Below are 144,179 nucleotides of genomic sequence, written 5' to 3' on the forward strand. Positions count from 1 at the left end.
TTTCAGTTGCAAAGTCCATTCCATACATATATATGGGGAGGTACTAGCTCCAACTCGGTTTTACAGTGAAAACTGCAGGAACTTCAAACCGGCACTAGGAAACAGACTGAGAAACAGAGAAAATTGTTCCCTGCAACCCGTTCCCTTGGTTCTAGGTGAACGAACGTCTCTCCACTTGCTCTGTTCTGAGAGATAAGTGTGTGTGAAAGCCGGCCTTCAACTAGCTTGTTGGGAACACAAAGTTTCTTTTCAGTTGCAAACTCCATTCCATACATATATATGGGGAGGTACAAGCTCCAACTCGGTTTTACAGTGAAAACTGCAGGAACTTCAAACCGGCACTAGGAAACAGACTGGGAAAGCAGAGAAAAAGTGTCTCCTGCAACCCGTTGCCTTGGTGCTAGATGAACGAACGTCTCTCCACTTGCTCAGTTCTGAGAGATAAGTGTGAGTGAAAGATGTCCTTCACTTAGTTTTTTGGGAACACAAAGTTTCTCTTCAGTTGCAAACTCCATTCCATACATTTATATGGGGAGGTACAAGCTCCAACTCGGTTTTACAGTGAAAACTGCAGGAACTTCAATCCGGCACTAGGAAACAGACTGAGAAAGCAGACAAAAAGTGTCTCCTGCAACCCGTTCCCTTGGTGCTAGAAGAACGAAAGTCTCTCCAGTTGCTCAGTTCTGAGAGATAAGTGTTTGTTAAAGCCGTCCTTAACCTAGCTTGTTGGGAACACAAAGTTTCTTTTCAGAAGCAAACTCCATTCCATACATATATATGGGGAGGTAGTAGCTCCAACTCGGTTTTACAGTGAAAACTGCAGGAACTTCAAAACGGCACTAGGAAACAGACTGAGAAACCGGAGAAAAAGTTTCTCCTGCAACCCGCTCCATTTGTGCTACATGAACGAAAGTCTCTCCACTTGCTCAGTTCTGAGAGATAAGTGTGTGTGAAAGCCGCCCTTCACCTAGCTTGTTGGGAACACAAAGTTTCTTTTCAGTTGCAAACCCCATTCCATACATATATATGGGGAGGTACAGGCTCCAACTCGGTTTACAGTGAAAACTGCAGGAACTTCAAACCGGCACTAGGAAACATACTGAGAATGCAGAGAAAGTGTCTCCTTCAATCCGTTCCCTTGGGGCTAGAAGAACCAACGTATCTCCACTTGCTCAGTTCTGAGAGATATATGTGTGTGAAAGCCGTCCTTCACCTAGGTTGTTGGGAACACAAAGTTTCTTTTCAGTTGCAAACACCATTCCATACATATATATGGGGAGGTACAAGCTCCAACTCGGTTTTACAGTGAAAACTACAGGAACTTCAAAACGGCACTAGGAAACAGACTGAGAAACCAGAGAAAAAGTTTCTCCTGCAACCCGCTCCATTTGTGCTACATGAACGAACGTCTGTCCACTTGCTCAGTTCTGAGAGATAAGTGTGTGTGAAAGCCGTCCTTCACCTAGCTTGTTGGGAACAGAAAGTTTCTTTTCAGTTGCAAACTCCATTCCATACATATATATGGGGAGGTACAAGCTCCAACTCGGTTTTACAGTGAAAACTGCAGGAACTTCAAAACGGCACTTGGAAACAGACTGAGAAAGCAGAGAAAAAGTGTCTCCTGCAACCCGTTCCCTTGGTGCTACATGAACGAACGTCTCTCCACTTGCTCAGTTCTGAGAGATATGTGTGAGTGAAAGCCTTTCTTCACCTAGCTTGTTGGGAACACAAAGTTTCTTTTCAGTTGCAAACTCCATTCCATACATATATATGGGGAGGTACAAGCTCTAACTCGGTTTTACAGTGAAAACTACAGTAACTTCAAACAGGCACTAGGAAACAGACTGAGAAAGCAGAGAAAAAGTGTCTCCTGCAACCCGTTCCCTTGGTGCTACATGAACGAACGTCTCTCCACTTGCTCAGTTCTGAGAGATAAGTGTGTGTGAAAGCCGTCCTTCATCTAGCTTGTTGGGAACACAAAGTTTCTTTTCAGTTGCAAACTCCATTCCATACATATATATGGGGAGGTACTAGCTCCAACTCGGTTTTAGAGTGAAAACTGCAGGAAATTCAAACCGGCACTAGGAAACAGACTGAGAATGCAGAGAAAAAGTGTCTCCTGCAACCCGTTCCCTTGGTGCTACATGAACGAACGTCTCTCCACTTCCTCAGTTCTGAGAGATAAGTGTGTGTCAAAGCCGTCCTTCACCTAGCTTGTTGGGAACACAAAGTTTCTTTCAGTTGCAAACACCTATCCATACATATATATGGGTAGTTACTAGCTTCAACTCGGGTTTACAGTGAAAACTGCAGGAAATTCAAACCGGCACTAGGAAACAGACTGAGAAAGCAGAGAAAAAGTGTCTCCTGCAAACCGTTCCCTTTGTGCTAGATAAACGAAAATCTCCAGTTGCTCAGTTCTGAGAGATAAGTGTGTGTGAAAGCCGTCCTTCACCTAACTTGTTGGGAACACAAAGTTTCTTTTCAGTTGCAAACTCCATTCCATACATATATATGGGGAGGTACTAGCTCCAACTCGGTTTTACAGTGAAAACTGCAGGAACTTCAAACCGGCACTAGGAAACAGACTGAGAAAGCAGAGAAAAAGTGTCTCCTGCAACCCGTTCCCTTGGTGCTAGATGAACGAACGTCTCTCCCCTTGCTCACTTCTGAGAGATAAGTGTGTGTGAAAGCCGTCCTTCACCTAGGTTGTTGGGAACACAAAGTTTCTTTTCAGTTGCAAACTCCATTCCATACATACATATGGGGAGGTTCTAGCTCCAAGTCGGTTTGACAGTGAAAACTGCAGGAACTTCAAACCGGCACTAGGAAACAGACTGAGAAAGCAGAGAAATAGTGTCTCCTGCAACCCGTTCCCTTGGTGTTAGATGAACGAACGTCTCTCCACTTGCTCAGTTCTGAGAGATAAGTGTGTGTGAAAGCCGTCCTTCACCTAGCTTGTTGGGAACACAAAGATTCTTTTCAGTTGCAAACTCCATTTCATACATATATATGGGGAGGTACTAGCTCCACATCGTTTTGACAGTGAAAACTGTAGGAACATCAAACCGGCACTAGGAAACAGACTGAGAAAGCAGAGAAAAAGTGTCTCCTGCAACCCGTTGCCTTGGTGCTAGATGAACGAACGTCTCTCCACTTGCTCAGTTCTGAGAGATAAGTGTGTGTGAAAGCCGTCCTTCACCTAGGTTGTTGGGAACACAAAGTTTCTTTTCAGTTGCAAACTCCATTCCATACATACATATGGGGAGGTTCTAGCTCCAATTCGGTTTGACAGTGAAAACTGCAGGAACTTCAAACCGGCACTAGGAAACAGACTGAGAAAGCAGAGAAATAGTGTCTCCTGCAACCCGTTCCCTTGGTGTTAGATGAACGAACGTCTCTCCACTTCCTCAGTTCTGAGAGATAAGTGTGTGTGAAAGCCGTCCTTCACCTAGCTTGTTGGGAACACAAAGATTCTTTTCAGTTGCAAACTCCATTTCATACATATATATGGGGAGGTACTAGCTCCACATCGTTTTGACAGTGAAAACTGTAGGAACATCAAACCGGCACTAGGAAACAGACTGAGAAAGCAGAGAAAAAGTGTCTCCTGCAACCCGTTGCCTTGGTGCTAGATGAACGAACGTCTCTCCACTTGCTCAGTTCTGAGAGATAAGTGTGTGTAAAAGCCGTCCTTCACCTAGCTTGTTGGGAATACAAAGTTTCTTTTCAGTTGCAAACTCCATTCCATACATATATATGGGGAGGTACTAGCTCCAACTCGGTTTTACAGTGAAAACTGCTGGAACTTCAAACCGGCACTAGGAAAAAGACTGAGAAAGCAGAGAAATAGTGTCTCCTACAACCAGTTCCCTTGGTGCTAGATGAACGAACGTCTCTCCACTTGCTCAGTTCTGAGAGATAAGTGTGTGTGAAAGCCGTCCTTCACCTAGCTTGTTGGGAACACAAAGATTCTTTTCAGTTGCAAACTCAATTTCATACATATATATGGGGAGGTATGAGCTCCAACTCGGTTTTACAGTGAAAACTGCAGGAACTTCAAACCGGCACTAGGAAACAGACTGAGAAAGCAGAGAAAAAGTTTCTCCTGCAACCCGTTGCCTTGGTGCTAAATGAACGGACGTCTCTCCACTTGCTCAGTTCTTAGAGTTAAGAGTGTGTGAAAGCCGTCCTTCTCCTAGCTTGTTGGGAACACAAAGTTTCTTTTCAGTTGCAAACTCAATTCCATACATATATATGGGGAGGTACTAGCTCCAACTCGGTTTTACAGTGAAAACTGCAGGAACTTCAAACCGGCACTAGGAAACAGACTGAGAAAGCAGAGAAAAAGTGTCTCCTGCAACCCGTTCCCTTGGTGCTAGATGAACGAACGTCTCTCCACTTGCTCACTTCTGAGAGATAAGTGTGTGTGAAAGCCGTCCTTCACCTAGCTTGTTGGGAACACAAAGATTCTTTTCAGTTGCAAACTCCATTCCATACATATATATGGGGAGGTACTAGCTCCACATCGGTTTGACAGTGAAAACTGTAGGAACATCAAACCGGCACTAGGAAACAGACTGAGAAAGCAGAGAAACAGTGTCTACTGCAACCCGTTCCCTTCGTGCTAGATGAACGAACGTCTCTCCACTTGCTCAGTTCTGAGAGATTTGTGTGTGTGAAAGCCGTCCTTCACCTAGCTTGTTGGGAACACAAAGTTTCTTTTCTGTTGCAAACTCCATTTCATACATATATATGGGTTGGTATGAGCTCCAACTCGGTTTTACAGTGAGAACTGCAGGAACTTCAAACCGGCACTAGGAAACAGACTGAGAAAGCAGAGAAAAAGTTTCTCTTGCAACCCGTTGCCTTGGTGCTAGATGAACGAACGTCTCTCCACTTGCTCAGTTGTTAGAGTTAAGGGTGTGTGAAAGCCGTCCTTCACCTAGCTTGTTGGGAACACAAAGTTTCTTTCCTTTGCAAACTCCATTGCATACATATATAAGGGGAGGTACTAGCTCCAACTCGGTTTTACAGTGAAAACTGCAGGAACTTCAAACCGGCACTAGGAAACAGACTGAGAAAGCAGAGAAAAAGTGTCCCCTGCAACCCGTTCCCTTGCTGCTAGATGAACGAACGTCTCTCCACTTGCTCAGATCTGAGAGATAAGTGTGTGTGAAAGCCGTCCTTCACCTAGCTTGTTGGGAACACAAAGATTCTTTTCAGTTGCAAACTCAATTTCATACATATATATGGGGAGGTATGAGCTCCAAATCGGTTTTACAGTGAAAACTGCAGGAACTTCAAACCGGCACTAGGAAACAGACTGAGAAAGCAGAGATAAAGTTTCTCCTGCAACCCGTTGCCTTGGTGCTAAATGAACGAACGTCTCTCCACTTGCTCACGTCTGAGAGATAAGTGTGTGTGAAAGCCGCCTTCACCCACGTTGTTGGGAACACAAAGTTTCTATTCAGTTGCAAACTCCATTCCTTACATATATATGGGGAGGTTCTAGCTCCAACTCGGTTTTACAGTGAAAACTGCAGGAACTTCAAACCGGCACTAGGAAACAGACTGAGAAAGCAGAGAAAAAGTGTCTCCTGCAACCCGTTGCCTTGGTGCTAGATGAACGAACGTCTCTCCACTTGCTCAGTTCTGAGAGATAAGTGTGTGTAAAAGCCGTCCTTCACCTAGCTTGTTGGGAACACAAAGATTCTTTTCAGTTGCAAACTCCATTTCATACATATATATGGGGAGGTACTAGCTCCACATCGTTTTGACAGTGAAAACTGTAGGAACATCAAACCGGCACTAGGAAACAGACTGAGAAAGCAGAGAAAAAGTGTCTCCTGCAACCCGTTGCCTTGGTGCTAGATGAACGAACGTCTCTCCACTTGCTCAGTTCTGAGAGATAAGTGTGTGTAAAAGCCGTCCTTCACCTAGCTTGTTGGGAATACAAAGTTTCTTTTCAGTTGCAAACTCCATTCCATACATATATATGGGGAGGCACTAGCTCCAACTCGGTTTTAAAGTGAAAACTGCTGGAACTACAAACCGGCACTAGGAAAAAGACTGAGAAAGCAGAGAAAAAGTGTCTCCTACAACCCGTTCCCTTGGTGCTAGATGAACGAACGTCTCTCCACTTGCTCAGTTCTGAGAGATAAGTGTGTGTGAAAGCCGTCCTTCACCTAGCTTGTTGGGAACACAAAGATTCTTTTCAGTTGCAAACTCAATTTCATACATATATATGGGGAGGTATGAGCTCCAACTCGGTTTTACAGTGAAAACTGCAGGAACTTCAAACCGGCACTAGGAAACAGACTGAGAAAGCAGAGAAAAAGTTTCTCCTGCAACCCGTTGCCTTGGTGCTAAATGAACGGACGTCTCTCCACTTGCTCAGTTCTTAGAGTTAAGAGTGTGTGAAAGCCGTCCTTCTCCTAGCTTGTTGGGAACACAAAGTTTCTTTTCACTTGCAAACTCAATTCCATACATATATATGGGGAGGTACTAGCTCCAACTCGGTTTTACAGTGAAAACTGCAGGAACTTCAAACCGGCACTAGGAAACAGACTGAGAAAGCAGAGAAAAAGTGTCTCCTGCAACCCGTTCCCTTGGTGCTAGATGAACGAACGTCTCTCCACTTGCTCACTTCTGAGAGATAAGTGTGTGTGAAAGCCGTCCTTCACCTAGCTTGTTGGGAACACAAAGATTCTTTTCAGTTGCAAACTCCATTCCATACATATATATGGGGAGGTACTAGCTCCACATCGGTTTGACAGTGAAAACTGTAGGAACATCAAACCGGCACTAGGAAACAGACTGAGAAAGCAGAGAAACAGTGTCTACTGCAACCCGTTCCCTTCGTGCTAGATGAACGAACGTCTCTCCACTTGCTCAGTTCTGAGAGATTTGTGTGTGTGAAAGCCGTCCTTCACCTAGCTTGTTGGGAACACAAAGTTTCTTTTCTGTTGCAAACTCCATTTCATACATATATATGGGTTGGTATGAGCTCCAACTCGGTTTTACAGTGAGAACTGCAGGAACTTCAAACCGGCACTAGGAAACAGACTGAGAAAGCAGAGAAAAAGTTTCTCTTGCAACCCGTTGCCTTGGTGCTAGATGAACGAACGTCTCTCCACTTGCTCAGTTGTTAGAGTTAAGGGTGTGTGAAAGCCGTCCTTCACCTAGCTTGTTGGGAACACAAAGTTTCTTTCCTTTGCAAACTCCATTGCATACATATATAAGGGGAGGTACTAGCTCCAACTCGGTTTTACAGTGAAAACTGCAGGAACTTCAAACCGGCACTAGGAAACAGACTGAGAAAGCAGAGAAAAAGTGTCCCCTGCAACCCGTTCCCTTGCTGCTAGATGAACGAACGTCTCTCCACTTGCTCAGATCTGAGAGATAAGTGTGTGTGAAAGCCGTCCTTCACCTAGCTTGTTGGGAACACAAAGATTCTTTTCAGTTGCAAACTCAATTTCATACATATATATGGGGAGGTATGAGCTCCAAATCGGTTTTACAGTGAAAACTGCAGGAACTTCAAACCGGCACTAGGAAACAGACTGAGAAAGCAGAGATAAAGTTTCTCCTGCAACCCGTTGCCTTGGTGCTAAATGAACGAACGTCTCTCCACTTGCTCACGTCTGAGAGATAAGTGTGTGTGAAAGCCGCCTTCACCCACGTTGTTGGGAACACAAAGTTTCTATTCAGTTGCAAACTCCATTCCTTACATATATATGGGGAGGTTCTAGCTCCAACTCGGTTTTACAGTGAAAACTGCAGGAACTTCAAACCGGCACTAGGAAACAGACTGAGAAAGCAGAGAAAAAGTGTCTCCTGCAACCCGTTGCCTTGGTGCTAGATGAACGAACGTCTCTCCACTTGCTCAGTTCTGAGAGATAAGTGTGTGTAAAAGCCGTCCTTCACCTAGCTTGTTGGGAACACAAAGATTCTTTTCAGTTGCAAACTCCATTTCATACATATATATGGGGAGGTACTAGCTCCACATCGTTTTGACAGTGAAAACTGTAGGAACATCAAACCGGCACTAGGAAACAGACTGAGAAAGCAGAGAAAAAGTGTCTCCTGCAACCCGTTGCCTTGGTGCTAGATGAACGAACGTCTCTCCACTTGCTCAGTTCTGAGAGATAAGTGTGTGTAAAAGCCGTCCTTCACCTAGCTTGTTGGGAATACAAAGTTTCTTTTCAGTTGCAAACTCCATTCCATACATATATATGGGGAGGCACTAGCTCCAACTCGGTTTTAAAGTGAAAACTGCTGGAACTACAAACCGGCACTAGGAAAAAGACTGAGAAAGCAGAGAAAAAGTGTCTCCTACAACCCGTTCCCTTGGTGCTAGATGAACGAACGTCTCTCCACTTGCTCAGTTCTGAGAGATAAGTGTGTGTGAAAGCCGTCCTTCACCTAGCTTGTTGGGAACACAAAGATTCTTTTCAGTTGCAAACTCAATTTCATACATATATATGGGGAGGTATGAGCTCCAACTCGGTTTTACAGTGAAAACTGCAGGAACTTCAAACCGGCACTAGGAAACAGACTGAGAAAGCAGAGAAAAAGTTTCTCCTGCAACCCGTTGCCTTGGTGCTAAATGAACGGACGTCTCTCCACTTGCTCAGTTCTTAGAGTTAAGAGTGTGTGAAAGCCGTCCTTCTCCTAGCTTGTTGGGAACACAAAGTTTCTTTTCACTTGCAAACTCAATTCCATACATATATATGGGGAGGTACTAGCTCCAACTCGGTTTTACAGTGAAAACTGCAGGAACTTCAAACCGGCACTAGGAAACAGACTGAGAAAGCAGAGAAAAAGTGTCTCCTGCAACCCGTTCCCTTGGTGCTAGATGAACGAACGTCTCTCCACTTGCTCACTTCTGAGAGATAAGTGTGTGTGAAAGCCGTCCTTCACCTAGCTTGTTGGGAACACAAAGATTCTTTTCAGTTGCAAACTCCATTCCATACATATATATGGGGAGGTACTAGCTCCACATCGGTTTGACAGTGAAAACTGTAGGAACATCAAACCGGCACTAGGAAACAGACTGAGAAAGCAGAGAAACAGTGTCTACTGCAACCCGTTCCCTTCGTGCTAGATGAACGAACGTCTCTCCACTTGCTCAGTTCTGAGAGATTTGTGTGTGTGAAAGCCGTCCTTCACCTAGCTTGTTGGGAACACAAAGTTTCTTTTCTGTTGCAAACTCCATTTCATACATATATATGGGTTGGTATGAGCTCCAACTCGGTTTTACAGTGAGAACTGCAGGAACTTCAAACCGGCACTAGGAAACAGACTGAGAAAGCAGAGAAAAAGTTTCTCTTGCAACCCGTTGCCTTGGTGCTAGATGAACGAACGTCTCTCCACTTGCTCAGTTGTTAGAGTTAAGGGTGTGTGAAAGCCGTCCTTCACCTAGCTTGTTGGGAACACAAAGTTTCTTTCCTTTGCAAACTCCATTCCATACATATATAAGGGGAGGTACTAGCTCCAACTCGGTTTTACAGTGAAAACTGCAGGAACTTCAAACCGGCACTAGGAAACAGACTGAGAAAGCAGAGAAAAAGTGTCTCCTGCAACCCGTTCCCTTGGTGCTAGATGAACGAACGTCTCTCCACTTGCTCAGTTCTGAGAGATAAGTGTGTGTGAAAGCCGTCCTTCACCTAGCTTGTTGGGAACACAAAGATTCTTTTCAGTTGCAAACTCAATTTCATACATATATATGGGGAGGTATGAGCTCCAAATCGGTTTTACAGTGAAAACTGCAGGAACTTCAAACCGGCACTAGGAAACAGACTGAGAAAGCAGAGAAAAAGTTTCTCCTGCAACCCGTTGCCTTGGTGCTAAATGAACGAACGTCTCTCCACTTGCTCACGTATGAGAGATAAGTGTGTGTGAAAGCCGCCTTCACCCACGTTGTTGGGAACACAAAGTTTCTATTCAGTTGCAAACTCCATTCCTTACATATATATGGGGAGGTTCTAGCTCCAACTCGGTTTTACAGTGAAAACTGCAGGAACTTCAAACCGGCACTAGGAAACAGACTGAAAAAGCAGAGAAAAAGTGTCTCCTGCAACCCGTTGCCTTTTTGCTAGATGAACGAACGTCTCTCCACTTGCTCAGTTCTGAGAGATAAGTGTGTGTGAAAGCCGTCCTTCACCTAGCTTGTTGGGAACACAAAGATTCTTTTCAGTTGCAAACTCCATTCCATACATATATATGGGGAGGTACTAGCTCCACATCGGTTTGACAGTGAAAACTGTAGGAACATCAAACCGGCACTAGGAAACAGACTGAGAAAGCAGAGAAAAAGTGTCTACTGCAACCCGTTCCCTTGGTGCTAGATGAACGAACGTCTCTCCACTTGCTCAGTTCTGAGAGATAAGTGTGTGTGAAAGCCGTCCTTCACCTAGCTTGTTGGGAACACAAAGATTCTTTTCAGTTGCAAACTCCATTTCATACATATATATGGGGAGGTACTAGCTCCACATCGTTTTGACAGTGAAAACTGTAGGAACATCAAACCGGCACTAGGAAACAGACTGAGAAAGCAGAGAAAAAGTGTCTCCTGCAACCCGTTGCCTTGGTGCTAGATGAACGAACGTCTCTCCACTTGCTCAGTTCTGAGAGATAAGTGTGTGTGAAAGCCGTCCTTCACCTAACTTGTTGGGAATACAAAGTTTCTTTTCAGTTGCAAACTCCATTCCATACATATATATGGGGAGGTACTAGCTCCAACTCGGTTTTACAGTGAAAACTGCTGGAACTTCAAACCGGCACTAGGAAAAAGACTGAGAAAGCAGAGAAAAAGTGTCTCCTACAACCCGTTCCCTTGGTGCTAGATGAACGAACGTCTCTCCACTTGCTCAGTTCTGAGTGATAAGTGTGTGTGAAAGCCGTCCTTCACCTAGCTTGTTGGGAACACAAAGATTCTTTTCAGTTGCAAACTCCATTCCATACATATATATGGGGTGGTACTAGCTCCACATCGGTTTGACAGTGAAAAGTGTAGGAACATCAAACCGGCACTAGGAAACAGACTGAGAAAGCAGAGAAACAGTGTCTACTGCAACCCGTTCCCTTCGTGCTAGATGAACGAACGTCTCTCCACTTGCTCAGTTCTGAGAGATTTGTGTGTGTGAAAGCCGTCCTTCACCTAGCTTGTTGGGAACACAAAGTTTCTTTTCTGTTGCAAACTCCATTTCATACATATATATGGGTTGGTATGAGCTCCAACTCGGTTTTACAGTGAGAACTGCAGGAACTTCAAACCGGCACTAGGAAACAGACTGAGAAAGCAGAGAAAAAGTTTCTCTTGCAACCCGTTGCCTTGGTGCTAGATGAACGAACGTCTCTCCACTTGCTCAGTTGTTAGAGTTAAGGGTGTGTGAAAGCCGTCCTTCACCTAGCTTGTTGGGAACACAAAGTTTCTTTCCTTTGCAAACTCCATTCCATACATATATAAGGGGAGGTACTAGCTCCAACTCGGTTTTACAGTGAAAACTGCAGGAACTTCAAACCGGCACTAGGAAACAGACTGAGAAAGCAGAGAAAAAGTGTCTCCTGCAACCCGTTCCCTTGGTGCTAGATGAACGAACGTCTCTCCACTTGCTCAGTTCTGAGAGATAAGTGTGTGTTAAAGCCGTCCTTCACCTAGCTTGTTGGGAACACAAAGATTCTTTTCAGTTGCAAACTCAATTTCATACATATATATGGGGAGGTATGAGCTCCAAATCGGTTTTACAGTGAAAACTGCAGGAACTTCAAACCGGCACTAGGAAACAGACTGAGAAAGCAGAGAAAAAGTTTCTCCTGCAACCCGTTGCCTTGGTGCTAAATGAACGAACGTCTCTCCACTTGCTCACGTCTGAGAGATAAGTGTGTGTGAAAGCCGCCTTCACCCACGTTGTTGGGAACACAAAGTTTCTATTCAGTTGCAAACTCCATTCCTTACATATATATGGGGAGGTTCTAGCTCCAACTCGGTTTTACAGTGAAAACTGCAGGAACTTCAAACCGGCACTAGGAAACAGACTGAAAAAGCAGAGAAAAACTGTCTCCTGCAACCCGTTGCCTTTTTGCTAGATGAACGAACGTCTCTCCACTTGCTCAGTTCTGAGAGATAAGTGTGTGTGAAAGCCGTCCTTCACCTAGCTTGTTGGGAACACAAAGATTCTTTTCAGTTGCAAACTCCATTCCATACATATATATGGGGAGGTACTAGCTCCACATCGGTTTGACAGTGAAAACTGTAGGAACATCAAACCGGCACTAGGAAACAGACTGAGAAAGCAGAGAAAAAGTGTCTACTGCAACCCGTTCCCTTGGTGCTAGATGAACGAACGTCTCTCCACTTGCTCAGTTCTGAGAGATAAGTGTGTGTGAAAGCCGTCCTTCACCTAGCTTGTTGGGAACACAAAGATTCTTTTCAGTTGCAAACTCCATTTCATACATATATATGGGGAGGTACTAGCTCCACATCGTTTTGACAGTGAAAACTGTAGGAACATCAAACCGGCACTAGGAAACAGACTGAGAAAGCAGAGAAAAAGTGTCTCCTGCAACCCGTTGCCTTGGTGCTAGATGAACGAACGTCTCTCCACTTGCTCAGTTCTGAGAGATAAGTGTGTGTGAAAGCCGTCCTTCACCTAACTTGTTGGGAATACAAAGTTTCTTTTCAGTTGCAAACTCCATTCCATACATATATATGGGGAGGTACTAGCTCCAACTCGGTTTTACAGTGAAAACTGCTGGAACTTCAAACCGGCACTAGGAAAAAGACTGAGAAAGCAGAGAAAAAGTGTCTCCTACAACCCGTTCCCTTGGTGCTAGATGAACGAACGTCTCTCCACATGCTCAGTTCTGAGAGATAAGTGTGTGTTAAAGCCTTCCTTCACCTAGCTTGTTGGGAATACAAAGTTTCTTTTCAGTTGCAAACCCCAATCCATAAATATATATGGGGAGGTTCTAGTTCCAACTCGATTTTACAGTGAAAACTGCAGGAACTTCAAACCGGCACTAGGAAACAGACTGAGAATCCAGAGTAAAAGTTTCTCCTGCAACCCGTTCCCTTTGTGCTAGATGAACGAAAGTCTCTCCACATGCTCAGTTCTGAGAGATAAGTGTGTGTGAAAGCCGTACTTCACCTAGCTTGTTGGGAACACAAAGTTTCTTTTCAGTTGCTAACCCAACTCCATACATATATATGGGGTGGTACTAGCTCCAACTCGGTTTTACAGTGAAAACTGCAGGAACTTCAAACCGGCACTGGGAAACATACTGAGAAACCAGAGAAAAAGATTCTCCTGCAACCCGTTCCCTTTGTGCTAGATGAACGAAAGTCTCTCCACATGCTCAGTTCTGAGAGATAAGTGTGTGTGAAAGCCGTACTTCACCTAGCTTGTTGGGAACACAAAGTTTCTTTTCAATTGCTAACCCCTCTCCATACATATATATGGGGTGGTATTAGCTCCAACTCGGTTTTACAGTGAAAACTGGAGGAACTTCAAACCGGCACTAGGAAACAGACAGAGAAACCATAGTAAAAGTTTGTCCTGCAACCCTTTCCCTCTGTGCTAGATGAACGGACGTCTCTCCAAATGCTCAGTTCTGAGAGATAAGTGTGTGTGAAAGCCGTCCTTCACCTAGCTTGTTGGGAACACAAAGTTTCTCTCCAGTTACAAAATCCACTGCATACATATATATGGGGTGGTACAAGCTCCAACTCGGTTTTACAGTGAAAACTGCAGGAACTTCAAAGCGGCACTAGGAAACAGAATGAGAAACCAGAGTGAAAGTTTCTCCTGCAACCCGTTCCCTTTGTTCTGGATGAACGAACGCCTCTCCACATGCTCAGTTATGAGAGAAAATTGTGTGTGAAAGCCATCCTTCATCTAGCTTGTTGGGAACACAAAGTTTCTTTTCAGTTGCAAACTCCACTCCATACAAATATATGGGTAGGTACTAGCTCCAACTCGGTTTTACAGTGAAAACTGCAGGAACATCAAACCGGCACTAGGAAACAGACTGAAAAACCAGAGTAAAATTTTCTAATGCAAAACGTTCCTTTCGGCTAGATGAACGAACGTCTCTCCACATGCTCAGTTCTGAGAGATAAGTGTGTGTTAAAGCCTTCCTTCACCTAGCTTGTTGGGAACACAAAGTTTCTTTTCAGTTGCAAACCCCAATCCATAAATATATATGGGGAGGTTCTAGCTCCAACTCGATTTTACAGTGAAAACTGCAGGAACTTCAAACCGGCACTAGGAAACAGACTGAGAATCCAGAGTAAAAGTTTCTCCTGCAACCCGTTCCCTTTGTGCTAGATGAACGAACGCCTATCCACATGCTCATTTCTTAGAGATAATTGTGTGTGAAAGCCGTCCTTCACCTAGCTTGTTGGGAACTCAAAGTTTCTTTTCAGTTGCAAACTCCACTCCATACATATATATTGGGAGGTACTAGCTCAAACCCGGTTTTACAGTGAAAATTGCAGGCACTTCATACCGGCACTAGGAAACAGACTGAGAAACCAGAGTAAAATTTTCTCCTTCAAAAATTCCCTTTGTGCTAGATGAACGAACGTCTCTCCACATGCTCAGTTCTGAGAGATAAGTGTGTGTGAAAGCCGACCTTCACCTAGCTTGTTGGGAACACAAAGTTTTTTTTCAGTTGCAAACTTCACTCCATACATATATATGGGGAAGTACTAGCTCCAACTCGGTTTTACAGTGAAAACTGCAGGAACTTCAAACCGGCACTAGGAAACAGACTGAGAAACCAGAGTATAAGTTTCTCCCGCAAACCGTTCCCTTTGTGCTAGATGAACGAACGTCTCTCCACATGATCAGTTCTGAGATATATGTGTGTGTGAAAGCAAAACTTCACCTAGCTTGTTGCGAACACAAAGTTTCTTTTCAGTTGCAAACTCCACTCCATACATATATATGTGGAGGTACTAACCCCAACTCGATTTTACAGTGAAAACTGCAGGAACTTCAAAGCGGCACTAGGAAACAGAATGAGAAACCAGAGTGATAGTTTCTCCTGCAAACCGTTCCCTTTGTGCTGGATGAACGAACGCCTCTCCACATGCTCAGTTCTGACAGAAAATTGTGTGTGAAAGCCATCCTTCATCTAGCTTGTTGGGAACACAAAGTTTCTTTTCAGTTGCAAACTCCACTCCATACAAATATACGGGTAGGTTCTAGCTCCAACTCGGTTTTACAGTGAAAACTGCAGGAACATCAAACCGGCACTAGGAAACAGACTGAAAAACCAGAGTAAAATTTTCTAATGCAAAACGTTCCTTTCGGCTAGATGAACGAACGTCTCTCCACATGCTCAGTTCTGAGAGATAAGTGTGTGTTAAAGCCTTCCTTCACCTAGCTTGTTGGGAACACAAAGTTTCTTTTCAGTTGCAAACCCCAATCCATAAATATATATGGGGAGGTTCTAGTTCCAACTCGATTTTACAGTGAAAACTGCAGGAACTTCAAACCGGCACTAGGAAACAGACTGAGAATCCAGAGTAAAAGTTTCTCCTGCAACCCGTTCCCTTTGTGCTAGATGAACGAAAGTCTCTCCACATGCTCAGTTCTGAGAGATAAGTGTGTGTGAAAGCCGTACTTCACCTAGCTTGTTGGGAACACAAAGTTTCTTTTCAGTTGCTAACCCAACTCCATACATATATATGGGGTGGTACTAGCTCCAACTCGGTTTTACAGTGAAAACTGCAGGAACTTCAAACCGGCACTGGGAAACATACTGAGAAACCAGAGAAAAAGTTTCTCCTGCAACCCGTTCCCTTTGTGCTAGATGAACGAAAGTCTCTCCACATGCTCAGTTCTGAGAGATAAGTGTGTGTGAAAGCCGTACTTCACCTAGCTTGTTGGGAACTCAAAGTTTCTTTTCAGTTGCAAACTCCACTCCATACATATATATTGGGAGGTACTAGCTCAAACACGGTTTTACAGTGAAAATTGCAGGCACTTCATACCGGCACTAGGAAACAGACTGAGAAACCAGAGTAAAATTTTCTCCTTCAAAAATTCCCTTTGTGCTAGATGAACGAACGTCTCTCCACATGCTCAGTTCTGAGAGATAAGTGTGTGTGAAAGCCGACCTTCACCTAGCTTGTTGGGAACACAAAGTTTTTTTTCAGTTGCAATCTTCACTCCATACATATATATGGGGAAGTACTAGCTCCAACTCGGTTTTACAGTGAAAACTGCAGGAACTTCAAACCGGCACTAGGAAACAGACTGAGAAACCAGAGTATAAGTTTCTCCCGCAAACCGTTTCCTTTGTGCTAGATGAACGAACGTCTCTCCACATGATCAGTTCTGAGATATATGTGTGTGTGAAAGCAAAACTTCACCTAGCTTGTTGGGAACACAAAGTTTCTTTTCAGTTGCAAACTCCACTCCATACATATATATGTGGAGGTACTAACCCCAAATCGATTTTACAGTGAAAACTGCAGGACCATCAATCCGGCACTAAGAAACAGACTGAGAAACCAGAGTAAAAGTTTCTATTTCAACCCGTTCCCTTTGTGCTAGATGAATGAAAGTCTCTCCACATGCTCAGTTCTGAGAGATAAGTGTGTGTGAAAGCCGTCCTTCAGCTAGCTTGTTGGGAACACAAAGTTTCTATTCAGTTGCAAACTCCACTCCATACATATATATGGGGAGGTACTAGCTCCAACTCTGTTTTACAGTGAAAACTGCAGGAACTTCAAACCGGCACTAGGAAACAGACTGAGAAACCAGAGTAAATATTTCTCCCGCAAACCGTTCCCTTTTTGCTAGATGAACGAACGTCTCTCCAAATGCTAAGTTCGGAGAGATAAGTGTGTGTGAAAGACGTACTTCAAATAGCTTGATGGGAACACAAAGTTTCTTTTAAGTATCAAACTCCACTCCATACATATATATGGGGAGGTACTAGCTCCAAATCGGTTTTACAGAGAAAACTGCAGGAACTTCAAACCGGCACTAGGAAACAGACTGAGAAACCAGAGTAAAAGTTTCCCTTTCATCCCGTTCCCTTTGAGGTAGATGGACGAACGTCTCTCCACATGCTCAGTTCTGAGAAATAAGTTTGTGTGAATGCCGTCATTCACCTAGGTTGTTGGGAACACAAAGTTTCTTTTCAGTTGCAAACTCCTCTCCATACATATATATGGGGAGGTACTAGCTCCAACTCTCTTTTACAGTGAAAACTGCAGGAACTTCAATCCGGCACTAGAAATCAGACTGAGAAACCTGAGTAAAATTTCTCCCGCATACATTTCCCTTTGTGCTAGATGAACGAACGTCTCTCCACATGCTCAGTTCTGAGAGATAAGTGTGTGTGAAAGCTGTCCTTCACATAGCTTATTGGGAGCACAAAGATTCTTTTCAGTATCAAACCCCATTCCATACATATATATGGGGAGGTACAAGCACCAACTCGGTTTTACAGTGAAAACTGCAGGAACTTCAAACCGGCAACAGGAAACAGACTGAGAAACCAGAGTAAAATTTTCTCCTGCAAAAAGTTCCCTTTGTGCTAGATGAACGAACGTCTCTCCACATGCTCAGTTCTGAGAGATAAGTGTGTGTGAAAGCCGTCCTTCAGCTAGCTTGTTGGGAACACAAAGTTTCTATTCAGTTGCAAACTCCACTCCATACATATATATGGGGAGGTACTAGCTCCAACTCTGTTTTACAGTGAAAACTGCAGGAACTTCAAACCGGCACTAGGAAACAGACTGAGAAACCAGAGTAAATGTTTCTCCCGCAAACCGTTCTCTTTTTGCTAGATGAACGAACGTCTCTCCAAATGCTAAGTTCGGAGAGATAAGTGTGTGTGAAAGACGTCCTTCAAATAGCTTGATGGGAACACAAAGTTTCTTTTCAGTATCAAACTCCACTCCATACATATATATGGGGAGGTACTAGCTCCAAATCGGTTTTACAGAGAAAACTGCAGGAACTTCAACCCGGCACTAGGAAACAGAATGAGAAACCAGAGTAAAAGTTTCTCCTGCAACACGTTCCCTTTGTGCTAGATTAACGAACGTCTCTCCACATGCTCAGTTCTGAGAGATATGTGTGTGTGAAAGCCGAACTTCTCCTAGCTTGTTGGGAACACAAAGTATCTTTTCAATTGCAAACTACACTCCATACATATATATGTGGAGGTACTAATTCCAACTCGGTTTTACAGTGAAAACTGCAGGAACTTCAAACCGGCACTAGGAAACAGAGTGAGAAACCAGAGTAAAAGTTTCTCTTTCATCCCGTTCCCTTTGAGCTAGATGGACGAACGTCTCTCCACATGCTCAGTTCTGAGAAATAAGTGTGTTTGAATGCCGTCATTCACCTAGGTTGTTGGGAACACAAAGTTTCTTTTCAGTTGCAAACTCCTCTCCATACATATATATGGGGAGGTACTAGCTCCAACTCTGTTTTACAGTGAAAACTGCAGGAACTTCAAACCGGCACTAGAAATTAGACTGAGAAAACTGAGTAAAATTTCTCCCGCATACATTTCCGTTTGTGCTAGATGAACGAAAGTCTCTCCACATGCTCAGTTCTGAGAGATAAGTGTGTGTGAAAGCCGTCCTTCAAATAGCTTGTTGGGAGCACAAAGATTCTTTTCAGTATGAAACCCCATTCCATACATATATATGGGGAGGTACAAGCACCAACTCGGTTTTACAGTGAAAACTGCAGGAACTTCAAACTGGCACTAGGAAACAGACTGAGAATCCAGAGTAAAATTTTCTCCTGCAAAAAGTTCCCTTTGTGCTAGATGAACGAACGTCTCTCCACATGCTCAGTTCTGAGAGATATGTGCGTGTGAAAGCAGTCCTTCAACTAGCTTGTTGGGAACACAAAGTTTCTTTTCAGTTGCAAACTCCACTCCATACATATATATGGGGAGGTACTAGCACCAACTCGATTTTACAGTTAAAACTGCAGGAACTTCAAACCGGCACTAGGAAACAGACTGAGAAACCAGAGTATAAGTTTCTCCCGCAAACCGTTCCCTTTTTGCTAGATGAACGAACGTCTCTCCACATGCTCAGTTCTGAGAGATATGTGTGTGTGAAAGCCGAAATTCACATAGCTTGTTGGGAACACAAAGTTTCTTTTCAGTTGCTAACTCCACTCCATACATATATATGGGGAGGTACTAGTTCCAAATCTGTTTTACAGCGAAAACTGCAGGAACTTCAAACCGGCACTAGGAAACAGACTGAGAAACCAGAGTAAATGTTTCTCCCGCAAACCGTTCCCTTTGTGCTAGATGAACGAACGTCTCTCCACATGCTCAGTTCTGAGAGATAACTGTGTGTGAAAGCCGTCCTTCAAATAACTTGTTGGGAACACAAAGTTTCTTTTCAGTAACAAACTCCACTCTATACATATATATGGGCCGGTATTAGATCCAACTCGGTTTTACAATGAAAACTGCAGGAAATTCTAACCGGCACTAGGAAACAGACTGAGAAACCAGAGTAAAAGTTTCTCCTGCAACCCGTTCCCTTTGTGCTAGATGAGCGAACGTCTCTCCACATGATCAGTTCTGAGATATATGTGTGTGTGAAAGCCGAACGTCACCTAGCTTGTTGGGAACACAAAGATTCTTTTCAGTTGCAAACTCCACTCCATACATATATATGTGGAAGTACTAACTCCAACTCGATTTTACAGTGAAAACTGCAGGAACTTCAATCCGGCACTAGGAAACAGACTGAGAAACCAGAGTAAAAGTTTCTCTTTCAAAACGTTCCCTTTGTGATAGATGAATGAACGTCTCTCCACATGCTCAGTTCTGAGAGATAAGTGTGTGTGAAAGCCGTCCTTCAGCTAGCTTGTTGGGAACACAAAGTTTCTATTCAGTTGCAAACTCCACTCCATACATATATATGGGGAGGTACTAGCTCCAACTCTGTTTTACAGTGAAAACTGCAGGAACTTCAAACCGGCACTAGGAAACAGACTGAGAAACCAGAGTAAATGTTTCTCCCGCAAACCGTTCCCTTTTTGCTAGATGAACGAACGTCTCTCCAAATGCTAAGTTCGGAGAGATAAGTGTGTGTGAAAGACGTCCTTCAAATAGCTTGATGGGAACACAAAGTTTCTTTTCAGTATCAAACTCCACTCCATACATATATATGGGGTGGTACTAGCTCCAAATCTGTTTTACAGTGAAAACTGCAGGAACTTCAAACCGGCACTAGGAAACAGAATGAGAAACCAGAGTAAAAGTTTCTCCTGCAACCCGTTCCTTTGTGCTAGATGAACGAACGTCTCTCCACATGCTCAGCTCTGAGAGATATGTGTGTGTGAAAGTCGAACTTCAATAAGCTTGTTGTGAACACAAAGATTATTTTCAGATGCAAACTACACTCCATACATATATATGTGATAGTACTAATTCCAACTCGGTTTTACAGTGAAAACTGCAGGAACTTCAAACCGGCACTAGGAAACAGACTGAGAAACCAGAGTAAAATTTTCTCCTGCAACCCGTTCACTTTGTGCTAGATGAACGAACGTCTCTCCACATGCTCAGTTCTGAGAGATATGTGTGTGTTAAAGCCGTCTTTCACATCGCTTGTTGGGAACACAAAGTTTCTTTTCAGTTGCAAACTCCACTCCATACATATATATGGGGAGGTACTAGCACCAAATCCGTTTTACAGCGAAAACTGCAGGAACTTCATATCGGCACTAGGAAAAAGACTGAGAAACCAGAGTAAAAGTTTCTCCTGCAACCCGTTCCCTTTGTGCTAGATAAACGAACGTCTCTCCATATGCTCAGTTTTGAGAGATATTTGTGTGTGAAAGCCGACCTTCACCTAGCTTGTTTGGAACACATAGTTTCTTTTCAGTTGCAAACTCCACTCCATACATATATATGTGGAGGTACTAGCTCCAACTCGATTTTACAGTGAAAACTGCAGGAACTTGAAACCGGCACTAGGAAACAGACTGAGAAACCAGAGAAAAAGTTTCTCCCGCAAACCGTTCCCATTGTGCTAGATGAACGAACGTCTCTCCACATGCTCAGTTCTGAGAGATAAGTGTGTGTGAAAGCCGTCCTTCAAATAACTTGTTGGGAACACAAAGTTTCCTTTCAGTATCAAACTTCACACCATACATATATATATGGGGAGGTAATAGCTCCAACTCGGTTTTACAGTGAAAATTGCAGGAATTTCAAACCGGCACTAGGAAACAGACTGAGAAACCAGAGTAAATGTTTCTCCTGCAACCCGTTCCCTATTTGCTAGATGAACGATCGTCTCTCCTCATGCTCAGTTCTAAGTGGTAAGTGTGTGTGAAAGCCGTCCTTCACCTAGCTTGTTGGGAGCACAAAGTTTCTTTTCAGTTGTAAACACCAGTCCATATATATATATGGGGAGGTACTAGCTCTAACTCTGTTTTACAGTGAAAACTGCAAGAACTTCAAACCGGCACTAGGAAACAGACTGAGAAACAAGAGTAAAAGTTTCTCCTGCAACCCGTTCTCTTTGTGCTAGATGAACGAACGTCTCTCCACATGCTCAGTTCTGAGTGATATGTGTGTGTGAAAGACGACCTTCACCTAGCTTGTTGGGAACACATAGTTTCTTTTCAGTTGCAAACTCCACTCCATACATATATATGGTTAGGTACTAACTCCAACTCGGTTTTACAGTGAAAACTGCAGGAACTTCAAACCGGCACTAGGAAACAGTCTGAGAAACCAGATTAAAATTTTCTCCTGCAAAAAGTTCCCTTTGTGCTAGATGAACGAACATCTCTCCACATGCTCATTTATGAAATATATGTGTGTGTGAAAGCCGTCCTTCACATAGCTTGTTGGGAACACAAAGTTTCTTTTCAGTTGCAAACTCCACTCCATACATATATATGGGGAGGTACTAACACCAACTCGATTTTACAGTGAAAACTGCAGGACCATCAATCCGGCACTAAGAAACAGACTGAGAAACCAGAGTAAAAGTTTCTATTTCAACCCGTTCCCTTTGTGCTAGATGAATGAACGTCTCTCCACATGCTCAGTTCTGAGAGATAAGTGTGTGTGAAAGCCGTCCTTCAGCTAGCTTGTTGGGAACACAAAGTTTCTATTCAGTTGCAAACTCCACTCCATACATATATATGGGGAGGTACTAGCTCCAACTCTGTTTTACAGTGAAAACTGCAGGAACTTCAAACCGGCACTAGGAAACAGACTGAGAAACCAGAGTAAATGTTTCTCCCGCAAACCGTTCCCTTTTTGCTAGATGAACGAACGTCTCTCCAAATGCTAAGTTCGGAGAGATAATTGTGTGTGAAAGACGTCCTTCAAATAGCTTGATGGGAACACAAAGTTTATTTTCAGTATCAAACTCCACTCCATACATATATATGGGGAGGTACTAGCTCCAAATCGGTTTTACAGGGATAACTGCAGGAACTTCAAACCGGCACTAGGAAACAGAATGAGAAACCAGAGTAAAAGTTTCTCCTGCAACACGTTCCCTTTGTGCTAGATGAACGAACGTCTCTCCACATGCTCAGTTCTGATAGATATGTGTGTGTGAAAGCCGAACTTCACCTAGCTTGTTGGGAACACAAAGTTTCTTTTCAGTTGCCAACTACACTCCATACATATATATGTGGAGGTACTAATTCCAACTCGGTTTTACAGTGAAAACTGCAGGAACTTCAAACCGGCACTAGGAAACAGAGTGAGAAACCAGAGTAATAGTTTCTCTTTCATCCCGTTCCCTTTGAGGTAGATGGACGAACTTCTCTCCACATGCTCAGTTCTGAGAAATAAGTGTGTGTGAATGCCGTCATTCACCTAGGTTGTTGGGAACACAAAGTTTCTTTTCAGTTGCAAACTCCTCTCCATACATATATATGGGGAGGTACAAGCTCCAACTCTGTTTTACAGTGAAAACTGCAGGAACTTCAAACCGGCACTAGAAATCAGACTGAGAAACCTGAGTAAAATTTCTCCCGCATACATTTCCCTTTGTGCTAGATGAACGAACGTCTCTCCACATGCTCAGTTCTGAGATATAAGTGTGTGTGAAGCCGTCCTTCACATAGCTTGTTGGGAGCACAAAGATTCTTTTCAGTATCAAACCCCATTCCATACATATATATGGGGAGGTACAAGCACCAACTCGGTTTTACAGTGAAAACTGCAGGAACTTCAAACCGGCACTAGGAAACAGACTGAGAAACCAGAGTAAATTTTTCTCCTGCAAAAAGTTCCCTTTGTGCTAGATGAACGAACGTCTCTCCACATGCTCATTTCTGAGAGATATGTGTGTGTGAAAGCAGTCCTTCACCAAGCTTGTTGGGAACACAAAGTTTCTTTTCAGTTGCAAACTCCACTCCATACATATATATGGGGAGATACTAGCTCCAACTCGATTTTACAGTTAAAACTGCAATAACTTCAAACCGGCACTAGGAAACAGACTGAGAAACCAGAGTATAAGTTTCTCCCGCAAACCGTTCCCTTTGTGCTAGATGAACGAACGTCTCTCCACATGCTCAGTTCTGAGAGATATGTGTGTGTGAAAGCCGAGATTCACATAGCTTGTTGGGAACACAAAGTTTCTTTTCAGTTGCAAACTCCACTCCATACATATATATGGGGAGGTACTAGTTCCAAATCTGTTTTACAGCGAAAACTGCAGGAACTTCAAACCGGCACTAGGAAACAGACTGAGAAACCAGAGTAAATGTTTCTCCCGCATACCGTTCCCTTTGTGCTAGATGAACGAACGTCTCTCCACATGCTCAGTTCTGAGAGATAACTGTGTGTGAAAGCCGTCCTTCAAATAACTTGTTGGGAACACAAAGTTTCTTTTCAGTATCAAACTCCACTCTATACATATATATGGGCCGGTATTAGATCCAACTCGGTTTTACAATGAAATCTGCAGGAAATTCTAACCGGCACTAGGAAACAGACAGAGAAACCAGAGTAAAAGTTTCTGCTGCAACCCGTTCCCTTTGTGCTAGATGAGCGAACGTCTCTCCACATGATCAGTTCTGAGATATATGTGTGTGTGAAAGCCGAACGTCACCTAGCTTGTTGGGAACACAAAGATTCTTTTCAGTTGCAAACTCCACTCCGTACATATATATGTGGAGGTACTAACTCCAACTCGATTTTACAGTGAAAACTGCAGGACCTTCAATCCGGCACTAGGAAACAGACTGAGAAACCAGAGTAAAAGTTTCTCTTTCAAACCGTTCCCTTTGTGATAGATGAATGAACGTCTCTCCACATGCTCAGTTCTGAGAGATAAGTGTGTGTGAAAGCCGTCCTTCAGCTAGCTTGTTGGGAACACAAAGTTTCTATTCAGTTGCAAACTCCACTCCATACATATATATGGGGAGGTACTAGCTCCAACTCTGTTTTACAGTGAAAACTGCAGGAACTTCAAACCGGCACTAGGAAACAGACTGAGAAACCAGAGTAAATGTTTCTCCCGCAAACCGTTCCCTTTTTGCTAGATGAACGAACGTCTCTCCAAATGCTAAGTTCGGAGAGATAAGTGTGTGTGAAAGACGTCCTTCAAATAGCTTGATGGGAACACAAAGTTTCTTTTCAGTATCAAACTCCACTCCATACATATATATGGGGAGGTACTAGCTCCAAATCGGTTTTACAGAGATAACTGCAGGAACTTCAAACCGGCACTAGGAAACAGAATGAGAAACCAGAGTAAAAGTTTCTCCTGCAACACGTTCCATTTGTGCTAGATGAACGAACGTCTCTCCACATGCTCAGTTCTGAGAGATATGTGTGTGTGAAAGCCGAACTTCACCTAGCTTGTTGGGAACACAAAGTTTCTTTTCAGTTGCAAACTACACTCCATACATATATAAGTGGAGGTACTAATTCCAACTCGGTTTTATAGTGAAAACTGCAGGAACTTCAAACCGGCACTAGGAAACAGAGTGAGAAACCAGAGTAAAAGTTTCTCTTTCATCCCGTTCCCTTTGAGGTAGATGGACGAACGTTTCTCCACATGCTCAGTTCTGAGAAATTAGTGTGTGTGAATGCCGTCATTCACCTAGGTTGTTGGGAACACAAAGTTTCTTTTCAGTTGCAAACTCCTCTCCATACATATATATGGGGAGGTACTAGCTCCAACTCTGTTTTACAGTGAAAACTGCAGGAACTTCATACCGGCACTAGAAATCAGACTGAGAAACCTGAGTAAAATTTCTCCCGCATACATTTCCCTTTGTGCTAGATGAAAGAACGTCTCTCCACATGCTCAGTTCTGAGAGATAAGTGTGTGCGAAAGCCGTCCTTCACATAGCTTGTTGGGAGCACAAAGATTCTTTTCAGTATCAAACCCCATTCCATACATATATATGGGGAGGTACTAGCACCAACTCGGTTTTACAGTGAAAACTGCAGGAACTTCAAACCGGCACTAGGAAACAGACTGAGAAACCAGAGTAAAATTTTCTCCTGCAAAAAGTTCCCTTTGTGCTAGATGAACGATCGTCTCTCCACATGCTCAGTTCTGAGAGATATGTGTGTGTGAAAGCAGTCCTTCACCTAGCTTGTTGGGAACACAAAGTTTCTTTTCAGTTGCAAACTCCACTCCATATATATATATGGGGAGGTACTAGCTCCAACTCGATTTTACAGTTAAAACTGCAGGAACTTCAAACCGGCACTAGGAAACAGACTGAGAAACCAGAGTATAAGTTTCTCCCGCAAACCGTTCCCTTTGTGCTAGATGAACGAACGTCTCTCCACATGCTCAGTTCTGAGAGATATGTGTGTGTGAAAGCCGACCTTCACATAGCTTGTTGGGAACACAAAGTTTCTTTTCAGTTGCAAACTCCACTCCATACATATATATGGGGAGGTACTAGTTCCAAATCTGTTTTACAGCGAAAACTGCAGGAACTTCAAAGCGGCACTAGGAAACAGACTGAGAAACCAGAGTAAATGTTTCTCCCGCAAACCGTTCCCTTTGTGCTAGATGAACGAACGTCTCTCCACATGCTCAGTTCTGAGAGATAACTGTGTGTGAAAGCCGTCCTTCAAATAACTTGTTGGGAACACAAAGTTTCTTTTCAGTATCAAACCCCACTCTATACATATATATGGGCCGGTATTAGATCCAAGTCGGTTTTACAATGAAAACTGCAGGAAATTCTAACCGGCACTAGGAAACAGACTGAGAAACCAGAGTAAAAGTTTCTCCTGCAACCCGTTCCCTTTGTGCTAGATGAGCGAACGTCTCTCCACATGATCTGTTCTGAGATATATGTGTGTGTGAAAGCCGAACGTCACCTAGCTTGTTGGGAACACAAAGATTCTTTTCAGTTGCAAACTCCACTCCATACATATATATGTGGAGGTACTAACTCCAACTCGATTTTACAGTGAAAACTGCAGGACCTTCAATCCGGCACTAGGAAACAGACTGAGAAACCAGAGTAAAAGTTTCTCTTTCAAAACGTTCCCTTTGTGATAGATGAATGAACGTCTCTCCACATGCTCAGTTCTGAGAGATCAGTGTGTGTGAAAGCCGTCCTTCAGCTAGCTTGTTGGGAACACAAAGTTTCTATTCAGTTGCAAACTCCACTCCATACATATATATGGGGAGGTACTAGCTCCAACTCTGTTTTACAGTGAAAACTGCAGGAACTTCAAACCGGCACTAGGAAACAGACTGAGAAACCAGAGTAAAAGTTTCTCCTGCAACCCGTTCTCTTTGTGCTAGATGAACGAACGTCTCTCCACATGCTCAGTTCTGAGTGATATGTGTGTGTGAAAGACGACCTTCACCTAGCTTGTTGGGAACACATAGTTTCTTTTCAGTTGCAAACTCCACTCCATACATATATATGGTTAGGTACTAACTCCAACTCGGTTTTACAGTGAAAACTGCAGGAACTTCAAACCGGCACTAGGAAACAGTCTGAGAAACCAGATTAAAATTTTCTCCTGCAAAAAGTTCCCTTTGTGCTAGATGAACGAACATCTCTCCACATGCTCATTTATGAAATATAAGTGTGTGTGAAAGCCGTCATTCACCTAGCTTGTTGGGAACACAAAGTTTCTTTTCAGTTGCAAACTCCATTCCATACATATATATGGGGATGTAATAGCTCCAAATCTGTTTTACAGTGAAAACTGCAGGAACTTCCAACCGGCACTAGGAAACAGACTGAGATACCAGAGTAAAAGTTTCTCCCGCAAACCGTTCCCTTTGTGCTAGATGAACGAACGTCTCTCCACATGCTCAGTTCTGAGAGATATGTGTGTGTGAAAGCCGTCCTTCACATAGCTTGTTGGGAACACAAAGTTTCTTATCAGTATCAAATTCCACTCCATACATATATATGGGTAGGTACTAGCTCCAACTGGGTTTTACAGTGAAAACTGCAGGAACTTAAAACCGGCACTAGGAAACAGACTAAGAAACCAGAATAAAAGTTTCTCCCGCAACACGTTCCCTTTGTGCTAGAGGAACGAACGTCTCTCCACATGCTAAGTTCTGAGAGATATGTGTGTGTGAAAGCCGTACTTCACCTAGCTTGTTGGGAACACAAAGTTTCTTTTCAGTTGCAAACTCCACTCCATACATATATATGGGGAGGTACTAACACCAACTCGATTTTACAGTGAAAACTGCAGGACCATCAATCCGGCACTAAGAAACAGACTGAGAAACCAGAGTAAAAGTTTCTATTTCAACCCGTTCCCTTTGTGCTAGATGAATGAACGTCTCTCCACATGCTCAGTTCTGAGAGATAAGTGTGTGTGAAAGCCGTCCTTCAGCTAGCTTGTTGGGAACACAAAGTTTCTATTCAGTTGCAAACTCCACTCCATACATATATATGGGGAGGTACTAGCTCCAACTCTGTTTTACAGTGAAAACTGCAGGAACTTCAAACCGGCACTAGGAAACAGACTGAGAAACCAGAGTAAATGTTTCTCCCGCAAACCGTTCCCTTTTTGCTAGATGAACGAACGTCTCTCCAAATGCTAAGTTCGGAGAGATAATTGTGTGTGAAAGACGTCCTTCAAATAGCTTGATGGGAACACAAAGTTTATTTTCAGTATCAAACTCCACTCCATACATATATATGGGGAGGTACTAGCTCCAAATCGGTTTTACAGGGATAACTGCAGGAACTTCAAACCGGCACTAGGAAACAGAATGAGAAACCAGAGTAAAAGTTTCTCCTGCAACACGTTCCCTTTGTGCTAGATGAACGAACGTCTCTCCACATGCTCAGTTCTGATAGATATGTGTGTGTGAAAGCCGAACTTCACCTAGCTTGTTGGGAACACAAAGTTTCTTTTCAGTTGCCAACTACACTCCATACATATATATGTGGATGTACTAATTCCAACTCGGTTTTACAGTGAAAACTGCAGGAACTTCAAACCGGCACTAGGAAACAGAGTGAGAAACCAGAGTAATAGTTTCTCTTTCATCCCGTTCCCTTTGAGGTAGATGGACGAACTTCTCTCCACATGCTCAGTTCTGAGAAATAAGTGTGTGTGAATGCCGTCATTCACCTAGGTTGTTGGGAACACAAAGTTTCTTTTCAGTTGCAAACTCCTCTCCATACATATATATGGGGAGGTACAAGCTCCAACTCTGTTTTACAGTGAAAACTGCAGGAACTTCAAACCGGCACTAGAAATCAGACTGAGAAACCTGAGTAAAATTTCTCCCGCATACATTTCCCTTTGTGCTAGATGAACGAACGTCTCTCCACATGCTCAGTTCTGAGATATAAGTGTGTGTGAAGCCGTCCTTCACATAGCTTGTTGGGAGCACAAAGATTCTTTTCAGTATCAAACCCCATTCCATACATATATATGGGGAGGTACAAGCACCAACTCGGTTTTACAGTGAAAACTGCAGGAACTTCAAACCGGCACTAGGAAACAGACTGAGAAACCAGAGTAAAAGTTTCTCTTTCATCCCGTTCCCTTTGAGGTAGATGGACGAACTTCTCTCCACATGCTCAGTTCTGAGAAATAAGTGTGTGTGAATGCCGTCATTCACCTAGGTTGTTGGGAACACAAAGTTTCTTTTCAGTTGCAAACTCCTCTCCATACATATATATGGGGAGGTACAAGCTCCAACTCTGTTTTACAGTGAAAACTGCAGGAACTTCAAACCGGCACTAGAAATCAGACTGAGAAACCTGAGTAAAATTTCTCCCGCATACATTTCCCTTTGTGCTAGATGAACGAACGTCTCTCCACATGCTCAGTTCTGAGATATAAGTGTGTGTGAAGCCGTCCTTCACATAGCTTGTTGGGAGCACAAAGATTCTTTTCAGTATCAAACCCCATTCCATACATATATATGGGGAGGTACAAGCACCAACTCGGTTTTACAGTGAAAACTGCAGGAACTTCAAACCGGCACTAGGAAACAGACTGAGAAACCAGAGAAAATTTTTCTCCTGCAAAAAGTTCCCTTTGTGCTAGATGAACGAACGTCTCTCCACATGCTCATTTCTGAGAGATATGTGTGTGTGAAAGCAGTCCTTCACCAAGCTTGTTGGGAACACAAAGTTTCTTTTCAGTTGCAAACTCCACTCCATACATATATATGGGGAGATACTAGCTCCAACTCGATTTTACAGTTAAAACTGCAATAACTTCAAACCGGCACTAGGAAACAGACTGAGAAACCAGAGTATAAGTTTCTCCCGCAAACCGTTCCCTTTGTGCTAGATGAACGAACGTCTCTCCACATGCTCAGTTCTGAGAGATATGTGTGTGTGAAAGCCGAACGTCACCTAGCTTGTTGGGAACACAAAGATTCTTTTCAGTTGCAAACTCCACTCCATACATATATATGTGGAAGTACTAACTCCAACTCGATTTTACAGTGAAAACTGCAGGAACTTCAATCCGGCACTAGGAAACAGACTGAGAAACCAGAGTAAAAGTTTCTCTTTCAAAACGTTCCCTTTGTGATAGATGAATGAACGTCTCTCCACATGCTCAGTTCTGAGAGATAAGTGTGTGTGAAAGCCGTCCTTCAGCTAGCTTGTTGGGAACACAAAGTTTCTATTCAGTTGCAAACTCCACTCCATACATATATATGGGGAGGTACTAGCTCCAACTCTGTTTTACAGTGAAAACTGCAGGAACTTCAAACCGGCACTAGGAAACAGACTGAGAAACCAGAGTAAATGTTTCTCCCGCAAACCGTTCCCTTTTTGCTAGATGAACGAACGTCTCTCCAAATGCTAAGTTCGGAGAGATAAGTGTGTGTGAAAGACGTCCTTCAAATAGCTTGATGGGAACACAAAGTTTCTTTTCAGTATCAAACTCCACTCCATACATATATATGGGGTGGTACTAGCTCCAAATCTGTTTTACAGTGAAAACTGCAGGAACTTCAAACCGGCACTAGGAAACAGAATGAGAAACCAGAGTAAAAGTTTCTCCTGCAACCCGTTCCTTTGTGCTAGATGAACGAACGTCTCTCCACATGCTCAGCTCTGAGAGATATGTGTGTGTGAAAGTCGAACTTCAATAAGCTTGTTGTGAACACAAAGATTATTTTCAGATGCAAACTACACTCCATACATATATATGTGATAGTACTAATTCCAACTCGGTTTTACAGTGAAAACTGCAGGAACTTCAAACCGGCACTAGGAAACAGACTGAGAAACCAGAGTAAAATTTTCTCCTGCAACCCGTTCACTTTGTGCTAGATGAACGAACGTCTCTCCACATGCTCAGTTCTGAGAGATATGTGTGTGTTAAAGCCGTCTTTCACATCGCTTGTTGGGAACACAAAGTTTCTTTTCAGTTGCAAACTCCACTCCATACATATATATGGGGAGGTACTAGCACCAAATCCGTTTTACAGCGAAAACTGCAGGAACTTCATATCGGCACTAGGAAAAAGACTGAGAAACCAGAGTAAAAGTTTCTCCTGCAACCCGTTCCCTTTGTGCTAGATAAACGAACGTCTCTCCATATGCTCAGTTTTGAGAGATATTTGTGTGTGAAAGCCGACCTTCACCTAGCTTGTTTGGAACACATAGTTTCTTTTCAGTTGCAAACTCCACTCCATACATATATATGTGGAGGTACTAGCTCCAACTCGATTTTACAGTGAAAACTGCAGGAACTTGAAACCGGCACTAGGAAACAGACTGAGAAACCAGAGAAAAAGTTTCTCCCGCAAACCGTTCCCATTGTGCTAGATGAACGAACGTCTCTCCACATGCTCAGTTCTGAGAGATAAGTGTGTGTGAAAGCCGTCCTTCAAATAACTTGTTGGGAACACAAAGTTTCCTTTCAGTATCAAACTTCACACCATACATATATATATGGGGAGGTAATAGCTCCAACTCGGTTTTACAGTGAAAATTGCAGGAATTTCAAACCGGCACTAGGAAACAGACTGAGAAACCAGAGTAAATGTTTCTCCTGCAACCCGTTCCCTATTTGCTAGATGAAAGATCGTCTCTCCTCATGCTCAGTTCTAAGTGGTAAATGTGTGTGAAAGCCGTCCTTCACCTAGCTTGTTGGGAGCACAAAGTTTCTTTTCAGTTGTAAACACCAGTCCATATATATATATGGGGAGGTACTAGCTCTAACTCTGTTTTACAGTGAAAACTGCAAGAACTTCAAACCGGCACTAGGAAACAGACTGAGAAACCAGAGTAAAAGTTTCTCCTGCAACCCGTTCTCTTTGTGCTAGATGAACGAACGTCTCTCCACATGCTCAGTTCTGAGTGATATGTGTGTGTGAAAGACGACCTTCACCTAGCTTGTTGGGAACACATAGTTTCTTTTCAGTTGCAAACTCCACTCCATACATATATATGGTTAGGTACTAACTCCAACTCGGTTTTACAGTGAAAACTGCAGGAACTTCAAACCGGCACTAGGAAACAGTCTGAGAAACCAGATTAAAATTTTCTCCTGCAAAAAGTTCCCTTTGTGCTAGATGAACGAACATCTCTCCACATGCTCATTTATGAAATATATGTGTGTGTGAAAGCCGTCCTTCACATAGCTTGTTGGGAACACAAAGTTTCTTTTCAGTTGCAAACTCCACTCCATACATATATATGGGGAGGTACTAACACCAACTCGATTTTACAGTGAAAACTGCAGGACCATCAATCCGGCACTAAGAAACAGACTGAGAAACCAGAGTAAAAGTTTCTATTTCAACCCGTTCCCTTTGTGCTAGATGAATGAACGTCTCTCCACATGCTCAGTTCTGAGAGATAAGTGTGTGTGAAAGCCGTCCTTCAGCTAGCTTGTTGGGAACACAAAGTTTCTATTCAGTTGCAAACTCCACTCCATACATATATATGGGGAGGTACTAGCTCCAACTCTGTTTTACAGTGAAAACTGCAGGAACTTCAAACCGGCACTAGGAAACAGACTGAGAAACCAGAGTAAATGTTTCTCCCGCAAACCGTTCCCTTTTTGCTAGATGAACGAACGTCTCTCCAAATGCTAAGTTCGGAGAGATAATTGTGTGTGAAAGACGTCCTTCAAATAGCTTGATGGGAACACAAAGTTTATTTTCAGTATCAAACTCCACTCCATACATATATATGGGGAGGTACTAGCTCCAAATCGGTTTTACAGGGATAACTGCAGGAACTTCAAACCGGCACTAGGAAACAGAATGAGAAACCAGAGTAAAAGTTTCTCCTGCAACACGTTCCCTTTGTGCTAGATGAACGAACGTCTCTCCACATGCTCAGTTCTGATAGATATGTGTGTGTGAAAGCCGAACTTCACCTAGCTTGTTGGGAACACAAAGTTTCTTTTCAGTTGCCAACTACACTCCATACATATATATGTGGAGGTACTAATTCCAACTCGGTTTTACAGTGAAAACTGCAGGAACTTCAAACCGGCACTAGGAAACAGAGTGAGAAACCAGAGTAATAGTTTCTCTTTCATCCCGTTCCCTTTGAGGTAGATGGACGAACTTCTCTCCACATGCTCAGTTCTGAGAAATAAGTGTGTGTGAATGCCGTCATTCACCTAGGTTGTTGGGAACACAAAGTTTCTTTTCAGTTGCAAACTCCTCTCCATACATATATATGGGGAGGTACAAGCTCCAACTCTGTTTTACAGTGAAAACTGCAGGAACTTCAAACCGGCACTAGAAATCAGACTGAGAAACCTGAGTAAAATTTCTCCCGCATACATTTCCCTTTGTGCTAGATGAACGAACGTCTCTCCACATGCTCAGTTCTGAGATATAAGTGTGTGTGAAGCCGTCCTTCACATAGCTTGTTGGGAGCACAAAGATTCTTTTCAGTATCAAACCCCATTCCATACATATATATGGGGAGGTACAAGCACCAACTCGGTTTTACAGTGAAAACTGCAGGAACTTCAAACCGGCACTAGGAAACAGACTGAGAAACCAGAGTAAATTTTTCTCCTGCAAAAAGTTCCCTTTGTGCTAGATGAACGAACGTCTCTCCACATGCTCATTTCTGAGAGATATGTGTGTGTGAAAGCAGTCCTTCACCAAGCTTGTTGGGAACACAAAGTTTCTTTTCAGTTGCAAACTCCACTCCATACATATATATGGGGAGATACTAGCTCCAACTCGATTTTACAGTTAAAACTGCAATAACTTCAAACCGGCACTAGGAAACAGACTGAGAAACCAGAGTATAAGTTTCTCCCGCAAACCGTTCCCTTTGTGCTAGATGAACGAACGTCTCTCCACATGCTCAGTTCTGAGAGATATGTGTGTGTGAAAGCCGAGATTCACATAGCTTGTTGGGAACACAAAGTTTCTTTTCAGTTGCAAACTCCACTCCATACATATATATGGGGAGGTACTAGTTCCAAATCTGTTTTACAGCGAAAACTGCAGGAACTTCAAACCGGCACTAGGAAACAGACTGAGAAACCAGAGTAAATGTTTCTCCCGCATACCGTTCCCTTTGTGCTAGATGAACGAACGTCTCTCCACATGCTCAGTTCTGAGAGATAACTGTGTGTGAAAGCCGTCCTTCAAATAACTTGTTGGGAACACAAAGTTTCTTTTCAGTATCAAACTCCACTCTATACATATATATGGGCCGGTATTAGATCCAACTCGGTTTTACAATGAAATCTGCAGGAAATTCTAACCGGCACTAGGAAACAGACAGAGAAACCAGAGTAAAAGTTTCTGCTGCAACCCGTTCCCTTTGTGCTAGATGAGCGAACGTCTCTCCACATGATCAGTTCTGAGATATATGTGTGTGTGAAAGCCGAACGTCACCTAGCTTGTTGGGAACACAAAGATTCTTTTCAGTTGCAAACTCCACTCCGTACATATATATGTGGAGGTACTAACTCCAACTCGATTTTACAGTGAAAACTGCAGGACCTTCAATCCGGCACTAGGAAACAGACTGAGAAACCAGAGTAAAAGTTTCTCTTTCAAACCGTTCCCTTTGTGATAGATGAATGAACGTCTCTCCACATGCTCAGTTCTGAGAGATAAGTGTGTGTGAAAGCCGTCCTTCAGCTAGCTTGTTGGGAACACAAAGTTTCTATTCAGTTGCAAACTCCACTCCATACATATATATGGGGAGGTACTAGCTCCAACTCTGTTTTACAGTGAAAACTGCAGGAACTTCAAACCGGCACTAGGAAACAGACTGAGAAACCAGAGTAAATGTTTCTCCCGCAAACCGTTCCCTTTTTGCTAGATGAACGAACGTCTCTCCAAATGCTAAGTTCGGAGAGATAAGTGTGTGTGAAAGACGTCCTTCAAATAGCTTGATGGGAACACAAAGTTTCTTTTCAGTATCAAACTCCACTCCATACATATATATGGGGAGGTACTAGCTCCAAATCGGTTTTACAGAGATAACTGCAGGAACTTCAAACCGGCACTAGGAAACAGAATGAGAAACCAGAGTAAAAGTTTCTCCTGCAACACGTTCCATTTGTGCTAGATGAACGAACGTCTCTCCACATGCTCAGTTCTGAGAGATATGTGTGTGTGAAAGCCGAACTTCACCTAGCTTGTTGGGAACACAAAGTTTCTTTTCAGTTGCAAACTACACTCCATACATATATAAGTGGAGGTACTAATTCCAACTCGGTTTTATAGTGAAAACTGCAGGAACTTCAAACCGGCACTAGGAAACAGAGTGAGAAACCAGAGTAAAAGTTTCTCTTTCATCCCGTTCCCTTTGAGGTAGATGGACGAACGTTTCTCCACATGCTCAGTTCTGAGAAATTAGTGTGTGTGAATGCCGTCATTCACCTAGGTTGTTGGGAACACAAAGTTTCTTTTCAGTTGCAAACTCCTCTCCATACATATATATGGGGAGGTACTAGCTCCAACTCTGTTTTACAGTGAAAACTGCAGGAACTTCATACCGGCACTAGAAATCAGACTGAGAAACCTGAGTAAAATTTCTCCCGCATACATTTCCCTTTGTGCTAGATGAAAGAACGTCTCTCCACATGCTCAGTTCTGAGAGATAAGTGTGTGCGAAAGCCGTCCTTCACATAGCTTGTTGGGAGCACAAAGATTCTTTTCAGTATCAAACCCCATTCCATACATATATATGGGGAGGTACTAGCACCAACTCGGTTTTACAGTGAAAACTGCAGGAACTTCAAACCGGCACTAGGAAACAGACTGAGAAACCAGAGTAAAATTTTCTCCTGCAAAAAGTTCCCTTTGTGCTAGATGAACGATCGTCTCTCCACATGCTCAGTTCTGAGAGATATGTGTGTGTGAAAGCAGTCCTTCACCTAGCTTGTTGGGAACACAAAGTTTCTTTTCAGTTGCAAACTCCACTCCATATATATATATGGGGAGGTACTAGCTCCAACTCGATTTTACAGTTAAAACTGCAGGAACTTCAAACCGGCACTAGGAAACAGACTGAGAAACCAGAGTATAAGTTTCTCCCGCAAACCGTTCCCTTTGTGCTAGATGAACGAACGTCTCTCCACATGCTCAGTTCTGAGAGATATGTGTGTGTGAAAGCCGACCTTCACATAGCTTGTTGGGAACACAAAGTTTCTTTTCAGTTGCAAACTCCACTCCATACATATATATGGGGAGGTACTAGTTCCAAATCTGTTTTACAGCGAAAACTGCAGGAACTTCAAAGCGGCACTAGGAAACAGACTGAGAAACCAGAGTAAATGTTTCTCCCGCAAACCGTTCCCTTTGTGCTAGATGAACGAACGTCTCTCCACATGCTCAGTTCTGAGAGATAACTGTGTGTGAAAGCCGTCCTTCAAATAACTTGTTGGGAACACAAAGTTTCTTTTCAGTATCAAACCCCACTCTATACATATATATGGGCCGGTATTAGATCCAAGTCGGTTTTACAATGAAAACTGCAGGAAATTCTAACCGGCACTAGGAAACAGACTGAGAAACCAGAGTAAAAGTTTCTCCTGCAACCCGTTCCCTTTGTGCTAGATGAGCGAACGTCTCTCCACATGATCTGTTCTGAGATATATGTGTGTGTGAAAGCCGAACGTCACCTAGCTTGTTGGGAACACAAAGATTCTTTTCAGTTGCAAACTCCACTCCATACATATATATGTGGAGGTACTAACTCCAACTCGATTTTACAGTGAAAACTGCAGGACCTTCAATCCGGCACTAGGAAACAGACTGAGAAACCAGAGTAAAAGTTTCTCTTTCAAAACGTTCCCTTTGTGATAGATGAATGAACGTCTCTCCACATGCTCAGTTCTGAGAGATCAGTGTGTGTGAAAGCCGTCCTTCAGCTAGCTTGTTGGGAACACAAAGTTTCTATTCAGTTGCAAACACCACTCCATACATATATATGGGGAGGTACTAGCTCCAACTCTGTTTTACAGTGAAAACTGCAGGAACTTCAAACCGGCACTAGGAAACAGACTGAGAAACCAGAGTAAAAGTTTCTCCTGCAACCCGTTCTCTTTGTGCTAGATGAACGAACGTCTCTCCACATGCTCAGTTCTGAGTGATATGTGTGTGTGAAAGACGACCTTCACCTAGCTTGTTGGGAACACATAGTTTCTTTTCAGTTGCAAACTCCACTCCATACATATATATGGTTAGGTACTAACTCCAACTCGGTTTTACAGTGAAAACTGCAGGAACTTCAAACCGGCACTAGGAAACAGTCTGAGAAACCAGATTAAAATTTTCTCCTGCAAAAAGTTCCCTTTGTGCTAGATGAACGAACATCTCTCCACATGCTCATTTATGAAATATAAGTGTGTGTGAAAGCCGTCATTCACCTAGCTTGTTGGGAACACAAAGTTTCTTTTCAGTTGCAAACTCCATTCCATACATATATATGGGGATGTAATAGCTCCAAATCTGTTTTACAGTGAAAACTGCAGGAACTTCCAACCGGCACTAGGAAACAGACTGAGATACCAGAGTAAAAGTTTCTCCCGCAAACCGTTCCCTTTGTGCTAGATGAACGAACGTCTCTCCACATGCTCAGTTCTGAGAGATATGTGTGTGTGAAAGCCGTCCTTCACATAGCTTGTTGGGAACACAAAGTTTCTTATCAGTATCAAATTCCACTCCATACATATATATGGGTAGGTACTAGCTCCAACTGGGTTTTACAGTGAAAACTGCAGGAACTTAAAACCGGCACTAGGAAACAGACTAAGAAACCAGAATAAAAGTTTCTCCCGCAACACGTTCCCTTTGTGCTAGAGGAACGAACGTCTCTCCACATGCTAAGTTCTGAGAGATATGTGTGTGTGAAAGCCGTACTTCACCTAGCTTGTTGGGAACACAAAGTTTCTTTTCAGTTGCAAACTCCACTCCATACATATATATGGGGAGGTACTAACACCAACTCGATTTTACAGTGAAAACTGCAGGACCATCAATCCGGCACTAAGAAACAGACTGAGAAACCAGAGTAAAAGTTTCTATTTCAACCCGTTCCCTTTGTGCTAGATGAATGAACGTCTCTCCACATGCTCAGTTCTGAGAGATAAGTGTGTGTGAAAGCCGTCCTTCAGCTAGCTTGTTGGGAACACAAAGTTTCTATTCAGTTGCAAACTCCACTCCATACATATATATGGGGAGGTACTAGCTCCAACTCTGTTTTACAGTGAAAACTGCAGGAACTTCAAACCGGCACTAGGAAACAGACTGAGAAACCAGAGTAAATGTTTCTCCCGCAAACCGTTCCCTTTTTGCTAGATGAACGAACGTCTCTCCAAATGCTAAGTTCGGAGAGATAATTGTGTGTGAAAGACGTCCTTCAAATAGCTTGATGGGAACACAAAGTTTATTTTCAGTATCAAACTCCACTCCATACATATATATGGGGAGGTACTAGCTCCAAATCGGTTTTACAGGGATAACTGCAGGAACTTCAAACCGGCACTAGGAAACAGAATGAGAAACCAGAGTAAAAGTTTCTCCTGCAACACGTTCCCTTTGTGCTAGATGAACGAACGTCTCTCCACATGCTCAGTTCTGATAGATATGTGTGTGTGAAAGCCGAACTTCACCTAGCTTGTTGGGAACACAAAGTTTCTTTTCAGTTGCCAACTACACTCCATACATATATATGTGGATGTACTAATTCCAACTCGGTTTTACAGTGAAAACTGCAGGAACTTCAAACCGGCACTAGGAAACAGAGTGAGAAACCAGAGTAATAGTTTCTCTTTCATCCCGTTCCCTTTGAGGTAGATGGACGAACTTCTCTCCACATGCTCAGTTCTGAGAAATAAGTGTGTGTGAATGCCGTCATTCACCTAGGTTGTTGGGAACACAAAGTTTCTTTTCAGTTGCAAACTCCTCTCCATACATATATATGGGGAGGTACAAGCTCCAACTCTGTTTTACAGTGAAAACTGCAGGAACTTCAAACCGGCACTAGAAATCAGACTGAGAAACCTGAGTAAAATTTCTCCCGCATACATTTCCCTTTGTGCTAGATGAACGAACGTCTCTCCACATGCTCAGTTCTGAGATATAAGTGTGTGTGAAGCCGTCCTTCACATAGCTTGTTGGGAGCACAAAGATTCTTTTCAGTATCAAACCCCATTCCATACATATATATGGGGAGGTACAAGCACCAACTCGGTTTTACAGTGAAAACTGCAGGAACTTCAAACCGGCACTAGGAAACAGACTGAGAAACCAGAGTAAATTTTTCTCCTGCAAAAAGTTCCCTTTGTGCTAGATGAACGAACGTCTCTCCACATGCTCATTTCTGAGAGATATGTGTGTGTGAAAGCAGTCCTTCACCAAGCTTGTTGGGAACACAAAGTTTCTTTTCAGTTGCAAACTCCACTCCATACATATATATGGGGAGATACTAGCTCCAACTCGATTTTACAGTTAAAACTGCAATAACTTCAAACCGGCACTAGGAAACAGACTGAGAAACCAGAGTATAAGTTTCTCCCGCAAACCGTTCCCTTTGTGCTAGATGAACGAACGTCTCTCCACATGCTCAGTTCTGAGAGATATGTGTGTGTGAAAGCCGACATTCACATAGCTTGTTGGGAACACAAAGTTTCTTTTCAGTTGCAAACTCCACTCCATACATATATATGGGGAGGTACTAGTTCCAAATCTGTTTTACAGCGAAAACTGCAGGAACTTCAAACCGGCACTAGGAAACAGACTGAGAAACCAGAGTAAATGTTTCTCCCGCATACCGTTCCCTTTGTGCTAGATGAACGAACGTCTCTCCACATGCTCAGTTCTGAGAGATAACTGTGTGTGAAAGCCGTCCTTCAAATAACTTGTTGGGAACACAAAGTTTCTTTTCAGTATCAAACTCCACTCTATACATATATATGGGCCGGTATTAGATCCAACTCGGTTTTACAATGAAATCTGCAGGAAATTCTAACCGGCACTAGGAAACAGACAGAGAAACCAGAGTAAAAGTTTCTCCTGCAACCCGTTCCCTTTGTGCTAGATGAGCGAACGTCTCTCCACATGATCAGTTCTGAGATATATGTGTGTGTGAAAGCCGAACGTCACCTAGCTTGTTGGGAACACAAAGATTCTTTTCAGTTGCAAACTCCACCCCGTACATATATATGTGGAGGTACTAACTCCAACTCGATTTTACAGTGAAAACTGCAGGACCTTCAATCCGGCACTAGGAAACAGACTGAGAAACCAGAGTAAAAGTTTCTCTTTCAAACCGTTCCCTTTGTGATAGATGAATGAACGTCTCTCCACATGCTCAGTTCTGAGAGATAAGTGTGTGTGAAAGCCGTCCTTCAGCTAGCTTGTTGGGAACACAAAGTTTCTATTCAGTTGCAAACTCCACTCCATACATATATATGGGGAGGTACTAGCTCCAACTCTGTTTTACAGTGAAAACTGCAGGAACTTCAAACCGGCACTAGGAAACAGACTGAGAAACCAGAGTAAATGTTTCTCCCGCAAACCGTTCCCTTTTTGCTAGATGAACGAACGTCTCTCCAAATGCTAAGTTCGGAGAGATAAGTGTGTGTGAAAGACGTCCTTCAAATAGCTTGATGGGAACACAAAGTTTCTTTTCAGTATCAAACTCCACTCCATACATATATATGGGGAGGTACTAGCTCCAAATCGGTTTTACAGAGATAACTGCAGGAACTTCAAACCGGCACTAGGAAACAGAATGAGAAACCAGAGTAAAAGTTTCTCCTGCAACACGTTCCATTTGTGCTAGATGAACGAACGTCTCTCCACATGCTCAGTTCTGAGAGATATGTGTGTGTGAAAGCCGAACTTCACCTAGCTTGTTGGGAACACAAAGTTTCTTTTCAGTTGCAAACTACACTCCATACATATATAAGTGGAGGTACTAATTCCAACTCGGTTTTATAGTGAAAACTGCAGGAACTTCAAACCGGCACTAGGAAACAGAGTGAGAAACCAGAGTAAAAGTTTCTCTTTCATCCCGTTCCCTTTGAGGTAGATGGACGAACGTTTCTCCACATGCTCAGTTCTGAGAAATTAGTGTGTGTGAATGCCGTCATTCACCTAGGTTGTTGGGAACACAAAGTTTCTTTTCAGTTGCAAACTCCTCTCCATACATATATATGGGGAGGTACTAGCTCCAACTCTGTTTTACAGTGAAAACTGCAGGAACTTCATACCGGCACTAGAAATCAGACTGAGAAACCTGAGTAAAATTTTTCCCGCATACATTTCCCTTTGTGCTAGATGAAAGAACGTCTCTCCACATGCTCAGTTCTGAGAGATAAGTGTGTGCGAAAGCCGTCCTTCACATAGCTTGTTGGGAGCACAAAGATTCTTTTCAGTATCAAACCCCATTCCATACATATATATGGGGAGGTACTACCACCAACTCGGTTTTACAGTGAAAACTGCAGGAACTTCAAACCGGCACTAGGAAACAGACTGAGAAACCAGAGTAAAATTTTCTCCTGCAAAAAGTTCCCTTTGTGCTAGATGAACGATCGTCTCTCCACATGCTCAGTTCTGAGAGATATGTGTGTGTGAAAGCAGTCCTTCACCTAGCTTGTTGGGAACACAAAGTTTCTTTTCAGTTGCAAACTCCACTCCATATATATATATGGGGAGGTACTAGCTCCAACTCGATTTTACAGTTAAAACTGCAGGAACTTCAAACCGGCACTAGGAAACAGACTGAGAAACCAGAGTATAAGTTTCTCCCGCAAACCGTTCCCTTTGTGCTAGATGAACGAACGTCTCTCCACATGCTCAGTTCTGAGAGATATGTGTGTGTGAAAGCCGACCTTCACATAGCTTGTTGGGAACACAAAGTTTCTTTTCAGTTGCAAACTCCACTCCATACATATATATGGGGAGGTACTAGTTCCAAATCTGTTTTACAGCGAAAACTGCAGGAACTTCAAAGCGGCACTAGGAAACAGACTGAGAAACCAGAGTAAATGTTTCTCCCGCAAACTGTTCCCTTTGTGCTAGATGAACGAACGTCTCTCCACATGCTCAGTTCTGAGAGATAACTGTGTGTGAAAGCCGTCCTTCAAATAACTTGTTGGGAACACAAAGTTTCTTTTCAGTATCAAACCCCACTCTATACATATATATGGGCCGGTATTAGATCCAAGTCGGTTTTACAATGAAAACTGCAGGAAATTCTAACCGGCACTAGGAAACAGACTGAGAAACCAGAGTAAAAGTTTCTCCTGCAACCCGTTCCCTTTGTGCTAGATGAGCGAACGTCTCTCCACATGATCTGTTCTGAGATATATGTGTGTGTGAAAGCCGAACGTCACCTAGCTTGTTGGGAACACAAAGATTCTTTTCAGTTGCAAACTCCACTCCATACATATATATGTGGAGGTACTAACTCCAACTCGATTTTACAGTGAAAACTGCAGGACCTTCAATCCGGCACTAGGAAACAGACTGAGAAACCAGAGTAAAAGTTTCTCTTTCAAAACGTTCCCTTTGTGATAGATGAATGAACGTCTCTCCACATGCTCAGTTCTGAGAGATCAGTGTGTGTGAAAGCCGTCCTTCAGCTAGCTTGTTGGGAACACAAAGTTTCTATTCAGTTGCAAACTCCACTCCATACATATATATGGGGAGGTACTAGCTCCAACTCTGTTTTACAGTGAAAACTGCAGGAACTTCAAACCGGCACTAGGAAACAGACTGAGAAACCAGAGTAAATGTTTCTCCCGCAAACCGTTCTCTTTTTGCTAGATGAACGAACGTCTCTCCAAATGCTAAGTTCGGAGAGATAAGTGTGTGTGAAAGACGTCCTTCAAATAGCTTGATGGGAACACAAAGTTTCTTTTCAGTATCAAACTCCACTCCATACATATATATGGGGAGGTACTAGCTCCAAATCGGTTTTACAGAGAAAACTGCAGGAACTTCAACCCGGCACTAGGAAACAGAATGAGAAACCAGAGTAAAAGTTTCTCCTGCAACACGTTCCCTTTGTGCTAGATTAACGAACGTCTCTCCACATGCTCAGTTCTGAGAGATATGTGTGTGTGAAAGCGGAACTTCTCCTAGCTTGTTGGGAACACAAAGTATCTTTTCAGTTGCAAACTACACTCCATACATATATATGTGGAGGTACTAATTCCAACTCGGTTTTACAGTGAAAACTGCAGGAACTTCAAACCAGCACTAGGAAACAGAGTGAGAAACCAGAGTAAAAGTTTCTCTTTCATCCCGTTCCCTTTGAGCTAGATGGACGAACGTCTCTCCACATGCTCAGTTCTGAGAAATAAGTGTGTTTGAATGCCGTCATTCACCTAGGTTGTTGGGAACACAAAGTTTCTTTTCAGTTGCAAACTCCTCTCCATACATATATATGGGGAGGTACTAGCTCCAACTCTGTTTTACAGTGAAAACTGCAGGAACTTCAAACCGGCACTAGAAATTAGACTGAGAAACCTGAGTAAAATTTCTCCCGCATACATTTCCCTTTGTGCTAGATGAACGAAAGTCTCTCCACATGCTCAGTTCTGAGAGATAAGTGTGTGTGAAAGCCGTCCTTCACATAGCTTGTTGGGAGCACAAAGATTCTTTTCAGTATGAAACCCCATTCCATACATATATATGGGGAGGTACAAGCACCAACTCGGTTTTACAGTGAAAACTGCAGGAACTTCAAACTGGCACTAGAAAACAGACTGAGAAACCAGAGTAAAATTTTCTCCTGCAAAAAGTTCCCTTTGTGCTAGATGAACGAACGTCTCTCCACATGCTCAGTTCTGAGAGATATGTGTGTGTGAAAGCAGTCCTTCAACTAGCTTGTTGGGAACACAAAGTTTCTTTTCAGTTGCAAACTCCACTCCATACATATATATGGGGAGGTACTAGCACCAACTCGATTTTACAGTTAAAACTGCAGGAACTTCAAACCGGCACTAGGAAACAGACTGAGAAACCAGAGTATAATTTCTCCCGCAAACCGTTCCATTTGTGCTAGATGAACGAACGTCTCTCCACATGCTCAGTTCTGAGAGATATGTGTGTGTGAAAGCCGACCTTCACATAGCTTGTTGGGAACACAAAGTTTCTTTTCAGTTGCAAACTCCCCTCCATACATATATATGGGGAGGTACTAGTTCCAAATCTGTTTTACAGCGAAAACTGCAGGAACTTCAAACCGGAACTAGGAAACTGAGAAACCAGAGTAAATGTTTCTCCCGCAAACCGTTCCCTTTGTGCTAGATGAACGAACGTCTCTCCACATGCTCAGTTCTGAGAGATAACTGTGTGTGAAAGCCGTCCTTCAAATAACTTGTTGGGAACACAAAATTTCTTTTCAGTATCAAACTCCACTCTATACATATATATGGGCCTGTATTAGATCCAACTCGGTTTTACAATGAAAACTGCAGGAAATTCTAACCGGCACTAGGAAACAGACTGAGAAACCAGAGTAAAAGTTTCTCCTGCAACCCGTTCCCTTTGTGCTAGATGAGCGAACGTCTCTCCACATGATCAGTTCTGAGATATATGTGTGTGTGAAAGCCGAACGTCACCTAGCTTGTTGGGAACACAAAGTTTCTTTTCAGTTGCAAACTCCACTCCATACATATATATGTGGATGTACTAACTCCAACTCGATTTTACAGTGAAAACTGCAGGACCTTCAATCCGGCACTAGGAAACAGACTGAGAAAACAGAGTAAAAGTTTCTCTTTCAAACCGTTCCCTTTGTGATAGATGAATGAACGTCTCTCCACATGCTAAGTTCTGAGAGATAAGTGTGTGTGAAAGCCGCCCTTCAGCTAGCTTGTTGGGAACACAAAGTTTCTTTTCAGTTGCAAACTCCACTCCATACATATATATGGGGAGGTACTAGCTCCAACTCTGTTTTACAGTGAAAACTGCAGGAACTTCAAACCGGCACTAGGAAACAGACTGAGAAACCAGAGTAAATGTTTCTCCCGCAAACCGTTCCCTTTTTGCTAGATGAACGAACGTCTCTCCAAATGCTAAGTTCGGAGAGATAAGTGTGTGTGAAAGACGTCCTTCAAATAGCTTGATGGGAACACAAAGTTTCTTTTCAGTATCAAACTCCACTCCATACATATATATGGGGTGGTACTAGCTCCAAATCTGTTTTACAGTGAAAACTGCAGGAACTTCAAACCGGCACTAGGAAACAGATTGAGAAACCAGAGTAAAAGTTTCTCCTGCAACCCGTTCCTTTGTGCTAGATGAACGAACGTCTCTCCACATGCTCAGCTCTGAGAGATATGTGTGTGTGAAAGTCGAACTTCAACAAGCTTGTTGGGAAGACAAAGATTCTTTTCAGATGCAAACTACACTCCATACATATATATGTGAAAGTACTAATTCCAACTCGGTTTTACAGTGAAAACTGCAGGAACTTCAAACCGGCATTAGGAAACAGACTGAGAAACCAGAGTAAAATTTTCTCTTTCAACCCGTTCCATTTGAGCTAGATGAACGAACGTCTCTCCACATGATCAGTTCTGAAAAATAAGTGTGTGTGAATGCCGTCCTTCACCTAGCTTGTTGAGAACACAAAGTTTCTTTTCAGTTGCAAACTCCACTCCATACATATATATGGGGAGTTACTAGCTCCAACTCTGTTTTATAGTGAAAACTGCAGGAACTTCAAACCGGCACTAGGAATCAGACTGAGAAACCAGAGTAAAATTTCTCCCGCATACATTTCCCTTTGTGCTAGATGAACGAACGTCTCTCCACATGCTCAGTTCTGAGAGATAAGTGTGTGTGAAAGCCGTCCTTCACATAGCTTGTTGGGAGCACAAAGATTCTTTTCAGTATCAAACTCCATTCCATACATATATATGGGGAGGTTCAAGCTCCAACTCGGTTTTACAGTGAAAACTGCAGGAACTTCAAACCGGCACTAGGAAACAGACTGAGAAACCAGAGTAAAATTTTCTCCTGCAACCCGTTCACTTTGTGCAAGATGAACGAACGTCTCTCCACATGCTCAGTTCTGAGAGATATGTGTGTGTTAAAGCCGTCTTTCACATCGCTTGTTGGGAACACAAAGTTTCTTTTCAGTTGCAAACTCCACTCCATACATATATATGGGGAGGTACTAGCACCAAATCCGTTTTACAGCGAAAACTGCAGGAACTTCATATCGGCACTAGGAAAAAGACTGAGAAACCAGAGTAAAAGTTTCTCCTGCAACCCGTTCCCTTTGTGCTAGATAAACGAACGTCTCTCCATATGCTCAGTTTTGAGAGATATTTGTGTGTGAAAGCCGACCTTCACCTAGCTTGTTTGGAACACAAAGTTTCTTTTCAGTTGCAAACTCCACTCCATACATATATATGTGGAGGTACTAGCTCCAACTCGATTTTACAGTGAAAACTGCAGGAACTTCAAACCGGCACTAGGAAACAGACTGAGAAACCAGAGTAAAAGTTTCTCCCGCAAACCGTTCCCTTTGTGCTAGATGAACGAACGTCTCTCCACATGCTCAGTTCTGAGAGATAAGTGTGTGTGAAAGCCGTCCTTCAAATAACTTGTTGGGAACACAAAGTTTCCTTTCAGTATCAAACTTCACACCATACATATATATATGGGGAGGTAATAGCTCCAACTCGGTTTTACAGTGAAAATTGCAGGAATTTCAAACCGGCACTAGGAAACAGACTGAGAAACCAGAGTAAATGTTTCTCCTGCAACCCGTTCCCTTTTTGCTAGATGAACGATCGTCTCTCCTCATGCTCAGTTCTAAGTGGTAAGTGTGTGTGAAAGCCGTCCTTCACCTAGCTTGTTGGGAGCACAAAGTTTCTTTTCAGTTGTAAACACCAGTCCATATATATATATGGGGAGGTACTAGCTCCAACTCTGTTTTACAGTGAAAACTGCAAGAACTTCAAACCGGCACTAGGAAACAGACTGAGAAACCAGAGTAAAAGTTTCTCCTGCAACCCGTTCTCTTTGTGCTAGATGAACGAACGTCTCTCCACATGCTCAGTTCTGAGTGATATGTGTGTGTGAAAGACGACCTTCACCTAGCTTGTTGGGAACACATAATTTCTTTTCAGTTGCAAACTCCACTCCATACATATATATGGTTAGGTACTAACTCCAACTCGGTTTTACAGTGAAAACTGCAGGAAATTCAAACCGGCACTAGGAAACAGTCTGAGAAACCAGATTAAAATTTTCTCCTGGAAAAAGTTCCCTTTGGGCTAGATGAACGAACATCTCTCCACATGCTCATTTATGAAATATAAGTGTGTGTGAAAGCCGTCCTTCACCTAGCTTGTTGGGAACACAAAGTTTCTTTTCAGTTGCAAACTCCATTCCATACATATATATGGGGATGTAATAGCTCCAACTCTGTTTTACAGTGAAAACTGCAGGAACTTCAAACCGGCACTAGGAAACAGACTGAGATACCAGAGTAAAAGTTTCTCCCGCAAACCGTTCCCTTTGTGCTAGATGAACGAACGTCTCTCCACATGCTCAGTTCTGAGAGATATGTGTGTGTGAAAGCCGTCCTTCACATAGCTTGTTGGGAACACAAAGTTTCTTATCAGTATCAAATTCCACTCCATACATATATATGGGTAGGTAATAGCTCCAACTGGGTTTTACAGTGAAAACTGCAGGAACTTAAAACCGGCACTAGGAAACAGACTAAGAAACCAGAATAAAAGTTTCTCCCGCAACACGTTCCCTTTGTGCTAGAGGAACGAACGTCTCTCCACATGCTAAGTTCTGAGAGATATGTGTGTGTGAAAGCCGTACTTCACCTAGCTTGTTGGGAACACAAAGTTTCTTTTCAGTTGCAAACTCCACTCCATACATATATATGGGGAGGTACTAACACCAACTCGATTTTACAGTGAAAACTGCAGGACCATCAATCCGGCACTAAGAAACAGACTGAGAAACCAGAGTAAAAGTTTCTATTTCAACCCGTTCCCTTTGTGCTAGATGAATGAACGTCTCTCCACATGCTCAGTTCTGAGAGATAAGTGTGTGTGAAAGCCGTCCTTCAGCTAGCTTGTTGGGAACACAAAGTTTCTATTCACTTGCAAACTCCACTCCATACATATATATGGGGAGGTACTAGCTCCAACTCTGTTTTACAGTGAAAACTGCAGGAACTTCAAACCGGCACTAGGAAACAGACTGAGAAACCAGAGTAAATGTTTCTCCCGCAAACCGTTCCCTTTTTGCTAGATGAACGAACGTCTCTCCAAATGCTAAGTTCGGAGAGATAATTGTGTGTGAAAGACGTCCTTCAAATAGCTTGATGGGAACACAAAGTTTATTTTCAGTATCAAACTCCACTCCATACATATATATGGGGAGGTACTAGCTCCAAATCGGTTTTACAGGGATAACTGCAGGAACTTCAAACCGGCACTAGGAAACAGAATGAGAAACCAGAGTAAAAGTTTCTCCTGCAACACGTTCCCTTTGTGCTAGATGAACGAACGTCTCTCCACATGCTCAGTTCTGATAGATATGTGTGTGTGAAAGCCGAACTTCACCTAGCTTGTTGGGAACACAAAGTTTCTTTTCAGTTGCCAACTACACTCCATACATATATATGTGGAGGTACTAATTCCAACTCGGTTTTACAGTGAAAACTGCAGGAACTTCAAACCGGCACTAGGAAACAGAGTGAGAAACCGGAGTAATAGTTTCTCTTTCATCCCGTTCCCTTTGAGGTAGATGGACGAACTTCTCTCCACATGCTCAGTTCTGAGAAATAAGTGTGTGTGAATGCCGTCATTCACCTAGGTTGTTGGGAACACAAAGTTTCTTTTCAGTTGCAAACTCCTCTCCATACATATATATGGGGAGGTACAAGCTCCAACTCTGTTTTACAGTGAAAACTGCAGGAACTTCAAACCGGCACTAGAAATCAGACTGAGAAACCTGAGTAAAATTTCTCCCGCATACATTTCCCTTTGTGCTAGATGAACGAACGTCTCTCCACATGCTCAGTTCTGAGATATAAGTGTGTGTGAAGCCGTCCTTCACATAGCTTGTTGGGAGCACAAAGATTCTTTTCAGTATCAAACCCCATTCCATACATATATATGGGGAGGTACAAGCACCAACTCGGTTTTACAGTGAAAACTGCAGGAACTTCAAACCGGCACTAGGAAACAGACTGAGAAACCAGAGTAAATTTTTCTCCTGCAAAAAGTTCCCTTTGTGCTAGATGAACGAACGTCTCTCCACATGCTCATTTCTGAGAGATATGTGTGTGTGAAAGCAGTCCTTCACCTAGCTTGTTGGGAACACAAAGTTTCTTTTCAGTTGCAAACTCCACTCCATACATATATATGGGGAGATACTAGCTCCAACTCGATTTTACAGTTAAAACTGCAATAACTTCAAACCGGCACTAGGAAACAGACTGAGAAACCAGAGTATAAGTTTCTCCCGCAAACCGTTCCCTTTGTGCTAGATGAACGAACGTCTCTCCACATGCTCAGTTCTGAGAGATATGTGTGTGTGAAAGCCGACATTCACATAGCTTGTTGGGAACACAAAGTTTCTTTTCAGTTGCAAACTCCACTCCATACATATATATGGGGAGGTACTAGTTCCAAATCTGTTTTACAGCGAAAACTGCAGGAACTTCAAACCGGCACTAGGAAAGAGACTGAGAAACCAGAGTAAATGTTTCTCCCGCATACCGTTCCCTTTGTGCTAGATGAACGAACGTCTCTCCACATGCTCAGTTCTGAGAGATAACTGTGTGTGAAAGCCGTCCTTCAAATAACTTGTTGAGAACACAAAGTTTCTTTTCAGTATCAAACTCCACTCTATACATATATATGGGCCGGTATTAGATCCAACTCGGTTTTACAATGAAATCTGCAGGAAATTCTAACCGGCACTAGGAAACAGACAGAGAAACCAGAGTAAAAGTTTCTCCTGCAACCCGTTCCCTTTGTGCTAGATGAGCGAACGTCTCTCCACATGATCAGTTCTGAGATATATGTGTGTGTGAAAGCCGAACGTCACCTAGCTTGTTGGGAACACAAAGATTCTTTTCAGTTGCAAACTCCACTCCGTACATATATATGTGGAGGTACTAACTCCAACTCGATTTTACAGTGAAAACTGCAGGACCTTCAATCCGGCACTAGGAAACAGACTGAGAAACCAGAGTAAAAGTTTCTCTTTCAAACCGTTCCCTTTGTGATAGATGAATGAACGTCTCTCCACATGCTCAGTTCTGAGAGATAAGTGTGTGTGAAAGCCGTCCTTCAGCTAGCTTGTTGGGAACACAAAGTTTCTATTCAGTTGCAAACTCCACTCCATACATATATATGGGGAGGTACTAGCTCCAACTCTGTTTTACAGTGAAAACTGCAGGAACTTCAAACCGGCACTAGGAAACAGACTGAGAAACCAGAGTAAATGTTTCTCCCGCAAACCGTTCCCTTTTTGCTAGATGAACGAACGTCTCTCCAAATGCTAAGTTCGGAGAGATAAGTGTGTGTGAAAGACGTCCTTCAAATAGCTTGATGGGAACACAAAGTTTCTTTTCAGTATCAAACTCCACTCCATACATATATATGGGGAGGTACTAGCTCCAAATCGGTTTTACAGAGATAACTGCAGGAACTTCAAACCGGCACTAGGAAACAGAATGAGAAACCAGAGTAAAAGTTTCTCCTGCAACACGTTCCATTTGTGCTAGATGAACGAACGTCTCTCCACATGCTCAGTTCTGAGAGATATGTGTGTGTGAAAGCCGAACTTCACCTAGCTTGTTGGGAACACAAAGTTTCTTTTCAGTTGCAAACTACACTCCATAAATATATATGTGGAGGTACTAATTCCAACTCGGTTTTACAGTGAAAACTGCAGGAACTTCAAACCGGCACTAGGAAACAGAGTGAGAAACCAGAGTAAAAGTTTCTCTTTCATCCCGTTCCCTTTGAGGTAGATGGACGAACGTTTCTCCACATGCTCAGTTCTGAGAAATAAGTGTGTGTGAATGCCGTCATTCACCTAGGTTGTTGGGAACACAAAGTTTCTTTTCAGTTGCAAACTCCTCTCCATACATATATATGGGGAGGTACTAGCTCCAACTCTGTTTTACAGTGAAAACTGCAGGAACTTCATACCGGCTCTAGAAATCAGACTGAGAAACCTGAGTAAAATTTCTCCCGCATACATTTCCCTTTGTGCTAGATGAACGAACGTCTCTCCACATGCTCAGTTCTGAGAGATAAGTGTGTGTGAAAGCCGTCCTTCACATAGCTTGTTGGGAGCACAAAGATTCTTTTCAGTATCAAACCCCATTCCATACATATATATGGGGAGGTACAAGCACCAACTCGGTTTTACAGTGAAAACTGCAGGAACTTCAAACCGGCACTAGGAAACAGACTGAGAAACCAGAGTAAAATTTTCTCCTGCAAAAAGTTCCCTTTGTGCTAGATGAACGATCGTCTCTCCACATGCTCAGTTCTGAGAGATATGTGTGTGTGAAAGCAGTCCTTCACCTAGCTTGTTGGGAACACAAAGTTTCTTTTCAGTTGCAAACTCCACTCCATATATATATATGGGGAGGTACTAGCTCCAACTCGATTTTACAGTTAAAACTGCAGGAACTTCAAACCGGCACTAGGAAACAGACTGAGAAACCAGAGTATAAGTTTCTCCCGCAAACCGTTCCCTTTGTGCTAGATGAACGAACGTCTCTCCACATGCTCAGTTCTGAGAGATATGTGTGTGTGAAAGCCGACCTTCACATAGCTTGTTGGGAACACAAAGTTTCTTTTCAGTTGCAAACTCCACTCCATACATATATATGGGGAGGTACTAGTTCCAAATCTGTTTTACAGCGAAAACTGCAGGAACTTCAAAGCGGCACTAGGAAACAGACTGAGAAACCAGAGTAAATGTTTCTCCCGCAAACCGTTCCCTTTGTGCTAGATGAACGAACGTCTCTCCACATGCTCAGTTCTGAGAGATAACTGTGTGTGAAAGCCGTCCTTCAAATAACTTGTTGGGAACACAAAGTTTCTTTTCAGTATCAAACCCCACTCTATACATATATATGGGCCGGTATTAGATCCAACTCGGTTTTACAATGAAAACTGCAGGAAATTCTAACCGGCACTAGGAAACAGACTGAGAAACCAGAGTAAAAGTTTCTCCTGCAACCCGTTCCCTTTGTGCTAGATGAGCGAACGTCTCTCCACATGATAAGTTCTGAGATATATGTGTGTGTGAAAGCCGAACGTCACCTAGCTTGTTGGGAACACAAAGATTCTTTTCAGTTGCAAACTCCACTCCATAGATATATATGTGGAGGTACTAACTCCAACTCGATTTTACAGTGAAAACTGCAGGACCTTCATTCCGGCACTAGGAAACAGACTGAGAAACCAGAGTAAAAGTTTCTCTTTCAAACCGTTCCCTTTGTGATAGATGAATGAACGTCTCTCCACATGCTCAGTTCTGAGAGATAAGTGTGTGTGAAAGCCGTCCTTCAGCTAGCTTGTTGGGAACACAAAGTTTCTATTCAGTTGCAAACTCCACTCCATACATATATATGGGGAGGTACTAGCTCCAACTCTGTTTTACAGTGAAAACTGCAGGAACTTCAAACCGGCACTAGGAAACAGACTGAGAAACCAGAGTAAATGTTTCTCCCGCAAACCGTTCCCTTTTTGCTAGATGAACGAACGTCTCTCCAAATGCTAAGTTCGGAGAGATAAGTGTGTGTGAAAGACGTCCTTCAAATAGCTTGATGGGAACACAAAGTTTATTTTCAGTATCAAACTCCACTCCATACATATATATGGGGAGGTACTAGCTCCAAATCGGTTTTACAGGGATAACTGCAGGAACTTCAAACCGGCACTAGGAAACAGAATGAGAAACCAGAGTAAAAGTTTCTCCTGCAACACGTTCCCTTTGTGCTAGATGAACGAACGTCTCTCCACATGCTCAGTTCTGAGAGATATGTGTGTGTGAAAGCCGAACTTCTCCTAGCTTGTTGGGAACACAAAGTTACTTTTCAGTTGCAAACTACACTCCATACATATATATGTGGATGTACTAATTCCAACTCGGTTTTACAGTGAAAACTGCAGGAACTTCAAACCGGCACTAGGAAACAGACTGAGAAACCAGAGTAAATGTTTCTCCCGCAAACCGATCCCTTTGTGCTAGATGAACGAACGTCTCTCCACATGCTCAGTTCTGAGAGATAACTGTGTGTGAAAGCCGTCCTTCAAATAACTTGTTGGGAACACAAAGTTTCTTTTCAGTATCAAACCCCACTCTATACATATATATGGGCCGGTATTAGATCCAACTCGGTTTTACAATGAAAACTGCAGGAAATTCTAACCGGCACTAGGAAACAGACTGAGAAACCAGAGTAAAAGTTTCTCCTGCAACCCGTTCCCTTTGTGCTAGATGAGCGAACGTCTCTCCACATGATAAGTTCTGAGATATATGTGTGTGTGAAAGCCGAACGTCACCTAGCTTGTTGGGAACACAAAGATTCTTTTCAGTTGCAAACTCCACTCCGTAGATATATATGTGGAGGTACTAACTCCAACTCGATTTTACAGTGAAAACTGCAGGACCTTCATTCCGGCACTAGGAAACAGACTGAGAAACCAGAGTAAAAGTTTCTCTTTCAAACCGTTCCCTTTGTGATAGATGAATGAACGTCTCTCCACATGCTCAGTTCTGAGAGATAAGTGTGTGTGAAAGCCGTCCTTCAGCTAGCTTGTTGGGAACACAAAGTTTCTATTCAGTTGCAAACTCCACTCCATACATATATATGGGGAGGTACTAGCTCCAACTCTGTTTTACAGTGAAAACTGCAGGAACTTCAAACCGGCACTAGGAAACAGACTGAGAAACCAGAGTAAATGTTTCTCCCGCAAACCGTTCCCTTTTTGCTAGATGAACGAACGTCTCTCCAAATGCTAAGTTCGGAGAGATAAGTGTGTGTGAAAGACGTCCTTCAAATAGCTTGATGGGAACACAAAGTTTATTTTCAGTATCAAACTCCACTCCATACATATATATGGGGAGGTACTAGCTCCAAATCGGTTTTACAGGGATAACTGCAGGAACTTCAAACCGGCACTAGGAAACAGAATGAGAAACCAGAGTAAAAGTTTCTCCTGCAACACGTTCCCTTTGTGCTAGATGAACGAACGTCTCTCCACATGCTCAGTTCTGAGAGATATGTGTGTGTGAAAGCCGAACTTCTCCTAGCTTGTTGGGAACACAAAGTTACTTTTCAGTTGCAAACTACACTCCATACATATATATGTGGATGTACTAATTCCAACTCGGTTTTACAGTGAAAACAGCAGGAACTTCAAACCGGCACTAGGAAACAGACTGAGAAACCAGAGTAAAAGTTTCTCTTTCATCCCGTTCCCTTTGAGCTAGATGGACGAACGTCTCTCCACATGCTCAGTTCTGAGAAATAAGTGTGTGTGAATGCCGTCATTCACCTAGGTTGTTGGGAACACAAAGTTTCTTTTCAGTTGCAAACTCCTCTCCATACATATATATGGGGAGGTACTAGCTCCAACTCTGTTTTACAGTGAAAACTGCAGGAACTTCATACCGGCTCTAGAAATCAGACTGAGAAACCTGAGTAAAATTTCTCCCGCATACATTTCCCTTTGTGCTAGATGAACGAACGTCTCTCCACATGCTCAGTTCTGAGAGATAAGTGTGTGTGAAAGCCGTCCTTCACATAGCTTGTTGGGAGCACAAAGATTCTTTTCAGTATCAAACCCCATTCCATACATATATATGGGGAGGTACAAGCACCAACTCGGTTTTACAGTGAAAACTGCAGGAACTTCAAACCGGCACTAGGAAACAGACTGAGAAACCAGAGTAAAATTTTCTCCTGCAAAAAGTTCCCTTTGTGCTAGATGAACGATCGTCTCTCCACATGCTCAGTTCTGAGAGATATGTGTGTGTGAAAGCCGACCTTCACATAGCTTGTTGGGAACACAAAGTTTCTTTTCAGTTGCAAACTCCACTCCATACATATATATGGGGAGGTACTAGTTCCAAATCTGTTTTACAGCGAAAACTGCAGGAACTTCAAAGCGGCACTAGGAAACAGACTGAGAAACCAGAGTAAATGTTTCTCCCGCAAACCGTTCCCTTTGTGCTAGATGAACGAACGTCTCTCCACATGCTCAGTTCTGAGAGATAACTGTGTGTGAAAGCCGTCCTTCAAATAACTTGTTGGGAACACAAAGTTTCTTTTCAGTATCAAACCCCACTCTATACATATATATGGGCCGGTATTAGATCCAACTCGGTTTTACAATGAAAACTGCAGGAAATTCTAACCGGCACTAGGAAACAGACTGAGAAACCAGAGTAAAAGTTTCTCCTGCAACCCGTTCCCTTTGTGCTAGATGAGCGAACGTCTCTCCACATGATAAGTTCTGAGATATATGTGTGTGTGAAAGCCGAACGTCACCTAGCTTGTTGGGAACACAAAGATTCTTTTCAGTTGCAAACTCCACTCCATAGATATATATGTGGAGGTACTAACTCCAACTCGATTTTACAGTGAAAACTGCAGGACCTTCAATCCGGCACTAGGAAACAGACTGAGAAACCAGAGTAAAAGTTTCTCTTTCAAACCGTTCCCTTTGTGATAGATGAATGAACGTCTCTCCACATGCTCAGTTCTGAGAGATAAGTGTGTGTGAAAGCCGTCCTTCAGCTAGCTTGTTGGGAACACAAAGTTTCTATTCACTTGCAAACTCCACTCCATACATATATATGGGGAGGTACTAGCTCCAACTCTGTTTTACAGTGAAAACTGCAGGAACTTCAAACCGGCACTAGGAAACAGACTGAGAAACCAGAGTAAATGTTTCTCCCGCAAACCGTTCCCTTTTTGCTAGATGAACGAACGTCTCTCCAAATGCTAAGTTCGGAGAGATAAGTGTGTGTGAAAGCCGAACTTCTCCTAGCTTGTTGGGAACCCAAAGTTACTTTTCAGTTGCAAACTACACTCCATACATATATATGTGGATGTACTAATTCCAACTCGGTTTTACAGTGAAAACTGCAGGAACTTCAAACCGGCACTAGGAAACAGACTGAGAAACCAGAGTAAAAGTTTCTCTTTCATCCCGTTCCCTTTGAGCTAGATGGACGAACGTCTCTCCACATGCTCAGTTCTGAGAAATAAGTGTGTGTGAATGCCGTCATTCACCTAGGTTGTTGGGAACACAAAGTTTCTTTTCAGTTGCAAACTCCTCTCCATACATATATATGGGAAGGTACTAGCTCCAACTCTATTTTACAGTGAAAACTGCAGGAACTTCAAACCGGCACTAGAAATCAGACTGAGAAACCTGAGTAAAATTTCTCCCGCATACATTTCCCTTTGTGCTAGATGAACGAACGTCTCACCACATGCTCAGTTCTGAGAGTTAAGTGTGTGTGAATGCCGTCCTTCACATAGCTTGTTGGGAGCACAAAGATTCTTTTCAGTATCAAACCCCATTCCATACATATATATGGGGAGGTACAAGCACCAACTCGGTTTTACAGTGAAAACTGCAGGAACTTCAAACCGGCACTAGGAAACAGACTGAGAATCCAGAGTAAAAGTTTCTCCCGCAAACCGTTCCCTTTGTGCTAGATGAACGAACGTCTCTCCACATGCTCAGTTCTGAGAGATAAGTGTGTGTGAAAGCCGTCCTTCAAATAACTTGTTGGGAACACAAAGTTTCTTTTCAGTATCAAACCCCACTCTATACATATATATGGGCCGGTATTAGATCCAACTCGGTTTTACAATGAAAACTGCAGGAAATTCTAACCGGCACTAGGAAACAGACTGAGAAACCAGAGTAAAAGTTTCTCCTGCAACCCGTTCCCTTTGTGCTAGATGAGCGAACGTCTCTCCACATGATAAGTTCTGAGATATATGTGTGTGTGAAAGCCGAACGTCACCTAGCTTGTTGGGAACACAAAGATTCTTTTCAGTTGCAAACTCCACTCCATAGATATATATGTGGAGGTACTAACTCCAACTCGATTTTACAGTGAAAACTGCAGGACCTTCATTCCGGCACTAGGAAACAGACTGAGAAACCAGAGTAAAAGTTTCTCTTTCAAACCGTTCCCTTTGTGATAGATGAATGAACGTGTCTCCACATGCTCAGTTCTGAGAGATAAGTGTGTGTGAAAGCCGTCCTTCAGCTAGCTTGTTGGGAACACAAAGTTTCTATTCAGTTGCAAACTCCACTCCATACATATATATGGGGAGGTACTAGCTCCAACTCTGTTTTACAGTGAAAACTGCAGGAACTTCAAACCGGCACTAGGAAACAGACTGAGAAACCAGAGTAAATGTTTCTCCCGCAAACCGTTCCCTTTTTGCTAGATGAACGAACGTCTCTCCAAATGCTAAGTTCGGAGAGATAAGTGTGTGTGAAAGACGTCCTTCAAATAGCTTGATGGGAACACAAAGTTTATTTTCAGTATCAAACTCCACTCCATACATATATATGGGGAGGTACTAGCTCCAAATCGGTTTTACAGGGATAACTGCAGGAACTTCAAACCGGCACTAGGAAACAGAATGAGAAACCAGAGTAAAAGTTTCTCCTGCAACACGTTCCCTTTGTGCTAGATGAACGAACGTCTCTCCACATGCTCAGTTCTGAGAGATATGTGTGTGTGAAAGCCGAACTTCTCCTAGCTTGTTGGGAACACAAAGTTACTTTTCAGTTGCAAACTACACTCCATACATATATATGTGGATGTACTAATTCCAACTCGGTTTTACAGTGAAAACTGCAGGAACTTCAAACCGGCACTAGGAAACAGACTGAGAAACCAGAGTAAAAGTTTCTCTTTCATCCCGTTCCCTTTGAGCTAGATGGACGAACGTCTCTCCACATGCTCAGTTCTGAGAAATAAGTGTGTGTGAATGCCGTCATTCACCTAGGTTGTTGGGAACACAAAGTTTCTTTTCAGTTGCAAACTCCTCTCCATACATATATATGGGGAGGTACTAGCTCCAACTCTGTTTTACAGTGAAAACTGCAGGAACTTCATACCGGCTCTAGAAATCAGACTGAGAAACCTGAGTAAAATTTCTCCCGCATACATTTCCCTTTGTGCTAGATGAACGAACGTCTCTCCACATGCTCAGTTCTGAGAGATAAGTGTGTGTGAAAGCCGTCCTTCACATAGCTTGTTGGGAGCACAAAGATTCTTTTCAGTATCAAACCCCATTCCATACATATATATGGGGAGGTACAAGCACCAACTCGGTTTTACAGTGAAAACTGCAGGAACTTCAAACCGGCACTAGGAAACAGACTGAGAAACCAGAGTAAAATTTTCTCCTGCAAAAAGTTCCCTTTGTGCTAGATGAACGATCGTCTCTCCACATGCTCAGTTCTGAGAGATATGTGTGTGTGAAAGCAGTCCTTCACCTAGCTTGTTGGGAACACAAAGTTTCTTTTCAGTTGCAAACTCCACTCCATATATATATATGGGGAGGTACTAACTCCAACTCGATTTTACAGTTAAAACTGCAGGAACTTCAAACCGGCACTAGGAAACAGACTGAGAAACCAGAGTATAAGTTTCTCCCGCAAACCGTTCCCTTTGTGCTAGATGAACGAACGTCTCTCCACATGCTCAGTTCTGAGAGATATGTGTGTGTGAAAGCCGACCTTCACATAGCTTGTTGGGAACACAAAGTTTCTTTTCAGTTGCAAACTCCACTCCATACATATATATGGGGAGGTACTAGTTCCAAATCTGTTTTACAGCGAAAACTGCAGGAACTTCAAAGCGGCACTAGGAAACAGACTGAGAAACCAGAGTAAATGTTTCTCCCGCAAACCGTTCCCTTTGTGCTAGATGAACGAACGTCTCTCCACATGCTCAGTTCTGAGAGATAACTGTGTGTGAAAGCCGTCCTTCAAATAACTTGTTGGGAACACAAAGTTTCTTTTCAGTATCAAACCCCACTCTATACATATATATGGGCCGGTATTAGATCCAACTCGGTTTTACAATGAAAACTGCAGGAAATTCTAACCGGCACTAGGAAACAGACTGAGAAACCAGAGTAAAAGTTTCTCCTGCAACCCGTTCCCTTTGTGCTAGATGAGCGAACGTCTCTCCACATGATAAGTTCTGAGATATATGTGTGTGTGAAAGCCGAACGTCACCTAGCTTGTTGGGAACACAAAGATTCTTTTCAGTTGCAAACTCCACTCCATAGATATATATGTGGAGGTACTAACTCCAACTCGATTTTACAGTGAAAACTGCAGGACCTTCAATCCGGCACTAGGAAACAGACTGAGAAACCAGAGTAAAAGTTTCTCTTTCAAACCGTTCCCTTTGTGATAGATGAATGAACGTCTCTCCACATGCTCAGTTCTGAGAGATAAGTGTGTGTGAAAGCCGTCCTTCAGCTAGCTTGTTGGGAACACAAAGTTTCTATTCAGTTGCAAACTCCACTCCATACATATATATGGGGAGGTACTAGCTCCAACTCTGTTTTACAGTGAAAACTGCAGGAACTTCAAACCGGCACTAGGAAACAGACTGAGAAACCAGAGTAAATGTTTCTCCCGCAAACCGTTCCCTTTTTGCTAGATGAACGAACGTCTCTCCAAATGCTAAGTTCGGAGAGATAAGTGTGTGTGAAAGACGTCCTTCAAATAGCTTGATGGGAACACAAAGTTTATTTTCAGTATCAAACTCCACTCCATACATATATATGGGGAGGTACTAGCTCCAAATCGGTTTTACAGGGATAACTGCAGGAACTTCAAACCGGCACTAGGAAACAGAATGAGAAACCAGAGTAAAAGTTTCTCCTGCAACACGTTCCCTTTGTGCTAGATGAACGAACGTCTCTCCACATGCTCAGTTCTGAGAGATATGTGTGTGTGAAAGCCGAACTTCTCCTAGCTTGTTGGGAACACAAAGTTACTTTTCAGTTGCAAACTACACTCCATACATATATATGTGGATGTACTAATTCCAACTCGGTTTTACAGTGAAAACTGCAGGAACTTCAAACCGGCACTAGGAAACAGACTGAGAAACCAGAGTAAAAGTTTCTCTTTCATCCCGTTCCCTTTGAGCTAGATGGACGAACGTCTCTCCACATGCTCAGTTCTGAGAAATAAGTGTGTGTGAATGCCGTCATTCACCTAGGTTGTTGGGAACACAAAGTTTCTTTTCAGTTGCAAACTCCTCTCCATACATATATATGGGAAGGTACTAGCTCCAACTCTATTTTACAGTGAAAACTGCAGGAACTTCAAACCGGCACTAGAAATCAGACTGAGAAACCTGAGTAAAATTTCTCCCGCATACATTTCCCTTTGTGCTAGATGAACGAACGTCTCACCACATGCTCAGTTCTGAGAGTTAAGTGTGTGTGAATGCCGTCCTTCACATAGCTTGTTGGGAGCACAAAGATTCTTTTCAGTATCAAACCCCATTCCATACATATATATGGGGAGGTACAAGCACCAACTCGGTTTTACAGTGAAAACTGCAGGAACTTCAAACCGGCACTAGGAAACAGACTGAGAATCCAGAGTAAAATTTTCTCCTGCAAAAATTTCCCTTTGTGCTAGATGAACGAACGTCTCTCCACATGCTCAGTTCTGAGAGATAAGTGTGTGTGAAAGCCGTCCTTCACATAGCTTGTTGGGAATACAAAGTTTCTTTTCAGTATCAAACTCCACTCCATACATATATATGAGGAGGTACTAGCTCCAACTCCGTTTTACAGAGAAAACTGCAGGAATTTCAAACCGGCACTAGGAAAAAGTCTGAGAAACCAGAGTAAAAGTTTCTCCTGCAACCAGTTCCCTTTGTGCTAGATGAACGAACGTCTCTCCACATGCTCAGTTCTGAGAAATAAGTGTGTGTGAAAGCCGTCCTTCAGCTACCTTGTTGGGAACACAAAGTTTCTTTTCAGTTGCAAACTCCACTCCATAAATATATATGGGGTGGTACTAGCTCCAACTCGGTTTTACAGTGAAAACTGCAGGAACTTCAAACCGGCACTAGGAAACAGACTGAGAATCCAGAGTAAAATTTTCTCCTGCAAAAATTTCCCTTTGTGCTAGATGAACGAACGTCTCTCCACATGCTCAGTTCTGGGAGATAAGTGTGTGTGAAAGCCGTCCTTCAGCTAGCTTGTTGGGAACACAAAGTTTCTTTTCAGTTGCAAACTCCACTCCATACATAAATATGGGGAGGTACTAGCTCCAACTCGCTTTTACAGTGAAAACTGCAGGAACTTCAAACCGGCACTAGGAAACAGACTGAGAAACCAGAGTAAAAGTTACTCCTGCAACCCGTTCCTTTGGACTAGATGAACGAACGTCTCTCCACATGCTCAGTTCTGAGAGATAAGTATGTGTGAAAGCCGTCCTTCACATAGCTTGTTGGGAACACAAAGTATCTTTTCAGTTGCAAATTCCAATCCATACATATTTATGGGGAGGTACTAGCTCCAACTCGGTTTTACAGTGAAAACTGCAGGAACATCAAACCGGCACTAGGAAACAGACAGAGAAACCAGAGTAAAAGTTTCTGCGGCAACCCGTTCTTTGGGCTAGATGAACGAACGTCTCTCCACATGCTCAGTTCTGAGAGATAAGTGTGTGTGAAAGCCTCCCTTCACGTAACTTCCTGGGAACACAAAGTTTCTTTTCAGTTGCAAACTCCACTCCATTCATATATATGGGGAGTTACTAGCTCCAACACGGTTTTACAGTGAAAACTGCAGGAACTTCAAACCGGCACTAGGAAACAGACTGAGAATCCAGAGTAAAAGTTACAACTGCAACACGTTCCCTTTGTGCTAGATGAACGAACGTCTCTCCACATGCTCTGTTCTGAGAGGTAAGTGTGTGTGAAAGCCGTTCATCACCTAGCTTGTTGGGAACACAAAGATTCTTTTCAGTTGCCAACTCCAATCCATAAATATATATGGGGAGGTACTAGCTCCAAATCGGTTTTACTGTGAAAACTGCAGGAACTTCAAACCGTCACTAGGAAACAGACTGAGAAACCAGAGTAAAAGTTTCTCCTGCAAACCTTTCCTATTGTGCTAGGTGAACGAACGTCTCTCCACATGCTCAGTTCTGAGAGATATGTGTGTGTGAAAGCCGTCCTTCACCTAGCTTGTTGGGAACACAAAGTTTCTTTTCAGTAGCCAACACCAATCCATACATATAAATGGGGAGGTACTAGCCCCAACACTGTTTTACAGTGAAAACTGCAGGAACATCTAACCGGCACTAGGAAACAGAGTGAGAAACCAGAGTAAAAGTTTCTCCTGCAACCCGTTCCCTTTGTGCTAGATGAGCGAACGTCTCTCCACATGATCAGTTCTGAGATATATGTGTGTGTGAAAGCCGAACGTCACCTAGCTTGTTGGGAACACAAAGATTCTTTTCAGTTGCAAACTCCACTCCGTACATATATATGTGGAGGTACTAACTCCAACTCGATTTTACAGTGAAAACTGCAGGACCTTCAATCCGGCACTAGGAAACAGACTGAGAAACCAGAGAAAAAGTTTCTCTTTCAAACCGTTCCCTTTGTGATAGATGAATGAACGTCTCTCCACATGCTCAGTTCTGAGAGATAAGTGTGTGTGAAAGCCGTCCTTCAGCTAGCTTGTTGGGAACACAAAGTTTCTATTCAGTTGCAAACTCCACTCCATACATATATATGGGGAGGTACTAGCTCCAACTCTGTTTTACAGTGAAAACTGCAGGAACTTCAAACCGGCACTAGGAAACAGACTGAGAAACCAGAGTAAATGTTTCTCCCGCAAACCGTTCCCTTTTTGCTAGATGAACGAACGTCTCTCCAAATGCTAAGTTCGGAGAGATAAGTGTGTGTGAAAGACGTCCTTCAAATAGCTTGATGGGAACACAAAGTTTCTTTTCAGTATCAAACTCCACTCCATACATATATATGGGGAGGTACTAGCTCCAAATCGGTTTTACAGAGATAACTGCAGGAACTTCAAACCGGCACTAGGAAACAGAATGAGAAACCAGAGTAAAAGTTTCTCCTGCAACACGTTCCATTTGTGCTAGATGAACGAACGTCTCTCCACATGCTCAGTTCTGAGAGATATGTGTGTGTGAAAGCCGAACTTCACCTAGCTTGTTGGGAACACAAAGTTTCTTTTCAGTTGCAAACTACACTCCATACATATATATGTGGAGGTACTAATTCCAACTCGGTTTTACAGTGAAAACTGCAGGAACTTCAAACCGGCACTAGGAAACAGAGTGAGAAACCAGAGTAAAAGTTTCTCTTTCATCCCGTTCCCTTTGAGGTAGATGGACGAACGTTTCTCCACATGCTCAGTTCTGAGAAATAAGTGTGTGTGAATGCCGTCATTCACCTAGGTTGTTGGGAACACAAAGTTTCTTTTCAGTTGCAAACTCCTCTCCATACATATATATGGGGAGGTACTAGCTCCAACTCTGTTTTACAGTGAAAACTGCAGGAACTTCATACCGGCTCTAGAAATCAGACTGAGAAACCTGAGTAAAATTTCTCCCGCATACATTTCCCTTTGTGCTAGATGAACGAACGTCTCTCCACATGCTCAGTTCTGAGAGATAAGTGTGTGTGAAAGCCGTCCTTCACATAGCTTGTTGGGAGCACAAAGATTCTTTTCAGTATCAAACCCCATTCCATACATATATATGGGGAGGTACAAGCACCAACTCGGTTTTACAGTGAAAACTGCAGGAACTTCAAACCGGCACTAGGAAACAGACTGAGAAACCAGAGTAAAATTTTCTCCTGCAAAAAGTTCCCTTTGTGCTAGATGAACGATCGTCTCTCCACATGCTCAGTTCTGAGAGATATGTGTGTGTGAAAGCAGTCCTTCACCTAGCTTGTTGGGAACACAAAGTTTCTTTTCAGTTGCAAACTCCACTCCATATATATATATGGGGAGGTACTAGCTCCAACTCGATTTTACAGTTAAAACTGCAGGAACTTCAAACCGGCACTAGGAAACAGACTGAGAAACCAGAGTATAAGTTTCTCCCGCAAACCGTTCCCTTTGTGCTAGATGAACGAACGTCTCTCCACATGCTCAGTTCTGAGAGATATGTGTGTGTGAAAGCCGACCTTCACATAGCTTGTTGGGAACACAAAGTTTCTTTTCAGTTGCAAACTCCACTCCATACATATATATGGGGAGGTACTAGTTCCAAATCTGTTTTACAGCGAAAACTGCAGGAACTTCAAAGCGGCACTAGGAAACAGACTGAGAAACCAGAGTAAATGTTTCTCCCGCAAACCGTTCCCTTTGTGCTAGATGAACGAACGTCTCTCCACATGCTCAGTTCTGAGAGATAACTGTGTGTGAAAGCCGTCCTTCAAATAACTTGTTGGGAACACAAAGTTTCTTTTCAGTATCAAACCCCACTCTATACATATATATGGGCCGGTATTAGATCCAACTCGGTTTTACAATGAAAACTGCAGGAAATTCTAACCGGCACTAGGAAACAGACTGAGAAACCAGAGTAAAAGTTTCTCCTGCAACCCGTTCCCTTTGTGCTAGATGAGCGAACGTCTCTCCACATGATAAGTTCTGAGATATATGTGTGTGTGAAAGCCGAACGTCACCTAGCTTGTTGGGAACACAAAGATTCTTTTCAGTTGCAAACTCCACTCCATAGATATATATGTGGAGGTACTAACTCCAACTCGATTTTACAGTGAAAACTGCAGGACCTTCAATCCGGCACTAGGAAACAGACTGAGAAACCAGAGTAAAAGTTTCTCTTTCAAACCGTTCCCTTTGTGATAGATGAATGAACGTCTCTCCACATGCTCAGTTCTGAGAGATAAGTGTGTGTGAAAGCCGTCCTTCAGCTAGCTTGTTGGGAACACAAAGTTTCTATTCAGTTGCAAACTCCACTCCATACATATATATGGGGAGGTACTAGCTCCAACTCTGTTTTACAGTGAAAACTGCAGGAACTTCAAACCGGCACTAGGAAACAGACTGAGAAACCAGAGTAAATGTTTCTCCCGCAAACCGTTCCCTTTTTGCTAGATGAACGAACGTCTCTCCAAATGCTAAGTTCGGAGAGATAAGTGTGTGTGAAAGACGTCCTTCAAATAGCTTGATGGGAACACAAAGTTTATTTTCAGTATCAAACTCCACTCCATACATATATATGGGGAGGTACTAGCTCCAAATCGGTTTTACAGGGATAACTGCAGGAACTTCAAACCGGCACTAGGAAACAGAATGAGAAACCAGAGTAAAAGTTTCTCCTGCAACACGTTCCCTTTGTGCTAGATGAACGAACGTCTCTCCACATGCTCAGTTCTGAGAGATATGTGTGTGTGAAAGCCGAACTTCTCCTAGCTTGTTGGGAACACAAAGTTACTTTTCAGTTGCAAACTACACTCCATACATATATATGTGGATGTACTAATTCCAACTCGGTTTTACAGTGAAAACTGCAGGAACTTCAAACCGGCACTAGGAAACAGACTGAGAAACCAGAGTAAAAGTTTCTCTTTCATCCCGTTCCCTTTGAGCTAGATGGACGAACGTCTCTCCACATGCTCAGTTCTGAGAAATAAGTGTGTGTGAATGCCGTCATTCACCTAGGTTGTTGGGAACACAAAGTTTCTTTTCAGTTGCAAACTCCTCTCCATACATATATATGGGAAGGTACTAGCTCCAACTCTATTTTACAGTGAAAACTGCAGGAACTTCAAACCGGCACTAGAAATCAGACTGAGAAACCTGAGTAAAATTTCTCCCGCATACATTTCCCTTTGTGCTAGATGAACGAACGTCTCACCACATGCTCAGTTCTGAGAGTTAAGTGTGTGTGAATGCCGTCCTTCACATAGCTTGTTGGGAGCACAAAGATTCTTTTCAGTATCAAACCCCATTCCATACATATATATGGGGAGGTACAAGCACCAACTCGGTTTTACAGTGAAAACTGCAGGAACTTCAAACCGGCACTAGGAAACAGACTGAGAATCCAGAGTAAAATTTTCTCCTGCAAAAATTTCCCTTTGTGCTAGATGAACGAACGTCTCTCCACATGCTCAGTTCTGAGAGATAAGTGTGTGTGAAAGCCGTCCTTCACATAGCTTGTTGGGAATACAAAGTTTCTTTTCAGTATCAAACTCCACTCCATACATATATATGAGGAGGTACTAGCTCCAACTCCGTTTTACAGAGAAAACTGCAGGAATTTCAAACCGGCACTAGGAAAAAGTCTGAGAAACCAGAGTAAAAGTTTCTCCTGCAACCAGTTCCCTTTGTGCTAGATGAACGAACGTCTCTCCACATGCTCAGTTCTGAGAAATAAGTGTGTGTGAAAGCCGTCCTTCAGCTACCTTGTTGGGAACACAAAGTTTCTTTTCAGTTGCAAACTCCACTCCATAAATATATATGGGGTGGTACTAGCTCCAACTCGGTTTTACAGTGAAAACTGCAGGAACTTCAAACCGGCACTAGGAAACAGACTGAGAATCCAGAGTAAAATTTTCTCCTGCAAAAATTTCCCTTTGTGCTAGATGAACGAACGTCTCTCCACATGCTCAGTTCTGGGAGATAAGTGTGTGTGAAAGCCGTCCTTCAGCTAGCTTGTTGGGAACACAAAGTTTCTTTTCAGTTGCAAACTCCACTCCATACATAAATATGGGGAGGTACTAGCTCCAACTCGCTTTTACAGTGAAAACTGCAGGAACTTCAAACCGGCACTAGGAAACAGACTGAGAAACCAGAGTAAAAGTTACTCCTGCAACCCGTTCCTTTGGACTAGATGAACGAACGTCTCTCCACATGCTCAGTTCTGAGAGATAAGTATGTGTGAAAGCCGTCCTTCACATAGCTTGTTGGGAACACAAAGTATCTTTTCAGTTGCAAATTCCAATCCATACATATTTATGGGGAGGTACTAGCTCCAACTCGGTTTTACAGTGAAAACTGCAGGAACATCAAACCGGCACTAGGAAACAGACAGAGAAACCAGAGTAAAAGTTTCTGCGGCAACCCGTTCTTTGGGCTAGATGAACGAACGTCTCTCCACATGCTCAGTTCTGAGAGATAAGTGTGTGTGAAAGCCTCCCTTCACGTAACTTCCTGGGAACACAAAGTTTCTTTTCAGTTGCAAACTCCACTCCATTCATATATATGGGGAGTTACTAGCTCCAACACGGTTTTACAGTGAAAACTGCAGGAACTTCAAACCGGCACTAGGAAACAGACTGAGAATCCAGAGTAAAAGTTACAACTGCAACACGTTCCCTTTGTGCTAGATGAACGAACGTCTCTCCACATGCTCTGTTCTGAGAGGTAAGTGTGTGTGAAAGCCGTTCATCACCTAGCTTGTTGGGAACACAAAGATTCTTTTCAGTTGCCAACTCCAATCCATAAATATATATGGGGAGGTACTAGCTCCAAATCGGTTTTACTGTGAAAACTGCAGGAACTTCAAACCGTCACTAGGAAACAGACTGAGAAACCAGAGTAAAAGTTTCTCCTGCAAACCTTTCCTATTGTGCTAGGTGAACGAACGTCTCTCCACATGCTCAGTTCTGAGAGATATGTGTGTGTGAAAGCCGTCCTTCACCTAGCTTGTTGGGAACACAAAGTTTCTTTTCAGTAGCCAACACCAATCCATACATATAAATGGGGAGGTACTAGCCCCAACACTGTTTTACAGTGAAAACTGCAGGAACATCTAACCGGCACTAGGAAACAGAGTGAGAAACCAGAGTAAAAGTTTCTCCTGCAACCCGTTCCCTTTGTGCTAGATGAGCGAACGTCTCTCCACATGATCAGTTCTGAGATATATGTGTGTGTGAAAGCCGAACGTCACCTAGCTTGTTGGGAACACAAAGATTCTTTTCAGTTGCAAACTCCACTCTGTACATATATATGTGGAGGTACTAACTCCAACTCGATTTTACAGTGAAAACTGCAGGACCTTCAATCCGGCACTAGGAAACAGACTGAGAAACCAGAGAAAAAGTTTCTCTTTCAAACCGTTCCCTTTGTGATAGATGAATGAACGTCTCTCCACATGCTCAGTTCTGAGAGATAAGTGTGTGTGAAAGCCGTCCTTCAGCTAGCTTGTTGGGAACACAAAGTTTCTATTCAGTTGCAAACTCCACTCCATACATATATATGGGGAGGTACTAGCTCCAACTCTGTTTTACAGTGAAAACTGCAGGAACTTCAAACCGGCACTAGGAAACAGACTGAGAAACCAGAGTAAATGTTTCTCCCGCAAACCGTTCCCTTTTTGCTAGATGAACGAACGTCTCTCCAAATGCTAAGTTCGGAGAGATAAGTGTGTGTGAAAGACGTCCTTCAAATAGCTTGATGGGAACACAAAGTTTCTTTTCAGTATCAAACTCCACTCCATACATATATATGGGGAGGTACTAGCTCCAAATCGGTTTTACAGAGATAACTGCAGGAACTTCAAACCGGCACTAGGAAACAGAATGAGAAACCAGAGTAAAAGTTTCTCCTCCAACACGTTCCATTTGTGCTAGATGAACGAACGTCTCTCCACATGCTCAGTTCTGAGAGATATGTGTGTGTGAAAGCCGAACTTCACCTAGCTTGTTGGGAACACAAAGTTTCTTTTCAGTTGCAAACTACACTCCATACATATATATGTGGAGGTACTAATTCCAACTCGGTTTTACAGTGAAAACTGCAGGAACTTCAAACCGGCACTAGGAAACAGAGTGAGAAACCAGAGTAAAAGTTTCTCTTTCATCCCGTTCCCTTTGAGGTAGATGGACGAACGTTTCTCCACATGCTCAGTTCTGAGAAATAAGTGTGTGTGAATGCCGTCATTCACCTAGGTTGTTGGGAACACAAAGTTTCTTTTCAGTTGCAAACTCCTCTCCATACATATATATGGGGAGGTACTAGCTCCAACTCTGTTTTACAGTGAAAACTGCAGGAACTTCATACCGGCTCTAGAAATCAGACTGAGAAACCTGAGTAAAATTTCTCCCGCATACATTTCCCTTTGTGCTAGATGAACGAACGTCTCTCCACATGCTCAGTTCTGAGAGATAAGTGTGTGTGAAAGCCGTCCTTCACATAGCTTGTTGGGAGCACAAAGATTCTTTTCAGTATCAAACCCCATTCCATACATATATATGGGGAGGTACAAGCACCAACTCGGTTTTACAGTGAAAACTGCAGGAACTTCAAACCGGCACTAGGAAACAGACTGAGAAACCAGAGTAAAATTTTCTCCTGCAAAAAGTTCCCTTTGTGCTAGATGAACGATCGTCTCTCCACATGCTCAGTTCTGAGAGATATGTGTGTGTGAAAGCAGTCCTTCACCTAGCTTGTTGGGAACACAAAGTTTCTTTTCAGTTGCAAACTCCACTCCATATATATATATGGGGAGGTACTAGCTCCAACTCGATTTTACAGTTAAAACTGCAGGAACTTCAAACCGGCACTAGGAAACAGACTGAGAAACCAGAGTATAAGTTTCTCCCGCAAACCGTTCCCTTTGTGCTAGATGAACGAACGTCTCTCCACATGCTCAGTTCTGAGAGATATGTGTGTGTGAAAGCCGACCTTCACATAGCTTGTTGGGAACACAAAGTTTCTTTTCAGTTGCAAACTCCACTCCATACATATATATGGGGAGGTACTAGTTCCAAATCTGTTTTACAGCGAAAACTGCAGGAACTTCAAAGCGGCACTAGGAAACAGACTGAGAAACCAGAGTAAATGTTTCTCCCGCAAACCGTTCCCTTTGTGCTAGATGAACGAACGTCTCTCCACATGCTCAGTTCTGAGAGATAACTGTGTGTGAAAGCCGTCCTTCAAATAACTTGTTGGGAACACAAAGTTTCTTTTCAGTATCAAACCCCACTCTATACATATATATGGGCCGGTATTAGATCCAACTCGGTTTTACAATGAAAACTGCAGGAAATTCTAACCGGCACTAGGAAACAGACTGAGAAACCAGAGTAAAAGTTTCTCCTGCAACCCGTTCCCTTTGTGCTAGATGAGCGAACGTCTCTCCACATGATAAGTTCTGAGATATATGTGTGTGTGAAAGCCGAACGTCACCTAGCTTGTTGGGAACACAAAGATTCTTTTCAGTTGCAAACTCCACTCCATAGATATATATGTGGAGGTACTAACTCCAACTCGATTTTACAGTGAAAACTGCAGGACCTTCAATCCGGCACTAGGAAACAGACTGAGAAACCAGAGTAAAAGTTTCTCTTTCAAACCGTTCCCTTTGTGATAGATGAATGAACGTCTCTCCACATGCTCAGTTCTGAGAGATAAGTGTGTGTGAAAGCCGTCCTTCAGCTAGCTTGTTGGGAACACAAAGTTTCTATTCAGTTGCAAACTCCACTCCATACATATATATGGGGAGGTACTAGCTCCAACTCTGTTTTACAGTGAAAACTGCAGGAACTTCAAACCGGCACTAGGAAACAGACTGAGAAACCAGAGTAAATGTTTCTCCCGCAAACCGTTCCCTTTTTGCTAGATGAACGAACGTCTCTCCAAATGCTAAGTTCGGAGAGATAAGTGTGTGTGAAAGACGTCCTTCAAATAGCTTGATGGGAACACAAAGTTTATTTTCAGTATCAAACTCCACTCCATACATATATATGGGGAGGTACTAGCTCCAAATCGGTTTTACAGGGATTACTGCAGGAACTTCAAACCGGCACTAGGAAACAGAATGAGAAACCAGAGTAAAAGTTTCTCCTGCAACACGTTCCCTTTGTGCTAGATGAACGAACGTCTCTCCACATGCTCAGTTCTGAGAGATATGTGTGTGTGAAAGCCGAACTTCTCCTAGCTTGTTGGGAACACAAAGTTACTTTTCAGTTGCAAACTACACTCCATACATATATATGTGGATGTACTAATTCCAACTCGGTTTTACAGTGAAAACTGCAGGAACTTCAAACCGGCACTAGGAAACAGACTGAGAAACCAGAGTAAAAGTTTCTCTTTCATCCCGTTCCCTTTGAGCTAGATGGACGAACGTCTCTCCACATGCTCAGTTCTGAGAAATAAGTGTGTGTGAATGCCGTCATTCACCTAGGTTGTTGGGAACACAAAGTTTCTTTTCAGTTGCAAACTCCTCTCCATACATATATATGGGAAGGTACTAGCTCCAACTCTATTTTACAGTGAAAACTGCAGGAACTTCAAACCGGCACTAGAAATCAGACTGAGAAACCTGAGTAAAATTTCTCCCGCATACATTTCCCTTTGTGCTAGATGAACGAACGTCTCACCACATGCTCAGTTCTGAGAGTTAAGTGTGTGTGAATGCCGTCCTTCACATAGCTTGTTGGGAGCACAAAGATTCTTTTCAGTATCAAACCCCATTCCATACATATATATGGGGAGGTACAAGCACCAACTCGGTTTTACAGTGAAAACTGCAGGAACTTCAAACCGGCACTAGGAAACAGACTGAGAATCCAGAGTAAAAGTTTCTCCCGCAAACCGTTCCCTTTGTGCTAGATGAACGAACGTCTCTCCACATGCTCAGTTCTGAGGGATAAGTGTGTGTGAAAGCCGTCCTTCACATAGCTTGTTGGGAACACAAAGTTTCTTTTCAGTATCAAACTCCACTCCATACATATATATGAGGAGGTACTAGCTCCAACTCCGTTTTACAGAGAAAACTGCAGGAATTTCAAACCGGCACTAGGAAACAGTCTGAGAAACCAGAGTAAAAGTTTCTCCTGCAACCAGTTCCCTTTGTGCTAGATGAACGAACGTCTCTCCACATGCTCAGTTCTGAGAAATAAGTGTGTGTGAAAGCCGTCCTTCAGCTACCTTGTTGGGAACACAAAGTTTCTTTTCAGTTGCAAACTCCACTCCATAAATATATATGGGGTGGTACTAGCTCCAACTCGGTTTTACAGTGAAAACTGCAGGAACTTCAAACCGGCACTAGGAAACAGACTGAGAATCCAGAGTAAAATTTTCTCCTGCAAAAATTTCCCTTTGTGCTAGATGAACGAACGTCTCTCCACATGCTCAGTTCTGGGAGATAAGTGTGTGTGAAAGCCGTCCTTCAGCTAGCTTGTTGGGAACACAAAGTTTCTTTTCAGTTGCAAACTCCACTCCATACATAAATATGGGGAGGTACTAGCTCCAACTCGCTTTTACAGTGAAAACTGCAGGAACTTCAAACCGGCACTAGGAAACAGACTGAGAAACCAGAGTAAAAGTTACTCCTGCAACCCGTTCCTTTGGACTAGATGAACGAACGTCTCTCCACATGCTCAGTTCTGAGAGATAAGTATGTGTGAAAGCCGTCCTTCACATAGCTTGTTGGGAACACAAAGTATCTTTTCAGTTGCAAATTCCAATCCATACATATTTATGGGGAGGTACTAGCTCCAACTCGGTTTTACAGTGAAAACTGCAGGAACATCAAACCGGCACTAGGAAACAGACAGAGAAACCAGAGTAAAAGTTTCTGCGGCAACCCGTTCTTTGGGCTAGATGAACGAACGTCTCTCCTCATGCTCAGTTCTGAGAGATAAGTGTGTGTGAAAGCCTCCCTTCACGTAACTTCCTGGGAACACAAAGTTTCTTTTCAGTTGCAAACTCCACTCCATTCATATATATGGGGAGTTACTAGCTCCAACACGGTTTTACAGTGAAAACTGCAGGAACTTCAAACCGGCACTAGGAAACAGACTGAGAATCCAGAGTAAAAGTTACAACTGCAACACGTTCCCTTTGTGCTAGATGAACGAACGTCTCTCCACATGCTCTGTTCTGAGAGGTAAGTGTGTGTGAAAGCCGTTCATCACCTAGCTTGTTGGGAACACAAAGATTCTTTTCAGTTGCCAACTCCAATCCATAAATATATATGGGGAGGTACTAGCTCCAAATCGGTTTTACTGTGAAAACTGCAGGAACTTCAAACCGTCACTAGGAAACAGACTGAGAAACCAGAGTAAAAGTTTCTCCTGCAAACCTTTCCTATTGTGCTAGGTGAACGAACGTCTCTCCACATGCTCAGTTCTGAGAGATATGTGTGTGTGAAAGCCGTCCTTCACCTAGCTTGTTGGGAACACAAAGTTTCTTTTCAGTAGCCAACACCAATCCATACATATAAATGGGGAGGTACTAGCCCCAACACGGTTTTACAGTGAAAACTGCAGGAACATCTAACCGGCACTAGGAAACAGAGTGAGAAACCAGAGAAAAAGTTTCCCCTGCATCCCGTTCCCTTTGTGCTAGATGAACGAAAATCTCTCCACATGCTCAGTTCTGAGAGATAAGTGTGTGTGAAAGCCGTCCATCAGCTAGCTTGTTGGGAACACAAAGATTCTTTTCAGTTGCAAACTCCACTCCATACATATATATGGGGAGGTACTAGCTCCTACTCCATTTTACAGTGAAAACTGCAGGAACTTCAAACCGGAACTAGGAAACAGACTGAGAATCCAGAGTAAAAGTTTCTAATGCAACCAATTCCCTTTGTGCTAGATGAACGAACGTCTCTCCACATGCTCAGTTCTGAGAGTTAAGTGTGTGTGAAAGCCTCTCTTCACGTAGCTTCCTGGGAAGACAAAGTTTCTTTTCAGTAGCAAACTCCACTCCATTCATATATATGGGGAGTTATTAGCTCCAACATGGTTTTACAGTGAAAACTGCAGGAACTTCAAACCGGCACTAGGAAATAGACTGAGAAACCAGAGTTAAAGTTACAACTGCAACACGTTCACTTTATGCTAGATGAATGAACGTCTCTCCACATGCTCAGTTCTGACAGGTAAGTGTGTGTGAAAGCCGTTCATCACCTAGCTTGTTGGGAACACAAAGTTTCTTTTCAGTTGCAAACTCCAATCCATATATATATATGGGGAGGTACTAGCTCCAAATCGGTTTTACTGTGAAAACTGCAGGAACATCAAACCGTCACTAGGAAACAGACTGAGAAACCAGAGTAAAAGTTTCTCCTGCAAACCTTTCCTATTTTGCTAGATGAACGAACGTCTCTCCACATGCTCAGTTCTGAGAGATATGTGTGTGTGAAAGCCGTCCTTCACCTAGCTTGTTGGGAACACAAAGTTTCTTTTCAGTTGCAAACACCAATCCATACATATATATGGGGAGGTACTAGCCCCAACACGGTTTTACAGTGAAAACTGCAGGAACATCTAACCGGCACTAGGAAACAGAGTGAGAAACCAGAGAAAAAGTTTCCCCTGCATCCCGTTCCCTTTGTGCTAGGTGAACGAAAATCTCTCCACATGCTCAGTTCTGAGAGATAAGTGTGTGTGAAAGCCGTCCATCACCTAGCTTGTTGGGAACACAAAGATTCTTTTCAGTTGCAAACTCCAATCCATACATATATATGGGGAGGTACTAGCTCCTACTCGATTTTACAGTTAAAACTGCAGGAAATTCAAACCGGAACTAGGAAACAGACTGAGAAACCAGAGTAAAAGTTTCTAATGCAACCAATTCCCTATGTGCTAGATGAACGAACGTCTCTCCACATGCTCAGTTCTGAGAGATAAGTGTGTGTGAAAGCCGCGCTTCACGTAGCTTCCTGGGAACACAAAGTTTCTTTTCAGTTGCAAATTCCACTCCATTCATATATATGGGGAGTTACTAGCTCCAACACGGTTTTACAGTGAAAACTGCAGGAACTTCAAACCGGCACCAGGAAACAGACTGAGAAACCAGAGTAAAAGTTACAACTGCCACCCGTTCCCTTTGTGCTTGATGAATGAACGTCTCTCCACATGCTCAGTTCTGAGAGGTAAGTGTGTGTGAAAGCCTTTCATCACCTTGGTGTTGGGAACACAATGTTTCTTTTCAGTTGCAAACTCCAATCCATAAATATATATGGGGAGGTACTAGCTCCAAATCGGTTTTACTGTGAAAACTGCAGGAACTTCAAACCGTCACTAGGAAACAGACTGAGAAAACAGAGTAAAGTTTCTCCTGCAAACCTTTCCCTTTGTGCTAGATGAACGAACGTCTCTCCACATGCTCAGTTCTGAGAGATAACTGTGTGTGAAAACCGTCCTTCACCTAGCTTGTTGGGAACACAAACTTTCCTTTCAGTTGCAAACTCCAATCCATATATATTTATGTTGAGGTACTAGCACCAACTCGGTTTTACAGTGGAAACTGCAGGAATCTCATACCGGCACTAGTTCACAGACTGAGAAACCAGATTAATAGTTTCTCCTGCAAACCCTTCCCTTTGTGCTAGATGAACGAAAGTCTCTCCACATGCTCATTTCTGAGAGATAAGTGTGTGTGAAAGCCGTCCTACATCTAGCTTGTTTGGAACACAAAGATCCTTTTCAGTTCAAACTACACTCCATACATATATATGGGGAGGTACTAGCTCGAACTCGTTTTTACCGTGAAAACTGCAGGAACTTCAAACTGGCACTAGAAAACAGACTGTGAAAACAGAGTAAAAGATTATACTGCAACCCGATTCCTTTGTGCTAGATGAACGAAAGTCTCTCCACATACTCAGTACTGAGAGAAAAGTGTGTTTGAAAGCCGTACTTCACCTAGCTTCTTGTGAAAACAAAGTTTCTTTTCAGTAGCAAACAACAATCCATACATATATATGGGGAGGTACTAGCCCCAACTCGGTTTTACAGTGAAAACTGCAGGAACTTCAAACCGGCACTAGGAAACAGACTGAGAAACCAGAGTAAAAGATTCTCCTGCAACCCGATCCCTTTGTGCTAGATGAACGAACGTCTCTCCACATGCTCATTTCTGAGAGGTAAGTGTGTGTGAAAGCCGTCTATCACCTAGCTTCTTGGGAACACAAAGTTACTTTTCAGTTGCAAACACAAATCCATAGATATATATGGGGAGGTAGTAGCCCCAAAATTGTTTTACAGTGAAAACTGCAGGAAATTCAAACAGGAACTAGGAAACAGACTGAGAAACCAGAGTAAAAGTTTCTCCTGCAACCCGTTCCCTTTGTGCTAGATGAACGAAAGTCTCTCCACATGCTCAGTTCTGAGAGATAAGTGTGTGTGAAAGCCGTCCTTCAAATATCTTGTTGGGAACACAAAGTTTCTTTTCAGTATCAAACTCCACTCCATACATATATATATGCGGAGGTAATAGCTCCAACCCGGTTTTACAGTGAAAACTGCAGGTACTTCAAACCGGCACTAGGAAACTGACTGAGAAACCAGAGAAAAAGTTTCTCCTGCAACCCGTTCCCTTTGTGCCAAATGAACGAACGTCTCTCCACATGCTAAATTCTGAGAGATATGTGTGTGTGAAAGACGTACTTCACCTAGCTTGTTGGGAACACAAAGTTTCTTTTCAGTTGCAAACTCCACTCCATACATATATATGGGGAGGTACTAGCCCCAACACGGTTTTACAGTGAAAACTGCAGGAACATCTAACCGGCACTAGGAAACAGAGTGAGAAACCAGAGAAAAAGTTTCCCCTGCATCCCGTTCCCTTTGTGCTAGATGAACGAAAATCTCTCCACATGCTCAGTTCTGAGAGATAAGTGTGTGTGAAAGCCGTCCATCACATAGCTTGTTGGGAACACAAAGATTCTTTTCAGTTGCAAACTCCAATCCATACATATATATGGGGAGGTACTAGCTCCTACTCGATTTTACAGTTAAAACTGCAGGAACTTCAAACCGGAACTAGGAAACAGACTGAGAAACCAGAGTAAAAGTTTCTAATGCAACCAATTCCCTATGTGCTAGATGAACGAACGTCTCTCCACATGCTCAGTTCTGAGAGATAAGTGTGTGTGAAAGCCGCGCTTCACGTAGCTTCCTGGGAACACAAAGTTTCTTTTCAGTTGCAAATTCCATTCCATTCATATATATGAGGAGTTACTAGCTCCAACACGGTTTTACAGTGAAAACTGCAGGAACTTCAAACCGGCACTAGGAAACAGACTGAGAAACCAGAGTAAAAGTTACAACTGCCAACCGTTCCCTTTGTGCTAGATGAATGAACGTCTCTCCACATGCTCAGTTCTGAGAGGTAAGTGTGTGTGAAAGCCTTTCATCACCTAGCTTGTTGGGAACACAATGTTTCTTTTCAGTTGCAAACTCCAATCCATAATTATATATGGGGAGGTACTAGCTCCAAATCGGTTTTACTGTGAAAACTGCAGGAACTTCAAACCGTCACTAGGAAACAGACTGAGAAAACTGAGTAAAAGTTTCTCCTGCAAACCTTTCCCTTTGTGCTAGATGAACGAACGTCTCTCCACATGCTCAGTTCTGAGAGATAAGTGTGTGTGAAAGCCGTCCTATATCTAGCTTGTTTGGAACACAAAGATCCTTTTCAGTTCAAACTACACCTCATACATATATATGGGGAGGTACTAGCTCGAACTCGTTTTTACCGTGAAAACTGCAGGAACTTCAAACTGGCACTAGAAAACAGACTGTGAATACAGAGTAAAAGATTATACTGCAACCCGATTCCTTTGTGCTAGATTAACGAACGTCTCTCCACATGCTCAGTACTGATAGAAAAGTGTGTGTGAAAGCCGTACTTCACCTAGCTTCTTGTGAACACAAAGTTTCTTTTCAGTAGCAAACAACAATCCATACATATATATGGGGAGGTACTAGCCCCAACTCGGTTTTACAGTGAAAACTGCAGGAACTTCAAACCGGCACTAGGAAACAGACTGAGAAACCAGAGTAAAAGATTCTCCTGCAACCCGATCCCTTTGTGCTAGATGAACGAACGTCTCTCCACATGCTCATTTCTGAGAGGTAAGTGTGTGTGAAAGCCGTCTATCACCTAGCTTCTTGGGAACACAAAGTTACTTTTCAGTTGCAAACACAAATCCATAGATATATATGGGGAGGTAGTAGCCCCAAAATTGTTTTACAGTGAAAACTGCAAGAAATTCAAACCGGAACTAGGAAACAGACTGAGAAACCAGAGTAAAAGTTTCTCCTGCAACCCGTTCCCTTTGTGCTAGATGAACGAACGTCTCTCAATATGCTCAGTTCTGAGAGATATGTGTGTGTGAAAGCCGACCTTCACCTAGCTTGTTTGGAACACAAAGTTTCTTTTCAGTTGCAAACTCCACTCCATACATATATATGTGGAGGTACTAGCTCCAACTCGGTTTTACAGTGAAAACTGCAGGAACTTGAAACCGGCACTAGGAAACAGACTGAGAAACCAGAGTAAAAGTTTCTCCCGCAAACCGTTCCATTTGTGCTAGATGAACGAACGTCTCTCCACATGCTCAGTTCTGAGAGATAAGTGTGTGTGAAAGCCGTCCTTCAAATATCTTGTTGGGAACACAAAGTTTCTTTTCAGTATCAAACTCCACTCCATACATTTATATATGCGGAGGTATAGCTCCAACCCGGTTTTACAGTGAAAACTGCAGGTACTTCAAACCGGCACTAGGAAACTGACTGAGAAACCAGAGAAAAAGTTTCTCCTGCAACCCGTTCCCTTTGTGCCAAATGAACGAACGTCTCTCCACCTGCTAAATTCTGAGAGATATGTGTGTGTGAAAGACGTACTTCACCTAGCTTGTTGGGAACACAAAGTTTCTTTTCAGTTGCAAACACAAATCCATAGATATATATGGGGAGGTAGTAGCCCCAAAATTGTTTTACAGTGAAAACTGCAGGAAATTCAAACAGGAACTAGGAAACAGACTGAGAAACCAGAGTCAAAGTTTCTCCTGCAACCCGTTCCCTTTGTGCTAGATGAACGAAAGTCTCTCCACATGCTCAGTTCTGAGAGATAAGTGTGTGTGAAAGCCGTCCTTCAAATATCTTGTTGGGAACACAAAGTTTCTTTTCAGTATCAAACTCCACTCCATACATATATATATGCGGAGGTAATAGCTCCAACCCGGTTTTACAGTGAAAACTGCAGGTACTTCAAACCGGCACTAGGAAACTGACTGAGAAACCAGAGAAAAAGTTTCTCCTGCAACCCGTTCCCTTTGTGCCAAATGAACGAACGTCTCTCCACATGCTAAATTCTGAGAGATATGTGTGTGTGAAAGACGTACTTCACCTAGCTTGTTGGGAACACAAAGTTTCTTTTCAGTTGCAAACTCCACTCCATACATATATATGGGGAGGTACTAGCCCCAACACGGTTTTACAGTGAAAACTGCAGGAACATCTAACCGGCACTAGGAAACAGAGTGAGAAACCAGAGAAAAAGTTTCCCCTGCATCCCGTTCCCTTTGTGCTAGATGAACGAAAATCTCTCCACATGCTCAGTTCTGAGAGATAAGTGTGTGTGAAAGCCGTCCATCACATAGCTTGTTGGGAACACAAAGATTCTTTTCAGTTGCAAACTCCAATCCATACATATATATGGGGAGGTACTAGCTCCTACTCGATTTTACAGTTAAAACTGCAGGAACTTCAAACCGGAACTAGGAAACAGACTGAGAAACCAGAGTAAAAGTTTCTAATGCAACCAATTCCCTATGTGCTAGATGAACGAACGTCTCTCCACATGCTCAGTTCTGAGAGATAAGTGTGTGTGAAAGCCGCGCTTCACGTAGCTTCCTGGGAACACAAAGTTTCTTTTCAGTTGCAAATTCCATTCCATTCATATATATGAGGAGTTACTAGCTCCAACACGGTTTTACAGTGAAAACTGCAGGAACTTCAAACCGGCACTAGGAAACAGACTGAGAAACCAGAGTAAAAGTTACAACTGCCAACCGTTCCCTTTGTGCTAGATGAATGAACGTCTCTCCACATGCTCAGTTCTGAGAGGTAAGTGTGTGTGAAAGCCTTTCATCACCTAGCTTGTTGGGAACACAATGTTTCTTTTCAGTTGCAAACTCCAATCCATAATTATATATGGGGAGGTACTAGCTCCAAATCGGTTTTACTGTGAAAACTGCAGGAACTTCAAACCGTCACTAGGAAACAGACTGAGAAAACTGAGTAAAAGTTTCTCCTGCAAACCTTTCCCTTTGTGCTAGATGAACGAACGTCTCTCCACATGCTCAGTTCTGAGAGATAAGTGTGTGTGAAAGCCGTCCTATATCTAGCTTGTTTGGAACACAAAGATCCTTTTCAGTTCAAACTACACCTCATACATATATATGGGGAGGTACTAGCTCGAACTCGTTTTTACCGTGAAAACTGCAGGAACTTCAAACTGGCACTAGAAAACAGACTGTGAATACAGAGTAAAAGATTATACTGCAACCCGATTCCTTTGTGCTAGATTAACGAACGTCTCTCCACATGCTCAGTACTGATAGAAAAGTGTGTGTGAAAGCCGTACTTCACCTAGCTTCTTGTGAACACAAAGTTTCTTTTCAGTAGCAAACAACAATCCATACATATATATGGGGAGGTACTAGCCCCAACTCGGTTTTACAGTGAAAACTGCAGGAACTTCAAACCGGCACTAGGAAACAGACTGAGAAACCAGAGTAAAAGATTCTCCTGCAACCCGATCCCTTTGTGCTAGATGAACGAACGTCTCTCCACATGCTCATTTCTGAGAGGTAAGTGTGTGTGAAAGCCGTCTATCACCTAGCTTCTTGGGAACACAAAGTTACTTTTCAGTTGCAAACACAAATCCATAGATATATATGGGGAGGTAGTAGCCCCAAAATTGTTTTACAGTGAAAACTGCAAGAAATTCAAACCGGAACTAGGAAACAGACTGAGAAACCAGAGTAAAAGTTTCTCCTGCAACCCGTTCCCTTTGTGCTAGATGAACGAACGTCTCTCAATATGCTCAGTTCTGAGAGATATGTGTGTGTGAAAGCCGACCTTCACCTAGCTTGTTTGGAACACAAAGTTTCTTTTCAGTTGCAAACTCCACTCCATACATATATATGTGGAGGTACTAGCTCCAACTCGGTTTTACAGTGAAAACTGCAGGAACTTGAAACCGGCACTAGGAAACAGACTGAGAAACCAGAGTAAAAGTTTCTCCCGCAAACCGTTCCATTTGTGCTAGATGAACGAACGTCTCTCCACATGCTCAGTTCTGAGAGATAAGTGTGTGTGAAAGCCGTCCTTCAAATATCTTGTTGGGAACACAAAGTTTCTTTTCAGTATCAAACTCCACTCCATACATTTATATATGCGGAGGTAATAGCTCCAACCCGGTTTTACAGTGAAAACTGCAGGTACTTCAAACCGGCACTAGGAAACTGACTGAGAAACCAGAGAAAAAGTTTCTCCTGCAACCCGTTCCCTTTGTGCCAAATGAACGAACGTCTCTCCACCTGCTAAATTCTGAGAGATATGTGTGTGTGAAAGACGTACTTCACCTAGCTTGTTGGGAACACAAAGTTTCTTTTCAGTTGCAAACTCCACTCCATACATATATATGGGGATGTACTAGCCCCAACACGGTTTTACAGTGAAAACTGCAGGAACATCTAACCGGCACTAGGAAACAGAGTGAGAAACCAGAGAAAAAGTTTCCCCTGCATCCCGTTCCCTTTGTGCTAGATGAACGAAAATCTCTCCACATGCTCAGTTCTGAGATATAAGTGTGTGTGAAAGCCGTCCATCACCTAGCTTGTTGGGAACACAAAGATTCTTTTCAGTTGCAAACTCCAATCCATACATATATATGGGGAGGTACTAGCTCCTACTCGATTTTACAGTTAAAACTGCAGGAACTTCAAACCGGAACTAGGAAACAGACTGAGAAACCAGAGTAAAAGTTTCTAATGCAACCAATTCCCTATGTGCTAGATGAACGAACGTCTCTCCACATGCTCAGTTCTGAGAGATAAGTGTGTGTGAAAGCCTCGCTTCACGTAGCTTCCTGGGAACACAAAGTTTCTTTTCAGTTGCAAATTCCACTCCATTCATATATATGGGGAGTTACTAGCTCCAACACGGTTTTACAGTGAAAACTGCAGGAACTTCAAACCGGCACTAGGAAACAGACTGAGAAACCAGAGTAAAAGTTACAACTGCAACCCGTTCCCTTTGTGCTAGATGAATGAACGTCTCTCCACATGCTCAGTTCTGAGAGGTAATTGTGTGTGAAAGCCTTTCATCACCTAGGTTGTTGGGAACACAATGTTTCTTTTCAGTTGCAAACTCCAATCCATAATTATATATGGGGAGGTACTAGCTCCAAATCGGTTTTACTGTGAAAACTGCAGGAACTTCAAACCGTCACTAGGAAACAGACTGAGAAAACTGAGTAAAAGTTTCTCCTGCAAACCTTTCCCTTTGTGCTAGATGAACGAACGTCTCTCCACATGCTCAGTTCTGAGAGATAACTGTGTGTGAAAACCGTCCTTCACCTAGCTTGTTGGGAACACAAACTTTCCTTTCAGTTGCAAACTCCTATCCATATATATTTATGGTGAGGTACTAGCACCAACTCGGTTTTACAGTGGAAACTGCAGGAACCTCATACCGGCACTAGTTCACAGACTGAGAAACCAGATTAATAGTTTCTCCTGCAAACCCTTCCCTTTGTGCTAGATGAACGAAAGTCTCTCCACATGCTCATTTCTGAGAGATAAGTGTGTGTGAAAGCCGTCCTACATCTAGCTGGTTTGGAACACAAAGATCCTTTTCAGTTCAAACTACACTCCATACATATATATGGGGAGGTACTAGCTCGAACTCGTTTTTACCGTGAAAACTGCAGGAACTTCAAACTGGCACTAGAAAACAGACTGTGAAAACAGAGTAAAAGATTATACTGCAACCCGATTCCTTTGTGCTAGATGAACGAACGTCTCTCCACATGCTCAGTACTGAGAGAAAAGTGTGTGTGAAAGCCGTACTTCACCTAGCTTCTTGTGAACACAAAGTTTCTTTTCAGTAGCAAACAACAATCCATACATATATATGGGGAGGTACTAGCCCCAACTCGGTTTTACAGTGAAAACTGCAGGAACTTCAAACCGGCACTAGGAAACAGACTGAGAAACCAGAGTAAAAGATACTCCTGCAACCCGATCCCTTTGTGCTAGATGAACGAACGTCTCTCCACATGCTCATTTCTGAGAGGTAAGTGTGAGTGAAAGCCGTCTATCACCTAGCTTCTTGGGAACACAAAGTTACTTTTCAGTTGCAAACACAAATCCATAGATATATATGGGGAGGTAGTAGCCCCAAAATTGTTTTACAGTGAAAACTGCAAGAAATTCAAACCGGAACTAGGAAACAGACTGAGAAACCAGAGTAAAAGTTTCTCCTGCAACCCGTTCCCTTTGTGCTAGATGAACGAACGTCTCTCAATATGCTCAGTTCTGAGAGATATGTGTGTGTGAAAGCCGACCTTCACCTAGCTTGTTTGGAACACAAAGTTTCTTTTCAGTTGCAAACTCCACTCCATACATATATATGTGGAGGTACTAGCTCCAACTCGGTTTTACAGTGAAAACTGCAGGAACTTGAAACCGGCACTAGGAAACAGACTGAGAAACCAGAGTAAAAGTTTCTCCCGCAAACCGTTCCATTTGTGCTAGATGAACGAACGTCTCTCCACATGCTCAGTTCTGAGAGATAAGTGTGTGTGAAAGCCGTCCTTCAAATATCTTGTTGGGAACACAAAGTTTCTTTTCAGTATCAAACTCCACTCCATACATTTATATATGCGGAGGTAATAGCTCCAACCCGGTTTTACAGTGAAAACTGCAGGTACTTCAAACCGGCACTAGGAAACTGACTGAGAAACCAGAGAAAAAGTTTCTCCTGCAACCCGTTCCCTTTGTGCCAAATGAACGAACGTCTCTCCACCTGCTAAATTCTGAGAGATATGTGTGTGTGAAAGACGTACTTCACCTAGCTTGTTGGGAACACAAAGTTTCTTTTCAGTTGCAAACTCCACTCCATACATATATATGGGGATGTACTAGCCCCAACACGGTTTTACAGTGAAAACTGCAGGAACATCTAACCGGCACTAGGAAACAGAGTGAGAAACCAGAGAAAAATTTTCCCCTGCATCCCGTTCCCTTTGTGCTAGATGAACGAAAATCTCTCCACATGCTCAGTTCTGAGATATAAGTGTGTGTGAAAGCCGTCCATCACCTAGCTTGTTGGGAACACAAAGATTCTTTTCAGTTGCAAACTCCAATCCATACATATATATGGGGAGGTACTAGCTCCTACTCGATTTTACAGTTAAAACTGCAGGAACTTCAAACCGGAACTAGGAAACAGACTGAGAAACCAGAGTAAAAGTTTCTAATGCAACCAATTCCCTATGTGCTAGATGAACGAACGTCTCTCCACATGCTCAGTTCTGAGAGATAAGTGTGTGTGAAAGCCTCGCTTCACGTAGCTTCCTGGGAACACAAAGTTTCTTTTCAGTTGCAAATTCCACTCCATTCATATATATGGGGAGTTACTAGCTCCAACACGGTTTTACAGTGAAAACTGCAGGAACTTCAAACCGGCACTAGGAAACAGACTGAGAAACCAGAGTAAAAGTTACAACTGCAACCCGTTCCCTTTGTGCTAGATGAATGAACGTCTCTCCACATGCTCAGTTCTGAGAGGTAATTGTGTGTGAAAGCCTTTCATCACCTAGGTTGTTGGGAACACAATGTTTCTTTTCAGTTGCAAACTCCAATCCATAATTATATATGGGGAGGTACTAGCTCCAAATCGGTTTTACTGTGAAAACTGCAGGAACTTCAAACCGTCACTAGGAAACAGACTGAGAAAACTGAGTAAAAGTTTCTCCTGCAAACCTTTCCCTTTGTGCTAGATGAACGAACGTCTCTCCACATGCTCAGTTCTGAGAGATAACTGTGTGTGAAAACCGTCCTTCACCTAGCTTGTTGGGAACACAAACTTTCCTTTCAGTTGCAAACTCCTATCCATATATATTTATGCTGAGGTACTAGCACCAACTCGGTTTTACAGTGGAAACTGCAGGAACCTCATACCGGCACTAGTTCACAGACTGAGAAAGCAGATTAATAGTTTCTCCTGCAAACCCTTCCCTTTGTGCTAGATGAACGAAAGTCTCTCCACATGCTCATTTCTGAGAGATAAGTGTGTGTGAAAGCCGTCCTACATCTAGCTGGTTTGGAACACAAAGATCCTTTTCAGTTCAAACTACACTCCATACATATATATGGGGAGGTACTAGCTCGAACTCGTTTTTACCGTGAAAACTGCAGGAACTTCAAACTGGCACTAGAAAACAGACTGTGAAAACAGAGTAAAAGATTATACTGCAACCCGATTCCTTTGTGCTAGATGAACGAACGTCTCTCCACATGCTCAGTACTGAGAGAAAAGTGTGTGTGAAAGCCGTACTTCACCTAGCTTCTTGTGAACACAAAGTTTCTTTTCAGTAGCAAACAACAATCCATACATATATATGGGGAGGTACTAGCCCCAACTCGGTTTTACAGTGAAAACTGCAGGAACTTCAAACCGGCACTAGGAAACAGACTGAGAAACCAGAGTAAAAGATACTCCTGCAACCCGATCCCTTTGTGCTAGATGAACGAACGTCTCTCCACATGCTCATTTCTGAGAGGTAAGTGTGTGTGAAAGCCGTCTATCACCTAGCTTATTGGGAACACAAAGTTACTTTTCAGTTGCAAACACAAATCCATAGATATATATGGGGAGGTAGTAGCCCCAAAATTGTTTTACAGTGAAAACTGCAGGAAATTCAAACCGGAACTAGGAAACAGACTGAGAAACCAGAGTAAAAGTTTCTCCTGCAACCCGTTCCGATTGTGCTAGATGAACGAACGTCTCTCCACATGCTCAGTTCTGAGAGATAATTGTGTGTGAAAGCAGTCCTTCACCTAGCTTGTTGGGAACACAAAGTTTCTTTTCAGTTGCAAACTTCACTCCATACATATATATGGGGAGGTAATAGCTCAGACTCGGTTTTACAGTGAAAACTGCAGGAACTTCAAACCGGCACTTGGAAAGAGACTGAGAAACCAGAGTAAAAGTTTTTCACCAACACGTTCCCTTTGTGATAGATGAACGAACGTCTCTCCACATGCTCAGTTCTGAGAGATAAGTATGTGTGAAAGCCGTTCTTCACCTTGCTTGTTGGGATCACAAAGATTCTTTTCAGTTGCAAACTCCACTCCATACATATATATGGGGTGGTACTAGGTCCAACTCGATTTTACAGTGAAAACTGCAGGAACTTCAAACCGGCACTAGGAAAAAGACTGAGAAACCAGAGTAAAAGTTTCTCCTGCAACCCGTTCCCTTTGTGCTAAATGAATGAACGTCTCTCCACATGTTCAGTTCTGAGAGATAAGTGTGTGTGAAAGCAGTCCTTCACCTAGCTTGTTGGGAACACAAAGTTTCTTTTCAGTGGCAAACTCCAGTCCATACATATATATGGTGAGGTACTAGCTCCAACTCGCTTTTACAGTGAAAACTGCAGGAACTTCAAACCGGGACTAGGAAACAGACTTAGAAACCAGAGTAAATGTTTCTCCTGCAAACCGTTCCCATTGTGCTAGATGAACGAACGTCTCTCCACATGCTCAGATCTGAGAGATAAGTGTGTGTGAAAGAAGTCCTTCACCTACCTTTTTGGGAACACAAAGTTTCTTTTCATTTGCAAACTCCACTCCATACATATATATGGGGAGGTACTAGCTCCAACTCGGTTTAACAGTGAAAACTGCAGGAACTACAAACCGGCACTAGGAAACAGACTGAGAAACCAGAGTAAAAGTTTCTCCTGCTACCCGATCCCTTTGTGCTAGATGAACGAACGTCTCTCCACATGCTCATTTCTGAGAGGTAAGTGTGTGTGAAAGCCGTCTATCACCTAGCTTATTGGGAACACAAAGTTACTTTTCAGTTGCAAACACAAATCCATAGATATATATGGGGAGGTAGTAGCCCCAAAATTGTTTTACAGTGAAAACTGCAGGAAATTCAAACCGGAACTAGGAAACAGACTGAGAAACCAGAGTAAATGTTTCTCCTGCAACCCGTTCCGATTGTGCTAGATGAACGAACGTCTCTCCACATGCTCAGTTCTGAGAGATAATTGTGTGTGAAAGCAGTCCTTCACCTAGCTTGTTGGGAACACAAAGTTTCTTTTCAGTTGCAAACTTCACTCCATACATATATATGGGGAGGTAATAGCTCAGACTCGGTTTTACAGTGAAAACTGCAGGAACTTCAAACCGGCACTTGGAAAGAGACTGAGAAACCAGAGTAAAAGTTTTTCAGCAACACGTTCCCTTTGTGATAGATGAACGAACGTCTCTCCACATGCTCAGTTCTGAGAGATAATTATGTGTGAAAGCCGTTCTTCACCTTGCTTGTTGGGATCACAAAGATTCTTTTCAGTTGCAAACTCCACTCCATACATATATATGGGGTGGTACTAGGTCCAACTCGATTTTACAGTGAAAACTGCAGGAACTTCAAACCGGCACTAGGAAAAAGACTGAGAAACCAGAGTAAAAGTTTCTCCTGCAACCCGTTCCCTTTGTGCTAAATGAATGAACGTCTCTCCACATGTTAAGTTCTGAGAGATAAGTGTGTGTGAAAGCAGTCCTTCACCTAGCTTGTTGGGAACACAAAGTTTCTTTTCAGTGGCAAACTCCAGTCCATACATATATATGGTGAGGTACTAGCTCCAACTCGCTTTTACAGTGAAAACTGCAGGAACTTCAAACCGGGACTAGGAAACAGACTTAGAAACCAGAGTAAATGTTTCTCCTGCAAACCGTTCCCATTGTGCTAGATGAACGAACGTCTCTCCACATGCTCAGATCTGAGAGATAAGTGTGTGTGAAAGAAGTCCTTCACCTACCTTTTTGGGAACACAAAGTTTCTTTTCATTTGCAAACTCCACTCCATACATATATATGGGGAGGTACTAGCTCCAACTCGGTTTAACAGTGAAAACTGCAGGAACTACAAACCGGCACTAGGAAACAGACTGAGAAACCAGAGTAAAAGTTTCTCCTGCTACCCGTTCACTTTGTGCTAAATGAATGAACGTCTCTCCACATGTTCAGTTCTGAGAGACATGTGTGTGTGAAAGCAGACCTTCACCTAGCTTGTTGGGAACACAAAGTTCCTTTTCAGTTGCAAACTCCACTCCATACATATATATGGTGAGGTACTAGCTCCAAGTCGCTTTTACAGTGAAAACTGCAGGAACTTCAAACCGGCACTAGGAAACAGACTGAGAAACCAGAGTAAATATTTCTCCTGCAACCCGTTCCGATTGTGCTAGATGAACGAACGTCTCTCCACATGCTCAGTTCTGAGAGATAAGTGTGTGTGAAAGCAGTCCTTCACATAGCTTGTTGGGAACACAAAGTTTCTTTTCAGTTGCAAACTTCACTCCATACATATATATGGGAATGTACTACCTCCAACACGGTTTTACAGTGAAAACTGCAGGAACTTGAAACCGGCACTAGGAAACAGACTGAGAAACCAGAGTAAAAGTTTCTCCCGCAAACCGTTCCCTTTGTGCTAGATGAACGAACGTCTCTCCACATGCTCAGTTCTGAGAGATAAGTGTGTGTGAAAGCCGTCCTTCAAATATCTTGTTGGGAACACAAAGTTTCTTTTCAGTTGTAAACTCCACTCCAAACATATATATGGGGTGGTACTAGCTCCAACTCGGTTTTACAGTGAAAACTGCAGGAACTTCAAACCGGCACTAGGAAACAGACTGAGAAACCAGAGTAAAATTTTCTCGTGCAAAAATTTCCCTTTGTGCTAGATGAACGAACGTCTCCCCACATGCTCAGTTCTGAGAGATAAGTATGTGTGAAAGCCGTCCTTCACATAGCTTGTTGGGAACACAAAGTTTCTTTTCAGTAGCAAACACCAATCCATACATATATATGGGGAGGTACTAGCCCCAAGACGGTTTTACAGTGAAAACTGCAGGAACATCTAACCGGCACTAGGAAACAGATTGAGAAACCAGAGAATAAGTTTCCCCTGCATCCCGTTTCATTTTTGCTAGATGAACGAAAATCTCTCCACATGCTCAGTTCTGAGAGATAAGTGCGTGTGAAAGCCGTCCATCACCTAGCTTGTTGGGAACACAAAGATTCTTTTCAGTTGCAAACTCCACTCCATACATATATATGAGGAGGTACTAGCTCCTACTCGATTTTACAGTGAAAACTGCAGGAAATTCAAACCGGAACTAGGAAACAGACTGAGAAACCAGAGTAAAAGTTTCTTATGCAACCAGTTCCCTTTGTGCTAGATGAACGAACGTCTCTCCACATGCTCAGTTCTGAGAGATAAGTGTGTGTGAAAGCCTCCCTTCACGTAGCTTCCTGGGAACACAAAGTTTCTTTTCAGTTGCAAACTCCACTCCATTCATATATATGGGGATTTACTAGCTCCAACACGGTTTTACAGTGAAAAATGCAGGAACTTCAAACCGGCACTAGGAAACAGACTGAGAAACCAGAGTAAAAGTTACAACTGCAACCCGTTCCTTTGTGCTAAATGTATGAACGTCTCTCCACATGTTCAGTTCTGAGAGGTAAGTGTGTGTGAAAGCCGTTCATCACCTAGCTTGTTGGGAACACAAAGTTTCTTTTCAATTGCAAATTCCAATCCATAAATATATATGGGGAGGTACAAGCTCCAAATCGGTTTTACTGTGAAAACTGCAGGAACTTGCAACCGTCACTAGGAAACAGACTGAGAAAACAGAGTAAAAGTTTCTCCTGCAAACCTTTCCCTTTGTGCTAGATGAACGAACGTCTCTCCACATGCTCAGTTCTGAGAGATAACTGTGTGTGAAAACCGTCCTTCACCTAGCTTGTTGGGAACACAAAGTTTCCTTTCAGTTGCAAACTCCAATCCATATATATTTATGGTGAGGTACTAGCACCAACTCGGTTTTACAGTGGAAACTGCAGGAACCTCATACCGGCACTAGTTCACAGACTGAGAAACCAGATTAAAAGTTTCTCCTGCAAAACTTTCCCTTTGTGCTAGATGAACGAAAGTCTCTCCACATGCTCATTTGTGAGAGATAAGTGTGTGTGAAAGCCGTCCTTCATCTAGCTTGTTTGGAACACAAAGATCCTTTTCAGTTGCAAACTACACTCCATACATTTATCTGGGGAGGTACTAGCACCAACTCGGTTTTATAGTGAAAACTGCAGGAACTTCAAACCGGCACTAGGAAAAAGACTGAGAAACCAGAGTAAAAGTTTCCCCTGCAACCCGTTCCCTTTGTGCTAGATGAACGAAAGTCTCTCCACATGCTCAGTTCTGAGAGATATGTGTGTGTGAAAGCCGACCTTCACCTAGCTTGTTGGGAACACAAAGATTCTTTTCAGATGCAAACTCCACTCCATACATATAAATGGGGAGGTACTAGCTCCAAATCTGTTTTACAGTGAAAACTGCAGGAACTTCAAACCTGCACTAGGAAACAGACTGAGAAACCAGAGTAAAAGTTTCTCCCGCAAACCGTTCCCTTTGTGCTAGATGAACGAACGTCTCTCCACATGCTCAGTTCTGAGAGATAAGTGTGTGTGAAAGCCGTACTTCACATAGCTTGTTGGGAACACAAAGATTCTTATCAGTATCAAATTCCACTCCATACATATATATGGGGAGGTACTAGCTCCAACTGGGTTTTACAGTGATAACTGCAGGAACTTCAAACCGGCACTAGGAAACAGACTAAGAAACCAGAATAAAAGTTTCACCCGCAACACGTTCCCTTTGTGCTAGATGAACGAACGTCTCTCCACATGCTAAATTCTGAGAGATATGTGTGTGTGAAAGACGTACTTCACCTAGCTTGTTGGGAACACAAAGTTTCTTTTCAGTTGCAAATTCCACTCCATACATATATATGGGGAGGTACTAGCTCCAAATCGGTTTTACAGTGAAAACTGCAGGAACTTCAAACCGGCACAAGGAAACACAATGAGAAACCAGAGTAAAAGTTTCTCCTGCAAACTGTTCATTTTTTGCTAGATGAACGAACGTCTCTCCACATGCTCAGTTCTGAGAGATAAGTGTGTGTGAAAGCCGTCTTTCACACAGCTTGTTGGGAACACAAAGTTTCTTTTAAGTATCAATCTCCACTCCATACATATATATGAGGATGTACTAGCTCCAACTCCGTTTTACAGAGAAAACTGCAGGAACTTCAAACCGGCACTAGGATACAGTCTGAGAAACCAGAATAAAAGTTTCTCCTGCAACCAGTTCCCTTTGTGCTAGATGAACGAACGTCTCTCCACATGCTCAGTTCTGAGAGATAAGTGAGTGTGAAAGCCGTCCTTCAGCTACCTTGTTGGGAACACAAAGTTTCTTTTCAGTTGTAAACTCCACTCCTTACATATATATGGGGTGGTACTAGCTCCAACTCGGTTTTACAGTGAAAACTGCAGGAACTTCAAACCGGCACTAGGAAACAGACTGAGAAACCAGAGTAAAATTTTCTCGTGCAAAAATTTCCCTTTGTGCTAGATGAACGAACGTCTCTCCACATGCTCATTTCTGAGAGATAAGTGTGTGTGAAAGCCGTCCTTCAGCTAGCTTGTTGGGAACACAAAGTTTCTTTTCAGTTGCAAACTCCACTCCATACATACATATGGGGAGGTACTAGCTCCAACTCGCTTTTACAGTGAAAACTGCAGGAACTTCAAACCGGCACTAGGAAACAGACTGAGAAACCAGAGTAAAAGTTTTTCCTTCAACACGTTCCTTTGGACTAGATGAACGAACGTCTCTCCACATGCTCAGTTCTGAGAGATAAGTATGTGTGAAAGCCGTCCTTCACATAGCTTGTTGGGAACACAAAGTATCTTTTCAGTTGCAAACTCCAATCCATTCATATATATGGGGAGTTACTAACTCCAACACGGTTTTACAGTGAAAACTGCATTAACTTCAAACCGGCACTAGGAAACAGACTGAGAATCCAGAGTAAAAGTTACAACTGCAACCCGTTCCCTTTGGGCTAGATGAACGAACGTCTCTCCACATGCTCAGTTCTGAGAGGTAAGTGTGTGTGAAAGCCGTACATCACCTAGCTTGTTGGGAACACAAAGTTTCTTTTCAGTTGCAAACTCCAATCCATAAATATATATGGGGAGGTACTAGCCCCAAATCGGTTTTACTGTGAAAACTGCAGGAACTTCAAACCGTCACTAGGAAAAAGACTGAGAAACCAGAGTATAAGTTTCTCCTGCAAACCTTTCCTATTGTGCTAGATGAACGAACGTCTCTCCACATGCTCAGTTCTGAGAGATATGTGTGTGTGAAAGCCGTCCTTCACCTAGCTTGTTGGGAACACATAGTTTCTTTTCAGTAGCAAACACCAACCATACATATATATGGGGAGGTACTAGCCCCAACACGGTTTTACAGTGAAAACTGCAGGAACATCTAACCGGCACTAGGAAACAGAGTGAGAAACCAGAGAAAAATTTTCCCCTGCATCCCGTTCCCTTTGTGCTAGATGAACGAAAATCTCTGCACATGCTCAGTTCTGAGAGATAAGTGTGTGTGAAAGCCGTCCATCACCTAGCTTGTTGGGAACACAAAGATTCTTTTCAGTTGCAAACTCCACTCCATACATATATATGGGGAGGTACTAGCTCCTACTCGATTTTACAGTGAAAACTGCAGGAAATTCAAACCGGAACTAGGAAACAGACTGAGAAACCAGAGTAAAAGTTTCTAATGCAACCAGTTCCCTTTGTGCTAGATGAACGAACGTCTCTCCACATGCTCAGTTCTGAGAGATAAGTGTGTGTGAAAGCCTCCCTTCACGTAGCTTCCTGGGAACACAAAGTTTCTTTTCAGTTGCAAACTCCACTCCATTCATATATATGGGGAGTTACTAGCTCCAACACGGTTTTACAGTGAAAAATGCAGGAACTTCAAACCGGCACTAGGAAACAGACTGAGAAACCAGAGTAAAAGTTACAACTGCAACCCGTTCCCTTTGTGCTAGATGTATGAACGTCTCTCCACATATTCAGTTCTGAGAGGTAAGTGTGTGTGAAAGCCTTTCATCACCTAGCTTGTTGGGAACACAAAGTTTCTTTTCAGTTGCAAACTCCAATCCATAAATATATATGGGGAGGTACAAGCTCCAAATCGGTTTTACTGTGAAAACTGCAGGAACTTCAAACCGTCACTAAGAAACAGACTGAGAAAACAGAGTAAAAGTTTCTCCTGCAAACCTTTCCCTTTGTGCTAGATGAACGAACGTCTCTCCACATGCTCAGTTCTGAGAGATAACTGTGTGTGAAAACCGTCCTTCACCTAGCTTGTTGGGAACACAAAGTTTCCTTCCAGTTGCAAACTCCAATCCATATATATTTATGGTGAGGTACTAGCACCAACTCGGTTTTACAGTGGAAACTGCAGGAACCTCATACCGGCACTAGTTCACAGACTGAGAAACCAGATTAAAAGTTTCTCCTGCAAACCCTTCCCTTTGTGCTAGATGAACGAAAGTCTCTCCACATGCTCATTTCTGAGAGATAAGTGTGTGTGAAAGCCGTCCTTCATCTAGCTTGTTTGGAACACAAAGATCCTTTTCAGTTGCAAACTACACTCCATACATATATATGGGGAGGTACTAGCTCGAACTCGGTTTTACCGTGAAAACTGCAGGAACATCTAACCGGCACTAGGAAACAGAGTGAGAAACCAGAGAAAAAGTTTCCCCTGCATCCCGTTCCCTTTGTGATAGATGAACGAAAATCTCTGCACATGCTCAGTTCTGAGAGATAAGTGTGTGTGAAAGCCGTCCATCACCTAGCTTGTTGGGAACACAAAGATTCTTTTCAGTTGCAAACTCCACTCCATACATATATATGGGGAGGTACTAGCTCCTACTCGATTTTACAGGGAAAACTGCAGGAAATTCAAACCGGAACTAGGAAACAGACTGAGAAACCAGAGTAAAAGTTTCTAATGCAACCAGTTCCCTTTGTGCTAGATGAACGAACGTCTCTCCACATGCTCAGTTCTGAGAGATAAGTGTGTGTGAAAGCCTCCCTTCACGTAGCTTCCTGGGAACACAAAGTTTCTTTTCAGTTGCAAACTCCACTCCATTCATATATATGGGGAGTTACTAGCTCCAACACGGTTTTACAGTGAAAAATGCAGGAACTTCAAACCGGCACTAGGAAACAGACTGAGAAACCAGAGTAAAAGTTACAACTGCAACCCGTTCCCTTTGTGCTAGATGTATGAACGTCTCTCCACATGTTCAGTTCTGAGAGGTAAGTGTGTGTGAAAGCCGTTCATCACCTAGCTTGTTGGGAACACAAAGTTTCTTTTCAGTTGCAAACTCCAATCCATAAATATATATGGGGAGGTACAAGCTCCAAATCGGTTTTACTGTGAAAACTGCAGGAACTTCAAACCGTCACAAAGAAACAGACTGAGAAAACAGAGTAAAAGTTTCTCCTGCAAACCTTTCCCTTTGTGCTAGATGAACGAACGTCTCTCCACATGCTCAGTTCTGAGAGATAACTGTGTGTGAAAACCGTCCTTCACCTAGCTTGTTGGGAACACAAAGTTTCCTTTCAGTTGCAAACACAAATCCATAGATATATATGGGGAGGTAGTAGCTCCAAAACTGTTTTACAGTGAAAACTGTAGGAAATTCAAACCGGAACTAGGAAACAGACTGAGAAACCAGATTAAAAGTTTCTCCTGCAACCCGTTCAATTTGTGCTAGATGAACGAATGTCTCTCCACATGCTCAGTTCTGAAAAATACGTGTGAGTGAAAGCCGTTCCTCACCTAGCTTGTTGGGAACACAATGTTTCCTTTCAGTTGCAAACACCAATCCATACATATATATGGGGAGGTACTAGCTCCAACTCGATTTTACTGTGAAAACTGCAGGAACTTCCAACCGGCACTAGGAAACAGACTGAGAAACCAGAGTAAAATTTCTCCTGCAACCCGTTCCATTTGTGCTAGATGAACGAACGTCTCTCCACATGCTCAGTTCTGAGAGATAAGTGTGTGTGAAAGCCGTCCTTCACCTAGCTTGTTGGGAACACTTAGTTTCTTTTCAGTAGCAAACTCCACTCCATACATATATATGGGGAAGTACTAGCTCCAACTCGGCTTCACAGTTAAAACGGTAGGAACTTGAAACAGGCACTATGAAACAGACTGTGAAACCAGAGTTAAAGATTCTCCTGCAAACAGATCCCATTTTTCTAGATGAACGAACGTCTCTCCACATGCTCAGTTCTGAGAGATATGTGTGTGTGAAAGCCGTACTTCACCTAGCTTGTTGGGAACACAAAGTTTCTTTTCAGCATCAAACTACACTCCATATATATATATGGGGAGGTCCTTGCTCCAACTCGCTTTTACAGTGAAAAATACAGGAACTTCAAACCGGCAGTATGAAACAGACTGAGAAACCAGAGTAAAAGTTTCTCTTGCAAACCGTTCCCTTTGTGCTAGATGAACGAACGTCTCTATACATGCTCAGTTCTGAGAGATAAGTGTGTGTGAAAGCCGTACTTCACCTAGCTTGTTGGGAGCACAAAGTTTCTTTTCACTTGCAAACTCCACTCCATACATTTATATTGGGGGGTACTAGCTCCAACACGGTTTTACAGTGAAAACTGCAGGAACTTCAAAACTGTACTAGGAAACAGACTGAGAAAACAGAGTAAAAGTTTGTCTTGCAAACCGTTCCCTTTGTGCTAGATGAACGAAATTCTATCTACATGCTCAGTTCTGAGAGATAAGTGTGTGTGAAAGCCGTACATCACCTAGATTGTTGGGAACACAAAGATACTTTTCAGTTGTAAACACTACTCCATACATATATATGGGGAGTTACTAGCTCCAACTCGGTTTTACAGTGAAAACTGCAGGAACTTCAAACCGGCACTAGGAAACAGACTGAGAAACCAGAGTAAAAGTTACAACTGCAACCCGTTCCCTTTGTGCTAGATGTATGAACGTCTCTCCACATGTTCAGTTCTGAGAGGTAAGTGTGTGTGAAAGCCGTTCATCACCTAGCTTGTTGGGAACACAAAGTTTCTTTTCAGTTGCAAACTCCAATCCATAAATATATATGGGGATGTACAAGCTCCAAATCGGTTTTACTGTGAAAACTGCAGGAACTTCAAACCGTCACTAAGAAACAGACTGAGAAAACAGAGTAAAAGTTTCTCCTGCAAACCTTTCCCTTTGTGCTAGATGAACGAACGTCTCACCACATGCTCAGTTCTGAGAGATAACTGTGTGTGAAAACCGTCCTTCACCTAGCTTGTTGGGAACACAAAGTTTCCTTTCAGTTGCAAACTCCAATCCATATATATTTATGGTGAGGTACTAGCACCAACTCGGTTTTACAGTGGAAACTGCAGGAACCTCATACCGGCACTAGTTCACAGACTGAGAAACCAGATTAAATGTTTCTCCTGCAAACCCTTCCCTTTGTGCTAGATGAACGAAAGTCTCTCCACATGCTCATTTCTGAGAGATAAGTGTGTGTGAAAGCCGTCCTTCATCTAGCTTGTTTGGAACACAAAGATCCTTTTCAGTTGCAAACTACACTCCATACATATATATGGGGAGGTACTAGCTCGAACTCGGTTTTACCGTGAAAACTGCAGGAACTTCAAACTGGCACTAGAAAACAGACTGTGAAACCAGAGTAAAAGATTATACTGCAACCCGATTCCTTTGTGCTAGATGAACGAAAGTCTCTCCACATGCTCAGTACTGAGAGAAAAGTGTGTGTGAAAGCCGTACTTCACCTAGCTTCTTGGGAACACAAAGTTTCTTTTCAGTAGCAAACAACAATCCATACATATATATGGGGAGGTACTAGCCCCAACTAGGTTTTACAGTGAAAACTGCAGGAACTTCAAACCGGCACTAGGAAACAGAGTGAGAAACCAGAGTAAAAGTTTCCCCTGCAACCCGTTCCCTTTGTGCTAGATGAACGACAATCTCTCCATATGCTCAGTTCTGAGAGATAAGTGTGTGTGAAAGCCATCCATCACCTAGCTTGTTGGGAACACAAAGATTCTTTTCAGTTGCAAATTCCACTCCATACATATATATGGGGAGGTACAAGCTCCAACTCGGTTTTACAGTGAAATCTGCAGGAACTTCAAACCGGCACTAGGAAACAGACTGAGAAACCAGAGTAAAAGATTCTCCTGCAACCCGATCCCTTTGTGCTAGATGAACGAACGTCTCTCCACATGCTCATTTCTGAGAGATAAGTGTGTGTGAAAGCCGTCTATCACCTAGCTTCTTGGGAACACAAAGTTACTTTTCAGTTGCAAACACAAATCCATAGATATATATGGGGAGGTAGTAGCCCCAAAACTGTTTTACAGTGAAAACTGCAGGAAATTCAAACCGGAACTAGGAAACAGACTGAGAAACCAGATTAAAAGTTTCTCCTGCAACCCGTTCAATTTGTGCTAGATGAACAAATGTCTCTCCACATGCTCAGTTCTGAAAGATACGTGTGAGTGAAAGCCGTTCTTCACCTAGCTTGTTGGGAACACAATGTTTCCTTTCAGTTGCAAACACCAATCCATACATATATATGGGGAGGTACTAGCTCCAACTCGATTTTACTGTGAAAACTGCAGGAACTTCCAACCGGCACTAGGAAACAGACTGAGAAACCAGAGTAAAGTTTCTCCTGCAACCCATTCCATTTGTGCTAGATGAACGAACGTCTCTCCACATGCTCAGTTCTGAGAGATAACTGTGTGTGAAAGCCGTCCTTCACCTAGCTTGTTGGGAACACTTAGTTTCTTTTCAGTTGCAAACTCCACTCCATACATATATATGGGGAAGTACTAGCTCCAACTCGGCTTCACTGTTAAAATTGTAGGAACTTGAAACAGGCACTATGAAACAGACTGTGAAACCAGAGTTAAAGATTCTCCTGCAACCAGATCCCATTTTTCTAGATGAACGAACGTCTCTCCACATGCTCAGTTCTGAGAGATATGTGTGTGTGAAAGCCGTACTTCACCTAGCTTGTTGGGAACACAAAGTTTCTTTTCAGCATCAAACTACACTCCATATATATATAAGGGGAGGTCCTTGCTCCAACTCGCTTTTACACTGAAAAATGCAGGAACTTCAAACCGGCAGTATGAAACAGACTTAGAAACCAGAGTAAAAGTTTCTCCTGCAAACCGTTCCCTTTGTGCTAGATGAACGAACGTCTCTATACATGCTCAGTTCTGAGAGATAAGTGTGTGTGAAAGCCGTACTTCACCTAGCTTGTTGGGAGCACAAAGTTTCTTTTCACTTGCAAACTCCACTCCATACATTTATATGGGGAGGTACTAGCTCCAACACGGTTTTACAGTGAAAACTGCAGGAACTTCAAAACTGTACTAGGAAACAGACTGAGAAAACAGAGTAAAAGTTTGACTTGCAAACCGTTCCTTTTGTGCTAGATGAACGAAATTCTATCTACATGCTCAGTTCTGAGAGATAAGTGTGTGTGAAAGCCGTACATCACCTAGATTGTTGGGAACACAAAGATACTTTTCAGTTGTAAACACTACTCCATACATATATATGGGGAGGTACTAGCTCCAACACGGTTTTACAGTGAAAACTGCAGGAACTTCAAACCGGCACTAGGAAACAGACTGAGTAACCAGAGTAAAAGTTACAACTGCAACACGTTCCCTTTGTGCAAGATGAACGAACGTCCCTCAACATGGTCTGTTCTGAGAGGTAAGTGTGTGTGAAAGCCGTTCATCACCTAGCTTGTTGGGAACACAAAGTTTCTTTTCAGTTGCAAACTCCAATCCATAAATATATATGGGGAGGTACTAGCTCAATATCTGTTTTACTGTGAAAACTGCAGGAACTTCAAACCGTCACTAGGAAACAGACTGAGAAACCAGAGTAGAAGTTTCTCCTGCAACCCTTTCCCTTTGTGCTAGCTGAACGAACTTCTCTCCACATGCTCAGTTCTGAGAGATAACTGTGTGTGAAAGCCGTCCTTCACCTAGTTTGTTGGGAACACAAAGTTTCCTTTCAGTTGAAAACTCCAATCCATATATATATATGGTGAGATACTAGCACCAACTCGGTTTTACAGTGGAAACTGCAGGAACTTCATACCGGCACTAGTTCACAGACTGAGAAACCAGAGTATATGTTTCTCCTGCAATCCGTTCCCTTTGTGCTAGATGAACGAAAGTCTCTCCACATGCTCAGTACTGAGAGATAAGTGTGTGTGAAAGCCGTCCTTCATCTAGCTTGTTGGGAACACAAAGTTTCTTTTCAGTTGCAAATTCCACTCCATACATATATATGGGGAGGTACTAGTTCCAACTCGGTTTTACAGTGAAAACTGCAGGAACTTCAAACCGGCAATAGGAAACAGACTGAGAAACCAGAGAAAAGTTTCTGCTGCAAACCTTTCCCTTTGTGCTAGATGAACGAACGTCTCTACACATGCTCAGTTCTGAGAGATAAGTGTGTGTGAAAGCCGTCCTTCACCTAGCTTGTTGGGAACACAAAGTTTCTTTTCAGTTTCAAAATCCACTCCATACATATATAAGGGGAAGTACTATCTCCAACTCGGTTTTACAGTGAAAACTGCAGGAACTTCAAACCGGCACTAGGAAACAGACTGAGAAACCAGAGTAAAAGTTTCTCCTGCTACACGTTCCATTTGTGCTAGATGAACGAACGTCTCTCCACAGGCTCAGTTCTGAGAGATAAGTGTGTGTGAAAGACGTCCTTCAACTAGCTTGTTGGGAACAGAAAGTTTCTTTTAAGTTGCAAACTCCACTCCATACATCTATATGGGGAGGTACAAGCTCCAAATCGGTTTTACAGTGAAAACTGCTCAAAATTAAAACTGGCACTAGGAAAAAGACTGAGAAAACAGAGTAAAAGTTTCTCCGGCAACCCGAACCCTTTGTGCTAGATGAACGAACGTCTCTCCACATGCTCAGTTCTGAGAGATAAGTGTGTGTGAAAGCCGTCCTTCACCTAGCTTCTTGGGAACACAAAGTTTCTTTTCAGTTGCAAACTCCAATCCATACATATATATGGGGAGGTACTAGCCCCAACTCGGTTTTACAGTGAAAACTGCAGGAACTTCAAACTGGCACTAGGAAACAGACTGAGAAACCAGAGTAAAATTTCCCCTGCAACCCGTTCCCTTTGTGATAGATGAACGAACGTCTCTACACATGCTCAGTTCTGAGAGATAAGTGTGTGTGGAACCGTCCATCACCTATCTTGTTGGGAACACAAAGTTTCTTTTCAGTTGCAAACTCCAATCCATAAATATATATGGGGAGGTACTAGCTCCAACTCGATTTTACTGTGAAAACTGCAGGAACTTCCAACCGGCACTAGGAAACAGACTGAGAAACCAGAGTAAAGTTTCTCCTGCAACCCGTTCCATTTGTGCTAGATGAACGAACGTCTCTCCACATGCTCAGTTCTGAGAGATAAGTGTGTGTGAAAGCCGTACATCACCTAGATTGTTGGGAACACAAAGTTACTTTTCAGTTGCAAACACAAATCCATAGATATATATGGGGAGGTAGTAGCCCCAAAACTGTTTTACAGTGAAAACTGCAGGAAATTCAAACCGGAACTAGGAAACAGACTGAGAAACCAGATTAAAAGTTTCTCCTGCAACCCGTTCAATTTGTGCTAGATGAACAAATGTCTCTCCACATGCTCAGTTCTGAAAGATACGTGTGAGTGAAAGCCGTTCTTCACCTAGCTTGTTGGGAACACAATGTTTCCTTTCAGTTGCAAACACCAATCCATACATATATATGGGGAGGTACTAGCTCCAACTCGATTTTACTGTGAAAACTGCAGGAACTTCCAACCGGCACTAGGAAACAGACTGAGAAAACAGAGTAAAATTTCTCCTGCAACCCGTTCCATTTGTGCTAGATGAACGAACGTCTCTATACATGCTCAGTTCTGAGAGATAAGTGTGTGTGAAAGCCGTACTTCACCTAGCTTTTTGGGAGCACAAAGTTTCTTTTCACTAGCAAACTCCACTCCATACATTTATATGGGGAGGTACTAGCTCCAACACGGTTTTACAGTGAAAACTGCAGGAACTTCAAACCGTCACTAAGAAACAGACTGAGAAAACAGAGTAAAAGTTTCTCCTGCAAACCTTTCCCTTTGTGCTAGATGAACGAACGTCTCACCACATGCTCAGTTCTGAGAGATAACTGTGTGTGAAAACCGTCCTTCACCTAGCTTGTTGGGAACACAAAGTTTCCTTTCAGTTGCAAACTCCAATCCATATATATTTATGGTGAGGTACTAGCACCAACTCGGTTTTACAGTGGAAACTGCAGGAACCTCATACCGGCACTAGTTCACAGACTGAGAAACCAGATTAAATGTTTCTCCTGCAAACCCTTCCCTTTGTGCTAGATGAACGAAAGTCTCTCCACATGCTCATTTCTGAGAGATAAGTGTGTGTGAAAGCCGTCCTTCATCTAGCCTGTTTGGAACACAAAGATCCTTTTCAGTTGCAAACTACACTCCATACATATATATGGGGAGGTACTAGCTCGAACTCGGTTTTACCGTGAAAACTGCAGGAACTTCAAACTGGCACTAGAAAACAGACTGTGAAACCAGAGTAAAAGATTATACTGCAACCCGATTCCTTTGTGCTAGATGAACGAAAGTCTCTCCACATGCTCAGTACTGAGAGAAAAGTGTGTGTGAAAGCCGTACTTCACCTAGCTTCTTGGGAACACAAAGTTTCTTTTCAGTAGCAAACAACAATCCATACATATATATGGGGAGGTACTAGCCCCAACTAGGTTTTACAGTGAAAACTGCAGGAACTTCAAACCGGCACTAGGAAACAGAGTGAGAAACCAGAGTAAAAGTTTCCCCTGCAACCCGTTCCCTTTGTGCTAGATGAACGACAATCTCTCCATATGCTCAGTTCTGAGAGATAAGTGTGTGTGAAAGCCATCCATCACCTAGCTTGTTGGGAACACAAAGATTCTTTTCAGTTGCAAATTCCACTCCATACATATATATGGGGAGGTACAAGCTCCAACTCGGTTTTACAGTGAAATCTGCAGGAACTTCAAACCGGCACTAGGAAACAGACTGAGAAACCAGAGTAAAAGATTCTCCTGCAACCCGATCCCTTTGTGCTAGATGAACGAACGTCTCTCCACATGCTCATTTCTGAGAGATAAGTGTGTGTGAAAGCCGTCTATCACCTAGCTTCTTGGGAACACAAAGTTACTTTTCAGTTGCAAACACAAATCCATAGATATATATGGGGAGGTAGTAGCCCCAAAACTGTTTTACAGTGAAAACTGCAGGAAATTCAAACCGGAACTAGGAAACAGACTGAGAAACCAGATTAAAAGTTTCTCCTGCAACCCGTTCAATTTGTGCTAGATGAACAAATGTCTCTCCACATGCTCAGTTCTGAAAGATACGTGTGAGTGAAAGCCGTTCTTCACCTAGCTTGTTGGGAACACAATGTTTCCTTTCAGTTGCAAACACCAATCCATACATATATATGGGGAGGTACTAGCTCCAACTCGATTTTACTGTGAAAACTGCAGGAACTTCCAACCGGCACTAGGAAACAGACTGAGAAACCAGAGTAAAGTTTCTCCTGCAACCCGTTCCATTTGTGCTAGATGAACGAACGTCTCTCCACATGCTCAGTTCTGAGAGATAACTGTGTGTGAAAGCCGTCCTTCACCTAGCTTGTTGGGAACACTTAGTTTCTTTTCAGTTGCAAACTCCACTCCATACATATATATGGGGAAGTACTAGCTCCAACTCGGCTTCACTGTTAAAATTGTAGGAACTTGAAACAGGCACTATGAAACAGACTGTGAAACCAGAGTTAAAGATTCTCCTGCAATCAGATCCCATTTTTCTAGATGAACGAACGTCTCTCCACATGCTCAGTTCTGAGAGATATGTGTGTGTGAAAGCCGTACTTCACCTAGCTTGTTGGGAACACAAAGTTTCTTTTCAGCATCAAACTACACTCCATATATATATAAGGGGAGGTCCTTGCTCCAACTCGCTTTTACACTGAAAAATGCAGGAACTTCAAACCGGCAGTATGAAACAGACTTAGAAACCAGAGTAAAAGTTTCTCCTGCAAACCGTTCCCTTTGTGCTAGATGAACGAACGTCTCTATACATGCTCAGTTCTGAGAGATAAGTGTGTGTGAAAGCCGTACTTCACCTAGCTTGTTGGGAGCACAAAGTTTCTTTTCACTTGCAAACTCCACTCCATACATTTATATGGGGAGGTACTAGCTCCAACACGGTTTTACAGTGAAAACTGCAGGAACTTCAAAACTGTACTAGGAAACAGACTGAGAAAACAGAGTAAAAGTTTGACTTGCAAACCGTTCCTTTTGTGCTAGATGAACGAAATTCTATCTACATGCTCAGTTCTGAGAGATAAGTGTGTGTGAAAGCCGTACATCACCTAGATTGTTGGGAACACAAAGATACTTTTCAGTTGTAAACACTACTCCATACATATATATGGGGAGGTACTAGCTCCAACACGGTTTTACAGTGAAAACTGCAGGAACTTCAAACCGGCACTAGGAAACAGACTGAGTAACCAGAGTAAAAGTTACAACTGCAACACGTTCCCTTTGTGCAAGATGAACGAACGTCCCTCAACATGGTCTGTTCTGAGAGGTAAGTGTGTGTGAAAGCCGTTCATCACCTAGCTTGTTGGGAACACAAAGTTTCTTTTCAGTTGCAAACTCCAATCCATGAATATATATGGGGAGGTACTAGCTCAATATCTGTTTTACTGTGAAAACTGCAGGAACTTCAAACCGTCACTAGGAAACAGACTGAGAAACCAGAGTAGAAGTTTCTCCTGCAACCCTTTCCCTTTGTGCTAGCTGAACGAACTTCTCTCCACATGCTCAGTTCTGAGAGATAACTGTGTGTGAATGCCGTCCTTCACCTAGTTTGTTGGGAACACAAAGTTTCCTTTCAGTTGAAAACTCCAATCCATATATATATATGGTGAGATACTAGCACCAAATCGGTTTTACAGTGGAAACTGCAGGAACTTCATACCGGCACTAGTTCACAGACTGAGAAACCAGAGTATATGTTTCTCCTGCAATCCGTTCCCTTTGTGCTAGATGAACGAAAGTCTCTCCACATGCTCAGTACTGAGAGATAAGTGTGTGTGAAAGCCGTCCTTCATCTAGCTTGTTGGGAACACAAAGTTTCTTTTCAGTTGCAAATTCCACTCCATACATATATATGGGGAGGTACTAGTTCCAACTCGGTTTTACAGTGAAAACTGCAGGAACTTCAAACCGGCAATAGGAAACAGACTGAGAAACCAGAGAAAAGTTTCTGCTGCAAACCTTTCCCTTTGTGCTAGATGAACGAACGTCTCTACACATGCTCAGTTCTGAGAGATAAGTGTGTGTGAAAGCCGTCCTTCACCTAGCTTGTTGGGAACACAAAGTTTCTTTTCAGTTTCAAACTCCACTCCATACATATATAAGGGGAAGTACTATCTCCAACTCGGTTTTACAGTGAAAACTGCAGGAACTTCAAACCGGCACTAGGAAACAGACTGAGAAACCAGAGTATAAGTTTCTCCTGCTACACGTTCCATTTGTGCTAGATGAACGAACGTCTCTCCACAGGCTCAGTTCTGAGAGATAAGTGTGTGTGAAAGACGTCCTTCAACTAGCTTGTTGGGAACAGAAAGTTTCTTTTAAGTTGCAAACTCCACTCCATACATCTATATGGGGAGGTACAAGCTCCAAATCGGTTTTACAGTGAAAACTGCTCAAAATTAAAACTGGCACTAGGAAAAAGACTGAGAAAACAGAGTAAAAGTTTCTCCGGCAACCCGAACCCTTTGTGCTAGATGAACGAACGTCTCTCCACATGCTCAGTTCTGAGAGATAAGTGTGTGTGAAAGCCGTCCTTCACCTAGCTTCTTGGGAACACAAAGTTTCTTTTCAGTTGCAAACTCCAATCCATACATATATATGGGGAGGTACTAGACCCAACTCGGTTTTACAGTGAAAACTGCAGGAACTTCAAACTGGCACTAGGAAACAGACTGAGAAACCAGAGTAAAATTTCCCCTGCAACCCGTTCCCTTTGTGATAGATGAACGAACGTCTCTACACATGCTCAGTTCTGAGAGATAAGTGTGTGTGGAACCGTCCATCACCTATCTTGTTGGGAACACAAAGTTTCTTTTCAGTTGCAAACTCCAATCCATAAATATATATGGGGAGGTACTAGCTCCAACTCGATTTTACTGTGAAAACTGCAGGAACTTCCAACCGGCACTAGGAAACAGACTGAGAAACCAGAGTAAAGTTTCTCCTGCAACCCGTTCCATTTGTGCTAGATGAACGAACGTCTCTCCACATGCTCAGTTCTGAGAGATAAGTGTGTGTGAAAGCCGTACATCACCTAGATTGTTGGGAACACAAAGTTACTTTTCAGTTGCAAACACAAATCCATAGATATATATGGGGAGGTAGTAGCCCCAAAACTGTTTTACAGTGAAAACTGCAGGAAATTCAAACCGGAACTAGGAAACAGACTGAGAAACCAGATTAAAAGTTTCTCCTGCAACCCGTTCAATTTGTGCTAGATGAACAAATGTCTCTCCACATGCTCAGTTCTGAAAGATACGTGTGAGTGAAAGCCGTTCTTCACCTAGCTTGTTGGGAACACAATGTTTCCTTTCAGTTGCAAACACCAATCCATACATATATATGGGGAGGTACTAGCTCCAACTCGATTTTACTGTGAAAACTGCAGGAACTTCCAACCGGCACTAGGAAACAGACTGAGAAACCAGAGTAAAATTTCTCCTGCAACCCGTTCCATTTGTGCTAGATGAACGAACGTCTCTATACATGCTCAGTTCTGAGAGATAAGTGTGTGTGAAAGCCGTACTTCACCTAGCTTGTTGGGAGCACAAAGTTTCTTTTCACTTGCAAACTCCACTCCATACATTTATATGGGGAGGTACTAGCTCCAACACGGTTTTACAGTGAAAACTGCAGGAACTTCAAAACTGTACTAGGAAACAGACTGAGAAAACAGAGTAAAAGTTTGACTTGCAAACCGTTCCTTTTGTGCTAGATGAACGAAATTCTATCTACATGCTCAGTTCTGAGAGATAAGTGTGTGTGAAAGCCGTACATCACCTATCTTGTTGGGAACACAAAGTTTCTTTTCAGTTGCAAACTCCAATCCATAAATATATATGGGGAGGTACTAGCTCCAACTCGATTTTACTGTGAAAACTGCAGGAACTTCCAACCGGCACTAGGAAACAGACTGAGAAACCAGAGTAAAGTTTCTCCTGCAACCCGTTCCATTTGTGCTAGATGAACGAACGTCTCTCCACATGCTCAGTTCTGAGAGATAAGTGTGTGTGAAAGCCGTACATCACCTAGATTGTTGGGAACACAAAGTTACTTTTCAGTTGCAAACACAAATCCATAGATATATATGGGGAGGTAGTAGCCCCAAAACTGTTTTACAGTGAAAACTGCAGGAAATTCAAACCGGAACTAGGAAACAGACTGAGAAACCAGATTAAAAGTTTCTCCTGCAACCCGTTCAATTTGTGCTAGATGAACAAATGTCTCTCCACATGCTCAGTTCTGAGAGATAACTGTGTGTGAAAGCCGTCCTTCACCTAGCTTGTTGGGAACACTTAGTTTTTTTTCAGTTGCAAACTCCACTCCATACATATATATGGGGAAGTACTAGCTCCAACTCGGCTTCACTGTTAAAATTGTAGGAACTTGAAACAGGCACTATGAAACAGACTGTGAAACCAGAGTTAAAGATTCTCCTGCAACCAGATCCCATTTTTCTAGATGAACGAACGTCTCTCCACATGCTCAGTTCTGAGAGATATGTGTGTGTGAAAGCCGTACTTCACCTAGCTTGTTGGGAACACAAAGTTTCTTTTCAGCATCAAACTACACTCCATATATATATATGGGGAGGTCCTTGCTCCAACTCGCTTTTACACTGAAAAATGCAGGAACTTCAAACCGGCAGTATGAAACAGACTTAGAAACCAGAGTAAAAGTTTCTCCTGCAAACCGTTCCCTTTGTGCTAGATGAACGAACGTCTCTATACATGCTCAGTTCTGAGAGATAAGTGTGTGTGAAAGCCGTACTTCACCTAGCTTGTTGGGAGCACAAAGTTTCTTTTCACTTGCAAACTCCACTCCATACATTTATATGGGGAGGTACTAGCTCCAACACGGTTTTACAGTGAAAACTGCAGGAACTTCAAAACTGTACTAGGAAACAGACTGAGAAAACAGAGTAAAAGTTTGACTTGCAAACCGTTCCTTTTGTGCTAGATGAACGAAATTCTATCTACATGCTCAGTTCTGAGAGATAAGTGTGTGTGAAAGCCGTACATCACCTAGATTGTTGGGAACACAAAGATACTTTTCAGTTGTAAACACTACTCCATACATATATATGGGGAGGTACTAGCTCCAACACGGTTTTACAGTGAAAACTGCAGGAACTTCAAACCGGCACTAGGAAACAGACTGAGTAACCAGAGTAAAAGTTACAACTGCAACACGTTCCCTTTGTGCAAGATGAACGAACGTCCCTCAACATGGTCTGTTCTGAGAGGTAAGTGTGTGTGAAAGCCGTTCATCACCTAGCTTGTTGGGAACACAAAGTTTCTTTTCAGTTGCAAACTCCAATCCATAAATATATATGGGGAGGTACTAGCTCAATATCTGTTTTACTGTGAAAACTGCAGGAACTTCAAACCGTCACTAGGAAACAGACTGAGAAACCAGAGTAGAAGTTTCTCCTGCAACCCTTTCCCTTTGTGCTAGCTGAACGAACTTCTCTCCACATGCTCAGTTCTGAGAGATAACTGTGTGTGAAAGCCGTCCTTCACCTAGTTTGTTGGGAACACAAAGTTTCCTTTCAGTTGAAAACTCCAATCCATATATATATATGGTGAGATACTAGCACCAACTCGGTTTTACAGTGGAAACTGCAGGAACTTCATACCGGCACTAGTTCACAGACTGAGAAACCAGAGTATATGTTTCTCCTGCAATCCGTTCCCTTTGTGCTAGATGAACGAAAGTCTCTCCACATGCTCAGTACTGAGAGATAAGTGTGTGTGAAAGCCGTCCTTCATCTAGCTTGTTGGGAACACAAAGTTTCTTTTCAGTTGCAAATTCCACTCCATACATATATATGGGGAGGTACTAGTTCCAACTCGGTTTTACAGTGAAAACTGCAGGAACTTCAAACCGGCAATAGGAAACAGACTGAGAAACCAGAGAAAAGTTTCTGCTGCAAACCTTTCCCTTTGTGCTAGATGAACGAACGTCTCTACACATGCTCAGTTCTGAGAGATAAGTGTGTGTGAAAGCCGTCCTTCACCTAGCTTGTTGGGAACACAAAGTTTCTTTTCAGTTTCAAACTCCACTCCATACATATATAAGGGGAAGTACTATCTCCAACTCGGTTTTACAGTGAAAACTGCAGGAACTTCAAACCGGCACTAGGAAACAGACTGAGAAACCAGAGTAAAAGTTTCTCCTGCTACACGTTCCATTTGTGCTAGATGAACGAACGTCTCTCCACAGGCTCAGTTCTGAGAGATAAGTGTGTGTGAAAGACGTCCTTCAACTAGCTTGTTGGGAACAGAAAGTTTCTTTTAAGTTGCAAACTCCACTCCATACATCTATATGGGGAGGTACAAGCTCCAAATCGGTTTTACAGTGAAAACTGCTCAAAATTAAAACTGGCACTAGGAAAAAGACTGAGAAAACAGAGTAAAAGTTTCTCCGGCAACCCGAACCCTTTGTGCTAGATGAACGAACGTCTCTCCACATGCTCAGTTCTGAGAGATAAGTGTGTGTGAAAGCCGTCCTTCACCTAGCTTCTTGGGAACACAAAGTTTCTTTTCAGTTGCAAACTCCAATCCATACATATATATGGGGAGGTACTAGCCCCAACTCGGTTTTACAGTGAAAACTGCAGGAACTTCAAACTGGCACTAGGAAACAGACTGAGAAACCAGAGTAAAATTTCCCCTGCAACCCGTTCCCTTTGTGATAGATGAACGAACGTCTCTACACATGCTCATTTCTGAGAGATAAGTGTGTGTGGAACCGTCCATCACCTATCTTGTTGGGAACACAAAGTTTCTTTTCAGTTGCAAACTCCAATCCATAAATATATATGGGGAGGTACTAGCTCCAACTCGATTTTACTGTGAAAACTGCAGGAACTTCCAACCGGCACTAGGAAACAGACTGAGAAACCAGAGTAAAGTTTCTCCTGCAACCCGTTCCATTTGTGCTAGATGAACGAACGTCTCTCCACATGCTCAGTTCTGAGAGATAAGTGTGTGTGAAAGCCGTCCTTCACCTAGCTTGTTGGGAACACTTAGTTTCTTTTCAGATGCAAACTCCACTCCATACATATATATGGGGAAGTACTAGCTCCAACTCGGCTTCACTGTTAAAATTGTAGGAACTTGAAACAGGCACTATGAAACAGACTGTGAAACCAGAGTTAAAGAGTCTCCTGCAACCGGATCCCTTTTTTCTAGATGAACGAAAGTCTCTCCAAATGCTCAGTTCTGAGAGATATGTGTGTGTGAAAGCCGTACTTCACCTAGCTTGTTGGGAACACAAAGTTTCTTTTCAGCATCAAACTACACTCCATATATATATATGGGGAGGTCCTTGCTCCAACTCGCTTTTACACTGAAAAATACAGGAACTTCAAACCGGCAGTATGAAACAGACTGAGAAACCAGAGTAAAAGTTTCTCCTGCAAACCGTTCCCTTTGTGCTAGATGAACGAACGTCTCTATACATGCTCAGTTCTGAGAGATAAGTGTGTGTGAAAGCCGTACTTCACCTAGCTTGTTGGGAGCACAAAGTTTCTTTTCACTTGCAAACTCCACTCCATACATTTATATGGGGAGGTACTAGCTCCAACACGGTTTTACAGTGAAAACTGCAGGAACTTCAAAACTGTACTAGGAAACAGACTGAGAAAACAGAGTAAAAGTTTGACTTGCAAACCGTTCCTTTTGTGCTAGATAAACGAAATTCTATCTACATGCCCAGTTCTGAGAGATAAGTGTGTGTGAAAGCCGTACATCACCTAGATTGTTGGGAACACAAAGATACTTTTCAGTTGTAAACACTACTCCATACATATATATGGGGAGGTACTAGCTCCAACACGGTTTTACAGTGAAAACTGCAGGAACTTCAAACCGGCACTAGGAAACAGACTGAGTAACCAGAGTAAAAGTTACAACTGCAACACGTTCCCTTTGTGCAAGATGAACGAACGTCCCTCAACATGCTCTGTTCTGAGAGGTAAGTGTGTGTGAAAGCCGTTCATCACCTAGCTTGTTGGGAACACAAAGTTTCTTTTCAGTTGCAAACTCCAATCCATAAATATATATGGGGAGGTACTAGCTCAATATCTGTTTTACTGTGAAAACTGCAGGAACTTCAAACCGTCACTAGGAAACAGACTGAGAAACCAGAGTAAAAGTTTCTCCTGCAACCCTTTCCCTTTGTGCTAGCTGAACGAACTTCTCTCCACATGCTCAGTTCTGAGAGATAACTGTGTGTGAAAGCCGTCCTTCACCTAGTTTGTTGGGAACACAAAGTTTCCTTTCAGTTGCAAACTCCAATCCATATATATATTTATGGTGAGATACTAGCACCAACTCGGTTTTACAGTGGAAACTGCAGGAACTTCATACCGGCACTAGTTCACAGACTGAGAAACCAGAGTATATGTTTCTCCTGCAATCCGTTCCCTTTGTGCTAGATGAACGAAAGTCTCTCCACATGCTCAGTACTGAGAGATAAGTGTGTGTGAAAGCCGTCCTTCATCTAGCTTGTTGGGAACACAAAGTTTCTTTTCAGTTGCAAATTCCACTCCATACATATATATGGGGAGGTACTAGTTCCAACTCGGTTTTACAGTGAAAACTGCAGGAACTTCAAACCGGCCTTAGGAAACAGACTGAGAAACCAGAGAAAAGTTTCTGCTGCAAACCTTTCCCTTTGTGCTAGATGAACGAACGTCTCTACACATGCTCAGTTCTGAGAGATAAGTGTGTGTGAAAACCGTCCTTCACCTAGCTTGTTGGGAACACAAAGTTTCTTTTCAGTTTCAAACTCCACTCCATACATATATAAGGGGAAGTACTATCTCCAACTCGGTTTTACAGTGAAAACTGCAGGAACTTCAAACCGGCACTAGGAAACAGACTGAGAAACCAGAGTAAAAGTTTCTCCTGCTACACGTTCCATTTGTGCTAGATGAACGAACGTCTCTCCACAGGCTCAGTTCTGAGAGATAAGTGTGTGTGAAAGACGTCCTTCAACTAGCTTGTTGGGAACAGAAAGTTTCTTTTAAGTTGCAAACTCCACTCCATACATCTATATGGGTAGGTACAAGCTCCAAATCGGTTTTACAGTGAAAACTGCTCAAAATTAAAACCGGCACTAGGAAAAAGACTGAGAAAACAGAGTAAAAGTTTCTCCGGCAACCCGAACCCTTTGTGCTAGATGAACGAACGTCTCTCTACATGCTCAGTTCTGAGAGATAAGTGTGTGTGAAAGCCGTCCTTCACCTAGCTTCTTGGGAACACAGAGTTTCTTTTCAGTTGCAAACTCCAATCCATACATATATATGGGGAGGTACTAGACCCAACTCGGTTTTACAGTGAAAACTGCAGGAACTTCAAACTGGCACTAGGAAACAGACTGAGAAACCAGAGTAAAATTTCTCCTGCAACCCGTTCCCTTTGTGATAGATGAACGAACGTCTCTACACATGCTCAGTTCTGAGAGATAAGTGTGTGTGGAACCGTCCATCACCTATCTTGTTGGGAACACAAAGTTTCTTTTCAGTTGCAAACTCCAATCCATAAATATATATGGGGGTTACTAGCTCCAATGTGTTTTTACAGTGAAAACTGCAGGAACTTCAAACCGGCAATAGGAAACAGACTGAGAAACCAGAGTAAAAGTTTCTCCTGCAAACTGATCCCTTTGTGCTAGATGAACGAACGTCTCTCCACAGGCCCATTTCTGAGAGATGAGTGTGTGTGAAAGCCGTCCTTCACCTAGCTTGTTGGGAACACAAAGTTTCCTTTCAGTTGCAAACAACAATCCATACATATATATGGGGAGGTACTAGCTCCAACTCGGTTTTACAGTGAAAAATGCAGGAACTTCAAACCGGCTCTAGGAAACAGACTGAGAAACCAGAGTAAAAGTTGCTCCTGCAACCCATTTAATTTGTGCTAGATAAACGAACGTCTCTCCACATGCTCAGTTCTGAGAGATAAGTGTGTGAGAAAGCCGCCTTCACCTAGCTTGTTGGGAACACAAAGTTTCTTTTCAGTTGCAAACTCCACTGCATACATATATATGGGGATGTACTAGCTCCAACTCGGCTTTAGAGTGAAAACTACAGGAACTTCAAACCGGCACTAGGAAACAGACTGTGAAACCAGAGTTAAAGATTCTCCTGAAACCCATCCCATTTTGCTAGATGAACGAAAGTCTGCCCACATGCTCAGTTCTGAGAGATATGTGTGTGAGAAAGCCATCCTTCACCTAGCTTCTTGGGAACACAAAGTTTCTTTTCATTAGCAAACACCAATCCATACATATATATGGGGAGGTACTAGCCCCAACTCGGTTTTACCGTGAAAACTGCAGGAACTTCAAACCGGCACTGGGAAACAGACTGAGAAACCAGTGTAAAAGTTTCACCTGCAGCCCGTTCAATTTGTGCTAGATGAACGAACGTCTCTCCACATGCTCATTTCTGAGAGATGAGTGAGTGTGAAAGCCGAACTTCAACTATCTTGTTGGGAACACAAAGTTTCTTTTCAGTTGCAAACTCCAATCCATATATATATATGGGTAGGTACAGGCTCCAAATCGATTTTACTGTGAAAACTGCAGGAACTTCAAACCGTCACTAGAAAACATACTGAGAAACCAGAGTAAAAGTTTCTCCTGCAACCCTTTCCCTTTGTGCTAGCTGAAAGAACGTCTCTCCACATGCTCAGTTCTGAGAGATAACTGTGTGTGAAAGCCGTCCTTCACCTAGTTTGTTGGGAACACAAAGTTTCCTTTCAGTTGCAAACTCCAATCTATATATATATATGGTGAGATACTAGTTCCAACGCGGTATTACAGTGGAAACTGCAGGAAATTCAATCCGGCACTAGGAAACAGACTGAGAAACCAGAGTAAAAGTTTCATCCTATAACCCGATCCCTTTGTGCTAGATGAACGAAAGTCTCTCCAAAAGCTCAATTCAGAGAGATAAGTGTGTGTGAAAGCCATCCTTCAACTAGCTTGTTGGGAACCCAAAGTTTCTTTTCAGTTGCAAACTCAACTCCATACATATATATGGGGAGGTACAAGCTCCAACTCGGTTTTACAGTGAAAACTGCAGGAACTTCCAACCGGCACTAGTTAACAGACAGAGAGACCAGAGTAAAATTTCTCCTGCAACCCGTTCCTTTTGTGCTAGATGAACGAACGTCTCTCCATATGCTCAGTTCTGAGATATATGTGAGTGTGAAAGCCGTCCTTCACCTAGCTTGTTGGGAACACAAAGTTTCTTTTCAGTTGCAAAATCCACTCCATACATATATGATGGGAGGTACTAGATCAAACTCGGTTTTACAGTGAAAAATGCAGGAACTTCAAACCGGCACTAGGAAACAGACTGAGAATCCAGAGTAAATGTTTCTCCTGCAACCCGTTCCATTTGTGCTAGATGAACGAACGTCTCTCCACATGCTCAGTTCTGAGAGATAAGTGTGTGTGAAAGCCGTCCTTCACCTAGCTTGTTGGGAACACAAAGTTTCTTTTCACTTGCAAACTCCAAACCATACAAATATACGGGGAGGTACTAGCTCCAACACCGCTTTACAGCGAAAAGTGCAGGAACTTCAAACCGGCACTAGGAAACAGACTGAGAAAACAGAGAAAAAGTTTCTCCTGCAATCCGTTCCCTTTGTGCTAGATGAACGAACGTCTCTCCACATGCTCAGTTCTGAGAGATAAGTGTGTGTGAAAGCCGTCCTTCACCTAGCTTGTTGGGATCACAAAGTTTCTTTTCAGTTCAAACTCCAGACCATACATATATATGGGGAGGTACAAGCTCCAACACGTTTTTACAGTGAAAACTGCAGGAAATTCAAACCGGCACTAGGAAACAGACTGAGAAACCAGAGTAATAGTTTCTCCAGCAAACCGTTAACTTTGTGCTAGATGAACGATCGTCTCTCCACATGCTCAGTTCTGGGAGATAAGTGAGTGTGAATGCCATACTTCAACTAGCTTGTTGGGAACACAAAGTTTCTTTTCAGTTGCAAACTTCACTCCATAAATATATATTGGGAGGTACTTGCTCCAACTATATTTTACAGTGAAACCTGCAGGAACTTCAAACCGGCACTAGGAAACAGACTGAAAATCCAGAGTAAAAGTTTCTCTTGCAAACCTTCCTTTGTGGTAGATGAACGAAACTCTCTAAACAGGCTCAGTTCTGAGAGATAAGTGTGTGTGAAAAACGTCCTTCACCTAGCTTGTTGGGAACTAAAAGTTTCTTTTCAGTTGCAAACTCCACTCCTTACATATATATGGGGAGGTACTAGTTCCAACTCGGTTTTACAGTGAAACCTGCAGGAACTTCAATCCGGCACTAGGAAACAGACTGAAAACCAGAGTTAATGTTGCATCCTATAACCCGTTCCCTTTGTGCTAGATGAACGAAAGTCTCTCAAAAAGCTCAATTCTGAGAGATAAGTGTGTGTGAAAAACGTCCTTCAACTAGCTTGTTGGGAACCCAATGTTTCTTTTCAGTTGCAAACTCAACTCCATAAATATATATGGGGAGGTACAAGCTCCAACTCGGTTTTACAGTGAAAACTGCAGGAACTTCCAACCGGTACTAGTTAACAGACAGAGAGACCAGAGTAAAATTTCTCCTGCAACCCGTTCCTTTTGTGCTAAATGAACGAAAATCTCTCCACATGCTCAGTTCTGAGAGGTAAGTGTGTGTGAAAGCCGTCCATTACGTAGCTTGTTTTGAACACAAAGATTCTTTTCAGTTGCAAACTCCAATCCATACATATATATGGGGAGGTACTAGCACCAACTCGATTTTACAGTGAAAACTGCAGGAACTTCAAACCAGCACTAGGAAAGAGACTGAGAATTCAGATTAAATATTTCTAATGCAACCCGTTCCCATTGTGCTAGATGAACGAACGTCTCTCCACATGCTCAGTTCTGAGTGATAATTGTGTGTGAAAGCCGCCCTTCACGTAGCTTCTTAGGAACACAAAGTTTCTTTTCAGTTGGAAACTCCACTCCTTTCATATATATGGGGATGTACTAGCTCCAACACGGTTTTACAGTGAAAACTGCAGGAACTTCAAACAGGCACTATGAAACAGACTGAGAAACCAGAGTAAAAGTTACAACTGCAACCCGTTCCATTTTTGCTAGATGAACGAACATCTCTCCACATGCTCAGTTCTGAGAGGTAAGTGTGTGTGAAAGACGTTCATCACCAAGCTTATTGGAAACACAAAGTTTCCTTTCAGTTGCAAACACCAATCCATATATATTTATGGTGAGGTACTAGCTCCAACTCGGTTTTAAGCTGGAAACTGCAGGAACTTCATACCTGCACTAGTTCACAGACTGAGAAACCAGAGTAAATGTTCCTCCTGCAACCCGTTCCTTTTGTGCTAGATGAACGAACATCTCTCCACATGCTCAGTTCTGAGAGATATGTGTGTGTGAAAGCCGTCCTTCACCTAGCTTGTTGGGAACACAAAGTTTCTTTTCAGTTGCAAACTCCACTCCATACATATATATGAGGAGGTACTATCTCCAACTCGGTTTTACACTGAAAACTGCAGGACTTCAAACCGGCAATAGGAAACAGACTGAGAAACCAGAGTAAAAGATTCTCATGCAAACCGATGCCTTTGTGCTAGATGAACGAACGTCTCTCCACATGCTAATTTCTGAGAGATAAGTGTGTGTGAAAGCCGTCCTTCACCTAGCTTGTTGGGAACACAAAGTTTCTTTTCAGTTGCAAACTCCACTCCATACATTTATATGTGGAGGTATTAGCTCCTACTCGGCTTTACAGTGAAAACTGCAGGAAATTCAAACCGGCACTAGGAAACAGACTGTGAAACCAGAGTTAAAGATTCTCCTGAAACCCGATCCCATTTTGCTAGATGAACGAAAGTCTCTCCACATGCTCAGATCTGAGAGATAAGTGTGTGTGAAAGCCGTCCTTCAACCAGCTTGTTGGGAACACATAGTTTCTTTTCAGTTCAAACTCCACACCATACATATATATGGGGAGGTACTAGCTCCAACTCGGTTTTACAGAGAAAACTGCAGGAAATTCAAACCGGCAGTAGGAAACAGACGGAGAAACCAGACTAAAAGTTTCTCCTGCAACCCGATCCCTTTGTGCTAGATGAACGAACGTCTCTACAAAGGCTCATTTCTGAGACAAAAGTGTGTGTGAAAGCCGTCCTAAACTTAGCTTTTTGGGAACTCAAAGATTCTTTTCAGTTGCAAACAACACTCCAGATATATATGGGGAGGTACTAGTTCCAACTCGGTTTTACAGTGAAAACAGCAGGAACTTAAAACCGGGACTAGGAAACAGGCTGAGAAACCAGAGTAAAAGTTTCTCCTGCAACCCGTTCCCTTTGTCCTAGATGAACGAACGTCTCTCCACATGCTCAGTTCTGAGATATATGTGAGTGTGAAAGCCGTCCTTCACCTAGCTTGTTGGGAACACAAAGTTTCTTTCCATTTGCAAACGCCACTCCATACATATATATTGGGAGGTACTAGCTCCAACTCGGTCTTACAGTGAAAAATGCAGGAATTTAAACCGGCACTAGGAAACAGACTGAGAAACCAGAGTAAAAGTTTCTCCTTCAACCCGTTCCATTTGTGCTAGATGAACGAACGTCTCTCCACATGCTCAGTTCTGAGAGATAAGTGTGTGTGAAAGCCGTCCTTCACCTAGTTTGTTGGGATCACAAAGTTTCTTTTCAGTTCAAACTCCACACCATACATATATATGGGGAGGTACAAGGTCCTACTCGGTATTACACAGAAAACTGCAGGAAATTCAAACCGGCACTAGGAATCAGACTGAGAAACCAGAGTAAAAGTTTCTTCTGCAAACCGTTCCCTTTGTGCTAGATGAACGAACGTCTCTCCACAGGCTCAGTTCTGAGAGATAAGTGTGTGTGAAAGCGGAACTTCACCTAGCTTGTTGGGAACACAAAGATTCTTTTCAGTTGCAAACTCCAATCCATACATATTTATGGTGAGGTACTAGCTCCAAATCGGTTTTACAGAGAAAAATGCAGGAATTTCAAAGCGGCACTAGGAAACAGAGTGAGAAACCAGAGTAAAAGTTTCTCCTGCAACCCGTTACCTTTGTGCTAGATGAACGAAAGTCTCTCCACAGGCTCATTTCTGAGACATAAGTGTGTGTAAAAGCCGTCCTTAATTTTGCTTGTTGGGAACTCCAAGATTCTTTTCAGTTGCAAACACCACTCCATACATATATATGGGGAGGTACTAGTTCCAACTCGGTTTTACAGTGAAAACAGCAGGAACTTCAAACCCGCACTAGGAAACAGACTGAGAAACCAGAGTAAAAGTTTCTCCTGAAACCCGTTCCCTTTGTGCTAGATGAACGAACGTCTCTCCACATGCTCAGTTCTGAGAGATAATTGTGTGTGAAAGCCGTCCTTCACCTAGCTTGTTGGGATCACAAAGATTCTTTTCAGTTGCAAACTCCACTCCATATATATATATGGGGTGGTACTATCTCCAACTCTATTTTACAGTGAAAACTGCAAGAACTTCAAACCGGCACTAGGAAACAGACTGAGAAACCATATGAATAGTTTCTCCTGCAACCCGTTCCATTTGTGCTAGATGAACGAAAGTCTCTCCACATGCTCAGTTCTGAGAGATATGTGTGTGTGAAAGCCGTCCTTCACCTTCCTTGTTGGGAACACAAAGTTTCTTTTCAGTTGCAAACTCCACTCCATACATCTTTATGGGGAGGTACTATCTCCAAATCGGTTTTAAAGTGAAAACTGCACTAACTTCAAACCGGCACTAGGAAACAGACTGAGAAACCAGAGTAATAGTTTCTCCAGCAAACCGTTAACTTTGTGCTAGATGAACGATCGTCTCTCCACATGCTCAGTTCTGGGAGATAAGTGAGTGTGAATGCCATACTTCAACTAGCTTGTTGGGAACACAAAGTTTCTTTTCAGTTGCAAACTTCACTCCATAAATATATATTGGGAGGTACTTGCTCCAACTATATTTTACAGTGAAACCTGCAGGAACTTCAAACCGGCACTAGGAAACAGACTGAAAATCCAGAGTTAAAGTTTCTCTTGCAAACCTTCCTTTGTGGTAGATGAACGAAACTCTCTAAACAGGCTCAGTTCTGAGAGATAAGTGTGTGTGAAAAACGTCCTTCACCTAGCTTGTTGGGAACTAAAAGTTTCTTTTCAGTTGCAAACTCCACTCCTTACATATATATGGGGAGGTACTAGTTCCAACTCGGTTTTACAGTGAAAACTGCAGGAACTTCAATCCGGCACTAGGAAACAGACTGAGAAACCAGAGTTAATGTTGCATCCTATAACCCGTTCCCTTTGTGCTAGATGAACGAAAGTCTCTCAAAAAGCTCAATTCTGAGAGATAAGTGTGTGTGAAAAACGTCCTTCAACTAGCTTGTTGGGAACCCAATGTTTCTTTTCAGTTGCAAACTCAACTCCATAAATATATATGGGGAGGTACAAGCTCCAACTCGGTTTTACAGTGAAAACTGCAGGAACTTCCAACCGGTACTAGTTAACAGACAGAGAGACCAGAGTAAAATTTCTCCTGCAACCCGTTCCTTTTGTGCTAAATGAACGAAAATCTCTCCACATGCTCAGTTCTGAGAGGTAAGTGTGTGTGAAAGCCGTCCATTACGTAGCTTGTTTTGAACACAAAGATTCTTTTCAGTTGCAAACTCCAATCCATACATATATATGGGGAGGTACTAGCACCAACTCGATTTTACAGTGAAAACTGCAGGAACTTCAAACCAGCACTAGGAAAGAGACTGAGAATTCAGATTAAATATTTCTAATGCAACCCGTTCCCATTGTGCTAGATGAACGAACGTCTCTCCACATGCTCAGTTCTGAGTGATAATTGTGTGTGAAAGCCGCCCTTCACGTAGCTTCTTAGGAACACAAAGTTTCTTTTCAGTTGGAAACTCCACTCCTTTCATATATATGGGGATGTACTAGCTCCAACACGGTTTTACAGTGAAAACTGCAGGAACTTCAAACAGGCACTATGAAACAGACTGAGAAACCAGAGTAAAAGTTACAACTGCAACCCGTTCCATTTTTGCTAGATGAACGAACATCTCTCCACATGCTCAGTTCTGAGAGGTAAGTGTGTGTGAAAGACGTTCATCACCAAGCTTATTGGAAACACAAAGTTTCCTTTCAGTTGCAAACACCAATCCATATATATTTATGGTGAGGTACTAGCTCCAACTCGGTTTTAAGCTGGAAACTGCAGGAACTTCATACCTGCACTAGTTCACAGACTGAGAAACCAGAGTAAATGTTCCTCCTGCAACCCGTTCCCTTTGTGCTAGATGAACGAACATCTCTCCACATGCTCAGTTCTGAGAGATATGTGTGTGTGAAAGCCGTCCTTCACCTAGCTTGTTGGGAACACAAAGTTTCTTTTCAGTTGCAAACTCCACTCCATACATATATATGAGGAGGTACTATCTCCAACTCGGTTTTACACTGAAAACTGCAGGAACTTCAAACCGGCAATAGGAAACAGACTGAGAAACCAGAGTAAAAGATTCTCATGCAAACCGATGCCTTTGTGCTAGATGAACGAACGTCTCTCCACATGCTAATTTCTGAGAGATAAGTGTGTGTGAAAGCCGTCCTTCACCTAGCTTGTTGGGAACACAAAGTTTCTTTTCAGTTGCAAACTCCACTCCATACATTTATATGTGGAGGTATTAGCTCCTACTCGGCTTTACAGTGAAAACTGCAGGAAATTCAAACCGGCACTAGGAAACAGACTGTGAAACCAGAGTTAAAGATTCTCCTGAAACCCGATCCCATTTTGCTAGATGAACGAAAGTCTCTCCACATGCTCAGATCTGAGAGATAAGTGTGTGTGAAAGCCGTCCTTCAACCAGCTTGTTGGGAACACATAGTTTCTTTTCAGTTCAAACTCCACACCATACATATATATGGGGAGGTACTAGCTCCAACTCGGTTTTACAGAGAAAACTGCAGGAAATTCAAACCGGCAGTAGGAAACAGACGGAGAAACCAGACTAAAAGTTTCTCCTGCAACCCGATCCCTTTGTGCTAGATGAACGAACGTCTCTACAAAGGCTCATTTCTGAGACAAAAGTGTGTGTGAAAGCCGTCCTAAACTTAGCTTTTTGGGAACTCAAAGATTCTTTTCAGTTGCAAACAACACTCCAGATATATATGGGGAGGTACTAGTTCCAACTCGGTTTTACAGTGAAAACAGCAGGAACTTAAAACCGGGACTAGGAAACAGGCTGAGAAACCAGAGTAAAAGTTTCTCCTGCAACCCGTTCCCTTTGTCCTAGATGAACGAACGTCTCTCCACTTGCTCAGTTCTGAGAGATAATTGTGTGTGAAAGCCGTCCTTCACCTAGCTTGTTGGGAACACAAAGTTACTTTTCAGTGGCAAACTCCACTCCATACATATATATGGGGATTTACTAGCTCCAACACGTTTTTACAGTGAAAACTGCAGGAACTTCAAACCGGCACTAGGAAACAGACTGAGAAACCAGAGTAATAGTTTCTCCTGCAAACCGTTCCCTTTGTGCTAGATGAACGATCGTCTCTCCACATGCTCAGTTCTGGGAGTTAAGTGAGTGTGAATGCCATACTTCAACTAGCTTGTTGGGAACACAAAGTTTCTTTTCAGTTGCAAACTCCACTCCATAAATATATATTGGGAGGTACTTGCTCCAAATATATTTTACAGTGAAAACTGCAGGAACTTCAAACCGGCACAAGGAAACAGGCTGAGAAACCAGAGTAAAAGTTTCTCCTGCAAACCGTTCCATTAGTGGTAGATGAACGAACGTCTCTAAACAGGCTCAGTTCTGAGATATAAGTGTGTGTGAAAACCGTCCTTCACCTAGCTTGTTGGGAACTAAAAGTTTCTTTTCAGTTGCAAACTCCACTCCATACATATATATGGGGAGGTACTAGTTCCAACTCGGTTTTACAGTGAAAACAGCAGGAACTTCAATCCGGCACTAGGAAACAGACTGAGAAACCAGAGTAAATGTTTCATCCTATAACCCGATCCCTTTGTGCTAGATGAACGAAATTCTCTCCAAAAGCTCAATTCAGAGAGATAAGTTTGTGTGAAAGCCGTCCTTCAACTAGCTTGTTGGGAACCCAAAGTTTCTTTTCAGTTGCAAACTCAACTCCATACATATATATGGGGAGGTACAAGCTCCAACTCGGTTTTACAGTGAAAACTGCAGGAACTTCCAACCGGCACTAGTTAACAGACAGAAAGACCAGAGTAAAATTTCACCTTCAACCCGTTCCCTTTGTGCTAGATGAACGAACGTCTCTCCACATGCTCAGTTCTGAGAGATATGTGTGTGTGAAAGCCGTCCTTCAACTAGCTTGTTGGGAACACAAAGTTTTTTTTCAGTTGCAAACTCCAATCCATACATATATACGGGGAGGTACTAGCTCCAACACCGTTTTACAGTGAAAAGTGCAGGAACTTCAAACCGGCACTAGGAAACAGACTGAGAAAACAGAGTAAAAGTTTCTCCTGCAATCCGTTCCATTTGTGCTAGATGAACGAACGTCTCTCCATATGCTCAGTTCTGAGATATATGTGAGTGTGAAAGCCGTCCTTCACCTAGCTTGTTGGGAACACAAAGTTTCTTTCCATTTGCAAACGCCACTCCATACATATATATTGGGAGGTACTAGCTCCAACTCGGTCTTACAGTGAAAAATGCAGGAATTTAAACCGGCACTAGGAAACAGACTGAGAAACCAGAGTAAAAGTTTCTCCTGCAACCCGTTCCATTTGTGCTAGATGAACGAACGTCTCTCCACATGCTCAGTTCTGAGAGATAAGTGTGTGTGAAAGCCGTCCTTCACCTAGTTTGTTGGGATCACAAAGTTTCTTTTCAGTTCAAACTCCACACCATACATATATATGGGGAGGTACAAGGTCCTACTCGGTATTACACAGAAAACTGCAGGAAATTCAAACCGGCACTAGGAATCAGACTGAGAAACCAGAGTAAAAGTTTCTTCTGCAAACCGTTCCCTTTGTGCTAGATGAACGAACGTCTCTCCACAGGCTCAGTTCTGAGAGATAAGTGTGTGTGAAAGCGGAACTTCACCTAGCTTGTTGGGAACACAAAGATTCTTTTCAGTTGCAAACTCCAATCCATACATATTTATGGTGAGGTACTAGCTCCAAATCGGTTTTACAGAGAAAAATGCAGGAATTTCAAAGCGGCACTAGGAAACAGAGTGAGAAACCAGAGTAAAAGTTTCTCCTGCAACCCGTTACCTTTGTGCTAGATGAACGAAAGTCTCTCCACAGGCTCATTTCTGAGACATAAGTGTGTGTAAAAGCCGTCCTTAATTTTGCTTGTTGGGAACTCCAAGATTCTTTTCAGTTGCAAACACCACTCCATACATATATATGGGGAGGTACTAGTTCCAACTCGGTTTTACAGTGAAAACAGCAGGAACTTCAAACCCGCACTAGGAAACAGACTGAGAAACCAGAGTAAAAGTTTCTCCTGAAACCCGTTCCCTTTGTGCTAGATGAACGAACGTCTCTCCACATGCTCAGTTCTGAGAGATAATTGTGTGTGAAAGCCGTCCTTCACCTAGCTTGTTGGGATCACAAAGATTCTTTTCAGTTGCAAACTCCACTCCATATATATATATGGGGTGGTACTATCTCCAACTCTATTTTACAGTGAAAACTGCAAGAACTTCAAACCGGCACTAGGAAACAGACTGAGAAACCATATGAATAGTTTCTCCTGCAACCCGTTCCATTTGTGCTAGATGAACGAAAGTCTCTCCACATGCTCAGTTCTGAGAGATATGTGTGTGTGAAAGCCGTCCTTCACCTTCCTTGTTGGGAACACAAAGATTCTTTTCAGTTGCAAACTCCACTCCATACATCTTTATGGGGAGGTACTATCTCCAAATCGGTTTTAAAGTGAAAACTGCACTAACTTCAAACCGGCACTAGGAAACAAACTGAGAAACCAGAGTAAAAGTTTGTCCTGCAACCCGTTCCCTTTGTGCTAGATGAACGAACGTCTCTCCACATGCTCTCTTCTGAGAGATAACTGTGTGTAAAAGCCGTCCTTCAACTAGCTTGTTGGGAACACAAAGTTTCTTTTCAGTTGCAAATTCCAATCCATACATATATATGGGGAAGTACTAGCTCCAACTCGGTTTTACAGTGAAAACTGCAGGAACTTCAAACCGGCACTAGGAAAGAGACTGAGAAACCAGAGTAAATGTTCCTCCTGCAACCCGTTCCCTTTGTGCTAGATGAACGAACGTCTCTCCACATGCTCATTTCTGAGAGATAAGTGTGTGTGAAAGCCGTCCTTCACATAGCTTGTTGGGAACACAAAGTTTCTTTTCAGTTGCAAACTCCACTCCATACATATATATGGGGTGGTACTAGCTCCAACTCGATTTTACAGAGAAATCTGCAGGAACTTCAAACCGGCAATTGGAAACAGACTGAGATACCAGAGTAATAGATTCTCCTGCAACCCGATCCCTTTTTGCTAGATGAACGAACGTCTCTCCACATGCTCAGTTCTGAGAGATATATGTGTGTGAATGCCGTCCTTCACCTAGCTTCTTGGGAACACAAAGTTTCTTTTCAGTTGCAAACTCCAATCCATACATATATATGGGGAGGTAGTAGCCCCAAATCGGTTTTACAGAGAAAACTGCAGGAAATTCAAACCTGCACTAGGAAACAGACTGAGAAACCAGAGTAAAAGTTTCTCCTACAAACCGTTCAATTTGTGCTAGATGAACGAACGTCTCTCCACATGCTCATTTCTGAGAGATAAGTGTGTGTGAAAGCCGTCCTTCACATAGCTTGTTGGGAACACAAAGTTTCTTTTCAGTTGCAAACTCCACTCCATACATATATATGGGGTGGTACTAGCTCCAACTCGATTTTACAGAGAAATCTGCAGGAACTTCAAACCGGCAATTGGAAACAGTCTGAGATACCAGAGTAATAGATTCTCCTGCAACCCGATCCCTTTTTGCTAGATGAACGAACGTCTCTCCACATGCTCAGTTCTGAGAGATATATGTGTGTGAATGCCGTCCTTCACCTAGCTTCTTGGGAACACAAAGTTTCTTTTCAGTTGCAAACTCCAATCCATACATATATATGGGGAGGTAGTAGCCCCAAATCGGTTTTACAGAGAAAACTGCAGGAAATTCAAACCTGCACTAGGAAACAGACTGAGAAACCAGAGTAAAAGTTTCTCCTACAAACCGTTCAATTTGTGCTAGATGAACGAACGTCTCTCCAAATGCTCAGTCCTGAGAGATATGTGTGTGTGAAAGCCGTCATTCACCTAGCTTGTTGGGAACACAAAGTTTCTTTTCAGTTGCAAACTCCACTCCATACATATATATGGGGAGGTACTAGCTCCAACTCGATTTTACAGTGAAAAATGCAGGAACTTCAAACCGGCACTGGAAACAGACTGTGAAACCAGTGTAAAAGATTCTCTTGCAACCCGATCCCTTTGTGCTAGATGAACGAACGTCTCTCCACATGCTCACTTCTGAGAGATAAGTGTGTGTTAAAGCCGCCCTTCACGTAGCTTCTTGGGAACACAAAGTTTCTTTTCAGTTGCAAACTCCACTCCATTCATATATATGGGGATGTACTAGCTCCAACAAGTTTTTACAGTGAAAACAGCAGGAACTTCAAACTGGCACTATGAAACAGACTGTGAAACCAGAGTAAAAGTTACACCTGCAACCCGTTCAATTTGTGCTAGATGAACGAACATCTCTCCACATGCTCAGTTCTGAGAGGTAATTGTGTGTGAAAGCCGTTCATCACCAAGCTTATTGGGAACACAAAGTTTCCTTTCAGTTGCAAACACCAATCCATATATATTTATGGTGAGGTACTAGCTCCAACTCGGTTTTAAGGTGGAAACTGCAGGAACTTCATACCGGCACTTGTTCACAGACTGAGAAACCAGAATAAAAGTTTCTCCTGCAGCAAGTTCCCTTTGTGCTAGATGAACGAAATTCTCTCCACATGCTCAGTTCTGAGGGATAATTGTGTGTGGAAGCCGTCCTTCATCTAGCTTGTTTGGAACACAAAGATCCTTTTCAGTTGCAAACTGCACTCCATACATATATATGGGGAGGTACTAGCTCCAACTCGGTTTTACAGAGAAAACTGCAGGAAATTCAAACCGGCACTAGGAAACAGACTGAGAAACCAGAGTAAAAGTTTCTCCTGCAAAACGTTCTCTTTGTGCTAGATGAACGAACGTCTCTCCACATGCTCAGTTCTGAGAGCTATGTGTGTGTGAATGCCGTCCTTCACCTAGCTTCTTGGGAACACAAAGTTTCTTTTCAGTTGCAAACTCCAATCCATACATATATATGGGGAGGTAGTAGCCCCAAATCGGTTTTACAGAGAAAACTGCAGGAAATTCAAACCGGCACTAGGAAACAGACTGAGAAACCAGAGTAAAAGTTTCTCCTGCAAACCGTTCAATTTGTGCTGGATGAACGAACGTCTCTCCACATGCTCAGTCCTGAGAGATATGTGTGTGTGAAAGCCGTCCTTCACCTAGCTTGTTGGGAACACAATGTTTCTTTTCAGTTGCAAACTCCAATCCATACATATATATGGGGAGGTACAAGCTCCAAATCGTTATTACAGTGAAAACTGCAGGAACTTCAAACAGGCACTAGGAAACAGACTGAGAAACCAGAGTAAAATTTCTCCTGCAAACCGTTCCCTTTGTGCTAGATGAACGAACGTCTCTACACATGCTCAGTTCTGAGAGATAAGTGTGTGTGGTACCGTCCATCACCAAGCTTGTTGGGAACACATAGTTTCTTTTCAGTTGCAAACACCAATCCATAAATATATATGGGGAGGTTCTATCTCCTATGCCGTTTTACAGTGAAAACAGCAGGAACTTCAATCCGGCACTAGGAAACAGACTGAGAAACCAGAGTAAATGTTTCATCCTATAACCCGATCCCTTTGTGCTAGATGAACGAAATTCTCTCCAAAAGCTCAATTCAGAGAGATAATTTTGTGTGAAAGCCGTCCTTCAACTAGCTTGTTGGGAACCCAAAGTTTCTTTTCAGTTGCAAACTCAACTCCATACATATATATGGGGAGGTACAAGCTCCAACTCGGTTTTACAGTGAAAACTGCAGGAACTTCCAACCGGCACTAGTTAACAGACAGAAAGACCAGAGTAAAATTTCTCCTTCAACCCGTTCCCTTTGTGCTAGATGAACGAACGTCTCTCCACATGCTCAGTTCTGAGAGATATGTGTGTGTGAAAGCCGTCCTTCAACTAGCTTGTTGGGAACACAAAGTTTCTTTTCAGTTGCAAACTCCAATCCATACATATATACGGGGAGGTACTAGCTCCAACACCGTTTTACAGTGAAAAGTGCAGGAACTTCAAACCGGCACTAGGAAACAGACTGAGAAAACAGAGTAAAAGTTTCTCCTGCAATCCGTTCCATTTGTGCTAGATGAACGAAAGTCTCTCCATATGCTCAGTTCTGAGATATATGTGAGTGTGAAAGCCGTCCTTCACCTAGCTTGTTGGGAACACAAAGTTTCTTTTCATTTGCAAACGCCACTCCATACATATATATTGGGAGGTACTAGCTCCAACTCGGTCTTACAGTGAAAAATGCAGGAATTTAAACCGGCACTAGGAAACAGACTGAGAAACCAGAGTAAAAGTTTCTCCTGCAACCCGTTCCATTTGTGCTAGATGAACGAACGTCTCTCCACATGCTCAGTTCTGAGAGATAAGTGTGTGTGAAAGCCGTCCTTCACCTAGTTTGTTGGGATCACAAAGTTTCTTTTCAGTTCAAACTCCACACCATACATATATATGGGGAGGTACAAGGTCCTACTCGGTATTACACAGAAAACTGCAGGAAATTCAAACCGGCACTAGGAATCAGACTGAGAAACCAGAGTAAAAGTTTCTCCTGCAAACCGTTCCCTTTGTGCTAGATGAACGAACGTCTCTCCACAGGCTCAGTTCTGAGAGATAAGTGTGTGTGAAAGCGGAACTTCACCTAGCTTGTTGGGAACACAAAGATTCTTTTCAGTTGCAAACTCCAATCCATACATATTTATGGTGAGGTACTAGCTCCAAATCGGTTTTACAGAGAAAAATGCAGGAATTTCAAAGCGGCACTAGGAAACAGATTGAGAGACCAGTGTAGAAGTTTCTCCTGCAACACGTTCCTTTTGTGCTAGATGAACGATCATCTCTCCACATGCTCAGTTCTGGGAGATAAGTGAGTGTGAAAGCCGTAATTCACCTATCTTGTTGGGAACACAAAGTTTCTTTTTAGTTGCAAACTCCACTCCATACATATATATGGGGAGGTACTAGTTCCAACTCGGTTTTACAGGTAAACCTGCAGGATATTCAAAGTGGCACTAGGAAACAGACTGAGAAACCAGAGTAAAAGTTTCTCCTGCAACCCGTTACCTTTGTGCTAGATGAACGAAAGTCTCTCCACAGGCTCATTTCTGAGACATAAGTGTGTGTAAAAGCCGTCCTTAATTTTGCTTGTTGGGAACTCCAAGATTCTTTTCAGTTGCAAACACCACTCAATACATATATATGGGGAGGTACTAGTTCCAACTCGGTTTTACAGTGAAAACAGCAGGAACTTCAAACCCGCACTAGGAAACAGACTGAGAAACCAGAGTAAAAGTTTCTCCTGAAACCCGTTCCCTTTGTGCTAGATGAACGAACGTCTCTCCACATGCTCAGTTCTGAGAGATAATTGTGTGTGAAAGCCGTCCTTCACCTAGCTTGTTGGGATCACAAAGATTCTTTTCAGTTGCAAACTCCACTCCATATATATATATGGGGTGGTACTATCTCCAACTCTATTTTACAGTGAAAACTGCAAGAACTTCAAACCGGCACTAGGAAACAGACTGAGAAACCATATGAAAAGTTTCTCCTGCAACCCGTTCCATTTGTGCTAGATGAACGAACGTCTCTCCACATGCTCATTTCTGAGAGATAAGTGTGTGTGAAAGCCGTCCTTCACATAGCTTGTTGGGAACACAAAGTTTCTTTTCAGTTGCAAACTCCACTCCATACATATATATGGGGTGGTACTAGCTCCAACTCGATTTTATAGAGAAATCTGCAGGAACTTCAAACCGGCAATTGGAAACAGACTGAGATACCAGAGTAATAGATTCTCCTGCAACCCGATCCCTTTTTGCTAGATGAACGAACGTCTCTCCACATGCTCAGTTCTGAGAGATATATGTGTGTGAATGCCGTCCTTCACCTAGCTTCTTGGGAACACAAAGTTTCTTTTCAGTTGCAAACTCCAATCCATACATATATATGGGGAGGTAGTAGCCCCAAATCGGTTTTACAGAGAAAACTGCAGGAAATTCAAACCTGCACTAGGAAACAGACTGAGAAACCAGAGTAAAAGTTTCTCCTACAAACCGTTCAATTTGTGCTAGATGAACGAACATCTCTCCAAATGCTCAGTCCTGAGAGATATGTGTGTGTGAAAGCCGTCATTCACCTAGCTTGTTGGGAACACAAAGTTTCTTTTCAGTTGCAAACTCCACTCCATACATATATATGGGGAGGTACTAGCTCCAACTCGATTTTACAGTGAAAAATGCAGGAACATCAAACCGGCACTGGAAACAGACTGTGAAACCAGTGTAAAAGATTCTCTTGCAACCCGATCCCTTTGTGCTAGATGAACGAACGTCTCTCCACATGCTCAGTTCTGAGAGATAAGTGTGTGTGAAAGCCGTCCTTCACCTAGCTTCTTGGGAACACAAAGTTTCATTTAAGTAGCAAACAGCAATCCATACATATATATGTGGAGGTACTAGCCCCAACTCGGTTTTACAGTGAAAACTGCAGGAACTTCAAACCGGCACTAGGAAACAGAGTGAGAAACCAGAGTAAAAGTTTCCCCTGCAACCCGTTCCCTTTGTGCTAGATGAACGAAAATCTCTGCAGATGCTCAGTTCTGAGAGATAAGTGTGTGTGAAAGGCGTCCATCACGTAGCTTGTTTTGAACACAAAGATTCTTTTCAGTTGCAAACTCCAATCCATACATATATATGGGGAGGTACTAGCCCCAACTCGGTTTTAAGGTGGAAAATGCAGGAACTTTAAACCGGCACTAGGAAAGAGACTGAGAATCCAGAGTAAAAGTTTCTAATGCAACCCGTTCCCTTTGTGCTAGATGAACGAACGTCTCTCCACATGCTCAGTTCTGAGAGATAATTGTGTGTTAAAGCCGCCCTTCACGTAGCTTCTTGGGAACACAAAGTTTCTTTTCAGTTGCAAACTCCACTCCATTCATATATATGGGGATGTACTAGCTCCAAAAAGTTTTTACAGTGAAAACAGCAGGAACTTCAAACTGGCACTATGAAACAGACTGAGAAACCAGAGTAAAAGTTACACCTGCAACCCGTTCAATTTGTGCTAGATGAACGAACATCTCTCCACATGCTCAGTTCTGAGAGGTAATTGTGTGTGAAAGCCGTTCATCACCAAGCTTATTGGGAACACAAAGTTTCCTTTCAGTTGCAAACACCAATCCATATATATTTATGGTGAGGTACTAGCTCCAACTCGGTTTTAAGGTGGAAACTGCAGGAACTTCATACCGGCACTTGTTCACAGACTGAGAAACCAGAATAAAAGTTTCTCCTGCAGCAAGTTCCCTTTGTGCTAGATGAACGAAATTCTCTCCACATGCTCAGTTCTGAGGGATAATTGTGTGTGGAAGCCGTCCTTCATCTAGCTTGTTTGGAACACAAAGATCCTTTTCAGTTGCAAACTGCACTCCATACATATATATGGGGAGGTACTAGCTCCAACTCGGTTTTACAGAGAAAACTGCAGGAAATTCAAACCGGCACTAGGAAACAGACTGAGAAACCAGAGTAAAAGTTTCTCCTGCAAAACGTTCTCTTTGTGCTAGATGAACGAACGTCTCTCCACATGCTCAGTTCTGAGAGCTATGTGTGTGTGAATGCCGTCCTTCACCTAGCTTCTTGGGAACACAAAGTTTCTTTTCAGTTGCAAACTCCAATCCATACATATATATGGGGAGGTAGTAGCCCCAAATCGGTTTTACAGAGAAAACTGCAGGAAATTCAAACCGGCACTAGGAAACAGACTGAGAAACCAGAGTAAAAGTTTCTCCTGCAAACCGTTCAATTTGTGCTGGATGAACGAACGTCTCTCCACATGCTCAGTCCTGAGAGATATGTGTGTGTGAAAGCCGTCCTTCACCTAGCTTGTTGGGAACACAATGTTTCTTTTCAGTTGCAAACTCCAATCCATACATATATATGGGGAGGTACAAGCTCCAAATCGTTATTACAGTGAAAACTGCAGGAACTTCAAACCGGCACTAGGAAACAGACTGAGAAACCAGAGTAAAATTTCTCCTGCAAACCGTTCCCTTTGTGCTAGATGAACGAACGTCTCTACACATGCTCAGTTCTGAGAGATAAGTGTGTGTGGTACCGTCCATCACCTAGCTTGTTGGGAATACATAGTTTCTTTTCAGTTGCAAACACCAATCCTTAAATATATATGGGGAGGTTCTATCTCCAATGCCGTTTTACAGTGAAAACTGCAGGAACTTCAAACCGGCAGTAGGAAACAGACTGAGAAACCAGAGTAAAATTTCTCCTGCAACCCGTTCCCTTTGTGCTAGATGAACGAACGTCTCTTCACATGCTCAGTTCTGAGAGATATGTGTGTGTGAAAGCCGTCCTTCACCTAGCTTGTTGGGAACACAAAGTTTCTTTTCAGTTGCAAACTCCACTCCATACATATATATGGGAAGGTACTAGCTCCAACTCGGCTTTACAGTGAAAACTGCATGAAATTCAAACCGGCACTAGGAAAGAGACTGAGAATATAGAGTAATAGTTTCTAATGCAACCCGTTCCCTTTGTGCTAGATGAACGAACGTCCCTCCACATGCTCAGTTCTGAGAGAAAAGTGTGTGTGAAAGCCGTCCATCACGTAGCTTGTTTTGAACACATGATTCTTTTCAGTTGCAAACTCCAATCCATACATATATATGGGGAGGTACTAGCTCCAAATCGATTTTACAGTGAAAACTGCAGGAAATTCAAACCGGCACTAGGAAATAGACTGAGAATCCAGAGTAAAATTTCTAATGCAACCCGTTCCCTTTGTGCTAGATGAACGAACGTCTCCCCACATGCTCAGTTCTGAGAGTTAAGTGTGTGTGAATGCCGTCCATCACGTAGCTTGTTTTGAACACAAAGATTCTTTTCAGTTGCAAACTCCAATCCATACATATATATGGGGAGGTACTAGCTCCAACTCGATTTTACAGTGAAAACTGCAGGAACTTCAAACCGGCACTAGGAAACACACTGAGAAACCAGAGTAAAAGTTTCCCCTGAAACCCGTTACCTTTGTGCTAGATGAACGAACGTCTCTCCACATGCTCAGTTCTGAGAGATAATTGTGTGTGAAAGCCGTCCTTCACCTAGCTTGTTGGGATCACAAAGATTCTTTTCAGTTGCAAACTCCACTCCATATATATATATGGGGTGGTACTATCTCCAACTCTATTTTACAGTGAAAACTGTAAGAACTTCAAACCGGCACTAGGAAACAGACTGAGAAACCATATGAAAAGTTTCTCCTGCAACCCGTTCCATTTGTGCTAGATGAACGAAAGTCTCTCCACATGCTCAGTTCTGAGAGATATGTGTGTGTGAAAGCCGTCCTTCACCTTCCTTGTTGGGAACACAAAGTTTCTTTTCAGTTGCAAACTCCACTCCATACATCTTTATGGGGAGGTACTATCTCCAAATCGGTTTTAAAGTGAAAACTGCACTAACTTCAAACCGGCACTAGGAAACAAACTGAGAAACCAGAGTAAATTTTGCCCTGCAACCCGTTCCCTTTGTGCTAGATGAACGAAAGTCTCTCCACATGCTCTCTTCTGAGAGATAACTGTGTGTAAAAGCCGTCCTTCAACTAGCTTGTTGGGAACACAAAGTTTCTTTTCAGTTGCAAATTCCAATCCATACATATATATGGGGAAGTACTAGCTCCAACTCGGTTTTACAGTGAAAACTGCAGGAACTTCAAACCGGCACTAGGAAAGAGACTGAGAAACCAGAGTAAAAGTTTCTCCTACAACCCGTTCCCTTTGTGCTAGATGAACGAACGTCTCTCCACATGCTCATTTCTGAGAGATAAGTGTGTGTGAAAGCCGTCCTTCACCTAGCTTGTTGGGAACACAAAGTTTCTTTTCAGTTGCAAACTCCACTCCATACATATATATGGGGTGGTACTAGCTCCAACCCGATTTTACAGAGAAATCTGCAGGAACTTCAAACCGACAATTGGAAACAGACTGAGATACCAGAGTAATAGATTCTCCTGCAACCCGATCCCTTTTTGCTAGATGAACGAACGTCTCTCCACATGCTCAGTTCTGAGAGATATATGTGTGTGAATGCCGTCCTTCACCTAGCTTCTTGGGAACACAAAGTTTCTTTTCAGTTGCAAACTCCAATCCATACATATATATGGGGAGGTAGTAGCCCCAAATCCGTTTTACAGAGAAAACTGCAGGAAATTCAAACCTGCACTAGGAAACAGACTGAGAAACCAGAGTAAAAGTTTCTCCTACAAACCGTTCAATTTGTGCTAGATGAACGAACGTCTCTCCAAATGCTCAGTCCTGAGAGATATGTGTGTGTGAAAGCCGTCATTCACCTAGCTTGTTGGGAACACAAAGTTTCTTTTCAGTTGCAAACTCCACTCCATACATATATATGGGGAGGTACTAGATCCAACTCGATTTTACAGTGAAAAATGCAGGAACTTCAAACCGGCACTGGAAACAGACTGTGAAACCAGTGTAAAAGATTCTCTTGCAACCCAATCCCTTTGTGCTAGATGAACGAACGTCTCTCCACATGCTCATTTCTGAGAGATAAGTGTGTGTGAAAGCCGTCCTTCACCTAGCTTCTTGGGAACACAAAGTTTCATTTAAGTAGCAAAAAGCAATCCATACATATATATGTGGAGGTACTAGCCACAACTCGGTTTTACAGTGAAAACTGCAGGAACTTCAAACCGGCACTAGGAAACAGAGTGAGAAAGCAGAGTAAAAGTTTCCCCTGCAACCCGTTCCCTTTGTGCTAGATGAACGAACGTCTCTCCACATGCTCAGTTCTGAGAGATAAGTGTGTGTGAAAGCCGTCCTTCACCTAGCTTGTTGGGAACACAAAGTTTCTTTTCAGTTCAAACTCCACACCATATATATATATGGGGAGGTACTAGCTCCAACTCGGTTTTACAGAGAAAACTGCAGGAAATTCAAACCGGCACTAGGAAACAGACTGAGAAACCAGAGTAAAAGTTTCTCCTGCAAAACGTTCTCTTTGTGCTAGATGAACGAACGTCTCTCCACATGCTCAGTTCTGAGAGCTATGTGTGTGTGAATGCCGTCCTTCACCTAGCTTGTTGGGAACACAATGTTTCTTTTCAGTTGCAAACTCCAATCCATACATATATATGGGGAGGTACAAGCTCCAAATCGTTATTACAGTGAAAACTGCAGGAACTTCAAACCGGCACTAGGAAACAGACTGAGAAACCAGAGTAAAATTTCTCCTGCAAACCGTTCCCTTTGTGCTAGATGAACGAACGTCTCTACACATGCTCAGTTCTGAGAGATAAGTGTGTGTGGTACCGTCCATCACCTAGCTTGTTGGGAACACATAGTTTCTTTTCAGTTGCAAACTCCAATCCATAAATATATATGGGGAGGTTCTAGCTCCAATGCCGTTTTACAGTGAAAACTGCAGGAACTTCAAACCGGCAGTAGGAAACAGACTGAGAAACCAGAGAAAATGTTTCTCCTGCAACCCGTTCCCTTTGTGCTAGATGAACGAACGTCTCTTCACATGCTCAGTTCTGAGAGATATGTGTGTGTGAAAGCCGTCCTTCACCTAGCTTGTTGGGAACACAAAGTTTCTTTTCAGTTGCAAACTCCACTCCATACATATATATGGGGAGGTACTAGCTCCAACTCGGCTTTACAGTGAAAACTGCAGGAAATTCAAACCGGCACTAGGAAAGAGACTGAGAATATAGAGTAAAAGTTTCTAATGCAACCCGTTCCCTTTGTGCTAGATGAACGAACGTCCCTCCACATGCTCAGTTCTGAGAGAAAAGTGTGTGTGAAAGCCGTCCATCACGTAGCTTGTTTTGAACACATGATTCTTTTCAGCTGCAAACTCCAATCCATACATATATATGGGGAGGTACTAGCTCCAACTCGATTTTACAGTGAAAACTGCAGGAAATTCAAACCGGCACTAGGAAATAGACTGAGAATCCAGAGTAAAATTTCTAATGCAACCCGTTCCCTTTGTGCTAGATGAACGAACGTCTCCCCACATGCTCAGTTCTGAGAGTTAAGTGTGTGTGAATGCCGTCCATCACGTAGCTTGTTTTGAACACAAAGATTCTTTTCAGTTGCAAACTCCAATCCATACATATATATGGGGAGGTACTAGCTCCAACTCGATTTTACAGTGAAAACTGCAGGAACTTCAAACCGGCACTAGGAAAGACACTGAGAATCCAGAGTAAAAGTTTCTAATGCAACCCGTTCCCTTTGTGCTAGATGAACGAACGTCTCTCCACATGCTCAGTTCTGAGAGATAATTGTGTGTTAAAGCCACCCTTCACGTAGCTTCTAGGGAACACAAATTTTCTTTTCAGTTGCAAACTCCACTCCATTCATATATATGGGGATGTACAAGCTCCAACACGTTTTTACAGTGAAAACTGCAGGAAATTCAAACCGGCACTATGAAACAGACTGAGAAACCAGATTAAAAGTTACAACTGCAATCCGTTCCATTTGTGCTAGATGAACGAACATCTCTCCACATGCTAAGTTCTGAGAGGTAATTGTGTGTGAAAGCCGTTCATCACCAAGCTTATTGGGAACACAAAGTTTCCTTTCAGTTGCAAACACCAATCCATATATATTTATGGTGAGGTACTAGCTCCAACTCGGTTTTAAGGTGGAATCTGCAGGAAAATCATACCGGCACTAGTTCACAGACTGAGAAACCAGAATAAAAGTTTCTCCTGCAGCAAGTTCCCTTTGTGCTAGATGAACGAAATTCTCTCCACATGCTCAGTTCTGAGGGATAATTGTGTGTGGAAGCCGTCCTTCATCTAGCTTGTTTGGAACACAAAGATCCTTTTCAGTTGCAAACTGCACTCCATACATATATATGGGGAAGTACTAGCTCCAACACTGTTTTACAGTGAAAACTGCAGGAACTTCAAACCGGCAGTAGGAAACAGACTGAGAAACCAGAGAAAATGTTTCTCCTGCAACCCGTTCCCTTTGTGCTAGATGAACGAACGTCTCTTCACATGCTCAGTTCTGAGAGATATGTGTGTGTGAAAGCCGTCCTTCACCTAGCTTGTTGGGAACACAAAGTTTCTTTTCAGTTGCAAACTCCACTCCATACATATATATGGGGAGGTACTAGCTCCAACTCGGCTTTACAGTGAAAACTGCAGGAAATTCAAACCGGCACTAGGAAAGAGACTGAGAATATAGAGTAAAAGTTTCTAATGCAACCCGTTCCCTTTGTGCTAGATGAACGAACGTCCCTCCACATGCTCAGTTCTGAGAGAAAAGTGTGTGTGAAAGCCGTCCATCACGTAGCTTGTTTTGAACACATGATTCTTTTCAGTTGCAAACTCCAATCCATACATATATATGGGGAGGTACTAGCTCCAACTCGATTTTACAGTGAAAACTGCAGGAAATTCAAACCGGCACTAGGAAATAGACTGAGAATCCAGAGTAAAATTTCTAATGCAACCCGTTCCCTTTGTGCTAGATGAACGAACGTCTCCCCACATGCTCAGTTCTGAGAGTTAAGTGTGTGTGAATGCCGTCCATCACGTAGCTTGTTTTGAACACAAAGATTCTTTTCAGTTGCAAACTCCAATCCATACATATATATGGGGAGGTACTAGCTCCAACTCGATTTTACAGTGAAAACTGCAGGAACTTCAAACCGGCACTAGGAAAGACACTGAGAATCCAGAGTAAAAGTTTCTAATGCAACCCGTTCCCTTTGTGCTAGATGAACGAACGTCTCTCCACATGCTCAGTTCTGAGAGATAATTGTGTGTTAAAGCCACCCTTCACGTAGCTTCTAGGGAACACAAATTTTCTTTTCAGTTGCAAACTCCACTCCATTCATATATATGGGGATGTACAAGCTCCAACACGTTTTTACAGTGAAAACTGCAGGAAATTCAAACCGGCACTATGAAACAGACTGAGAAACCAGATTAAAAGTTACAACTGCAATCCGTTCCATTTGTGCTAGATGAACGAACATCTCTCCACATGCTAAGTTCTGAGAGGTAATTGTGTGTGAAAGCCGTTCATCACCAAGCTTATTGGGAACACAAAGTTTCCTTTCAGTTGCAAACACCAATCCATATATATTTATGGTGAGGTACTAGCTCCAACTCGGTTTTAAGGTGGAATCTGCAGGAAAATCATACCGGCACTAGTTCACAGACTGAGAAACCAGAATAAAAGTTTCTCCTGCAGCAAGTTCCCTTTGTGCTAGATGAACGAAATTCTCTCCACATGCTCAGTTCTGAGGGATAATTGTGTGTGGAAGCCGTCCTTCATCTAGCTTGTTTGGAACACAAAGATCCTTTTCAGTTGCAAACTGCACTCCATACATATATATGGGGAAGTACTAGCTCCAACACTGTTTTACAGTGAAAACTGCAGGAACTTAAAACCGGCACTAGGAAACAGACTGAGAAACAAGAGTAAAAGTTTCTCCTGCAACCCGTTCCACTTGTGCTAGATGAACGAACGTCTCATCACATGCTCAGTTCTGAGAGGTAATTGTGTGTGAAAGTCGTCTTTCACCTAGCTTGTTGGGAACACAAAGATTCTTTTCAGTTGCAAACTACACTCCATACATATATATGGGGAGGTACTAGCTCTATCTCGGTTTTACAGTGAAAATTGCAGGAACTTCATACCGGCACTAGGAAACAGACTTAGAAACTAGAGTAAAATTTCCCTGCAAACCGTTCCCTTTGTGCTAGATGAACGAACGTCTCATCACATGCTCAGTTCTGAGAGGTAATTGTGTGTGAAAGTCGTCTTTCACCTAGCTTGTTGGGAACACAAAGATTCTTTTCAGTTGCAAACTCCACACCATACATATATATGGGGAGGTACTAGCTCCAACTCGGTTTTACAGAGAAAACTGCAGGAAATTCAAACCGGCACTAGGAAACAGACTGAGAAACCAGAGTAAAAGTTTCTCCTGCAAACCGTTCTCTTTGTGCTAGATGAACGAACGTCTCTCCACATGCTCAGTTCTGATAGATATGTGTGTGTGAATGCCGTCCTTCACCTAGCTTCTTGGGAACACAAAGTTTCTTTTCAGTTGCAAACTCCAATCCATATATATATATGGGGAGGTAGTAGCCCCAAATCGGTTTTACAGTGAAAACTGCAGGAACTTCAAACCGGCACTAGGAAACAGACTGAGAAACCAGAGTAAAAGTTTCTCCTGCAATCCGTTACCTTTTTGCTAGATGAACGAACGTCTCTCCACATGCTGAGTTCTGAGAGTTAATTGTGTGTGAAAGCCGCCCTTCACCTAGCTAGTTGGGAACACAAAGTTGCTTTTCAGTTGCCAACTCCACCCCATACATAAATATGGGGAAGTACTAGCTCCAACTCTGTTTTACAGTGAAAACTGCAGGAACTTAAAACCGGCACTAGGAAACAGACTGAGAAACAAGAGTAAAAGTTTCTCATGCAATCCGTTCCACTTGTGCTAGTTGAACGAACGTCTCACCACATGCTCAGTTCTGAGAGATAATTGTGTGTGAAAGCCGTCTTTCACCTAGCTTTTTGGGAACACAAAGTTTCTTTTCAGTTTCAAACTACACTCCATACATATATATGGGGAGGTACTAGCTCTATCTCGGTTTTACAGTGAAAACTGCAGGAACTTCAAACCGGCACTAGGAAACAGACTGAGAAACCAGAGTAAAATTTCTCCTGCAAACCGTTCCCTTTGTGCTAGATGAACGAAAGTATCTACACATGCTCAGTTCTGAGAGATAAGTGTGTGTGGAACCGTCCATCACCTAGCTTGTTGGGAACACATAGTTTCTTTTCAGTTGCAAACTCCAATCCATAAATATATATGGGGAGGTACTAGCTCCAATGCGGTTTTACAGTGAAAACTGCAGGAACATCAAACCGGCACTAGGAAACAGACTGAGAAACCAGAGTAAAAGTTTCTCCTGCAACCCGTTCCCTTTTTGCTAGATGAACGGACGTCTCTTCACATGCTCAGTTCTGAGAGATATGTGTGTGTGAAAGCCGTCCTTCACCTAGCTTGTTGGGAACACAAAGTTTCTTTTCAGTTGCAAACTCCACTCCACACATATATATGGGGAGGTACTAGCTCCAACTCGGTTTTACAGAGAAAACTGCAGGAAATTCAAACCGGCAGGAGGAAACAGACGGAGAAACCAGACTAAAAGTTTCTCCTGCAACCCGTTCCATTTGGGCTAGATGAACGAACGTCTCTCCACAGGCTCAGTTCTGAAATATAAGTGTGTGTGAAAGCGGTCCTTCACCAAGCTTGTAGGGAACACAAAGTTTCTTTTCAGTTGCAAACTCTATTCCATACATATTTATGGTGAGGTACTAGCTCCAAATCGCTTTTACAGAGAAAACTGCAGGAATTTCAAACCGGCACTAGGAAACAGAGTGAGAGACCAGTGTAGAAGTTTCTCCTGCAACACGTTACCTTTGTGCTAGATGAACGATCGTCTCTCCACATGCTCAGTTCTGGGAGATAAGTGAGTGTGAAAGCCGTACTTCACCTATCTTGTTGGGAACACAAAGTTTCTTTTCAGTTGCAAACTCCACTCCATACATATATATTGGGAGGTACTAGAGCCAACTCGGTTTTACAGGTAAACCTGCAGGATATTCAATGCGGCACTAGGAAACAGACTGAGAAACCAGAGTAAAAGTTTCTCCTGCAAACTTTTCCCTTTGTGCTAGATGAACGAACGTCTCTCCACAGGCTCATATCTGAGACATAAGTTTGTGTGAAAGCCGTCCTAAACTTAGCTTGTTGGGAACTCAAAGATTCTTTTCAGTTGCAAACAACACTCCATACATATATATGGGGATGTAAAAGCTCCAAATTGATTTTACAGTGAAAACTGCAGGAACTTCCAACCGGAACTAGTTAACAGACAGGGAGACCAGAGTAAAATTTCTCCTGCAACCCGTTCCCTTTGTGCTAGATGAACAAACGTCTCTCCACATGCTCAGATCTGAGAGATAATTGTGTGTGAAAGCCTTCCTTCAACTAGCTTGTTGGGAACACAAAGTTTCTTTTCAGTTGCAAACTCCACTCCATACATATATATGAGGAGGTACTATCTCCAACTCGATTTTACAGTGAAAACTGCAGGAAATTCAAACCGGCAATAGAAAACAGACTGAGAAACCAGAGTAAAAGACCTCCTGCAAACCGATGCCTTTGTGCTAGATGAACGAACGTCTCTCCACATGCTCATTTCTGAGAGATAAGTGTGTGTGAAAGCCGTCCTTCACCTAGCTTGTTGGGAACACAAAGTTTCTTTTCAGTTGCAAACTCCACTCCATACATTTATATGTGGAGGTATTAGCTCCTACTCGGCTTTACAGTGAAAACTGCAGGAAATTCAAACCGGCACTAGGAAACAGACTGTGAAACCAGAGTTAAAGATTCTCCTGAAACCCGATCCCATTTTGCTAGATGAACGAAAGTCTCTCCACATGCTCAGATCTGAGAGATAAGTGTGTGTGAAAGCCGTCCTTCAACCAGCTTGTTGGGAACACATAGTTTCTTTTCAGTTCAAACTCCACACCATACATATATATGGGGAGGTACTAGCTCCAACTCGGTTTTACAGAGAAAACTGCAGGAAATTCAAACCGGCAGTAGGAAACAGACGGAGAAACCAGACTAAAAGTTTCTCCTGCAACCCGATCCCTTTGTGCTAGATGAACGAACGTCTCTACAAAGGCTCATTTCTGAGACAAAAGTGTGTGTGAAAGCCGTCCTAAACTTAGCTTTTTGGGAACTCAAAGATTCTTTTCAGTTGCAAACAACACTCCAGATATATATGGGGAGGTACTAGTTCCAACTCGGTTTTACAGTGAAAACAGCAGGAACTTAAAACCGGGACTAGGAAACAGGCTGAGAAACCAGAGTAAAAGTTTCTCCTGCAACCCGTTCCCTTTGTCCTAGATGAACGAACGTCTCTCCACATGCTCAGTTCTGAGAGATAATTGTGTGTGAAAGCCGTCCTTCACCTAGCTTGTTGGGAACACAAAGTTACTTTTCAGTGGCAAACTCCACTCCATACATATATATGGGGATTTACTAGCTCCAACACGTTTTTACAGTGAAAACTGCAGGAACTTCAAACCGGCACTAGGAAACAGACTGAGAAACCAGAGTAATAGTTTCTCCTGCAAACCGTTCCCTTTGTGCTAGATGAACGATCGTCTCTCCACATGCTCAGTTCTGGGAGTTAAGTGAGTGTGAATGCCATACTTCAACTAGCTTGTTGGGAACACAAAGTTTCTTTTCAGTTGCAAACTCCACTCCATAAATATATATTGGGAGGTACTTGCTCCAAATATATTTTACAGTGAAAACTGCAGGAACTTCAAACCGGCACAAGGAAACAGGCTGAGAAACCAGAGTAAAAGTTTCTCCTGCAAACCGTTCCATTAGTGGTAGATGAACGAACGTCTCTAAACAGGCTCAGTTCTGAGATATAAGTGTGTGTGAAAACCGTCCTTCACCTAGCTTGTTGGGAACTAAAAGTTTCTTTTCAGTTGCAAACTCCACTCCATACATATATATGGGGAGGTACTAGTTCCAACTCGGTTTTACAGTGAAAACAGCAGGAACTTCAATCCGGCACTAGGAAACAGACTGAGAAACCAGAGTAAATGTTTCATCCTATAACCCGATCCCTTTGTGCTAGATGAACGAAATTCTCTCCAAAAGCTCAATTCAGAGAGATAAGTTTGTGTGAAAGCCGTCCTTCAACTAGCTTGTTGGGAACCCAAAGTTTCTTTTCAGTTGCAAACTCAACTCCATACATATATATGGGGAGGTACAAGCTCCAACTCGGTTTTACAGTGAAAACTGCAGGAACTTCCAACCGGCACTAGTTAACAGACAGAAAGACCAGAGTAAAATTTCACCTTCAACCCGTTCCCTTTGTGCTAGATGAACGAACGTCTCTCCACATGCTCAGTTCTGAGAGATATGTGTGTGTGAAAGCCGTCCTTCAACTAGCTTGTTGGGAACACAAAGTTTTTTTTCAGTTGCAAACTCCAATCCATACATATATACGGGGAGGTACTAGCTCCAACACCGTTTTACAGTGAAAAGTGCAGGAACTTCAAACCGGCACTAGGAAACAGACTGAGAAAACAGAGTAAAAGTTTCTCCTGCAATCCGTTCCATTTGTGCTAGATGAACGAACGTCTCTCCATATGCTCAGTTCTGAGATATATGTGAGTGTGAAAGCCGTCCTTCACCTAGCTTGTTGGGAACACAAAGTTTCTTTCCATTTGCAAACGCCACTCCATACATATATATTGGGAGGTACTAGCTCCAACTCGGTCTTACAGTGAAAAATGCAGGAATTTAAACCGGCACTAGGAAACAGACTGAGAAACCAGAGTAAAAGTTTCTCCTGCAACCCGTTCCATTTGTGCTAGATGAACGAACGTCTCTCCACATGCTCAGTTCTGAGAGATAAGTGTGTGTGAAAGCCGTCCTTCACCTAGTTTGTTGGGATCACAAAGTTTCTTTTCAGTTCAAACTCCACACCATACATATATATGGGGAGGTACAAGGTCCTACTCGGTATTACACAGAAAACTGCAGGAAATTCAAACCGGCACTAGGAATCAGACTGAGAAACCAGAGTAAAAGTTTCTTCTGCAAACCGTTCCCTTTGTGCTAGATGAACGAACGTCTCTCCACAGGCTCAGTTCTGAGAGATAAGTGTGTGTGAAAGCGGAACTTCACCTAGCTTGTTGGGAACACAAAGATTCTTTTCAGTTGCAAACTCCAATCCATACATATTTATGGTGAGGTACTAGCTCCAAATCGGTTTTACAGAGAAAAATGCAGGAATTTCAAAGCGGCACTAGGAAACAGAGTGAGAAACCAGAGTAAAAGTTTCTCCTGCAACCCGTTATCTTTGTGCTAGATGAACGAAAGTCTCTCCACAGGCTCATTTCTGAGACATAAGTGTGTGTAAAAGCCGTCCTTAATTTTGCTTGTTGGGAACTCCAAGATTCTTTTCAGTTGCAAACACCACTCCATACATATATATGGGGAGGTACTAGTTCCAACTCGGTTTTACAGTGAAAACAGCAGGAACTTCAAACCCGCACTAGGAAACAGACTGAGAAACCAGAGTAAAAGTTTCTCCTGAAACCCGTTCCCTTTGTGCTAGATGAACGAACGTCTCTCCACATGCTCAGTTCTGAGAGATAATTGTGTGTGAAAGCCGTCCTTCACCTAGCTTGTTGGGATCACAAAGATTCTTTTCAGTTGCAAACTCCACTCCATATATATATATGGGGTGGTACTATCTCCAACTCTATTTTACAGTGAAAACTGCAAGAACTTCAAACCGGCACTAGGAAACAGACTGAGAAACCATATGAATAGTTTCTCCTGCAACCCGTTCCATTTGTGCTAGATGAACGAAAGTCTCTCCACATGCTCAGTTCTGAGAGATATGTGTGTGTGAAAGCCGTCCTTCACCTTCCTTGTTGGGAACACAAAGATTCTTTTCAGTTGCAAACTCCACTCCATACATCTTTATGGGGAGGTACTATCTCCAAATCGGTTTTAAAGTGAAAACTGCACTAACTTCAAACCGGCACTAGGAAACAAACTGAGAAACCAGAGTAAAAGTTTGTCCTGCAACCCGTTCCCTTTGTGCTAGATGAACGAACGTCTCTCCACATGCTCTCTTCTGAGAGATAACTGTGTGTAAAAGCCGTCCTTCAACTAGCTTGTTGGGAACACAAAGTTTCTTTTCAGTTGCAAATTCCAATCCATACATATATATGGGGAAGTACTAGCTCCAACTCGGTTTTACAGTGAAAACTGCAGGAACTTCAAACCGGCACTAGGAAAGAGACTGAGAAACCAGAGTAAATGTTCCTCCTGCAACCCGTTCCCTTTGTGCTAGATGAACGAACGTCTCTCCACATGCTCATTTCTGAGAGATAAGTGTGTGTGAAAGCCGTCCTTCACATAGCTTGTTGGGAACACAAAGTTTCTTTTCAGTTGCAAACTCCACTCCATACATATATATGGGGTGGTACTAGCTCCAACTCGATTTTACAGAGAAATCTGCAGGAACTTCAAACCGGCAATTGGAAACAGACTGAGATACCAGAGTAATAGATTCTCCTGCAACC

The sequence above is a fragment of the Camelus bactrianus genome, unplaced genomic scaffold (genome assembly GCF_048773025.1).
Source record: "Camelus bactrianus isolate YW-2024 breed Bactrian camel unplaced genomic scaffold, ASM4877302v1 HiC_scaffold_34, whole genome shotgun sequence".
NCBI classification, from domain to species: domain Eukaryota; kingdom Metazoa; phylum Chordata; class Mammalia; order Artiodactyla; family Camelidae; genus Camelus; species Camelus bactrianus.